Below are 144,179 nucleotides of genomic sequence, written 5' to 3' on the forward strand. Positions count from 1 at the left end.
CTCTCCCGGCGCTGGGGCTGGCAGGGTCAGTGCAGCGGTCACCCCTCGGGTCTCTCCTGCCGTCCAGTTGGTGGCGGCCAGGGCTGAAGTCATCCTGAGGTTCTTTTACCCACACGTCTGCGGTCTCTGGCTGTCAGCTGAGGTCTCGGCCGGGGCTGTCAGCCAGAACACCTGCACGTGGCCTCTCCAGGGCCCCTGTTTCCTCATCACGGGGCGAATTATGCTCAGAGCAAGGGTCCCAAGATGGGGAACCAGGAGGAAGCTGGATCACTTTTACCATCTAGCCTGTGGGGTCACTTCTGCCGTTCTTACTGGTGGAGGCAGAAACGAAAGTCTGCCCAGGTTCAAGGGGAGGGATGTGAACTCCCCCTGGATGGTGGAGGGGCAAGATGTCATGGGGAGAAGAACCTGGATAGTGGGAGATGCTTCCTTCCGGGGCCGTTTGGGAAAGTCTTTTCTGCAGCAGTCTGCTTGTTTCTCTTCTCTGCAGGCCTCCTCTGAGGACTGGCTAGCAGTGGGAGAGTCCCTGGGGCGGTCGCAGGGGCTGGGAGCAGTCTGGTGGGGCGTAGGCCGGCTGTGCTCAGGCCAGCGCCCAGGCCCCCTGACCCGCCTGTGTCAGGGGCAGGTTGCCTGGAGGGCAGGGCAGGCCCTCTGGATGCACTTTGAGGAGCCCCCACTGAGAGCCACGTGTGGACAAGGCAGAGGCCAGCTCCTGAGGAATCAGAGTGACACCGCCGTTGAGCAGGAAGGGCCCAAGGGGAGGAGAGAGACGGAGATAAATGAGCCCCTGTGTGTCCACTGACCTCCTGGCCGAGCATCTTGACCGAGTGTGTAGAGGAGAATCAGCACTTGGCTTGCAGGGAGCCGTGAGGGATTCTACATGGTACTTCCTGGCCAGAACTTGGTTTTGCTCAGATGGGACAAAAAGACACACAAGTCAGATATCACATAATGCAAGTTACTGGGTAAGTTTGGGTCAAAGCATAGGCCTTTCTAAAGATGTTGTTTTCTTTAAAACAAAAATGATTTATTTATGGTCATACTTCTTGGCATGGCGTGCAGGATCTTAGTTCCAGACCCGGGATAAAACCCCGGCCCCCTGGAGTCTTAACAACTGGATGGCCAATGGAAGTCCCAGACCTTTCTAGAAGGAAGAGATCAGAGTCCTGGTTCTCTTATACCCACTGCAAATCAAAATCACCTGGGGGAGCTTGGTGACCTAGTGATGCCCAGGTCCTGTCAGCTCAGTTCTGAAGCAATCTGTCCCTTGGAGGCCTAGACTTGGGGATTTTTCTGAACTTATTTTTTATAAAGGTAACACTTGTTTATAACATTATAAAAGTGTCATGTGTACAACCTTCTGTTTCTACTTCTGTCTGCACTATAGCATGCCCACCATCAAACGTTTAGTTTCAATGTCTCACCACACTGTTGGGTCCCCTTACCCATCTCACCCTCCTCCCTGCCCCTTCCCCCTGGGAACCACTGTGTTCCCTGTATCTGCCTGCTGAGTTTGGTTTGTTTATTTTGTTCTGTTTTTATATTCCATGTATGAGTGATATCATGCAGTATTTGTCTGTCTCCATCTGACTTATTTCACTTAGCATAATGCCTTCCAGGTCTCGCAGGGGGATTTTTAAAAGCTCCCCAGTGATTCCCATCTGCAGCCAAGGTTGAAACCCACTGAGCCAGAGCAGAAATAGCTGGAGGGCAAAGACTCCCCTGCCTTAATGAGGGAATGGCTGAATAGACAGAGGGCAAAAGAAGGCATTCCAGGTGGGTGGAACAGCAGGAGCAAAGGAGACCCAGGTGGGAATGTGCTTTGCAGCATTAGGAAATAGCCAACACAGGATTGGACATTAATGTACTAGCCTAGGTGATGATGATAATAACAAAAAAATACTGACATGTAAAGACACTGTTTATAAACTTACAGATATAATCTCATATGGTCTTCACTACTACTGCTCTGGGGGTTAGGTATTTTAATTCACGTTTTACAGAGGAGAAAACTGAGACTCACAGAGATTCTGTGATTTTCCCATTGCCAACCCAGAGCTGGGATTTGAACACTTGACTCTAATTTTGAAAATGATACTTGGAGACTTTGATTCACATGTGGGTGAATTCTCATGCTTGCTTCGGCAGCTTATATACACATGTGTAGACCTGAGCCAGAGGTGACAGGGAGCCAGTGTAAAGTGGGCTTCAAGCAACTGGCTGGCATGTTGGAGAAGGTCCCCATGAGGTGCTGAGCATGGTAGGGCTGTATGGAGGGAAAAGGTAGGAGTGTGTGTGTGTGGAGGGAAAAGGTAGGAGGGTGTGTGTGTGTGTGTGTGTGTGTGTGTGTGTGGAGGGCAAAAGATAGAGGGTTTGTGTGTGTATAAGAGAGGGTGTGTCAGTTGAGGCCTGGCAACCTTCCTGAGCATCTCAAGCCTGCTGGGTTTGGCACGTGCTCTTCTTCTTGCCTGGAACTGTCTCACCCTCTTATCCACCTGTCTCCCTGCACATTGTCCATGCATAGCTGATCTGTCACCTCCTCCAGGAGTCAGACAAGCTGAGTTTTGAGTTTGAAATCTGACACCCTCTAGTCCATGTTCTTGGGCAAGTTATTCGGCCTCCCTGATTCTCAGTTTCTTCATCTGTAGAATGAAGAGTGAAAATAGTCCTGGAGGATTATCAAGCATATAAAGCTCTTAGGATGCATTATAGTTGCTATTTGTCTGTCTGCTTCCCCCTTGAGACTCTAAGCCCCTTAGGAATGAGGCTGTCTTGGCCTCCACTAGAACCCTGTGCTGTGCACAGCAGGATGCTTGGCACGGTATGGTTCTGGGAGGGTTCTTGGTGAAAACTGGAAAATTCTGGACCTGATCTAGAGGTCACCTGATGTAGGTGTGGTAAGGACTGCTAGAGAGAATCTCACCCAAGATGTTGCCTCTTGTATCCATCTAACTGGTCACACCTTCCAGACTCTGGCAGCCAGAGTGGTCACGTGATGCTGTGGCTATGAACCAGCCAGGCTGTCTCAGTTTGCATTCTCAGAAGCAGACTCTTTAAGGCAAAGATTCAAGAGCCAGTAATTTATTTGGAAGATGATTCCAGGAAGGATTTGTATGGCAGTGGAGAAATGAGACAGGGAGAAGAAGGCAAATGCAGACCCTGTGAGTAAGCAAGGGGGCAGCTGGGGCTCTGTTATCCTGGGGGCCTCTGAGGGTGAGAAAGCTGGAGTATTTGTCCACCATCTTCTGCCTGTCATTGGTTGAGGCTGCTCCTGGGTCCCATTAACTCTGACTTCAGGTTTGCTCTATGTGGTGACCTGAACAAGCTACTGGGGCCGAAGGAAAATGTTTGTAGAAGTAGTTTCTGTGGCACCCAACTAACGAGTGTCCAGGGGACATGAGAGGGGCAGGCACGAACAGTGCCACTTACAGAAGTGTAAGTGGTTAAAGAGAACTTCCTGAAAAGCCCCACAAAAGGTAGCCAGACTCACCTGATAAGGGCTCTTTTGCTTATGACCTTCCCACTCTTCTCTTGCTTGCTACTGCTGCTAAATCGCTTCAGTCATGTCCGACTCTGTGCGACCCCATAAACGGCAGCGCACCAGGCTCCCCTGTCCCTGGGATTCTCCAGGCAAGAACACTGGAGTGGGTTGCCATTTCCTTCTCCAATGCATGAAAGTGAAAAGTGAAAGTGAAGTCGCTCAGTCATGTCTGACTCTTAGCGACCCCATGGACTGCAGGCCACCAGGCTCCTCCGTCCATGGGATTTTCCAGCCAAGAGTACTGGAGTGGGGTGCCATTGCCTTCTCCGTTCTCTTGCTTAGAATATAGTTTTAATGGCTGGAGCTGTGACAGTCATGTTATGTCCATGAGGAAAAGACCAACAGAAACATTAAGATTTCTTGCTGGTCTGACAGCATTTACCTAGAAAACAATTTGCCACTAGACATGATGTCATATAAGAGGGAAAAAAAGCAACACTTTATAGTTTCAAGAAGCCAATGAAATTTGGATTTCATGTTGCTTTCAGCCTAATCCAGTTTTAGTTCAAAAGTTGTAAATATTGAAGAATGAATGAATAAACTCCGGGCAGGGTTTGGGATAAGGTAAAGAATACCTTTTGCTTACGGAGATACCAAGCAGGTTTGACTATTCCTAGACTATAAGGGCTGGATAATAATTATTTTTGCTCATTACTTTATCCTCAGCCTGTACAGAGAAGTCTTGTAATAACTGTGTCCTGAATAGGTTAATGGCCAATGATTCTCGGGGAGGAGAGGGATCTGCAGGTGCTCTGGACAAAATTGATTTACATTTACATTTATGGAACATTCTCCCATGTATCAGGCTGTACTTTTTTTTTTAGCTAACAGGGAAGGACTGGGAAGGAGAAAGAAAGGAAAGCAAATGAGCTAGGATTATGTCCAAGTGGACCTTGGAGATGTGTGGGTTCAGTTCTAAACCACTGCAATACAGTGAATATCACAAGAAAGTGAGTCACACACAGTTTTCTCTTTCCCAGTGCATGTCAAAGTGATGTTTGGGAATTTCCTGATGGTCCAGTGGTTAGGACTCTGTACTTCTACTGTAGTGGGCACGGGTTCTATCTGGTTGGGGAACTAATGTCCTGCAAGCCTCACAGTGTGGCCAAAAAAAAAAGTGATGTTTACACTATATTGTAATCTGTTAAGTGTGTAATAGGGCTTCCCTGGGGGCTCAGATGGTTAAGAATCCACCTGCAATGCAGGAGACCCAGGTTTAACCCCTGGGTCCAGAAGATCCCCAAGAGAAGGGGATGGCAACCCAGTCCAGTATTCTTGCCTGGAGAATTCCATGGGCAGATTTTCTTCCTGGACTCTGAAGGGTTATTAAAATGTACCCGAGATCAGCTGACTGGTTTGCGGTGGGCCTCTCCACCAGCACCGTGTGGGAACTCAGAAGGAACAAGTGCTACTAACTTTGGGACAAATTCAGCAGAGGAACTCCGTGACTTGGTCTTGTACTGAGGATCAACATCACACAAGGGTCCCAGTGGGCTCTGTGGTGGCAGCTCATCTCACCACACCTGGTTCCCTCCTATCCTCAGGCCTCAGAGACCTCAAGAGAGCCGTTCCTGCCCTGAACTTGAATGTGCATGTGCTGAAGGTGTTACACATGACCAGGGTTCTTGGGCTTCCCCAGGCAATAGAAATTGACTAGAGGCCAGACAAGAAATTCAGGCAAGGCTTTACTGGGGCCCCTGCTGCAGCAAGCGGGGAGTAAGAGCAAACGACAGGTTCCCTTACTGGCTCCCGTGCAGGGCAGCGGGGAGTTGCGGGGAGAGGGGAATGGAGCTTGTTCCTTACAGGGGGTGAGGGCTGGGGTGTGTCCAGGGGTCAGGCTGGAGAGGTAGCTTAGGTATTTGCCCACCCCTTTCATGGCGTTGTGTGCAGCGGACATGCTCAGAACGCTGCATTTGCTCTCCAAGCTCTGTTTTTGCTCCAAGCTCTTCAAAAGTGGCAGTTGGCTTTTTTGGTCTCTTTGTATCTTTTGGGTCCAGAATTTGCCCCAGCTGCAGGTGCATGCAGTTATTTTTAGTTCCATGTAGTTTCTTTGTATTTCTTTGCTTAAGGAGAGGTGTGTCCAGATGCAAGCACTGCAGCAGAGCGTCCCAGGTCCCAGCCTGTCTCAAAAGGAGTTGACTTGGCATGGAACGTCTAAAGGAAGTAACTTTTAGTGAAGTTATGGATGGAAATGTCTTCCAAATTAGGATGAGGTGCTTAATTCTCGAGCTTATTCCCTGAACAGGCTTCTTCCTCCTCGGGACCGTCCTGGTGCTGCCGATGGCAGAGTTGCCGTCACCAAGATTGTAGACCCCAGTGAACTATCGGTGGCTGGTCCCACTTACCCAGGAGAAAAGAGAAGAGTTCCCCTCATCACCTGGCTGGTGGTCTTCCCCAAGGGGGTGACGATTTTTCCAAAATGTCTGTATGGTAATTGATGGCGTTATTAAGATTCATTGAGGAAACGATGCTCCTGTTCAGAAGCTCAGGTAGAAGCCCCTCTGACTTCCCTGTAAGTGGGCTTCCTTGTTGATTGAGCGTTGGAGCCCTACCTGTTCCCATGGCCCCCATCACAAACTCTGTGACCACCACAGTCTCAGATCAAGTGACCTTCCTAAGGATGAAGGCCTCAGAGGAGAGAAGGGAAGGGGCAGGGGGCCGAGAAGCCCCACTTAGTCTTAACCTGAGAGACACTGGAACCAATGCAGGCAGTGCTGGGCTTTGGGTTTCTCTCTGCGGGGGCTGCCACTCCCTCCTCCAGCATCTTGTCACCTGGGAGATGGTTTTCCTAAGGTGACACTTACCCACAGGCATAGCTGTACTTGGTGTGAAACAAGTAAGCAAGGCATAGCTGTACTTGGTGTGAAACAAGTAAGCAAACACGGTCTTTCTACTTCTCGACAGAACTGTTGCAGAGTGTGGGGTGGGAAGCGACGTGTTCTTTGCTCCCGGTGTTTCCACCTCACCTCCTCTTCCATTCCACCCATGGTGCACTCTGTACTTATTGCCTTGGGAGGGGATGACTCAGCAGAAACTGAGAGCAAAGAGTGTCAGCTCCTGGCTTTGGAGTTTCAAAAGGGGCCTCAGGGGGATGGGAGGGACTGGCAGGCATAAATAATAGATGTGAGGGAAGGGCTGGGGAAGAGTTCTGAACCTGGCTGAAGGAAAGGATCCCTCCGGCTGGGGGATGGGAGAGAGAAGGAGGGGATGTGATGATAGAGGACAGCCGACAGGGCACCTCATGGGCAAGAGGGGCTGCGGTTTCCAAATGCTGCCCGCCCCGCCCCACCCCAGGGAGGGAACATGTAGGTCTTTAGCCAGGGATGCCCAAGGGAGCCCAGTCAGGACCTCTGAGCTCCGCAGTCTCTTCCTGTGGTCGCTGTGCTCTGTCAACACGCAGAAGCATAAACTATACAGGTAGGGAGGCCCTGGGCACCTGCAGGAGTGAGAGTGATGGAACAGACAGAACTCATCACTCCCAGCCCCCCACCCTAACTGGACTTGCCAAGATGTTCCTGCTGAGTGGGGCAGGGCACAGCCAGGGGCTCTTGGAAGCTTGTTCGATCACAGTATGGGGAGGAGGGATAAGATGGGCTGTGGGTTCATATACATCCCTGAGGACCAACTGTCACTCCGTCTTTTCTGCTCCTCTCTGGGAAGCTTGAAAAAAGTGAAAGTGTTAGTTGCTCAGTTGTGTCTGATTGTAGCCTGCCTAACTCCTCAGTCTGTGGGATTCTCCAGGCAAGAATATTGGAGTGGATTGTCATTTTCTTCTCCAGGGGACCTTCCCAACCCGGGGAACAAATGCAGCGCTCCCTGAATGGTATTCTTTACTGTCTGAGCCATGCCTGCCTGCCTGCTAAGTTGCTTCAGTCGTATCCGACTCTTTGCAATCCTATGGACTGTTGCCCACCAGGCTCCTCTGTCCAAGGGATTCTCCAGGCAAGAATACTGGAGTGGGTTGCCGTGCCCTTCTCCATGTCTGAGCCATGAGGGAAGCCTTAATGGGGTGAAATGTAAGAGAGGAGTCCCTCTGCCTTCCTCCTTTGCAGAAGCTCAGGGGATGCAGTCTGTGTTTCTCACAGACTGCCTCTGCAGTTCTCCCCTGGGACCTCTCCTCCCCAGCCAGGCTGCCCAAGGGGTGGAGTCCCCCAACGGCCCTGGCTGGTCCTGCTCCCCACCCCAACCCTAGTCCACAGGCCTTTTCATTTGAAGAGCTCATTGCTGCAGGAAACAGATGGGATCTCAAAAATAATAAACAGTGAGAATTTCAGAGATTCCGGAAGCTACAAGTCATGGTCTCAGGCCTGTAGTTAAAGACTTCCTTCTGAGATGGGTCCTGAAACTGACTGCACCCCCTGTTCCTTGGGCACCTGGGATGGCCAGGCAGGTGCTGGCGGCGTCCTGGGTTGTCAGCAACTGGACTGGTGTGTAAACCTGGGAGGGCATTGTTACTGCCTTTTACAGATGCAAACATTGAGTTCAGAGAGCAGGCTGGGGCCATGTGATTTACGGGGCTCAGTGCACCGTGAAAATGCAGTGCCCTTGTTCAAAAATGACTAGGAATTCAAGACAGTGATGTGTGCTCAGTAGCTTAGTCATGTCCAACTCTTTGTGACCCCATGGACAGTAGCTGGCCAGGGTCCTCTGTCCATGGGATTTGCCAGGAAGAATACTGGAGTGGGTTGCCATTTCAGATCAAACCCATGTCTCCTGCATCTCAGAGCATTGAACCAAGCATGGGGCCCTTCTGAGGATGGACTGGGTAGGACCCAGGCCCACGAAGCCGGACCTATGGGAGAGATGAGGCCAAAGCTTAGGAGCACTCATTCAGCTTGTGCAAGGAAGCCCAGGTTTCAATGCAAGGCCTCAGATAACCTTCAGCTGAATTTTGCTGTCTCCTGTCCTTCACCTGCAGGCACCCTGCATTCTCTCCCGCCCATCCACCCTGGCTGATGAAAGCTGGGCTGTGACCCTGATTTCCATGACTTAAAAAGAACAGTGAAAAGCAGAGCCTGACTGTAAGACAGGGACGCAAGATAAATCGGATGTTGTTCCAAGCAGACCTTTGGCTTGTGCTGAAATGGAAGCTAAAGAGAGGCTTGGGCATGCCCCGTGCCTGGCCTTCCCCATTCAATTAACTTGACAAGTCAACGTTTTTTAGACAGATGATTCTCATTTCCAATGCAGTTTGAAAGTCCCTGGGGGCAGGAAGAATATTCAGGCTTGCTTACTTCAGGAAGTGGTGTCTTCACTTCAATTTATGGGGACTTGATTTGCAGGGACTACAGCGAGCTCAATCCATGTAGATAAGTCTCCCTGATGGGACATGTATAATATAGGGTTTACAATATACGTTTGATGCAACAGCTTGAAAGTTGTTTATATGAGCATACATTTGTATTTTATTCCATTATCACAGTGATTCTCAGTGGAGGGAGGGACTTTACCCTTCCCTTTCCTCTGGGGACATTTGTCTGGGGATATTTTTGTTGTCACAGCTGGGTGGAAGTGCTGCTACTGGCTCCTAGTAGGTAGAGAAACCAGGGATGCTGCTAAGCATCACACAATGCACAGAATGGCCCCCACGGCCAAGAATTATCCAACAGTTCATTCTGCTGTTTTCTAGGAATGATACCGGAGAAGGCAATGGCACCCCATTCCAGTACTCTTGCCTGGAAAATCCCATGGACGGAGGAGCCTGGTAGGCTGCAGTCCATGGGGTCGCTAAGAGTTGGACACGACTGGGCGACTTCACTTTCACTTTTCACTTTCATGCATTGGAGAAGGAAATGGCAACCCACTCCAGTGTTCTTGCCTGGAGAATCCCAGGGATGGGGGAGCCTGGTGGGCTGCCGTCTATGGGGTCACACAGAGTCGGACACGACTGAAGTGACTTAGCATAGGAATGATACAGATCTCTAAGACAGGAAGCCTACTTTGTGAAAATCTATCCTTAGGGAATGAAGTTTCGAGAGTGGCCCACTGAATTTGTGACCATGATGTAAGAAAAAACTGGGCCCCAATTCAGGGGTTGATTGAACCTCGGGTAATCCTCACAACAACCCCAAAGAGTCTGAATTGGTACCCCCTTTTGCTGATGAGCAAACTGAGGCTCGAAGAAGATAAGTAATTAGGGAAGGTGAGGTGAACCTTCTGAGAGGTGAGGTTCACCCGAAGATGCCACAGCCGAGTCAGGCACAACATGGGGTTTTTTGACCCTAAGGGACCTACTTTTGTCTCCCGGCACCCCCAACTGCTGGAAATGATGCTGGGAAAGATTGAAGGCAGGAGGGGGAGGGGATGACAGAGGATGAGATGGTTGGATGGCATCACCAACTTGATGGACGTGAGTTTCAGCAAGCCTCAGGAGTTGGTGATGGACAAGGAAGCCTGGCATGCTGAAGTCCATGGGTTGGCAAAGAGTCGGACACGACTGAGCAGCTGAACTGACCTGACCCCACCTGCTTTGGTGACCCCACCACTTGGGAGATCCTACTTCTTCACCTCCAGCCCAGGAATTCCTCTCTCTGCACTTGCTCACAGCAGCTTATATCTTTCTTGCCTCTCATTCACCCCATCTCTACTTCTAAATGCAGTGTGTTTGTAACGCCTGGACTTTGCTTTCAGGGAACCACCCTCGTAGAAGCTTGAGATGCACTACAGAGTCTGAGGATGGGGCAGGTCAACTAAGTGATAGCACCCAGTGAAAAAATTTCATTGGGCCACACTGATTGCTTCGGGTTGAGCCAGTCTGAGCCAGTGAGAAGCTCTGAGAGGTTTGCCGCTCAATTGCTATCCCAGTGGACTCAGCCTAAGGGACTGCCAGAGAAAATACAGGAGTCCAGTTAAATTAGATTTTCAGATAAATAGTGATTAAAAAAAATTTTTTTATAAGTATATCCCGCTACATGTTTCAGTTCAGATCAGTTCAGTCACTCAGTCGTGTCTGAAGCTTTGTGACTCCATGGACTGCAGCACACCAGGCTTCCCTGTCCATCACCAATTCCTGGAGGTTACTCAAACTCATGTCCATTGAGTCGGTGATGCCATCCAACCATTTCATCCTCTGTTGTCCCCTTCTCCTCCCGCCTTCAGTCTTTCCCAGCATCAGGGTCTTTTCCAATGAGTCAGTTCTTTGCATCAGGTGGCCAAAGAACTGGAGTTTCAGCTTTAGCATCAGTCCTTCCAATGAATATTCAGGACTTATTTCCTTTAGGATCAACTGGTTGGATCTCCTTGCAGTCCAAGGGACTCTCAAAAGTCTCCAACACCATAGTTCAAAAGTGTCAATTCTTCAGCACTCAGCTTTGTTTATAGTTCAACTCTCACATCCATACATGACTACTAGAAAAACCATAGCCTTGACTAGATGAACCTTTGTTGGCAAAGTAATGTTTCTGCTTTTTAATATGCTATCTAGGTTGCTCATAACTTTGCTTCCAAGGAGCAGGCATCTTTTAATTTCATGGCTGCAGTCACCATCTGCCATAATTTTGGAGCCCCCCAAATTAAGTCTCTCACCATTTCCATTGTTTCCCCATCTATTTGCCATGAAGTTGGGACCAGACGCCAGGATCTTAGTTTTCTGAATGTTGAGTTTTAAGCCAACTTTTTCACTCTCCTCTTTTACTTTCATCAAGAGGCTTTTTAGTTCTTCTTCACTTTCTCCCATAAGGGTAGTGTCATCTGCATATCTGAGGTTATTTATATTTCTCCCAGTAATCTTGATTCCGGCTTGTGCTTCATCCAGCCTGGCATTTCACATTATGTACTCAACATATAAATTAAATAAGCAGGGTGACAATATACAGCCTTGATGTACTCCTTTCCCAATTTAGAACCAGTCTGTTGTTCCATGCCTGGTTCTAACTGTTGCTTCTTGACCTGTGTACAGATTTCTCAGGAGGCAGGTCAGGTGGTCTGGTATTCCCATCTGTTTCAGAATTTTCCAGTTTGTTGTGATCCACATACTCAAAGACTTTGGCATAGTCAATAAAGCAGAAATAGATGTTTTTCTGGAACTCTCTTGCTTTTTTGATGATCCAGTGGATGTTGGCAATTTGATCTCTGGTTCCTCTGCCTTTTCTAAATCCAGCTTAAACATCTAGAAGTTCACGGTTCACGTACTGTTGAAGCCTGGCTTGGAGGATTTTGAGCATTACTTTGCTAGCGTGTGAGATGAGTGCAATTGTGCAGTAGTTTGAGCATTCTTTGGCATTGCCTTTCTTTGGAATTGGAATGAAAACTGACCTTTTCCAGTCCTGTGGCCACTGCTGAGTTTTCCAAATTTGCTGGCATAATGAGTGTAGCACTTTCACAGCATCATCTTCCAGGATTTGAAAGAGCTCAACTGGAATTCCATCACCTCCACTAGCTTTGTTTGTAGTGATGCTTTCTAAGGCCCACTTGACTTCGCATTCCAGGATGTCTGACTCTAGGTGAGTGATCACACCTTCATGGTTATGTGGGTCACGAAGATATTTTTTGTACAGTTCTTCTGTGTATTCCTGCCACCTCTTCTTAATATCTTCTGCTTCTGTTAGGTCCATACCATTTCTGTCCTTAATCAAGCCCATCTTTGCATGAAATGTTCCCTTTGTATCTCTAATTTTCTTGAAGATATCTCTAGTCTTTCCCACTCTTTTGTTTTCCTCTATTTCTCTGCATTGATCACTGAGGAAGGCTTTCTTATCTCTCTTTGCTATTCTTTGGAACTCTGAATTCACATGGCTATATCTTTTCTTTTCTCCTTTGCCTTTAGCTTCTCTTCTTTTCTCAGCTATTTGTAAGGTCTCCTCAGACAACCATTTTGCCCTTTTGCATTTCTTTTTCTTGGGGATGGTCTTTATCCCTGCCTCCTGTACAATGTCATGAACCTAGGTCCTTAGTTCTTCAGGCTCTCTATCAGATCTACTCCCTTGAATCTATTTGTCACTTCCAATGTATAATTGTAAGGGATTTGATTTAGGTCATATCTGAATGGTCTAGTGGTTTTCCCTATTTTCTTCAATTTAAGTCTGAATTTGGCCATAAGGAGTTCATGACCTGAGCCACAGTCAGCTCTCAATCTTGTTTTTGCTGACCGTATAGAGCTTCTCCATCTTCAGCTGCAAAGAATATAATCAATCTGATTTTGCTTTGACCATCTGGTGATGTCCATGTGTAGAGCCCTCTCTTGTGTTGTTGGAAGAGGATGTTTGCTATGACCAGTGAATTCTCTTGGCAAAACTCTTTTAGCCTTTCCCTGCTTCATTCTGTACTCCAAGGCCAAATTTGCCTGTTACTCCAGGTATCTCTTGACTTCCTACTTTGGCATTCCAGTCCCTTATAATGGAAAGGACATCGTTTTGAGTGTTAGTCATGGAAGATCTTGTAGGTCTTCATAGAATAGTTCAACTTCAGCTTCTTAAGCATTACTGGTGGGGCATAGACTTGGATTATTGTGATATTGAATTATTTGCCTTGAAAACGAACAGAGATCATTCTGTCGTTTTTGAGATTGCACTCAAGTACAGCATTTTGGACTCTTTTGTTAACTATGAGGGCTACTACATTTCTTCTAAGAGATTCTTGCTCACAGTAGAAGATATAATGGTCATCTGAGTAAAATTCACCCATTCCAGTCCATTTTAGTTCACTGATTCCTAAAATGTCAATGTTCACTCTTGCCATCTCCTGTTTGACCACTTGCAATTTACCTTGATTCATGAACCTAACATTCCAGGTTCCTATGCAATATTGTTGTTTACAGCATTGGACTTTTCTTCCATCATCAGTCACATCCATAGCTGGGTATTGTTTTTGCTTTGGCTCCATCCCTTCATTCTTTCTGGAGTTATTTCTCCACTGATCTCCAGTAGCATATTGGGCGCCTACCGACCTGGGGAGTGCATCTTTCAGTGTCCTTTTTGCCTTTTCATACTGTTCATGGGGTTCTCAAGGCAAGAATGCTGAAGTGGTGTGCCATCCTTCTCCAGTGGGCCACAGTTTTTCAGAACCCTCCACCATGACCTGTCTGTCTTGGGCGGCCCTACAGGCTTGGATCATAGTTTCATTGATTTAGACAAGGCTGTGAAATGGAGTAGCCATCATCGTCAACAAAAGAGTCCGAAATGCAGTACTTGGATGCAATCTCAAAAACAACAGAATGATCTCTGTTCGTTTCCAAGGCAAACCGTTCAGTATCACAGTAATCCAAGCCTGTGCCCCAACCACTAACGCTGAAGAAGCTGAAGTTGAATGGTTCTATGAAGACCTACAAGATCTTTTAAACTAACACCCAAAAAAGATGTCCTTTTCATTATAGGGGACTGGAATGCAAAAGGAGGAAATCAAGAAACACCTGGAGTAACAGGCAAATTTGGCCTTGGAATACGGAATGAAGCAGGGCAAAAACTAATAGAGTTTTGCCAAGAAAATGCACTGGTCATAGCAAACACCCTATTCCAACAACACAAGAGAAGACTCTACACATGGACATCACCAGATGGTCAACACCAAAATCAGATTGATTATATTCTTTGCAGCCAAAGATGGAGAAGCTCTATACAGTCAGCAAAAACAAGACCAGGAGCTGACTGTGGCTCAGATTATGAACTCCTTATTACCAAATTTAGACTTAAATTGAAGAAAGTAGGGAAAACCACTAGACCATTCAGATATGACCTAAATCAAATCCCTTATGATTATACAGTAGAAGTGAGAAATAGATTTAAGGGCCTAGATCTGATAGATAGAGTGCCTGATGAACTATGGAATGAGGTTTGTGACATTGTACAGGAGACAGGGATCAAGACCATCCCCATGGAAAAGAAATGCAAAAAAGCAAAATGGCTGTCTGGGGAGGCCTTACAAATAGCTGTGAAAAGAAGAGAAGTGAAAAGCAAGGGAGAAAAGGAAAGTTATAAGCATCTGAATGCAGAGTTCCAAAGAATAGCAAGAAGAGATAAGAAAGCCTTCCTCAGCGATCAATGCAAAGAAATAGAGGAAAACAACAGAATGGGGAAGACTAGAGATCTCTTCAAGAAAATTAGAGATACCAAGGGAACATTTCATGCAAAGATGGGCTCGATAAAGGACAGAAATGGTATGGACCTAACAGAAGCAGAAGATATTAAGAAGAGGTGGCAAGAATACACAGAAGAACTGTAGAAAAAAGATCTTCACGACCCAGATAATCACGATGGTGTAATCACTGACCTAGAGCCAGACACCCTGGAATGCGAAGTCAAGTGGGCCTTAGAAAGCATCACTACGAACAAAGCTAGTGGAGGTGATGGAATTCCAGTTGAGCTGTTTCAAATCCTGGAAGATGATGCTGTGAAAGTGCTACACTCATTATGCCAGCAAATTTGGAAAACTCAGCAATGGCCACAGGACTGGAAAAGGTCAGTTTTCATTTCAATCCCAAAGAAAGGCAATGCCAAAGAATGCTCAAACTACTGCACAATTGCACTCATCTCACATGCTAGTAAAGTAATGCTCAAAATTCTCCAAGCCAGGCTTCAGCAATACGTGAACTGTGAACTTCCTGATGTTCAAGCTGGTTTTAGAAAAGGTAGAGGAACCAGAGATCAAATTGCCAACATCCGCTGGATCATCGAAAAAGCAAGAGAGTTCCAGAAAACATCTATTTCTGCTTTATTGACTATGCCAAAGCCTTTGACTGTGTGGATCACAATAAACTGTGAAAAATTCTGAAAGAGATGGGAATACCAGACCACCTGACCTGCCTCTTCAGAAATCTGTATGCAGGTCAGGAAGCAACAGTTAGAACTGGACATGGAACAACAGACTGGTTCCAAATAGGAAAAGGAGTACATCAAGGCTGTATATTATCACCCTGCTTAGTTAACTTCTATGCAGCGTACATCATGAGAAACGCTGGGCTGGAAGAAGCACAAGCTGGAATCAAGATTGCTGGGAGAAATATCAATAACCTCAGATATGCAGATGACACCACCCTTATGGCAGAAAGTGAAGAACTCAAAAGCCTCTTGATGAAAGTGAAAGTGGAGAGTGAAAAAGTTGGCTTAAAGTTCAACATTAAGAAAACGAAGATCATGGCATCTGGTCCCATCACTTCATGGGAAATAGATGGGGTAACAGTGTTAGAGTGTATTTTTGGGGGCTCCTAAATCACTGTGGATAGTGACTGCAGCCATGAAATTAAAAGATGCTTACTCCTTGGAAGGAAAGTTATGACCAACCTAGATAGCATATTGAAAAGCAGAGACATTACTTTGCCAACAAAGGTCCGTCTAGTCAAGGCTATGGTTTTTCCTGTGGTCATGTATGGATGTGAGAGTTGGACTGTGAAGAAGGCTGAGCGCCGAAGAATTGATGCTTTTGAACTGTGGTGTTGGAGAAGACTCTTGAGAGTCCCCTGGACTGCAAGGAGATCCAACCAGTCCATTCTGAAGGAGATCAGCCCTGGGATTTCTTTGGAGGGAATGATGCTGAAGCTGAAAGTCCAGTACTTTGGCCACCTCATGTGAAGAGTTGACTCATTGGAAAAGACCCTGATGCTGGGAAATATTGAAGACAGGAGGAGAAGGGGACGACGGAGGATGAGATGGCTGGATGGCATCACTGACTCAATGGACGTGAGTCTCAGTGAACTCCGGGAGGTCTGGCGTGCTGCGATTCATGGGGTCACAAAGAGTCTGACACGACTGAGCAACTGAACTGAACTGTGGTCCATGTGATCAGTTTGATTAGTTTACTGTGATTGTGGTTTTCATTCTGTCAGCCTTCTGATGGAGAAGGATAAGAGGCTTATGGAAGCTTCCTGACAGGACAGACTGACTGAGGGGGAAACTGGGTCTTGTTCTGATGGGTGGTGCCGTGCTCAGTAAATCTTTAATCCAATTTTCTGTTGATGGGTGGGGCTGTGTTCCCTCCCTGTTGTTTGACCTGAGGCCAAACTAAGGTGGAGTAATGAAGATAGTGGCGACCTCCTTGGAAAGGCATGCACTTGCTGCACTCACTGCCCCGGACCCTGCGCTAAGCCACGGCCAACCCACACCTCAGCTGGAGACTCCTGGACACTCATGAGCAAGTCTGGGTCAGTCTCTTGTGGGGTCGCTGCTCCTGTCTCCTGGGTCCTGGTGTGTGCGAAGTTTTGTTTGTGCCCTCCAAGAATCTGTTTCCCCAGTCCTATGTAAGTTCTGGGGGCTCTGTGGTGGGGTTACTGGCGACCCCCTCCAAGAGGGCCTATGCTATACCCTCGTCTGCTGCACCCAGAGCCCCTGCCCCTGTGGCAGGCCACTGCTGACCAGTACACACTTACACTAAAAAAATAATTCTTGTTTATCTTAAACCCCAATTAACCTGGCAGTCTGTATTTTTTAAAATTGAAATACAGTTGATTTACAATAAATATTATAGTAGTTTCAGGTATATAGATGATGATTCAGTATTTTTACAGATTGTACAACATTAAAGTTATTATAAGATAATGGCTATAATTCCCTGCACTATACAAAATATCTTTGTTGCTTATCTATTCTATATGTAGTAGTTGGTACCTGTTAATCTCATACCCCTAATTTGTTCCTCTCTCCTTCCCATACCTCTTTACTAACCATAATTTGCTTTCTTAGGTGTATATGTGTGAGTCAATTTTGTGTATATGTTTCCTCGTATTATTTTTTATATTCCACATATAACTGATACCGTATGTGCGCGTATGCTCAGTTGCTAAATTGTGTCTGACTGTTTGCAACCCCATGGACTGTAGCTCGCCAGGCTCCTCTGTCCATGGGATTTCCTAGGCAAGAATACTGGAGTGGGTTGCCATGCCCTTCTCCAGGGGATCCTCCCAACCTAGGGATTGAACCTGTGTCTCCTGAGTCTCCTGCATTGGCAAGTAAGTGGGTTCTTTACCACTAAGTCACCTAGGAAACCCAAGTGATATCATATAGTATTTGTCTTTTTCCATCTGACGTTTCATTAAGCATACTGTTCTCTAGGTACATGTGTGTGCTACAAATGACAGAATCCATTTTTGAAACATATATATTGTATGTGTGTGTACACGCACACCCCTCATCTTCTTTATCCCTTTGTCTGTTGATGGGCGTTTGGGTTGTTTCTACATCTTGGTTGTTTTAAATAGTACTGCTGTGAATATTAGGGTGCATGTGTCTTTTCAGATTAATATATTCATTTTTTTTTCAGCTACACATCCAGGAGAGGGATTGCTGGATTGCTGGATCTTGTGGTAGTTCTGCTTTTTATTTTTTGCTTTTTTGGCTGCATGTGGCATGTGAGATCTTAGTTCCCTGACTGGGGATCAAACCCTCAGTCTCTGCATTGGAAGTAGAATCTTTATCACTGAACCACAAGAGTAGTCCCCTGCTTTCTTTTTTTTTTTTTTTTTGAGGAACCTCCATACTGTTTTCCACAGCAGCTGCACCAATTTACATTCCCACTGAAAGTTTCCCAGGGCTTCTTGACATTCTGTATTTTAAAAAATCTGGCCATTTATCAGAGGAAACTAAAGAGGAACTGGCTCCTGGTGACACCACGTGAGCCCTGATTCAACCCTGCTGCTGCTAAGTTGCTTCAATCGTGTCCGACTCTGTTCGACCCCATAAACAGCAGCCCACCAGGCTCCCCCATCCCTGGGATTCTCCAGGCAAGAACACTGGAGTGGGTTGCCATTTCCTTCTCCAATGCATGAAAGTGAAAAGTGAAAGTGAAGTCGCTCAGTCGTGTCCCACTCTTAGCGACCCCGTGGACTGCAGCCTAACAGGCTCCTCCGTCCATGGGATTTTCCAGGCAAGAGTACTGGAGTGGGGTGCCATTGCCTTCTCTGTGATTCAACCCTACCTAAAGCCAAATTATCTTTGGACCTACAGCTGCATAACTCCTAAGGAATGTGTTATGCATTCAGGAAATTTTCTGAATCTTCTCAAAGTCTTGGCCTTAGGAAGCTCGGAAAGAAAGCCTCCTGAGGGTGTCCTGTGCTTCCTCTGGCCCTGACACTGTGCTCAGTGTCTGAGACAGTAAAGGTTTATTGGAGAGCAAGCTTCTGGGCTTAGCTCCCTTATAATAAATTGTTTTTATTCTTTTGAGCATCTACTGTTGTTACAGGTCAGGGTTCTTGATAGAAGTTGATCAGAGGCCACACCAGAAATTCAGGCAAGGCTTTATTGGGGCCCTTGCTGCAGCGGGGTAGAGTGAGGACAAACAACAGGCTCCCTGCTGACTGGCTCCTCGTGCGGGGTGAGGCGGGGTGAGGGGTGGGGGGGTGAGATGGGGAAATCAAGATTGTTCCTCATGAGGTATGAGGGTTAGAGTGTATCCAGGGGTGGGGCTGGAGGGCTGGCTTAGGGGTTGAGCCCACCCCTCCAGTGGTGTTGTGTGCAGAGGGCAGCGGCAGTACTCTGCTTTTGCTCCAGGCTCTTCAGAAATGGCAGTTGAATTTTTGGTCTCTTTGTATCTTTAGGGTTCAGAATTTGCCCCCAGGGGTGCATGCACGCAGCTATTTTTAGTCCCATACTGTTTCTTTGTATTTTGTTGCTGGAGGAGAGACGAGTCCAGGTGCAAGCATAGCAGCAGAGGGTCCCAGGCCCCAGCCTGGTGTGTCTGACACTCTACTGGGGATTTCACTTAAATGACTTCCCACCCTTCAGATGTCTTGGAGTTAGGTAACATCACAGCCATTTCACAGGTGAGGAAACAGAGGTCTGGAAAGGTACAACCCGTGGTTGTAGAGCTCAGGCTGAAACAGTGAGAAGTGGAGAATTTTCAACAGGTCCTCACACCTGCAAAGCTCGCGCTGGTCCCTTCACAGCTTGCCACCTCCTGGCCCCACACCTTGCCTCCTGGTCAGCCCTTTGGAAGGAACCCAGTGTTAGCCACGACCCTACCTTCCTCCCTGAGCCCTTAGGGACCCCCATGAGCTGCCCACCTCCTGCCTGAAACAAGCCGCTGAACATCTGGAAGCCCTAGGAGGCTGTTTCTCTGACAACCCTCACCTTAAGGGCTGGTGGAAATTCTTGCCTGTATTGGTGTGCTGTGAGCAGCTCAGGTACACAGGCCTCTGGAGGCCAGACTGATTTGGCGCATCTGCTTCCCATTACCCCCGGGGAGGGACTGCACCACCAGCCGCGGGTAACAGGAGCCCCTGGCCTCTGATTTATGGCCCATTTGGAATGAAGCCTCAGGAGCAATTACTTGGATGGAGCCTGGTGAGGGGTAAGAGCTTTGCAGAGCTGAGAGCGTATCTCAACTGACCGTGCTCCCTCCCAAGGCGGGTGAGAATCACCTGGTGAGGACCTTCTTATTTTCGTAAATCACCAAATTCTTACAGGGACCGGCCCACCTGCCAGGCACTATTTTGAGCACCTCATGAATATTCAAGCAGTTAAGTCTCCTGTGGGGGAGATGCTATTATCATCCCATTTTACGGTTGAGAAACAGAGGTCCCCAAAGATTACATAGCTTGCTGCAGTCACCTAGCTGGGAACATGGGCTCAGCTGGTTTTTGAATCCAGGCCCCAGGATCCATGCTGTTCACCCTGATGCTGCCTGCAAAGGAACGAGCTTTAAAACATGTAAATAGGACCAGATTCTCCCTCAGAACCCCCAGTGGCTTCTATTCACAGTTAAAATAAAACTCAACATTTTTAAGCCATAAGGACCTCAGGGACCGGCTTCTTGTTCTCTCTTTTCTTGCTTACTCTGCTCCAGATCTTCCACTCCTTCTGGATTCTTTTTGTTTGCTGCTGCTTTTTTTTTTTTTTAAACCAATAGCTTAACTGACATATAATGAACATATAAAACTTATCCATAGAAAGTGTACAGTTCAGTGGGTTTTCCTTTTCTTCACAGAGTGGTGTAACTATCACCACAATCTAATTTTAGAACATTTTCATCATCCCCAAAAGATGATGAAATACCATCATACCATACCTGCATACCATCGACCACTCATTCCCATCCTGCCTCCTCCCCGGCCCCTCAGTAACCACTGATCTTTCTGTCCCTATAGATTTTCATACTCTGGGTATTTCTTGTAAGTGGAATCCTACAACAGTGGGCTTTTGTGATTGGCTTCTCTCACTTAGCATCCTGTTTCAAGATTCAGCTACATATCTGAACCAGGACTTTATTCCTTTTGGTGGCCAAATAGCGTTCTGTTGTATGGATATACCCCATTTCATGTATCCATTCATCAGTTGGTAGGTACTGTGTCATTTTGGCTTACGAATAACGCCCCTGTGAACATCAGTGTAGTTTTTGAAACCGAGAAGAAAACCGATAATTTGATAGGATGTTGTGTAGGAAGCAAGCACGGTGTGGCTTTCGGAGTGGGCACTTTGGCTGAAAACATCTGGGTTGTGACTACTTATGAGCTCTGTGACCATGAACAATTAATTTTCTATTTTCTGGGCCTCTTTTTTTTTTTTTTTTTTTACTGTCAAATGAAAGTAATAAGAGTACCTTCTTAGTTGGATAGTTGTGAGGGTTGGATTAGCCAGGGTTCTTTGGAGAGACAGAGCTAATAGAATATAGACATATACATGATTTATTATAAGGAATTGGCTCCTGTGATTATGGAGGCTTAGAACTCCTACAATTTGCCAGCTGCATTCTGGAGACCCAGGAAAGCCAGTGGTTCTAAGAACTGGGGGGCCTGCTGGTGTAAGCCTCAGCCTAAGACAGGGAAGACCAAGGTCTCAGTTCCCGCAGTTAGGCCCAGAGAGCAAACTCCCCCTTCTTCTGCCTTGCAGTCCTTTTCAAGCCTTCAGGGGATTGGACTGCTTTACAGTCCACTGATTTAAATGCTAATCTCTTCTGGAAACACCCTCAAAGGGACATTAAGGAATAATATTTAACCTGGGCACCCCTAGTTCCCATCAAGTTGACATAGAAAACTGTCACAAGGGTAAATTGAAATACTTCGTGTTGGTTGTTTTTTTTTCTGTGGATGAATGTAGAGCTCCGGAGAGCAGAGGGAGTGGGGAGGGTGGACAGGTAACTAGGCTGAAAGGGAAGTGGTGGGGAGTCAGTGAGGGCTTCCTGGAGGAGGTGGCATCTAAGCTGGGATAGTAAGAGGTAGCTAGGGTATCATGAGTTCCTTCCTGCCTCATCTCCAGGTCAGGGATCTAATAGCCAGAGGAAGACTCCAGGCAGGCACCTGTCCCACCACTTTGACCTCCCTGCTGACAAGTCTGACATTTGGGGGCAAGACCTCTGGAAGAAGAGGTAACATGACACAGTGGTTGAACTCAAGCTCAGGTCATACAAGGCCACCTGGTGTAGAGATCCCCTGCTTCCTGACCATCCGCCTGGACACCCCTACGCAACCTGCTGAACCTCTCCAAGCCTCCACAGCCTCATCTGTAAACAGGGACAGTGCCAGTACTGAGAGCACATGAGAGTCATGAGAATTCGGTGGGGTATTGCAGGCGATGTGGCCCAGGATGACTGGTGGGTCAGGGTCAGCGGTCAATCTTTGCCAAATCCCTCTCCCATCTTTCCGGTCCCATCGCATCTAGCGCCTTCCCAGAGCAACAGAAAAGAGGCAACTGCTTTTGAACCTGGGGCTGCTCTTTGAAGAGCTAGCTCAGTGACTGGGACAAGGGAGTCTGGGTCAGGGCCTGAGCCTGCTGTGTGGTCTTGGGAAAGTGAACCATCCCTGCTGAGCCTGGAGGGGAAGCCGGCTGACTGCAGAAGGGGAAATGAGATAAAGGAGGTCAAGCCCTCACTGCTTCCTGTCTCCCTGGGAATCCCTAAAAACATTCCCCAGCCTCCTCCTCCGCCCTCATCTCTCTCCCAGGGCTTAATTGGGCAGCTGTAGTCACTCGGCACTTAACCTTCTCCCCATCTGCCCTCCAGGGAAAGAATTAATGTTAATCCCTGAGCACTGCTTCCCGGGCCATGTCAGGAAAGTGTGTGAGGAGCAGGGAGCCAGCCAGCCTGAGGCCTCCCAAGTAGCCCAGCCCAACTCCCTCCTCACGTATCTTTGTCCTGGAGTCCTGGGGCCAGCCCTGCGGCCAGTAAGCCACCTTCCTCTTTACGCCATCATTGTCCCTCTAGCCTGGCACTTTTCGATGGAAATATAATGTGAGTCACCTAAATAATTTTCCGGGATTTGCCTGGTGGTCCAGTGTTTAAGACTTCACCTTCCAGTGCTGGGAGTTGGGGTGAGGGGGGGTGCGGGTTTGATCCTTGGCTAAAGAGCTAAGATCCCACATGCCTCATGGCCAAACAACCAAAATATAAAACAGAAGCAATATGGTAACAAATTAAGTAAAGCCTTAAAAAATGGCCCACATCAAAAAAAAAAAAACCTTAAAAAAATAATTTTCAATTTTCTGGTAGAAACAGATGAAATTTTAATAACTCACTCTCTTTAACCTAGAGTATTCCAAATGTGATCTTTTCAACATAGAATCAATATGCACAATCATTAGCAAGATATTTTGTGTTCTTTGACACCTAGTAAGACTTGCAAACGTAGAGTCCATTGTATGTTTTACATTATATCTCAATTCAGACACTAAGTTTTTCTGAGAATACTCGATCTGTATTTTTGACTTCACAAAATGTGTAGTTGAAAAGGGAAGTTCACCTCCCTAAGTTGTTTCAGACCCAGAGAAAAGGTTTCCAGTAACTGGGCGGCCTCGGCCTGCAATGGCTTGGAGCGAGGCTTGGGTCCCAGCCAGAGATTGGGCTGGGCCTTGGTCGTGAGAGTACTAGATCCTAACCGCTAGACCAGAGGTCAGTGACAAGGGCCCTGGCCCTTCAACTATGCAGAAAAGAATTTCCACAAAGACAGAAAGTAGTGAAGCAAGTGAACTATTATTAAGAGGAGAAGAGTACAGTATGTGTGACTAGACATAGAGGCACACTCAGAGGGAGAGTCCTTGAGTTGCACCCTCATGGCAGTTTGAATTACGTATATGGAGTATTTCTTCCTGATTTCCTTTGGCCAATCATTTTGATTTGCCTGGTTCAGAGTTTCTATTCGGTATATCTCAGGATCCTCCCATGAGTGTGCATGCATCTCTTAGCCAAGATGGATTTTACTGGAAAGGCATAAGGGTAGCCTGGCATTAGTTAACATCACTCCCGTATGACCTCCAAGGAGCCTTTCTGCCTATGCGTGGATAGGGAGGTCTCCTGACTTTGGGAACAAGAAATATGTGGTCTTCCCTTAATTGTCTTGCTGTTCTGTCTTGGAGTTTTGGTCCATAGGCAATGAATCTCCAATTGCTTTACCTTGGTGGGTTTGGAGGGCAGTGGTGCCCATCTACTTCCTGCCTCGTATCTATTTTTCAGTTTAAATTTAAGTTAATTAAAATTAAACAACAGGAACAATTCAGTTCAGTACACTAGTATCATATTGCCAAGGTTCACGAGTGGCCTGTGGTCACCAAATTGGATCCTGCAGCTCTGGCCTTTGCCTCCAAAACTTAAAACTGCTCCTCGGTGGACCTCCCCGAAAGGCGTGTGAAGCAATAGAACTAGAGGAGATGGGAACCCTGCCTCCATTTGCTGTGTGACATTGTGTGAGTGGCTAGACCTCTCTAAGGCTTTTTCCAACCATCAAACTCTTTTTTCAAGGAAACCGAGTGCCTGCAACTCACCATGCTCTGTTTTTGGCTCTGGGAGTGGCCGGGAAAGAACACACAGTTCTCCCAGCACGTTTCTGGGCTGGGAAATGGTGTTAATAATGATGACAGTTAATACCAGTTAGTCGACTTACTATGTGCCAGGTGCTGCTGGACACTCTCAACATTCACCGTCTCCTCGGAGCCTCATGGTCATTTTGTGGGGCAGCTGCTCTGTCAGCACAAGTGGGAAAACTGAGCTGCACACAGCAGTTACGAAACTTGCCCAAGGTGGGTCAGCCAGGGTCACTCAGCCGTGTCTGACTCTTTGCGACCCCAGGGACTATACAGTCCATGGAGTTCTCCAGGCCAGACTACTGCAGTGGGTAGCTGTTCCCTTCTCAAGGGATCTTTCCAACCCAGGGATCGAACCCAGGTCTGCTGCATTGCAGGCAGATTCTTTACCAACTGAGCCACGAGGGAAGCCCAAGAATACTGGAGAGGGTAGCCTATCCCTTCTCCAGTGAATCTTCTCAACCCAGAAATTAAACCCGGGTCTCCTGCATGGCAGGTGGATTCTTTACCATCTGAGCTATCAGGGAAGCCCAGGAAGGGGCATCGCTAGGGTTTGAACCCAGGCTGTTTTGCCTCTAATCAATAGAGCGGCAATGGTGAGTGCTGGGAAGGAAAACAAGGCAAAAAAACGGGAAGAGTTGTTATTTTAGATCAAGAGGATAGAAGCTGCCCTTCTCCAGGGTGACCAGACGCTCCCTAACACCCCTAACCTGGCAGCTTGTCAAGGGCTGATCCCACCCCTGGCTTTGCAGGGTAAAAGGAGGCCCCAAGGCAGAGAGTCAAGTCTTTGAGGTGGTTCCTGGCTCACATATGCCCCGCAGCGCTGAGGGGTTGGGCTGCTGGGCTGCCAAGCACAACGGGGCCCTGCCAGGCAGGGGTGTCACTCGGGCTGGGAGCCAGTGGCCAGCAGCTGCTGGGCTGAGCCAGGCTTGTGCCAGGGACTGCAGTCCAGAGAGTGGCCCAGCTTGTACTGAGCACATTTTCTTTACTGATGTGGCCTTCTTTCCCTGATTCAGCCTTGTCTTTCCTAGTTCCCTCCCCTCCCCTACTTCTCTCCCTTGCCCTTACTCCTTGCTTCTCATCCATTCATCCATCCATCTACCCACTGAAGACTTGCTCAGATGGTAAAGAAGCTGCCTGCCAATGCAAGAGACATTAGTTCGATCCCTGGGTTGAGAAGATCCCCTGGAGAAGAAAATGGCAGCCTACTCCAGTATTCTTGCCTGGGAAATCCCGTGGACAGAGGAGCCTGGCAGGCTGTATAGTCCATGGGGTCGCAAAGAGTTGGACATGAGTTAGCAACTGAACAACAGCAAGACATGGGAGGTGCAGGCAGACAAACAAGACTGGAAGCCAGGGAGTGGCTGCAGTAGCTCAGGGAGACAGTATCGTTTGAGAAAAGAAGGGACTGAACATTTGACACTGGGTTGGGTGTTTGGATTAAGAGCAAGGAGATTCCTGGGTTCTTGTCTGGTGCTTACTGGCCTGTGAGTTTACTTCTCTTCTCTGGGCATCAGACTCGCCATCTATATAACACTGGACTTTCATAAGATCAGTTATATTCCACTGCCCCTCCAAGCCCAAGATTCCAGGAAGTCCTTCTGTGGCCATGCAGCAGCTGAGGAGGTGTTGATTGACTCTGGCTTGAGACTGTTACCACCACATCAACCACAGGAGTTCCACCTCGATTTGTTTTGAACTTTGGCCTTCTAAGTTGTGATTTAAAGAAAGGGCTCCATGACTCAAGAGGGGCTGATGGGGAGATGACCTCTCATGTCCCATCTGGCAGAAGGTAGAGTCACACCCAGATGGGTGTTTCCCTGATGCTAGAAAAATGATGTCTCCATGAGTTAGAGGGAATTGACAACAACAGACCTTCCAGCAATAATCAGTGCAGACTCCAGATCCAGGAGAAACTCATGATCCCTGCACCCAAGATGTCCCTGTGGACTCATCTGGAGGATTAGCATCGCCAGCCCCAGCACTCCAGGGATCACAAATGAGATTCAGCTCTAGAGACACTTGCCTGGAGGTTGCCAGGAGCTGCTCTGAGAAGGATTCTGAGGAATCCTTCTCAGTGCAGCTGCAGCTGTCTCAATGAGGATAAAGTGCTGATTGATTGGCAGTGTCTGCCCTGAGTGGAAAATGAGTGGTAGTGGTATGTGTGCCATATATCTCTAGCTTTGATCTATCTTTGCTCTTAACCAGGACATGAAGCCTTTCATCCCTTTCCTAGTCCCTGGCTGCTCTATTGAGCTTTCTCTTCCTTCTACTCCTCTTGCTGTTGAGTACTTCAAAGTCATCCTGGCCCGCTTCCCAGTGGACCAGTCACTTCAGGAAACAAATGGGCTGCTCTCTGGAGGAAGCCAGATCACTCAATGAGTTCCCATTTCTCCAGAATTAGATGGTTAGTCATGCTGACCAGAGGCAGTAGGTGGGCTCATGGCCAGGGAGGTGCAAGACTTCTTTCCTGAGACCCAGGGCATGGGCCTTTCTTCTGAAGAGATTCAAGGCTGTGTTCAGGAGTCTCTTAACCCCAACCTTGATCCTGCTTGCTGTGTTGTAATGGGGGCCTGCCAGCACTCCTGGTGAGAATGAAGGCAGGAGTAAAAATTGGGCACTCCATTTCATCTCAGGAAATTCAAAACACACCATTATCTTTAACATTTTTAAAAAGTAATCTTGAAGATGATGCTGAAAGATGATGCTGTGAAAGTGCTGCACTCAATATGCCAGCAAATTTGGAAAACTCAGCAGTGGCCACAGGACTGGAAAAGGTCAGTTTTCATTCCAATCCCAAAGAAAGGCAATGCTAAAGAATGCTCAAACTACCACACAGTTGCACTCATCTCACATGCTAGCAAAGTAATTCTCAAAATTCTCCAAGCCAGGCTTCAACAGTATGTGAGCCATGAACTTCCAGATGTTCAAGCTGAGTTTAGAAAAGGCAGAGGAACCAGAGATCAAATTGCCAACATCCGTTGGATCATCAAAAAAGCAAAAGAGTTTCAGAAAAACATCTACTTCTGCTTTAGTGACTATGCCAAAGCCTTTGACTGTGTGGGTCACCACAAACTGCAGAAAATTCTGAAAGAGATGGGAATACCAGACTACCTGACCTGCCTCTTGAGAAATCTGTATGCAGGTCAGGAAGCAACAGTTAGAACTGGACATGGAACAACAGACTGGTTCCAAATTGGGAAAGGAGTACATCAAGGTTGTATATTGTCACCCTGCTTATTTAACTTATATGCAGAATACATCATGAGAAATGCTGGACTGGATGAAGCAGAAGCTGGAATCAAGATTGCCGGAAGAAATATCAATAACCTCAGATATGCAGATGACACCACCCTTATGGCAGAAAGCAAAGAACTAAAGAGCCTCTTGATTAAAGTGAAGAGGAGAGTGAAAAAGTTGGCTTAAAACTCAACATTCAGGAAACTAAGATCATGGCATCCAGTCCCATCACTTCATAGCAAATAGATGGGGAAACAATGGAAACAGTGAAAGACTTTATTTTCCTGGGCTCCAGAATCACTGCAGATGGTGACCGCAGCCATGAAATTAAAAGATGCTTGCTCTTTGGAAGAAAAGCTGTGACCAACCTAGACAACATAATAAAAAGCAGAGACATTACTTTGTCAACATAGGTCCGTTTAGTCAAGGCTATGGTTTTGCCAGTAGTCGTGTATGGATGTGAGAGTTGGACTATAAAGAAAGCTGAGTGCTGAAGAATTGATGCTTTGACTTGTGGTGTTGGAGAAGACTCTTGAGAATCCCTTGGACTGCTAGGAGTTCAAACCAGTCAATCTTCAAGGAAATCAGTCCTAAATATTTATTGAAAGGACTGATGCTAAAGCTAAAACTTCAATACTTTGGCCACCTGATGTGAAGAACTGACTCATTGGAAAAGACCCTGATGCTGGGAAAGATTGAAGGCAGGAGGAGGAGGGGATGACAGAGGATGAGATGGTTGGATGGCATCACCGATTCGATGGACATGAGTTTGAGCAAGCTCCGGGAGTTGGTGATGGACAGGGAAGCCTGGTGTGCTGCAGTGCATGGGATCACAAAGAGTTAGACACAACTGAGCGGCTGAACTGAACTGAACTGGATCTTGATTACATAAGTAAACCATACTCACTCTGTGTGCTGTGCATGCTGAGTCACTTCAGTCATGTCCACTCTGTGTGACCCTATGGACTATAGCCCACCAGGCTCCTCTGTCCATGGGATTTCTCAGGCAAGAATACTGGAGTGGGTTGCCATGCCCTCTTCCAGGGGATCTTCCTGGCCCAGGGTCGAACCCTTGTCTCTTATATCTATCTGCATTGTCAGCCGAATTCTGTACCACTAGCACCACCTAATCTTGATTACAAAGGTAAACTGTACTTATTGTAGAAAGGCTGAAAAACATGAATAAGCAAAAGGAAGGAAATAAAACTACCTATCATCCTAATGCCGAGAGAAAAGTACTGTTTCAGCAAGTTGGTGTGCTGAGCACTGGTCCATCAGAGTCTGGGTGGCTGGGTTGGGACCCCTGCTGGACCAGGCATTAATCCTCTAGCTGCCGGTCACGGGAAGGCCTAAGGTCCAGCTGGTTGGGGCCAGGGCCAGTGGGGTGGTAAGTGATCTTTGAGGCTCAGGCAACAACCTCGATCAACCAGACTCAGAATAGTTTAATTTTAACAACTTGAGCTGGTCCTTTCCAGATGACCATCAGTGGTGCCCATCCCCACTCCTCCAGAAGTGTGATTGGACCTGTCAGCTAGGGGTGGACCTGGGCTCTGGGGGGTGATTGGCGAGCAGAGTTGGGAGTCCACTTCCAGCCTAATGTTTCTTCCAGCTGTTATTGCTCCCGGAGTGTGAGCTGGGCCACACACACTCCCTTATCTTTTAAAATTAGTAATATTTCCCCCAACAGGGACCAAGGACTTCCCTAGAAGAGAAGAAAAGAAATCAAAGATTCTAGTCTTCACCTTGGGACTCAAGGGTAAAAACCAGCTTCTATCAAGGGTAGCTAGTCAGAAAGGACCACAGAATTCTAGATTCCTATAAGGGAAGAGAGTCTGGACAGACCAGAGGTTGGCCCCCAGGCGCCCGGAGCTGGAGGTGAGGATTCTTGCAAGTGTGGTTTTAGGTGGATACCAGAACCCATCCTCACTGAGTGGGGACCCCACAGGACAGGGGCTGCGTGAATGCAGAGACTCCTACACTCTGAAGCTCAGGCAGCATGGCTGTGGGCCCTTCTCGACTTTAGGAGCCTTCACACCCTGATCTGAAAGGGCAGGTCTCCCTAGGTGTGAGGTCCCAGCAAAATCCGCTCAGGGACGAGCTGCAGAGTGCAGTCCAGGGACTGGACTCTCCACCTCTATGGGTGGCAAAGATGCTCAGGACTCATTTGACAAGTAGTTTAACTTAGTGGTTTGTGAAAGTTGGGCTTCCCTGGTGGTTCAGGTGGTAAAGAATCTGCCTGCAATGCAGGAGACTCAGGTTTGATTCTGGAGTGAGACTGCTTGGGCTTAAATCCAATACCTAATGCTTATTAGTTGTGTGACTTTGGGCAAGTGGCTTAACCTCTCTGTTCCTCAGTCTTTTCACCTGTAAAGTGGGAAATGCATAGTACCTATTTTAAGGAGTTGTGGTGATGAACTAACATATGTGATTTCATACATAACTGGTTGTTAAAATTAATTGTTGGCTCATGCATCCCTAGGTTGTTTTGAAAATGCAGCATTTGAGAAAGGAAACCCTGGGAAAAGGTGGAAACTCTTAAAAAAAAAAAAAAACAACAATAGTTTCTGGTCTTACGTTTAGATCTTTAATCCATTTTGAGTTTATTTTTGTGTATGGTGTTAGAAAGTGTTCTAGTTTCATTCTTTTACTATAAAACTCCTAGAGGAGAACATAGGCAAAACACTCTCTGACATACATCACAGCAGGATCCTCTATGACCCACCTCCCAGAATATTGGAAATAAAAGCAAAAATAAACAAATGGGACCTAATTAAACTTAAAAGCTTCTGCAAATCAAAGGAAACTATTAGCAAGGTGAAAAGGCAGCCTTCAGAATGGGAGAAAATAATAGCAAATGAAGCAACTGACAAACAACTAATCTCAAAAATATACAAGCAACTCCTACAGCTCAACTCCAGAAAAATAAATGACCCAATCAAAAAATGGGCCAAAGAACTAAATAGACATTTCTCCAAAGAAGACATACAGATGGCTAACAAACACATGAAAAAATGCTCAACATCACTCATTATCAGAGAAATGCAAATCAAAACCACTATGAGGTACCATTTCACACCAGTCAGAATGGCTGCGATCCAAAAGTCTACAAGCAATAAATGCTGGAGAGGGTGTGGAGAAAAGGGAACCCTCTTACACTGTTGGTGGGAATGCAAACTAGTACAGCCACTATGGAGAACAGTGTGGAGATTCCTTAAAAAACTGGAAATAGAACTGCCTTATGATCCAGCAATCCCACTGCCGGGCATACACACTGAGGAAACCAGAAGGGAAAGAGACACGTGTACCCCAATGTTCATCGCAGCACTGTTTATAATAGCCAGGACATGGAAGCAACCTAGATGTCCATCAGCAGATGAATGGATAAGAAAGCTTTGGTACATATACACAATGGAGTATTACTCAGCCATTAAAAAGAATACATTTGAATCAGTTCTAATGAGGTGGATGAAACTGGAGCCTATTATACAGAGTGAAGTAAGCCAGAAAGAAAAACACCAATACAGTATACTAACGCATATATATGGAATTTAGAAAGATGCTAACAATAACCCTGTGTATGAGACAGCAAAAGAGACACTGATGTATAGAACAGTCTTATGGACTCTGTTGCAGAGGGAGAGGGTGGGAAGATTTGGGAGAATGGCATTGAAACATGTATAATATCATGTATGAAACGAGATGCCAGTCCAGGTTCGATGCACGATACTGGATGCTTGGGGCTAGTGCACTGGGACGACCCAGAGGGATGGTATGGGGAGGGAGGAGGGAGGAGGGTTCAGGATGGGGGACACATCTATACCTGTGGCAGATTCATTTTGATATTTGGCAAACTAATACAATTTGTAAAGTTTAAAAATAAAATAAAATTAGAAAATAGATAAATAAATAAAGTGAGGTTGATACATTGATGAAAAAAAAAAAAAACCACCTTATTTATTTTTATTGATTTGGCTACGCTGGGTCTTAGCTGCAGCCTGTTAGATTTTCAATCTTTGAGGCAGCACGCAGGATTTATTTCTTTATTTATTTTAGTTGTGGCGTGCAGGACCTTCTAGCGGCAGCGTGCAGACTCTAAGTTGTGGCACATGGAGTCTACTGTCCCCCATCAAGGGTCGATTCCAGGCCCCTTGGATTGGGAGCATGGAGTATTAGCCACTGGACCAGCAGGGAAGTCCCTAGAAATTCTTATTAGTTTGGAAAGGGGGTCTTTGTGCTATTGTGTTGTAGGCAGGTGATTGTGACATTTAAAATGTATCAGGATCATCCAGAGGTCTTGTTAGAACAGATTTCTGGGCCCTCCTGCCAGTAGGTCTAGGCAGGGGTTGAGAATCTGCGTTTGTCACAAGCTCCCAGGTGACGCCCAGGCTGGAGGTCCACAGGCAACGCTTGGAGCAGCACCGGTTTTGAAGATGTTACAAGTGCCCTTCATTTGTTTTCCCTGGTGTGAAACCCATCACACGCCAGTTATTCCTCTCTTTTGACTAAAGTGGGATCTTACCTGACATTTGGTAACTTCACTGTAAACTTGATGGGGGCAGAGGCCGTGACTTTTCTCCTCAGTGTATATACATCTGACATGTAGGAAGTGCCCAGTAAATATCTGTTGAAGGGAGGAAAGAAACATGCTCTCTGCACTCAACATCATTCTTGTGTACATTTTTCCTGTTAATAAATATTCTTCCCCAGCATTGTTTGGTTGGTTGCATAGTTTGCCCTTGTATGGATGTAAGTGGGAGAACAGCCTGAGCTTGCTGGAACAAAAAGGGGTGATGCGTTCTAAGAGGCAGAGTGCCTCAGTGCCTGGAACCAGGGCCACGAAGCTGAGACCTACGTAATGATCCTGCCCTGTTTTCTCTCCTCTGCACCTCTGTGTGATGGTTTGGTTCCTTTCCTTTAACTTTGCTGCAGCTTTGTCCACATGGCATCCAAAATGGCTGCCTTCATCTCCCAGTTTTGTTACAGCTCCTGCCATGGAGGGAGTCAGTCTGTCTGTCTGTCTGTCTGTCATTACTCTCTCTCCTAGTAACCCCAGCTGGGACTCTGATTGGCCCTTCTGAGGCTGGGTGCTTATCCCTCATCCAACCAGGCAGAAGGGCCACATGGCTCCAGTATGGCGGCCAGGTGCCCCTGCGGTGAGAGGGTACAGTGAAATGGGTCATGGTCATCCCCAAATGGTCCATTCCAGTTGCCTTTCATTCATCTCTTCATCTCTCTGCTTAAACCTGATTTCAGTTTCAATCTGTGACCAGGATTTGGTTTCTGTGGACTTTTCTGGGCTCAGAGCAGGGATTTGACTGACTTAACCCCATCTCCGATCCATTAGTGATAATGACCCATGGCAATATCCTAGGTTTGTCTGGCGTCTTTGAACATTTAATCCGTGCAGTGTGATTTGGGGGGAGGCAGGAGGTTTCATCCAATGAAGCCTGTTTAGCACCAGCAAGTCTATTCATGATCTGAGGTGCAGCTGAAAAAATAAATATAATTAAAAAGATAAGTCAGGCCAGCATTCCCGGAGACTGTTTTACATGGGTACATAATGAATGCTAAGCTTAGTGCAGCCGTGCCAAAAAGCAAAATAAATTCTTGGAGTTGGTCTGTTTCCTGCCTGCAATACATTTGCTTGTTCCAAACAAATATATTTGTCAATACAACACAATTAGGAAGGCTGAGCCAATCAGACCATCAAATATCCAGAGAAGCAGATCGTGGCTTCCATACACTCTGCTGGATGGAGCCAAGGTCTGAAGGTATCATGACCAAATCAATTACGGCCCGGGCAAGCCTTGCATTCTTTGCCAGGACAAGCTTTCTCATCTTTCCTGGTTATTGAAAGAATTTAACCTCTTTTCTCTTCCTTCTCAATGTTACTCATACCCCTGAAGACACCCTCCCCCATTTCCCCTGCCTGCACCAATCTTTTAGGTTAATTTGCTTCCTTTTTTTTTTTTTTCCACCAACAGCTAGAAACAACTGCTGACATACACCATTTTTAGAAGGGCCTGCCAAAATGGGACTAATAACAAGTTTTTATAATAATAGCTAACATTCGTGGCATAGATGCCAAGCTCTTGGCATTCATGGTTTCTCCTGATCCCCACAACAATCCTGGGATAGGTATTACTAGCTCCATTTTATAGATGAGGAAACCGAAGCTCAGGGAGGCCAAATAGCTTGCCCGAGACCACACAGCTAGTGAGTAGCTAAGCTGAGAAATTCAGACTCTAGTCTTGTTGATACTAGGGCTTGTATTAGGAGTTTTGATGTTAAGAGACATACAGCCCAACTCAACTTGGCTTCAAACTGAAAGGGGATTGAATGGCCTTTGTGGATCGATAGCCCGGATGTGGGTTTCAGGCAAGGCTTAAACCAGCCATTTTGCCCAAGGACCTGGGTTTTCTCTGCCTGCCTTCATTCTTACCCTCAGTGCTACTGGGTTTACAGTTTGCCGCTCTGAACTCTTCCCTCATGGTAGGAAGTAGCTGCAGCAGCTGCATCCTTTCAATCCTCAGCCAGGGAAAGAAAGAACTTCCCCTCAGGGAGCTCCCATGGAAGAGAATGGAAATTCTGCTTGGCTTGAGCTAGGTGCCCATCCTTGAACCATCGTGCCTGGCTGAGGGATGAGACTGGCCAATTGCTGCAGGCTGGAGGGGGTGTGGTGTCAATCTCACGAAGGCCATGTGACTGAGCAGGGCAAGGGGCAGCCTCTTGCTTGCTGTCATCAGAACAGGGGGAATGGTCTAAGTAAGTTAAGCAACCCACTTGGCACAGGCACTGACCAGTCGGAACCAGAGTGACCACAAAGACCTGTAAACCATTTGCTACTAAAAGCAAGCTAGTGTGTACCACCAGCACTGGCATAATTTGGGGACCTGCTGGAAATGCAGAATCTTGGGACCTTTCTCTGATGTACTGAATCAGTACATCATTTTAACAACATTTTTGCATTTTAACAACATCTTTAAACCTTTAACAAGATTTGGCAAGTTGGGAGCTCTGATTTAGCAGAGTGGTATAACAGATGGGCTAGAGTTTCTGAATCAAACATGTGGAGTCTCAATCCATGCTCCATCACTTAGCTGTCACTTAGCTGGGTGAATTCAGGCATGGGGTAATGCTATCAGCCTCATAAAATTGTTGAGGGGAATAAAAAGAATACCTTTTGTAACTTGCCTGTCATGCTGCTGCTGCTGCTGCTAAGTCACTTCAGTCGTATCCGATTCTGTGTGACCCCATAGACGGCAGCCCACCAGGCTCCCCCGTCCCTGGGATTCTCCAGGCAAGAACACTGGAGTGGGTTGCCATTTCCTTCTCCAATGCATGAAAGTGAAAAGTGAAAGTGAAGTCGCTCAGTCGTGTCCGACTCTTCTCGACCCCATGGACTGCAGCCTACCAGGCTTCTCTGTCCATGGGATTTTCCAGGCAAGAGTACTTGAGTGGGGTGCCATCGCCTTCTCCGTGCCTGTCATGAAGTAGGTGCTAAATAAGCATTTCTCCCCTTTCCCCACCCATAATGTTTTTAAATAAGAAAACTGACTCAGGTACCCATTTGCCCAAGACACAGAACTGGACCTCTGGTGCCCTGAGCACTAGAATGGGGCTTTGAAACCATCCTCAATACACCAGAAATTCTAAGCCCTGGCTGCCCATTGGAATCACCCGGGGTGTTTAAAACATCTCAGTGCCCAGGCATCACCTCAAAGCAACTCAGTCAGAATCTCTTTGGGGGAGACCCAGGCATCAGTACTTTTAAATTTCCTGGGCGGTTCCTATGGGCAGCCAAGGTGGAGAACCAGTGCTTCTCACTTTCTTGACTCGTAAATGAATTCTGCTGTCAGAAGGCTCTGCTTTGAAAGCTTCTGAGTGGCTGGCTGCAAACCCTCTGCTGGTGAAGGTCCTCCCGTCAAACACAGCACTGAGCTCTAGGAGGGCATGCGGGAGGATTTGTGCTCCTGGTTCCAGCTCACATGCCCGACATTCAGCAAAGGTTCAGCTTTTAAGTCAGGGAGCCAGCGGGTTCAGACCCTTGGCCTTGACTCCATGAATGAAAAATGACAAGCATTGTAACAGTGAACCTAATAGTTAAGAGTGTGCTGGCTCTGTGACCTTGGACAGGTCCCTAACCTCTCTGGGCCTCGGTCTCCACATCTGTAAAAGAGATTGCTACTAGTGCCTGCCTTATTATGGGGATTCAGTACCTGGCACCACGGGAGTATGTTTTCACCTTGACCTTTAGGGCTGTTCGACCAGGGCAGTGCACACACAGCCCGCCGTACATAGTGGCTGTTGAGCCGAGGGCCCAGATGTCCTGTGGGATCCAAATGGAGTGGCTTCAGAGCCTACTTCTTTGGCCAGACTTCTTGGCCTGCTTCCTTGGCTGGCTCGTGCAGGCTGCCAATTGCAGGGTGCAGCCCTGGAGGATACTCGGTGACCTTTACTCCCAAGGCACACCAGCCTGTGGGGCTGGACGGGGAAGAATTTGGTGGGAACCTTGGGAGAGGGATGGGGAGCTACTGCGGGCACACTCTTCTACTTCTTGCACCCTGCTGGACTGGGCAGCTCAAGGCCCTATTCCCTCGGGCCCTGGCCTCTCCCTTTGGCATGGCCCTGGACTCAGTGAGCTTTAGGGACACCTAGAGCACTGGCCAGGCCAGACCTCTGCCGCGGGACCTGGGTTTCTTAGGAAAGACCTCAGCTGGGGCGTTGCCCTCCCTGCTTCTGTCTCTCGCAGTCTGGAGTCTCTCATTCTCACTGTTCTTTGATGATCGTGGGCCCTGCTCTGAGTTCCCCTCGCTTGGTCTTTACTGTCCCTGTCTCTCTTTCTCTGCTGTCTTTCTTCTTATGTCTGACTCTGCCTTTCCGTCTCTTTCCATTCTTATCTTTGTTTCTCTCTGTCTAGCCCTCTGTCTCAGATCTGTCTGTCTCTCTCTGTCCATTTCTCTTTCCATCTTGCCTCACATCCACCCCATGCATTTCTGTCACCTCACAAACCCCGAAGCCCTCTGGTGCATTAAGGCTGAGCCCCCCACCCCCTTTTGATTCAAGACCTGGGTGACTATGGAAGGCAAAAGTTTCCATCCACACCACCCCGCACTCCACCCCACCCTCTGGAGGCAGAGTTTTGAGAGGTGTGAATGAGGTAGAACCCATGGAGTGCCTGGGGCTCATGAGTGTGCGATAAACCTTAGCTCTTAGAGCTCCTTGAGTACAAGACTGTGTCTGGACTACCTTCAAATCACGAGCATTAGCCCAGAGTCTTCTCCACAGTTGATGTTTAGGAAATACTTATTTGCACGAATAGAGAGAGCATGAAAGAAAACACAAGTACTTTCTATCAGGTAAAATATACTCATGGCTCTTTGTGCCTGCTGGTACCTCTTTATAGATTTAGATGCTGAAATCTGTAGTTAATTCTTTAAACCTCATTTGCTTCTTTAATTCCCATCCTTCCCCCCACTCTCCTGAAACGTCATGTTCCAGAATATCCCAGAATGTGCCAAGCTGTTTTTATATTGTCGGTTCTCCTTGCTGACTCCTATTTATTCTTCACATTTCCTCTTGGATGTCCCACTCTTCAGGAAGTTTCCCCGACTGCCCAGCTGGGTTAGAGCTGCTGCTTGTGTTTTCCTACGGTAATCTGTGTGCAGAGCCTCTTGATCCTCTTCCCTCGAGGTTCCCCTCTTCCCGTGGGACTGGCAGCTGCCTGAAGGAAGGGAACAGGCTTTCCTCATCCAGCCCCCGCTTCGCCCTGGGAGGGGCGGCTACCACATGCATCCTGAGTGCCTGCCCGTGTAGCTGTGGCCCTGCGCCCTCTCTCTGGATTTTAGCTGTCACAAGTCTGTCCTGTCCAGGATAAAAAAGACCACTCAGAGCACAGGCAGTGAACACAGGCCACTCTGGAAAGTCACTCCCAGGAGCGCCAAGCTGGCTGCTGCCTGCACAACAAGTTACCTGGCCTTCAGCTTCCACTTTTGACAAGTTGGTTCTCAGCCAGGCTGAGCCCCAGGCAGAAAAATAACTACCTGTTCAGACTGGTGCTTCACCCTCATTCTCCCCCTCCCCCATCCCTGCCACATTTTTTTCAATAGGAAGGGAAGTGCATGAATTACGAGCCCAGTGTGTGCTCACATGCACGGATTGGGTCACCAGGTCCTGCCCTTGAAATGTGCAATTCCGAGTGTAAATGAAACTCTCAGTCGTGCGTGCCCCTAGCTCTGTGCTCTGAGGGTGTTCATCACAGCGCGTCTGCCTGGAGTGGCTGCACGTTCCTCGGGGCCTCGCCAAGCTTGGAGGAAATCCTCCGGCTGCAGCCCCACCTTGCAGGGGGTGGGAGGACATCTGCCCATTGCCCCTCCAGCCCCCAGTGGCCGTGGAGGAGGGGCTGAGATAAAGCCACCAGCACGGGCAGGAGATTAAGGGCTGCTGTGTTTATCCTGGTCTCACAGTCTCCTGTTGCAGGGGCGTTAATTAGCAAGCTGGGTGCTGGGGGAGCGTGTGCAGGGGCCACCCGGCCCTCCAGCCCATCAGGTCCCTGCTTGGGAGCCCTGGGGGCAGCCGTGACAAGAAGCAAAAGACAAAAGGGATCCTGGATTGTGGCCTGGAAATGGAGCTTTTTACAGAGGCTTAGGCATTGATATTTTAACATTCAGGAGAATTAAATGCTTTCGTGATGACATCACAGTGGCCAGAAGTCACTGCACTTGCTGCGTTCCTGGCCCTCCGCTTATGACTTTTCACCTGCTGTCCTAATTACTCCTCCCTGTAGAATGTGCTTCGGGTGCTTTTCTGATTCCCAGGTTTCAAAATAAGGGGGCAAGCCTCACAGGGGGCCAGGAGTGTGCCAGGTTCTCACAATAGTAAGCAGTGGAGGCGGCCTTTGAACTTGTGTAGTCTGATTTGAGTGCCTACACTTTTACCCGCTGTTCCTTCCAACTAGTGTCAGTGACGGGGACACCACTGTTGAGAGACAACCTGCCTGATGTAGAACCAAGTACAGCTCCCAGCTCAGTGGCTTCCTGGCTGGGTGTCCTTGGGTGGCTCCTGACACCCTTTAGAGCCTCACTGTGCTCATGTGTGACACTGTGGTAGTAACACTTACCTTGCAGGCTACTGTTGGGATTAGAGGATATTACATGCAGAAGGTGTCTGCCCTGGGCTGAACTGGATCCCCACCTCCCCCCAAAAGATGTGTTGAAGTGCTTATCCAGTGCCCCAGGATGTAACTGTATTTGGACACACGGTCATTGCAGATGTAACTGGTTGAACTCTTATGGAGTAGGTGGATGCATAATGCAATGTAACTCATGCCCTTATCCTGGGGGAGGACTGGGTCTCAGAGACAGACACACACAGTTTGAAGACACAGAAAAGATGACCATGTGGAGACAGAGGCAGAGTTAGCTGCCACAAGCCAAGGAATGCCAAGAACTGCAGAGAAACATGAAGCTGCAAGAACCAGGAAAACGTTCTCCTCTAGTTGGTAATGGACAGGGAAGCCTGGCCTGCTGCAGTCTGTGGGGTTGCAAAGCGTCAGAAACGACTGAGTGACTGAACTGAACTGAGGGACTTCTGAGGGAGCCTGGCTCAGCTGACACCTTGATTTTGGACTTCTAGTTTCCAGAACTGGGACACAATAAATTGCCATTATTTGAAGCCACCTGGTTTTGGTGGTGCTGACAGTAGTTAATACAGCGGCTCTGCATAGCAGATACCAGCAGTGCCCGTCTATCTTCCCCAGGCTACCTCGGTGGTCACCCACAGCTTGGTCACACAGCAAGGCTTTCACCTCTAGCACCAATGGTTCTCTGCCTGCAGGCTTTCCCTGAATGCAGAAGCCGGCCAAGCCAGGTCTGCAAGTGCCCAGGAATTAATGCTGCTGTGAGCAGCCTGCAATTAGCAGGGAGTCAGTGGATAGACGCTCTGATGTCTCGGCCCTGGGGGAGACAATTCTGAGGCCTGTGCTCCACAGTCTCATGGAGGCGACCAGTGGGGTGGTGGCCCCTCTGCCCACCATGGTGACCTGTCAATGCACCCTTTACTTAACCTCCCATCTTTGCTCCCTTCCTTCCTTTCCTACAGGTGGTTCCTGGGATCAGCCCCTAAACTGGCTCCTTGTGTCCAATGCCTCATCTCAGGTCTGCTTTGGGGAGATGCTAAAGATAGGTATGGAGTGGCAGCTGCTTTCTCCTCCTGATCATGGATGGAAGGTCAGATGTTGGCACCTTTGAGCTAAATGGACCAGTAGCTGGTCTTCAACTACTTTGGGAAACTTTGAAGACCTAGATAGCCCTCAAATACAGGTCCAGCATCTCAGGAAGAATACACACACACACACCACGTCTTCGTTATCCATTCATCTGTCAGTGGACATTTAGGGCGCTTCCATGTCTTGGCTGTTGTGACTAGCGCTGCTACAAACATAGAGGTGCAAGTGTCTTTGAATTATAGTTTTATCTGGATATATACCCAGGAGTAGAACTGCTGATCATATGGCAACTCCATTTTAATGTTTTGAGGAACCTCCATACTGTTTTTCATCATGGCTGCACCAGTTTGCATTCCCATCAACAGCAACACTTGTGGTTTTCACCTTCTCTTGGAACCGTCAGACCTATGACATCCCTCTTGGGCCATGATGGGTGCTGATTGCTTATGTTATTTTGATACAAAAGCCCAGATGGGGATTACACTTCCTCTTTCTACCCCACTTTGCACTGTGCCACTGCCAAAAGAAAAGGAAGCCTTGGTCCTGGGCTTAGTGCATCCAATTCAGAAAAGAGGAGGGTTGGAAGTTGGGAGGGAGTCATTCTTAGAGAATCTTCATGTTTCCTACATTTGACTAAATAGAAATGATATCAAATAAGCTTTCACCTGCTGTCAAATATGTATTTCCCTTACTTGATGCAGCAAAGATAAGCCACCATCGGTGTGCTGGGTGTCACAATAGAGTGGGTTCAGAAGTCATTGTTTTTGAACTCTTTCTGAAGCTGACAGTACTGCAGAAACACTGAAAATGCTTTCAGTTTCTAGATAGACTGGCAATTTAATAACAACACGCAGAAGGAAAACCAAAAGAAAGAATAGCTGACATGTTGAGAGCTTACTATCTGCCAGGCACTATACTCAAGCCCTTTTTCATTTATTATCAAGTTGGGACTGTTAGGAATAGATTAAGTTTTCAGATGAGGCAATAGAGTGGGTGCAATTTGCTCGGGGCCACACGGTTGGGAAATGGCAGAGCCCTGAGTGCAACTTCAGAGCCTGGCTCTGAACTGTCACGTTGGAACACCTCCCAAGAAATACCACCTTAAATCCTCCCATTGATTTTAGGTCACCTCTTGATTTCCAAAATGTTACAGAATGAAGAAGCATGTGTCTTAGAGGTGAGGAAATATGGAAGCTCTCAGCACGTGGAGGAGCCCTGGGAAGGTTTCTATAACTCACCACCAACTCCCCCTCCTCCCTCCTGGGAAGAAGGCAGGGCTGACACGTCTCAGGGGCTGATGGCTCCACAGAGGCAAATCCATCTCCATCTCCCTGTGAGGCTGACTCATGATGAATGCCAGTATTAGGGGTTTGGATGGCACTGGACCCTGCTGTTCAATGCAGAACTTTTCCTTGGGAGATACAGTCCCAGGCTCTGTGCTGCATCTAAAACCCCAGAAAGGCTCATCGAGGGGCTGAATCACACTCCCCTCCTCTTTTAATTATTCATGGCCTGACATGCTGACTGGGAATACATCACTCAGAGTACATGGCTGGTAAGATTAAATATTAGAGGAAACTCTTAATTAATTTTTAATGCGTTCTTTAGAACAATTCTTCATACCTAACCACACACTGAAACTGAGTACTTAAAAGGGAAATTAACGTTCAAGATCTCAAGGGCTTGTAGGTCCAGACAAGCCCCTATTTTGCTTACCTCTGAGCTACATATTGGGATGTGTCAGAGACGACATCCACGGCGCGGAAGTAGAGTGACAGTATGTCCTGGTTTTATTGGGACAGTCCCAGGTTATGCCTGTCGTCCCAGTGTACTAACACTGCCCCCTTTTACTCCCCAAAGTGTTCCAGTTTGGATGTTAAATTATATGATCACCGTACTTCAAGGCCACTACTCTCCCTTCCCCTGCCAATGACAGGCATCACTAGTTGATCACGGCATCCAGTCCTTGATGATCCTCCAAGGCATTCTCAATACAATCTTCCAGGCAGCCTCTCTAGTGATTAAAGTTGACATCAAGATGGATCTTATTTTTCCTTGCTGAGAAAGCAGTTTACATTAAGTGCTTATATTTTTATTTCATCTTTAAATTCTCTATACAGGTCTTTAATGTTGTGACTTACTGTTTTTCAGTCAAAGCACTATTATTATTTCATGTGGGGCAGTTAGCTGTAGGTAACTATCTCAGACATTTTTGGATATTTAATATATTTAATATTCTTGGGCTCATGGGCATTAAATGCCAATAGCACACTCTCTTCCACCCCACAAACCTGGTCATTGTGGCAATAAAAATATGCCCCCTGCCAATTTCCAGAACACCCCCATGGACACACTACTGTCCTGAACTGGAAATAAATATAAGTATTGAGAACTGTGCTAGTCCAAACACGTTGCTTTGGCTGCCTGTTGCTGTGTAATAACACCCTTTCCTCACTCCCTTCCAAGGATTGTTGCTGTTCAGTCGCTAAGTCGTGTCTGACTCTTTGTGACCCCATGGCCTGCAGCATGCTAGGCTTCCCTGTCCTTCACTCTCTCTTGGAGTCTGCTCAAATTCATGTCCACTGAGTCAGTGATGCCATTCAGCCATCTCATCCTCTGTTGCCTCCATCTCCTCCTGCCCTCAATCTTTCCCAACATCAGGGTCTTTTCAGTGAGTCAGCTTTTTGCATCAGGTGGCCAAAATATTGGAGCTTCAGCTTCAGCATCAGTCCCTTCAACTGAGTATTCAGGGTTGATTTCCTTTAGGATTGACTTGTTTGATCTCCTTGCCGTCCAAGGGACTCTCAAGAGTCTTCTCCAGCATCACAATTCAGAAGCATCAATTCTTTGGCACACAGCCTTCTTTATAGTCCAACTCTCACATCTGTACACAACTACTGGAAAACCATAGCTTTGACTAGATGGACCTTTGTTGGCTCTGATTTTTAATATGCTGTCTAGGTTTGTCATAGCTTTTCTTCCAAGGAGCAAGCGTCTTTTAATTTCATGGCTGCAGTCACTATCTGCAGTGATTTTTGAGCCCAAGAAAGTAAAATATGCCACTCTTTCCCCCATCTATTTGCCATGAAGTGATGAGACACGATCTTTGTTTTTTTAATGTTGAGTTTTAAGCCTACTTTTTCACTGTCCTCTTCCACTTTCATCAAGAGGCTCTTTAGTTCCTTTTCCTTTCTGCCATTAGAGTGGTATCATCTGCATATCTGAGGTTGTTGATGCTTCCCCCAAGAATCTTGATTCCAGCTTGTGATTCATCCAGCCCAGCATTTCACATGATGTACTCTGCATATAAGTTAAATAAGCAAGGTGACAATATACAGCCTTGACTTATTAATTAATACAGCCTTAATTCCAAGGATTAAGTGATTTAAAAACAACAATTTTAAAGGTTACTTTCCACTTACAGTTATTACAAAATATTGGCTATATTCCTCATGCTGTACAGTAGATCCTTGAGCCTATCTTATACCCGATCATTTGGACCTCCCACTCTCCCATCCCTATATTGTCCTCCCCAACTAATAACCACTAAGTTGTTCTCTAGGTCTGTGAGTTTGCTTCTTTTTGTTATATTCACCAGTTTGCAATATTTTTTAGATTCCACATATAGGTGATATCTTATAGTATTTATCTTTCTCTGTCTGACTTATTTCACTTGGCACAATGCTCTCTTAGTCCATCAGGTTGCTGCAGGTGGCAAAACATGGGGTTTTTTGGGTGGCTGAGTAGGATTTCATTGTATACTTGTGTAGCACAGCTTCTTCATCCGTTCCGTTCTTTATCCATCTATCTGTTGATGAACACTTTGGTTGTTTCCGTATCGTGTCTGTTGTAAATAATGTTGCTATGAGCGTTCGGTGCATACACCTTTTCAAATTTGTGTTTTTGTTTTTTTCATATATATACCCAAGAGTTGTGTGGTAGTTCTACTTTTAGCTTTTTGAGAAACCTCCATAATGTTTTCTACCGTGACTGCACCAACTTATATTCCCACCAACAGTGTGGGAAAGTTCCCTTCTTTCCACATCCTCACCAATGTTTATTATTGTGTTCTTTTTCAGGATGGCCATTCTGAGTGTTATAAGGTGATATCTCATTGAGGTTTTGATCTGTATTTTCCTAATGATTAGTGACGCTGAGGATCTTATCACATGTCTGTTGGCCATTGGCATTTCTTCTTTGAAAAATATCTATTTAGTTCTTCTGCCCATTTTTTAATCAGGTAGCTGTTGTTGTTGTTTTTTGATGTTGAGTTGTGTGAGCTGTTTATATATGTTGGATGCTGCTGCTGCTGCTGCTAAGTCGCTCTAGTCGTGTCTGACTCTGTGTGACCCCATAGACAGCAGCCCACCAGGCTCCCCCATCCCTGGGATTCTCCAGGCAAGAACTCTGGAGTGGGTTGCCATTTCCTTCTCCAGTATATGTTGGATATTAACCCCTTACTGGTCATATCATCTGCAAATATTTTCTCCCATTCACTAAGTGACTTTTTATTTTGTCCATGGTTTCTTTGCTGTGCAAAAAAGCTTTTAAGTTTAATTAGGTTAATTTTTTTAAAAAAACTTTTGTTTCCTTTACTTTTTGAAGTGGATTCAAAAAAGTATTGCTTCAATTTATGTCAAATTATGCCTATGTTTTCCTCTAGGCGTTTTATAGCATCCAGTCTTACATTTAGATCGTTATTCCATTGTGAGTTTATTTTTGTATACCGTGTTAGAGAATTTTCTAATTGCCTTCTTTTACATGTGGCTGTCCTGGTTTCCCAGCACTGCTTAATGCAGACTATCTTTTCTCCATTGCATTTTCTTGCCTCCTTTGTCATAGATTGATTTTAAGTCTGTGGACTGTAAGTCCATGGGTTTATTTCTGAACTTTCTATCCTGTTTCATTGATCTTTGTGTCTGTTTTTTTGTGCCAAAATTGTGCTATTTTAATTGCTGTAGCTTAGTAACAGTAGTTTTGTTTTTTTTTTAATTTGGTCATAGTTTTGTGATTTTGGTAAGGCTTGATGGGGTGGCTTGACTGAGCAACAGGCTCTTCCAAGAAAGTTCCCTCACAGAGCGGACAGACTGATTTTGGCTGTCAGCTGCAAGCCCAACTGGAGCTCCAGCTAATTTTAGTTCTCCTTCCTGTGGGCCTCTCCATGAGGCTGCTTGGGCTTCCTCAGAGCATGGAGCCTGAGCTTCAAAGGGGAGGAAATAGAAGCTGCTGGTTCCCTTAAAGGTTAGACCTGGAACTGACCTATGGTCATTTATTCCATATTATATTGGTTAAAGCAGGTACCAGCCCAGCCCAGACTCAGGGGATGAAGAAACTGACCCTACTTCTTGAGGGGGCAGTAACAAAGGATGTTAATTCATCCCACATTCCTTCACATTATCTTGATCACATTATCATGATAGTCTTAAAAATTAGGTTGGGCAGATCCCATGAATTTCTTCACTTTGCTTATGCTGAAACTAAGATCCAGAAGCTTGGTGTGGCTTGGCTGTGGCAGGTAGGGAGTTCACAAGCTGTGGAACAAAGGGAAGGTCATGGCAAGTTCTGAAGCATTCCTGTGATTTCCCTGGAACCAGTATTGTGAAAGGCAAACCAGATGGAGTCAGAGGGTGTCACTTGGGTGAGGACCATTTCTTGGAAGCTCTTCCCTGACAGGGCTTTTGCTGTGTTAGACACGTCACTGGTGCCTGGGTTTCTGCACAGCCTCAGAGCCTCTGTCACCCACTCACGTGTGACATGCTTATTGAGCATCACCAGGGGCCAGATGCTGTGCTAGACCTGGGGAATGGTGAGGTGTGTCCATAGTCTGCAGGGGAGGCAACGAGATTTAATTGCACACTCTGAGGGACAGTTACAGCAGTGAGGAATGCTGAGGGGAAGGTGCAGGCGCCATGGGCATACACAGGAAGGATGCTGACACGTCAGGACATCAGAGAATTGTCCCTGAGGAAGTGGCACTTCAGCTAAGATCTAAAGGATGGGAAACAAAAAGAGAGAGGGGGCTGGGGAAGAATGTTCAAGACAGCACTACTCCCTGTGCCATAGTTCGGGCTCTGCAAAAACAGTCAAGGAAGCCTGGAGGCGAAACCACAGCACGTGGAGTGAGAGAAGGCCGTGGAGGAAGGAAGTGAACGAAGGGGGCCAATGAAAGATGCTCTTCTGCTTGTTATTCTTGTGTGTTATTCTGAGAACAATGGGACCACATCTTGTTTGGAGAGATTGTTCCAACTGTGATTCGGAGAAGGAATTGGGGGATGCAAGTGTGTGTGGAGAGAGCAGGGCCTCAGCCCCTCTGAGAAGGTGGCTGGAGAGCATGTCAGACATGCCGAAGGAGCTAGCCCTTCCCACTCCTCTCCATGAGGACCACTCCCATCTCCACTTCTGCCACATGGTTAGGGGTGTGTTGATAAAGATGGTGGTGCTGCTCATAGTAAGGGCTCCTCATCCACAGGATCCTAGATCAAGGGCCAGATGCCTGGGGTGCAGAACTGAGGGAGCCATTCATTCCCTGTCTGTGCTGCGCACCCCTCAGAGTGAATGCCTCCCTTGCTCCCTCTCCTCCCGGCCCTGCCAGGAGGGTTTATCTCCAGCCTCACATTGTATGGCAGGAAGCTGGGAAGGAGAAGGAGGGGGCAGCATGCCCCTTCCTTGAAAGAGCGTGACCCATGACCGGACCTGTCGCTCCCCACACATCCTGCAGGCCAGGATGGAGTCACTGCCACCGCTGCTGCCCAAGAAGCTATGCATGTCCCCTTGATCCTGGGCAGCCTGGTGCCCGGATGATGTTCCCGAGTTCTGTGACCATAGCAGAGGAATCAGATAGCCCTGCAGCATGGTCAGATTAGAGAGGCTTTATGGTGTGGCAGTTTAGGAAGGGAGGTGAGCTTCCAGGTTGTCCAGGCTGGATTTGCTGGCCAGTTCTGCCGGCTCCTGGCTGAGTGGCCTTGGGCAAGTTATTTAAGTTCTAAGCCTCTTCTCTTCATGTGTGAGATGAGGATTGGGGTCGAATTTATTGCACAGAGTGCTAGAGAACGTGGATTCTGATTCCAGAAGCACAGGCTGAGAGAGAGAGTGAGAGAGAGCCGGCAGATCATTGCATATCAGCTCCCTGATTTTACAGATGAGGACCCTGGGTTGTGGGGGGCGGCAGGCTGGCCAAAGTAACCTACTGAGCGGAAGCTGAGGGCTGGGACCCCAGATCCAGGGTAGCCCCACTCTCCTGACCTCCTAGTATCTTAGCCACTCCTTTGTGGAGTGGCTCCGACAGACCCATAATGAGGGACAGGGGTGCTCTAGTGCACCGCATTCCTGGGGAACGTGAGTGGGCTTCCATCCTCTTTAGAGCTAGGAGGGGACAGGCTGGGGAGGAGTCTCAGAAGGAGCTCTGCCTCCTCCGGCCCTCCCCCATCTCCTCTCCCCTTTCTTCCCATCCTCCCTCCCTCGTGTGTCCTTCTCTCTTTTCCTTCCCTGGCTCCATCTCCCCTTCCGTCTCTCCCTCCAGAGCACCCTTCTCTCCTGACTTCATTCTCTCCTTCCTGCTGCATTCCCCCCACCCCAAGTGCCCCTTGTCCCTCCCTGGCACAGGTGACATCTAAGGAAGGGCTTATGATGGAAAGTTCGATGTGGTGCTTTGGGCACAAAGGGTGCCCTGACTCGCCTGCCTGTGGCTTCCTCCCTGCTGTGTGTTGTTGGAGGCTCGGCTGGTAGGTGAGGCTCGCTGCCTCCCTGGCCCCGCAGCCTGGAGGACAGGTCCCGCCTGTCACAGCTCAGGCTCAGGCTGATGGGCCCCTTCTCTGGGCAACACTCCCCTCTTTTTCCTCCTTTCCATTTCCTCCCCTTCCCTCTCATCTCTTCATCCTGCATCTCACTCCCAGCACCTCTCTGCTGGGAATTCCATGCAGGGCAACTCAGGGTGTTGGCAAGGTGGGGAGGTTCATCCAGGCTCTGTCCTGGATCTCTTTTATGTTCACTGAGTGAATAAATACTGCAGATTCTCCTTGGCTTTTGCTTTGCACGCAGCACCTGGAGACGGTTCATCACAGAGCAGAGCCACCATCCCTTTCCGAGATGTTAGCCCTCCATCCTCATGGCTTCCTCCCTTCTCCCCACCCTGCCTCCCTCCCTCCCTCCTTCATTTCTTCTTTCTTTCCTTTCTCTCACTTCTGCTCCCACTCCCATTCTCTTCTTCGGGCCTGTGACCTCAGATGCACTAGGTAATCTTTGTCATGTGCCAGGTTTCTGGAGTCAGGGGCGGTGGCAGGGGTGAGATGGGTGGAAGGCGCACAGTAGGTCTGGGGTGAGATGGACAGAGCTAGAGCTTGGGGATCAGCCATTAGGCATGGCAGGGTCCTGAAGCCACAGATTCACCTCCTCACATTCGTATTTATGCACCATTTCAAAGCAGCCCCTTCCGTTCTTTTCCCCACTCTCTCCTCTTTCCCCTCAGACAATGAGTTATTTGCTTAAATGGCCTTGGCCGAGGGCTCACGTGACAACAGCATTCCATTAAAAATCTCTTTGCCTCGCTGGAGTGCAGTGAGAGACGTCTGTGGTAGATTTGAGGCGCTGGGGCTGGGGGGAGCACCGATTGTGAAAAGAAAAAGAAACAAAGTCCTTTTCTTCCCCGCTGAATGAGAAAATACTTTCAAGACTCAGTGTCAAATGGTTTCCTCACTTTCTCCCTCAGTGTTTTGCCAGAGACCCTGGCAATGAACCGCTCTCTCTTTCCCGCTCTCTCTCGGGGTCACTATGGAGGCAGAGACGTTTCCTATTTGACTTGGGTTTAAAAGGTGGATGAGTCCAGAGGAAGCCCAGAGATCTGCAGAGGGTCTGTGCTTTTCTGTCTTAGAGCGTCTGCTTTGGGTGAAGAGGGTCTTCGTTCAGTCAAGGGTCATCACTCTTGGAAACACAGAGGCAGGGAAGGAAATTCCCTCTGGGCCTGTCCCTGGGGGTAAGTGAGAGGGTCTGTTTCCTGGAGACTTGGCCGTTGCGTCCTGACCCAGCCTGCCCTCCAGGTGGGCAAGACAGTCTGTGTTTCTGCTTCCAAACAACCAGGAGAAGGGAGACTTGTGACTTGAAGCCAGCTTGAGCTGGGCTGTGTCGCCTTGGCCAAGTTGCTTTCCCTCTCTGATTTCTATATCCATAAGAAAAAGTTCAGAAAAAGCTTCCCAAACGTGGCAATGAGGCCATAGAAGGACGATGTGTCCTGTGCATGCCACACCAGACCACCAGCTGACAGCCCCATCCAAAGATTATCTAACTCTCTAGGGCTCCAGCCAAATCTGACTGCCGCCTGTTTTTGTAAATAAAGTTCCACTGGAACACAGCCACACCCATCCATTTATGGATCATGGCTCCTGCTTTCACTTGACAGCAAGGCAGCGTCCAGTAGTTGCAACAGAGACCAGATGGCCCACAAAGCTGAAAATTATTTACTGTCTGCCCCTTTATAGAGAAGGTTTGCTGACCCCTGCTCTAGGGGGATGTGGTGTTGTTTGATTTACTGTTTACTACTGATTCAGGTCCAGGCTCTGGAAAGTGTGATGCTAATTTGTGGAAGATTGATAACTTGTAAATGATTTTGATCCAGGGGTCATGAAAATGATTTCTGTCCAGTATAAAAGATACCCCCACAGAAAACGATTTTATTGACCTGCAGGACATCCATCATCTCCGTGTCTAGCTTGGCATTCTCTTTCCAGCATACTTTCTGTTCTTCCCTAAACTTTGGTCCCTCCCATAAGCTTTTGAACCGACTTTCCTATCCGGCTGGTTCCTCTGGTAATAGGTTAGAGAAATCCTTGTCCCATGCCCATTTTCTGTTTGTGTGAGAGTCAGGACCTTAACTTTTGGAAATTATTTTCTGACATGTGTGATGAAGGCATTGGACCAGATCAGTGGTTGCCAAACTGTGCTCTGGGGGACCACCAAGTGTCTTCAGAAGTCCCTGAGGGTAGATGCTAACGAGATAAGTAAAGGTCAGGCACCAGCATCCCCTGCTTCTTCCCCAAGCAAAGAAGCTCCTCTTGTCAGCCTGCCTTGTATTTTGAGGCTTCCAGCATAAAATTCCTGGAGGAAAAGGAAAAAGCATGTTGCCACACAAAAAAATGAGTAAGTAAATAAAAAGTGTTGCAGCACTGGACGAAGTGATGGGAAGTTTTCAAGTTCCTGAGGATTGTGTGTGGAGCAAACTCAGCTGTGCCAGGCCTGGGTAACTGCTGGGGGCTGCACATTCCTCCCGGTCTGTAACCGGCTCCTGGTCCATCTGTGGCCTGCGGCTGGAATGTGGGGTATTTATGCTCCTTCAGAGAGAGGCCTCCAGAGACCTGACGTGAATACCAACAATTTCCCCAGGTCTTAATGGGGTGGGGTGGGGTGGGGGGGTGGAAAGTGTGCCTTTTCTTCCTAATTGTGTTTCTTAAACTTTAGCAGAGTTGCACAAGGAGTGCTCTGTGGTGCCTGATTATCGACAGTTTCTCATGAGAACAGGAGGCATTTGTGCTGGCCAGAGACCTGCAGGGTTCACCAAGTGCTGTACAGGTTGGTGCAGGCAGGTGTCTGGGATCCTGTGGGTCTGCTGGGAGTGCAGTGGGGATGGGAGGAGAGGAAACTGATCAGAGTTGTGTTCTGTGAGTTTCCTCTTTTATTTTGGAGCTTAGTTGTTCATTGCATCCTGATGGGAGGGAAGCCCCTCAGGGCTCAGCCACTGCCTTTCTGGAAGCAATTCCACCTTCTCCCTGGCTGGGGCTTCCTGGGAGTGGGGCCTGGTGGGAAAGCTTTGAACAGCTGTCGGAGTCTGAGCTATGCTGCATATTGGGCTTAACTTGGGTTAGATGAGCCTGTTGTAAGAGCCTTTCTGTTTTTGCCAGGTTGATCTTTTTTCTCTTATGTAATCGAGGTGAAATGCACATAATAGAAATTGGGATGACATGGTGGCTCAGACCGTACAGAATCTGCCTGCAATGCAGGAGATGTGGATTTGATCCCTGTGTCAAGAAGATCCCTTGGAGAAAGGAATGGCAACCCACTCCAGTATTCTTGCCTGGCAAATTCCATGGACAGAGGAGCCTGGCAGGCTATACAGTTGCAAAGAATTGGACACGACTGAGCAACTAACACTTTCATATAATAGAAAATTAACTGTTTTAAGTTATACAATTCATTGGCATTGAGTGCATTTATAATATTGTAAAACCACCTTTATCTAGTTCCAGAACATTCTCATCACTCTAAAAGTAAATATCCATTAAGTAATCATGTTCTATTCCCCTACCTCTCCAACCTGACCACAACCCCTGGTAACCACTAATCTGCTTCCTAACCCTATGGTTTTACCTGGATATTTCATACAAGTGGAATCATACCATATAAGACCTTTTGCTTCTGGCTTCTTTCACTCAGCACAATGTTTTGGAGGCTCTTCTATGTCGTAACTTCATGTGTCAATGCTTCATTCCTTTTTGTGTCTGAATGATGTTGTATCTTATGACTAGACCTCAGTGTATCAGTTCATCCAGGGATGGGCATTTTGGTTGATTCTACCCTTTTCTACCGACTGGCTTCTATCCACTGGTTTCAACCCACTGGCTTCTATGACCCACTGACTACCCACTGGCCCACTATGCTGCCATATAACCTTCTCAGTCCCTCAGCAGCCTCAGTGCTCACAGTGACAACCCCCACCACAAAGTCTCCCCCAGGTATTTCTGGGTGTCCCTGGGGAGTTTCACATGACTGAAGTTCTGTTCCAGGTGCCTGGTTGCAGCCTCTGCACCAAGACCTCCTGTGGGTGGACAGCTCAGCCACACCCAGATGGCACCCCTGTAGCCCCTGTCCCCTGAGCTTGTCCTGTGATGTGCTGGTCGCATGATCTGTGTCAGGGCAGGACCTGGGGACCCCTGGTTTCATGATGGAATGGGGACCTTGCCATCTTCTGAGAGCATTCTGTTACTCCCTCTCAGCCTGCGGATGTTTATTTTTGGCCTGGTCACTTTTCCCTAAAAGGAATCATCTGGTCTCAGAGGGATCTAAGAAGGGTGCCACCTCACCCTGGGTGATCTGGGACTGCTGGTCCATCATCCTGGGAAGCCCGCTCAGTCCCAGGCAGACCGGGACCACGGGTCCTGTAGGTTTCAGCCTGACTGGGGAGCTTCTCATCGTTCAATGTACTGCCTTTCAGCGTATCTTCCTGTTTTGAATCTGACCTTCCATAGTACCCCGAAGTCCCTGTCCAGAGCCTATTTGTCCACAGTTGGCTAGAGAGTAAGCTTGTTTTCTTCCACTGGATTGGTTAGTTATCTTGCTGTCTGAGGCTAGGAAAAAACCTGGAGATTTAAACTCTCTTTTTAATGATTTTTTTTTTTTTTAAACCAATCCTCTTGCTTTCAGCCTTACTGGCCTCCTGCTTTCAGGGCTAGCTGGTGCCTCTGGTTCTTGATGTTTTCTGGGGTGCTGTGGACACAGATCACCTGGCTTCCTTTTACCATTTACCCTTGGGCTTGGGTGGAGCTTTTTCAGCTCTGATATATCACTCAGCTCTCATCTAATTGCTTTTCAGCCTCCCTACATCCCTCCCCTTCCAATGTATTATTGTATTTTAAAACATCTTTTGCCTGTTCTTCTCACATTTCTTTATGACTTAAACAATTCCTTTACTCTCATGTTAGTGAGTCTCAGGGAAGAGCAGAGAAAAACATATGTTTTGTTGGACATTTTTAGCAAGAAGTCTCATTTCCTCCATGTGTGAGACCAGGTTGCGTCTCCATCGTGGCTCAGCTTCTTAGCTAAGTGGTCTTGGACAAGCGCTAATACATTGATCTCTCTGAGCCCTGTTTCCTTCAATGCCTGGGTCCCCTTTAAAGTAGGAAGAGTGGACTGGGGTGATAACAAACCAAAGAACACGTGGGAAGCCCCAAGTGTGAGCCAGGCATGGGTGCTTCATGTCTCCTTAACCCCTGTGTCCTCCCTACCCTCTTGTATTAATAGGAGCTCAGAGACTTTTCTTGTCTAAAGGGGACACACCCCTCCAACCCTCCACCCTTCATATACATTTTCTCTAGGATTCAGAGTAAAACCTTCCTCCCCCATCTACCAAGAGGGTCACTAGCCCATCTTTCCCTTCTCACTCCTAGTTTGGGCTCAGCTTGGACACCTGTCCTTAGTTTTCCAGCCACGCCTCTGTTCTGTGTACACACGCATGTTGGACCTCCATTCTTGTTGTTCAGTTGCTTAGTTATGTCTGTCTCTTTGCAGCCCCGTGGACTGCAGCTTGCCAGGCTTCCCTGTCCTTCAGTGTCTTCCAGAGTTTGCTTACTTTGGCTCAGCATCTTCATTCCTTCTGGAGCTATTTCTTGGCTCTTCTCCAGTAGTGTATTGGACATCTACAGACCTGGGGAGTTCATCTTTCAGTGTTATATCTTTGACCTCTAAGGTCAAGCTCAAAGTCATCTTCTCCCAAGAAACCTTTCCTAAACTTGATGGCCTCCACAGAAACCCCTCCCTGACACTTACATTTTGGGGCAGGCAGTGGAGCACAGAGGCTAAGTGTGCAGGTTCTCAAGGAGTTGCCCACCTGGGTTCGAGTCTCAGCTCCACCACTAGCTGCTGTGCTGTCTTGGGCAAGTGACCTCACTTGCCCAGTTCTGAGCCTGTTCTGAGGTTCAGTTTCCTCACGAGTAAAATGGGGCTGAATAATAGCACCTAGCAGTCACAAATGAGACCCATCATTCCAGAGATGAAAGGATATGACGGAAATAAAGAAAACACAGTGGCCAGTGTATGTGTGTAAAAGTTTACTGTTGTTTTTGCTTCTGTCCTATTTTGATGTTTGGTTTGATTTAGCTGCCAGGCTGTCTCTAGGGGTAGGGACTTGTCTTCTTCCTCTTTCTCTACTTTGCAACCTGGCCTCAGTGGCCCAGGAGGTTATAAGAGCACTGGAGCAGGAATCCCAAGTCCAGTTCGCCCAGCATCATTGGAGGGGTAACCTTGGGCAGATCACATCATTTCTCTGAGTCATTACTTTTGTAGGCAGCTGGGAGACCAAGTCCTGCCAAGGCATGCAGAAAAGAAAGTGAAAAAGAGACTGGAGCTGGTGACATATGTTTCTTCCCTCTTCCGGCAAGTTCATCCCCCATTGGCTCAGCCAGATTCTTGTTAACACAGAGCTGGATGGAACCCTCTGTGCCCCTGACTCTGTGGCTCTCAGTCTCCACTTCACATGAGAATAAACTGAGGAGATTCCAAAAGTTTGAATGCCAAGGACTTGACTTTGGATGTGGGAAACTGGAATTTCAGAGGATAGGGTCTGATTAGAAAGGATTTTAAAAGCTCCTAGATGATGTGGATGCTTTTGGAGCAGGGCCACATCTGAGTGGTGAGTCTACACAATCCTCTTGTTCTTCTGGGAAGCACAGCTCAGGCCCCTCTGTGCCAGGCAGAAGGAACAATCTCTATTTACAAAGCTCCATTGACCTTCATCTCTAATACCACAGAACCCCTCTTTTCTGAGCCCCATTCATTTGTTGGACAGCAGCTCTGATGATCAGCAAGTTATTTTCATCGAGCTGAAGACAGCATCTCTGCAAAGCCATCTCTCCATCCCCGTTGAAGGTGGCTCAGCCCGACCCAGGGAAGACACCTTGCATCCGAGCTGCCCCTCATCTGAGTGGATCTGGCTGGGGGCTGCCACATGGATTTCGAAGGGCCTTGGATCCAGAAGAGGGACCGTCCTCCTAACTCGGCTCTAGTCTAATGGTTTCCAAATGTACCTTTGCCAGAATTTTCTTGGCAACACGTCCCAAATATAACCCGCTGAGTCAGAGTCTCCAAGGGAGAGGCTCAGAATGCTATCTGTTTAATACTTGTCCCAGATGAGGGTCATGATCCAGTAGTACGGAAAACACGTAGTAGGTTGATTAGATTAGCTACTTCTGGCTACAGATGGTGCCAGGGAGAAGACTCCAAAGTAGGAAAGAGCCTGGGGCTTAGCAAGGGTGGTGAAAGGTGGGACTGGGGTGAAGATGGGGTGGGCTGGAGACGCCGAGCAAGTGAGGGTAGAGGGAATCTAGGCCCAGGTGGGCCCCTCCCTGGGCTTGGGCCTTGCCAGTTGGTCGCTCTGGGACCGTGTGGGTCTGTGGCTGTTGAATTAGGAATGCTTGCTTCTTCTTGGCCCAAAAGGGTTCTTTCCTTTCATCCTCAGTTCTGGGGAAGGTGGAGGAGATAGTCGAGACCATTTATGTTTCAGTCATGCCTACAGAGTTCTGTTCTCTGGGAAAAGATTCACAGTCTCAGGATTCAGTTCTGTGTTGTTGGTTTTTTTCCCCTCCTGGAACAAGAGAATCAATCCTTATTTAAATAATGCAGTCCTCTATATTATTTTGCGAGAGCTGCCATAACAAAATGCCACAGACTGGGTGACTTAAACTTTGGCTGGAGGCTGGAAGTCCAAGGTCAAGGTATTGGCAGTGGGGTTTCTCCTGAGGCCTCTCTCTCTGCCTTGCGCACAGCCGCCTTCTTGTGGAGTCCTCACGCGGCCTTTCCTCTGGGCATGCGCATCCCTGGTGTGTCTCTGTGTGTTCCAATTTCCTCTTCTTATAAGGACGCCAGTCACATTAGACTAAGGCTCATCCTAAGGGTCTTATTTTAAGTTAATTACTGATTTAAAGGCCCTAACTCCAAATACAGTCATATCCTGTGATTAGGGCTTCAGCATTTGAATTTGAGGGGTCAGAATTCAGCCCATAACATTCTCCTAGGTCTGTGTAAGTGGGTGACTGCTGATAGTATTAAAGGGAGGCCTGGGTGGAGCATTTTTTAAACAGGAAGAGGAAATGTGCAAAGAAACAAGGGCTAGAAATCCTGACCTCACTGGCTATGTCATTTTGGTTACTTAACCCTTCTGTTATCCTGTTTTCCATTTCCAGATACTCTTTCTCATTTTCTGTTTATTTCTGAGTGCATCCTATTCTTGTTTGAAGGATATATTATTTTTTCTTTCTTAGGGTGTTTTAAAGAATCTTCTTCTGTTCCTTGCATCTTCTGAGTCTGTATTTTTCCCTTGGTGTCTGTTTCAGTTTCTCTCTGTCAAGGTAGAAGTACTCTTGAAATGTCTAGGGTGTATAGTTGTCTGATTGGAAAACCTGTCGATGGGCATTTTTTTCTAAGGACCCAAATACCAAAATCTTTTGGTGTTGGTTTTTGGCTCAGTCTGGATCCCTGGATAAGAACCCTCTGATGACGGGTGTGTATATGCATGGGTGTCTTGGAGATGGTGGTGGGATGATGGTGAGATAGGGACTGAGTAGGAGGAAAGGTTGTGAGCCTCACTCTTCAGTGGATGGACATTCATTTACTCCCTGTTTTCAACACAACTCCTCATTCCTACCACTGGTGGGGTCCAGTGGCCTTAAGCTAGACTTTCTGGTGTAGCCCATCCTGAGAGTCAACTTCTCTACCTTCACTGCAGAGCTGGCATCTGCCTGGCACTGGGGCCTGGGGAGGGGAACTCTAAGCTTGAATCCACTTTCAACCCACCCTCCTGTTTCAGAGTCTCCCCTGTGTCTATCTCCAGGTGCCTCTTGAACCTTGCTTCTTATCACAGGCACTTAGCAAAGAGGAGGAAGCTGAGATCTCTTGTCACTTTCTGTCTGTGCAAAGTCAAGTGGGCCTTAGGAAGCATCTCTACAAACAAAGCTAGTGGAGGTGATGGAATTCCAGTTGAGCTATTTCAAATCCTAAAGGATGATGCTGTGAAAGTTCTGTACTCAGTATGCCAGCAAATTTGGAAGATTCAGCAGTGGCCACAGGACTGGAAAAGGTCAGTTTTCATTCCAATCCCAAAGAAAGGCAATGCCAAAGAATGCTCAAACTACTGCACAATTGCACTTATCTCATATGCTAGCAAAAATGCTCAAAATCCTCCAAGCCAGGCTTCAATAGTATGTGAACTGTGAACCTCCAGATGTTCAAGGTGGATTTTTAGAAAAGGCAGAGGAACCAGAGATCAAATTGCGAACATCCACTGGATCATGGAAAAAGCAATAGAGTTGCAGAAAAACATCTACTTCTGTTTTATTGACTATGCCAAAGCCTTTGACTTTGTGGATCACAACAAACTGTGGAAAATTCTTCAAGAGATGGGAATACCAGACCACCTTACCTGCCTCCTGAGAAATCTGTATGCAGGTCAGGAAGCAACAGTTAGAACTGGACATGGAACAACAGACTGGTTCCAAATAGGAAAAGGAGTACATCAAGTCTGTATATTGTCACCCTGCTTATTTAACTTATATGCAGAGTACATCATGTGAAATGCCAGGCTGGATGAAGCACAAGCTGGAATCAAGATTGCCAGGAGAAATCTCAATAACCTCAGATATGCAGATGACACCACCCTTATGGCAGAAAGTGAAGAGGAACTAAAGAGCCTCTTGATGAAAATGAAAGAGGAGGGTGAAAAAGTTGGCTTAAAGCTCAACATTCAGAAAACGAAGATCATGGCATCTGGACCCATCACTTCATGGGAAATAGATGGGGAAACAGTGGAAACAGTGAGAGACTTTATTTTGGGGGGCTCCAAAATCACCAAAGTCAGATGGTGACTACAGCCATGAAATTAAAAGGCGCCTGCTCCTTGGAAGAAAAGTTATGACCAACCTAGACAGCATATTAAAAAGCAGAAACATTACTTTGCCAACAAAGGTCCATCTAGTCAAAGCTATGGTTTTTCCAGTAGTCATGTACGTATGTGAGAGTTGGACTATAAAGAAAGCTGAGTGCTGAAGAATTGATGCTTTTGAACTGTGGTGTTGGAGAAGACTCTTGAGAGTCCCTTGGACTGCAAGGAGATCCAACCAGTCCATCCTCAAGGAAATCAGTCCTGAATATTCATTGGAAGGACTGATGTTGAAGCTGAAACTCTAGTACTTTGGCCACCTGATGTAAAGAGCTGACTCATTTGAAAAGACCCTGATGGTGAGAAGGACTGAAGGCAGGAGGAGAAGGGGACGACAGAGGATGAGGTTGTTGAATGGGATCACCAACTCAATGGACATGAGTTTGAGTAAGCTCTGGGAGTTGGTAATGGACAGGGAGGCCTGGCATGCTGCAGTCCATTGGGAAGAGTTGGACACAACTGAGCAACCTAACTGAATCAATAATAACAATGTATCTTGCTCGAAGATATGTTTCTTCTTAACAAGAACCTTCTGACTAACCTTGCTATCTTAAAACTTGTATACTGTGGGAGTGGGTCCGGTAAGACCTTTCCATTGTTAATTCTAATCTTGTTACTTTAAGATGTATCTTGTGGGAGTGGGGCTACTAGCAAGGCGGCGCCCTCTGTCCCCCTTCTGATGTCTATGTCAGCTTTCTCTGTTCCTTTTTCACTTTAATAAAACTGTGCTACACAAAAGCTCTTAAGTGATCAAGCCTGATCCCTGGCCCCTGGTCCCTGGTCCCTGGTCCCGAAGCTAAATCTTCTTCAGAGATCACAAATCTGACATAATTTACCGTAAGCTATTACTCTGTCCTAACTAACTCTGGTGAGTTTTGGGCAGAGATCATCTGCTTGATTAGCTGGAAGTAGACCTCTCTGCTAAGCCTTCATCTCCTCATCTCGAAAATGGGCTAATAATAGCTTGTGCCTCAAAGTTGGAGGCAATTAAGGCAGATAGTGCTTGTGGAATGTTTAGTATTGGGTCCAGCAAAAAAAAAAAAAAAATCCAATAAGTACTAGCAAAACAGATAAGTAAACTTATTGATCTTATCCAAGGGCCCTTGGAAATCCTCAGAAACAATGAGGTAGTTAGAGCTACCCAGTGACCCGTCTGACTTAATATTCTGTTCTCTGGCCTCTGGTGCTTGCCTTTCTCCTCCCATTATTGGAAAAAGAAGCAACACTTGGCATGTACCCACAAGGACACATAGACTAAAGTGATGCTCCTCAAACTTGACCAGGTATACCAATTCCCTGGGCTCTTATTAGAACGCCAGTTCTGACTCTTGCTCTGGGGTGGCCAGAGACTATGCACTGCTGTCATTGCTGCTGGTCCGAGGACCACACTTTGAGTAGCAAGACAATAAATGGTAGCGATGTACCCAGTCAGTCAGTGAGGTGCAGGGAAAGGGAAGATGTCACCCCGAGGCATCTTTGGGTGGTGGCCTTTCAATGGAACTCTTCTTCAGGATCAAAACCCAGAGGGAATAGTGTGGGTTCCTCTAAGTGGCCACAAGATGTCATAATGTCATTACAGGAATTCTCCTGGAAAGGTTCAAGTCTAGGTGTCAAATTACATACTTTAAAGCAGCAAAGTGGCAGTTATCTCATCAGGGCGGCTTCAGGGACCCATCCCAGTTAAAACTGTCCCCTGGGGTCTAGGATAGATGTCAAACTGACAGAATCTTCTTCTTACGCACCTTATTCCACTCACCTTGTTCTTAGTCTCTTGGACCCTAGCGATGGAATCTATCGTGAGGGGAAACTGGCCTTCTTTGAAACAGAATGCAGCATCTCCACAGGGTGGTTCCCAGAACACAGTTTGGAGGACGGCTTTGCAAAAGCAAAAATTGTCCTGCACAAATCAGTTAGAGAGATGCTTCCTGCTCTATCTCCATCAGAGTCTTCGAGAGGCAAGTCAAACGCTTTGATCAGACTTGCAGGGAACCAGCTTGATAACAACTGTTTCTCCTCTGCTTCTCAAACCTCATCAGACAGGCCCATCTTCCCCCTTCCATGAATGCTAGTCAAACCTAGAAAGCCCCGAGGGAATGCTGCTTGAAAACCGGGGTTGCACATTTCCTGTCGGAAATGGAGAATGCCATAGTGCATTTTGGTCGCCAGGCAGGGTGAAGAGAGATGCATTTGGGGTCACCTAGCTGGAATTGTCCGGAGAAGGCAATGGCACCCAACTCCAGTACTCTTGCCTGGAAAATCCTATGGACGGAGGAGCCTGGTGGGCTGCAGTCTATGGGGTCGCTAGGAGTCGGACACAATTGAGCGACTTCACTTTCACTTTTCACTTTCATGCATTGGAGAAGGAAATGGCAACCCACGCCATTGTTCTTGCCTGGAGAATCCCAGGGACTCGGCAGCCTGGTGGGCTGCCGTCTATGGGGTTGCACAGAGTCAGACACGACTGAAGCAACTTAGCAGCAGCAGCAGCAGCAGCTGGAATTGTCTACTCCCTCAGAGATAGTTTCAGAAAAACCATCAAATTAAATCAGCTCTACTGTGGTGATGGCCTTTTACACTTTCTTCTTCACAATAGAGTCATCTGTGTTTATTTCATCTCCCCAACCATTAGGTGGAACCACATGAACTGCTGTTTCTGGAGGTCAGGATGTCAAATATCAAGTTTCACGTGGTTTCACCTGGACTAGGGGCCAAACTGGTCCCATCCGGGCCTTTGTGAAATATTTTATTGGGATACAGCCCCACGCTCTGCATTCATTCACGTGCTGTCTCTGATGGTTCTCAGGTTGCAGTGGCAGAGTTGTGGAATTGTCACACAGGGCTTCTGGTCTGTAAAGGCAAACTTTTTACTATCTAGCCTTTTGCAGAAAAATTGCTGACCTCAGTGAGTGTGTGCTCAGTCACTTCAGTCGTGTCTGACTCTTTGTGACTCTGGGACTGTAGCCCGCCAGTCTCCTCTGTCCATAGGATTCTCCAGGCAAGCACACTGGAGTGAGTTGCCACGCCCTCCTCCAGGGGATCTTCCCAATCCAGGGATCAAACCCATGTCTCTTATGTCTCCTGCATTGGCAGGCAGGTTCTTTACTACTAGCACCAACCTGGGAAGCCCTCAGTATATCAGTGGTAACTCCTATAGAAGAGAACTCTTGACTCATTTTTGTAGTCTCTCAGCTCCCCACCCCCAGCACCACAACCTGTAAATAGTGGGTGATTAATAAATATTGGATATGGAAAATCGCCATGAGCCTTCTTCCTGGAGAAGGACTACACCTGGTCTTTAATCTGCTTTTCCAGACCTTTGGCTTCCGTGCTGTGAGTCACTCTCAGAACTTTGGCAAGCAAGCTCTTGCTGCCGCCAGCAAAGGAAGCTTCCTCTTTTTGAGGGAAAAAAAAAAAATTCTTCCAAAAGCCTCTGAGGGCTTTTGGACATCAATCAACTAGCTCTGAGAGTCGGGTGGACGAGGATATACAAATGAAGCAAACATATGGATTATATTTCCATCAAAATACACATAGGCTCTGAAATTAAGTGGGAAAGGGTTTTGCGGGGTTATTCCATTGCTTGGCCGTCTCTGAAACTGTTTAAGGAAAGTTTGATATGTTTGATAAACCTCGAACGCAGCGTGGAATTAACCTTTCTCTCCCCAGACTGTGTAGAGGGGGCTTGTTGAGGTCCACTGAATCGAACTACTCATTTGAAAGGCTGCTTGAGTCCAACACTGCAAATGATTGGCAGCTGCATATGCCCGTTTGGGGTATTTTTTTCAGTCCCCCTTGGAGGGGGAGAATGGAGGCAAAAGTTTAATTTGCTAGGGTGGTATTTTCATTTCCCGTTTAATGTATGCCTGGTGTGGTGGTGGCGGGGGGGAAAACAACCTAACTGAAAAAAATGATTACACACCAACCACGTTCATTGTCAAGAAAATGAGAAGGGACAGATGGACACAAAGAAGAAAGTAAGAACTGGTATGGTGTCATTTTACTGTCAAGAGATGGCCACATGGTCCTATGCTCAGATATTTGAGCAGAAGTCAAAGTTGGAAGGGATATTTTGGAAGAAGAATGATGTTTCTTAACAATGCAAGATATATTTGGAGGTTTAAAAGACAGGAGCGTTCTGGGGGAGGGAGTGGAGAACTAGGAGGGTGGGATCCATATATGGATCCTGTTTTCAGTCTTTCAAATCGGCTTCTGCCCTTTAAGGGCTCTGGCCCTTCGTCCCAAACTTCTGTGCTGTGCGACTATGGGTGATCCTGGAATTTGACTCTGAGCACCAGGAAATCATGAATAGCTTTAACTTTCTTGTAGACCTATTAGACTTTCAAAATACTAGGTTTTTGGCAGCATAAATGAAGGAACAGGGTTGGTTCCTGAATAGGATCATTTGTTGTCCTGACCTGCAGAAGTCTCACTTGTTCCAGTAAACACAGGACGTGGGAGGTGGCAAAGGCTGACTCGACCCTGAGTTGTGTTGTTCATTCCTCGCTGTGTCTGTGTTATTCTTTAGTGCACCTGGTAGGCCCTGCTGAATAGTTACCCCCACTTGGTTTGCAGCTTCCTTTCCTTTGCTGCTTTCCTGTGTGGAGGGAAGCAACCTGGATAATTCTTTTCCCTGCTTCCCTTGCAGCTAGGGAAGTCCACTACAGTTCTAGCCTGTGAGAAAATGCTGGGCAGGACGGGCTGGGAAATCCTTCTCTTTCTTGTACAGAAATGAGTACTGCTATCCATTTTTCCTGTGGCCAGTTTACTTTTGACTTGAGCATGGATGAGATGTCTGGAGCTGAAGCAGCCATTGTTTGTCCATGAGAGAAACGCCAAGAGAATAGCTGTAGTTGGTCCTGAGCTCATTAAAACCTGGATCAGCAACTACCAACCTCTAGGCCTTCTGGTATGTGAGAAAATTATCCTCCTCTGTTTAAGTCAGTGTGGATCTGGTTTTCTGTTATTTGTAGCCAATGGCATTTTAGCAGATGCACCATATAACCTGCTCAGTTTGGCATTGAGACCTATTCACATCATAGTGACAATATATAAGCATTGTTGTTGCTCAGTCACCCAGTCATGTCTGACTCTTTGTAACCCCATGGACTGCAGTATGCCAGGCCTCCCTGTCCCTCACCATCTCCCAAAGTTTGCCCAAGTTCATGTCCGTTGCATTGGTAATGCCATCCAGCCATCTCATCCTTTGATGCTCTCTTCTGCCCTTGGTCTTTCCCAGCATCAGGGACTTTTCCAAAGAGTCGGCTATTCACATCAGGTGACCAAAACACTGGAGCTTCAGCTTCAACATCAGTCCTTCCAATGAGTATTCATGGTTGATTTCTCTTAAGATTGACTGATTTGATCTCCTTGCTGTTCAAGGGATTCTCAGGAGTCTTCTCCTGTACCACATCTCAAAGGTATTAATGCTTTGGTGTTCTGCCTTCTTTACGGTTCAGCTCTCACAACCGTACGTGACCAGTGGGAAGACCACAGCCTTGACTATATGGACCTTTGTCGGCAGAAGTAACGTCTCTGCTTTTCAGCACACTGTCTAGGTTTGTCATAGCTTTCCTGCCAAGAAGCAATCATCTTCTGATTTCATGGCTATAGTCACCATCCACAGTGATTTTAGAGCCCAAGAAGAGAAAATCCATCACTACTTCCACCTTTTCCTCTTCTATCTGCCATGCAGTAATGGGGCCAGATGCCATGATCTTAATTCTTTTGCTTTTTAGTTTTAAGCCTGGTTCTTTCACATTCTTCTTTTACCCCCATCAAGAGTCTCTTTTGTTCCTCTCCACTTTCTGCCATTAGAGTGGTATCATCTGCATATCTGAGGCTGTTGATGTTTCTCCAGCCTATCTTAATTCCAGCTTGTAACTCATCCAGCCCAGCATTTCTCAAGATGTGCTCAGTGCATAGGTTAAATAAACAGGGTGACAGCAGACAGCCCTGTCATACTCCTTTCTCAATCCTGAACCAATCAATTGCTTCATACAGGGTTCTAACTGTTGTTTCTTGACCCGCATACAGATTTCTCAGGAGGCAGGTAGGATGGTTTAGTATTCTCATCTCTTTAAGAGCTTTCCACAGTTTGTTATGATCCATAAGCATAGTTCTGGCAAATGCCAACTTTACAGGATGCTTTGAATTTGTTGGCTGTGTCTGAATCTCAGCAGGAAATTGATGATATACTCAAGCAGGGTAATTAAGAAGAGTTTATTAAAAGGATGATTCACAAAGGTGTCCAGAAGGTTTGGGGCTTCCCCGGTGGCTCAGCAGTAAAGAATCCACCTGTAGGGCAGTAGCTGTAGGAGATGCAGGTTTGATCCCTGGGTCAGAAGATCCCCTGGAAGAGGAAATGGCAACCCACTCCAATATTCTTTCCTGGAGAATCCTATAGACAGAGGAGCCTGGCAGGCTACAGTCCATATGGTTGCCAAGAGTTGGACATGACTGAAGTGACTGAGCGTGCCAGAGGACTTAGAGAAACCATAAGAGATTGGTCATGCCTCAGGACTACTAGCCTGGAGTTCTTACACCCTTAGGCTAAAAGGGGAAGGGAATAAGTGATGACCTGAAGCTGGGAGAGAGGGGCCAGATGAAAGAACCTTCTGACAGGGGTGTGACCTGGGGCAGAGGATGCTGCTAACTTGGGGAGACCCAGAATGGGTCTGTCTCTCCTTCCATCCTTCAGAGTCCTACCAGTGTTAAAAGGAGGCTAGAGGGCAAAGGAGACTGTGGATACATTCTGTATGGAGCCGCCTCTCAGGGCATGGAGCCAGGTGGACTAACATGGCTGGTAGATCTAGAGGTCTCCAGCCCACTGATCCACCAATTAAAGGTCCTAGGCATTCCAGAGAACTGTGTTCCCCCAGTGGAGAGCTACAGCTCAGGGATCCAAAAGCTCCATTAAAGTTTGAGGGCTCTTTTATCAGTGTCTTTTCTCTAAGAAATGGTCTCTGGGTTTCTAGCCAGTGGCCCACAACTGTTCTTCCAGCTGTGACTGGCCCTCCCGGGCTTGGGAGGCCCTTTGTAGAAGCTGCTCATCTCTGGAGACCCCTGGGCTGGCTCAGGGCATTGGGAGTTGCACGAGGTGCTCTGGAATCAGACTGGTTTTTAAAATTTAAACTCTATTTAAACTCTGAGTCCCCGGGCTCAGAGCAACCTAGTTAAAAGCAAACCCTTAGACAACCAGAAAGGAAGGCATCTGGGCTGCCATCAAGTGTCCCACCCCCCTTCAGGATCTGATTTCATCCACACGACACAATATACCCAGACCTGACCCAGGTGGGAATGGAGGCACAAGAGGGCAAGAGACTTGTCCCAAGGTGCAGGGCTGGTGAGCGGCAGAGTGACTGGGGCTCCCCTGGCTGGCCCTGCCCCTCCCACACTGCTCTTCTCTTTCTCACAGGGATACAGGGTCTGGGGCAGCTACCTACTGGGCAGCCACTGCTCTGAATTTTCACCTCACCAGGTATTTGTTGTAGCCTCCCTTTCCCGAGGAGGCACAGGGATGTTGAAAGACTTGCTCAAGGCCATGGAACTAAGTGGCATCTCCAGAAGGGAGACCCAGGTCTCCTGATGCAAAGCCTTTCTTCTTCACCAGTTAGGCCTAGATCCAGCTGCTTCAGGGCACTGCAGATCCACAGCCTCTCAATGCGGGTGCCTCCTCTGGGCTTTCTCTGGCTTGAACTACAGTTTACTTGGCACCCAGAGAATTCAGCAAAGTCATAGAAATCACAGTAGAGAATAGTCATGAGTACTCTGAGTCAGGCAGAAGAAGGTGAATTCTTAAACCCTGTGGACCTCAGTTTTCTCACCTGTAAAATGGTCCTATAACTTTCATAGGTTGGATTCCCCCCAGAAGCTAACCTTGGGACAAGGATTCTAGCACAAGCTGTTTCTTGGGAAGGTGATCCAAGGAAACACTAGGAAGGATCTGGGGAGTGGGTGAGACAGGAAAGGAAGGCAGCCCACACCAGGTATGATATCAAGCAAATGACCATCCTGGGTGACCAGAGTTTCATCCTATTAGGATTAAGCCCAACTGGGAGCCAGTGAAGACCACACAGACTTCTCTCATTCAAAGAGCAGAGGAGCTGGGGTATTGATCCGCCAACTCATTCCTTATTGGCCAAGGTTGCTCTGGGGGGTGGGATTATTTATTCTCTGGCACTCCCAGCCTGCTGATGAGTGGGCAGAGGCAGCTGGAGTAGGAGGAAGCCTTCAGCAAAGTGACGCAGGGGTTGCAGATGATACCAACCAGAGCATCCTGTACCTAAGGGTGGAGATGGGGGCTCTGGTCTCTGATGCTGATGGCCTTGAATCATGAGGAGGCCATTAAAAAAAAAAAAAGCCTGTCACTTAGTAAGTGCTCATTTAATGGTGCCCATCATTATTCCTATCATCTTTATTGCCATGACCATTACTGTGACTGCTACCTACCGAGAGCAGATGGGGCAGCCCTGGAGAGCTTATTTGTCTCCCTCTGAGGATTTTTGCCATCAAAATGTTCTGCTTCAGCCAAGCATTTTATTTCCCCCAGGGACCATCCACTGGGAGAAAGCTCTGAGCTCCTGGCCCGGGCTTGAGAATTCGAGCCAGGTGTGTTTCCCAAGCACAGGAAAGAATTTGCCTTGTGGGAGGAAATTGGACCTGGCTAGGTTCACAGGGCTGGGCTCTGTTTTCTCCAACTCTTCAGAGAAAAGCAAAAAGTACCAGCCCTCTGCCTTCTGGAGCCAGGAGAGCCTGCTTCCCCTCCAGCTGGCAGCCGGTGCCATGCGTGCAGCCAGGACTGCGTGCAGCTGTCTCCTCCATGGGCCCCCTGCCCTCTTGGTTCCCTGAGGGCTCAGGGACAGAGAAGGGCCCTCTTTGAAGCTGTAAGAGGGTGGAGTTGCTTCCTCCAATTGCCCTCCTTCCTTCCTTTGTATTTTCTGTTGCTTCCTCTTCCGCCTCCACCCCCCTCCCACCACCCTGTCCCCAGCCCCCATTCTATATCCTTGTCACCCTTTCTCTCCTGGGCTCCTAGGGGAGGGGTGGTGTTTTGGTCAGGATTATCCCACATATTCCCCTTAGAAGCCCTGGCTGGATGTGGAGTGTGTTGAGGGAGGCTTTTCGCTCCTTCTCCCTTCTGGGTCTGTTCCCTCCTGTGTTGCTTTGATCTCCCACTGATGCCGACAAGTGGACCGGCCCACCCACTGATCCCATTCAGTCTGGTTGAAAAGCAGTGTTTTTCGTGTTCTTGCGGCTGGGCTGCTGTCCTTGCTGCCCGCAGCAGGAAGGGATGCTGGCTGGCATGGGAGCCTCCTGAGTCCTGCAAATTGAATGAGCTGGCAGTGCCGGCTGACTTGCTATTAGGGAGCTGACGGTTGATGTGTGGCTTTGCTGCTTACTGAGGGTTGGAGGCAGGGCAGGGTGTCGGATGGGGCAGCCGCAGGTGACGTAGGACAGGTCCTCAAGAAAATGCAGCAGTCTCTCTCACGAGGGATCTCTAAGGGCCACTGTCGAGAAGCAAAGTACCTGCTACTCTGGAGGAAACACAAATGAGAAACAGACCGGCAGAACACTTGGGGTCGACTTTTAAACACGTTGCTACCTGGCAGTGGGGTCTGGGATGAAACACCCAGTCCCGTGCCAGCATTTTCTGACAAAATTGATACCCTTCTTTGTTTGGGAGCCCATGGGATCAGCCCTTACTGCCTGAAAAGAACCCCCCGGACACAGTGGCTCATAACACTCAGTGGTTTGGTTCAGCTAGGCAATTTTTCAGTTTTGCCTGGACACACTCATGTACCTTTTATTAGCTGCTGGGCCGTCTGGGGGCTGTCTGTTCTAGGCTGGCCCAGCTGAGACAGTTGGTTTTCTCTCCACTGGTTTGCCATCCTCTGCTGGCTGGCTCTGGTGATGCCTGGAGTCGAAGAGAGAAAGGCAAAGTGCACATGGCCTCCTGATGCTGTGACCCACTCCAGTGACATTGTCGCTCTAGCTCTATTCATTTGGTCAGAGCCTGTCACAGGCTACCCAGATTCAAGGGGTGGAGAAACAAACTCCACCTCTCCGTGGGTGAGCCTGTAGAGTCATGTTGTAAAGAGGTGTGACTACAGGGAGGGAAATCATCTGCATCATTTTTGCCAACAATCTGCAGGACCCATGAAATAATAAATTCACAGTTGCTTTGGAGACCAGGAAGTCTGTCATAATGCAAAGAAAGAGGCAAAGGGATGAAACTCAGTTTAATCCTGCCCTGCAGCGGGATGTGTTATTGATATTTGTCTACACCATCTAGTCATTTTCTAGGCTCATGTGATGATGTTCGGCTTTCCTCATAGCTCAGTTGGTAAAGAATCTGCCTGCAATGCAGGAGACCCTGGTTCGATTCCTGGGTTGGGAAGATCCACTGGAGAAGGGATAGGCCACCCACTCCAGTGTTCTTGGGTTTTCCTGGTGGCTCAGCTGGTAAAGAATCCACCTGCAATGCGGGAGACCTGGGTTCGATCTCTGGGTTAGAAAGATCCCCTGGAGAAAGGAAGGGCTACCCACTCCAGTATTCTGGCCTGGAGAATTCCTTGAACTATAGTCCATGGGGTCACAAAGAGTCGGACACAACTGAGTAATTTTCACTTTCATGATGGTGTTCTGGCTGAGCAGGAACCAGAATTTGAATGACCAGGCGAACAGACTTAGATGAGAACTCTTTTCCTGGGTGTCTGCTCACAATCTCTGAGAGATATAGGCCTCCTGTCTCATCCATCTTTGAGTTTGAATGTCCGGTACAGATGGGACTGGAAGATTTAGACAGCTCGGATGGTGGTACAGTTTCAAGGACCTTTATCATAGGGAATGGAGTCTAGTATGGGACCCCAAATGTCTCACAGAGCGTAGCATCAAAGGGAGGAGGCGATACGGTTCCTTTATAATGAATACCAGCACCTATCCTAGCTTGTGGTGGCATGTGTTTTTCTGGAATAAGGGAACCTTAGCTGTCACCCAAAGAGGAGCTATTGCCAAACTCTAAGGATTTGGAGACATAAACCACCTTGCTGTGAGACCCTTCCAAGTGACTAGCACCAAAGGCATTCCATTCATCTTGCTCATATGGTGGTGGGAATTGCTGGCCACCAGCAGCTGGTGTCAGTAGAGATTTGGGGCTGTGAGGACGGTGGATTTTCAGCCTCACCAGCACCAGCAGTGAGAAACCCAGTTTCACTGCAAAGGGGACAAAATCCCGAGGCTGCAAAATCCAGAATTGCCAGCACCATGGTCCCTGAGTCTCTCTCAGGGACACATACAAACAGTCTTGGAGCCCGAACTGGCCTCCAGAATGTCAGCCACTTGTCATTCCCACCAGCAGTCTACTAGACTGCCTATTTCTCTTCTGCTTTTGCAGCCCTGAACATGCTCAATTAAAACAAACAAACAAAAATACCCTGCCTGGTTTTAAGTGGATCCTCTTGATGCATACATGCTTAGAAGCTGAAGTGTCCAGAAGCCATTCAGACTGGGAAACAGTTTGGAAGACGAATGATGGCAGCCCCATTGTGGGACACTGCCAAACCACTGCCATCCTGCTCAGGAGGGTCCTCCAGTCTGCACACGCTTTCCTGCTCTGCAGGCAAGTCCTTCTGCCTTCCTGTCCAATTACCTGGCCCGACTACGAGGTCCTGTTCCCTCACCAAGGCCCGTCCAACCCCCGATCGGCTGATGACTCCGTGCAGAGCCTTCACCAGCAGGAGACTGCCTTGGCAGCCCTGCGCCCGCCCGTGGCCAGCCCAGAGGGGTGGCACCTCCCCGCCCTCACCGGCTGCCGGGGTTTGCTTTGTTTTTGTTTCTGTCGGCTCTGTTTCAGTGGAGCCTACAGATGTGGTCAGACCGGAGAGGAGTAGGGGGCGGGGGCTGCCAGCTAAGGGGGAGAATAAAAGAGCCAATCATTTCTGATATAATCTGATCTGACTAGAAGGTTCAGAAGGGGGGCCAGTGAGACAAGCCAGACTCAGGCTGGGCCCCTTCTGGCCTGTCTTCAGGGCCTGTGTCTCCATCCCACCCAGAGAGTGGGATGCCCCGCCGCCCTGGGAGCCCTGGAGAGTCTCAGCTAAGGAGCCCCACGCAGCCCTGCACGGCTCAGTCACAGCGGCCGCAATTCCCAGGCCAGGGCACGAGGGCCTGGCTCATTTGCCTGCTCTTCTTTGGGGCACTGGGGCCTGACTCAGCCCTGATGAGGGGAGACAGATAAGAGAGGGAAGAAGCCGGTTTGACAGAGAGCTGACTTCCCCTCACCCAGACTTTTCACCTGTCGGGTAAAAAGGATCCCAATTAAGCACCTCAGCAAAGCGGACCCTGCAGCCCCACAGCCCGTTCTGTCTCCTGCCTGCCAGGGCGGTGGAGGCCGCAGCAGGAGCCTGGGGGAGTGGCAGGGGCATGGTTGGGGGAGTCAGTCCCCAGGAGAGGCTGCCCCTCTCTGGGGTTTCCTGGCCTGTGGTCGGACCACTCAGAAAGCAGAGAGCCTTGGGACCCTTCTAGAACACGCAGGCGGCTCCTGATCTCTGGCTCCAGCAGGCTTTGGAGGAGAGACTGTGAAAGAGTCCAGAGGTCCCCTCCCTCTCTCAACGGCCAGCCTCCCCTTTCCTGCTCCTGCTGGCAGGCACCCACTCCTTCTGGGCTTCCCGTGGCTTTTCGGCAGGGAGGCACACAGGGCCCTGCCCCCGGCTGCATCTGCCAAATGCAAATAGTTGCTAAAGTTATTTAGTGTCCTCATGTCTCCTTTCTGTCACTGGTGTTCCCTAGGCAACCGCTGCTGGCATGCAATCAGCTTCTAGGGGCTCTGCGCTCAGGAACATGAAATGGCTCGTGCTCGCTCATGCTCGCTTCTCATTTGGGGGCGTCTCCAAGCGGAGTCAGCATTAAGTGTCCCCATCTCTTATTTGACAAGAGGGCACTGAGAGAAATCGGGTCTATTGGCCCCCAGAAGTTGAGGCAGTGGAGACTCCAGCTCCTGGGCTGAATCTCCTTGGGTGGGCATGAGAAGGGCTATGGAGACTGACCGCTTCATTTCTCCGGGGTCCTCCCACCAAAACCTCCCTGTAAGTGTGGCTGCAGCAACAGAGAAAGACAGGATGCTCTCTTTTCTTCCTAAAGACTCTTTTCTTTGTTTTAATGCTTTATATATACATATAAGCATAGACTTCTGGCAAAACCTTAGGAAGCATGCTGCTGCTGCTGCTGCTAAGTTGCTTCAGTCGTGTCTGACTCTGTGCGACCCCACCATAGACGGCAGCCCACCAGGCTCCCCTGTCCCTGGGATTTTCCAGGCAAGAACACTGGAGTGGGTTGCCATTTCCTTCTCCAACGCATGAAAGTGAAAAGTGAAAGTGAAGTCGCTCAGTTGTGTCCGACTCTTAGTGACCCCATGGACTGCAGCCCACCAGGCTCCTCTGTCCCTGGGATTTCCCAGGCAAGAGTACCGGAGTGGGGTGCCATCACCTTCTCCATTAGGAAGCATAGATATGTATAAAAAAAGCGGGAAAATTCTACCCCAATGACCCATCATCTCATCCTGCAGAGATAGTGACTGTTAACATTTTAGATAGACATAGAACTGTATAAAGGTTTTAAAATAAAAGCAAGATACAAAAACTGTACCTTGAAATTGTGTGAGAAAGGCACTATGGTACCAACCTCCTTCCTTGTCAGTCACATGTGCCCACCTTGTGTCAGGCACCTGCTGCTGTGTACCAACTAACCCCCAAGCTCTGTGGTTTTACACAGTGGTGCTCAAACTTTTTAGGTCCCAGGGCATTTTTAAATATTTGAAATCACTAAAGACCTCACAGAGCTTTTGTTTATGTCAGCTCTATCGATCAGTGTTTCCTATATTGGAAATTAAAACCAAGAACATTTTGAAAGCAAGCATACATAAGCATATATTGTGGTGCTCAGACGCTCAGTCATGTCCACTCCAACTTTTTGCAACCCCATGGACTGTAGCCCACCAGGCTCCTCTGTCCATGGAATTTTCTAGGCAAGAATACTGGAGTGCGTTTCCATTTCCACCTCCAGGGGATCTTCCCAACCCAGGGATCGAACCCATGTTTCTTATGTCTCCTGCACTGGCAGGCAGACTCTTTACCACTAATGCCACCTAGGAAGCCCCCAAGCATACATCCTACTTGCTATCAAAGTGATGATGTCATCACATGTCATGGGTCCTCTGGGAAAGTCCTCTGTACACTCATGAGAGGATGACATTGAAAGGGCAAAGAAGGTCTTTCTGGTGTCAGAAAAAGAGTTCTGACCTTGTAGACTCTCTCATAGGATCTCAGAGTCACTCTTGAGGTACCCCTGCCCTGGACCTCACTTTAAGGAATGCTGGATTTAAAAATCAGTACTTACTGTTGCTTACAAGTCTGCAGGTCAACTGGATGGATCTTCAGGGCTTAAATGGGCTTGCCCGATCTGTCTGCCATCAGCTGGGGCTGGCAGGGCTGGGGGGTGGCCCTCTTGATCTTGGTCAGACTCTCTTGTGTTTGAGGGTCACCTGCTTTGAGGCTGGTCTGGGATGGCTTTAGCTGAGACAACTGGGCTCTCTGTCATGCAGTTGCTCATGCTCCAACAGGCTAGCCTGGGCATGTGCACAGGAGGGGACAGGATCCTGAGAGCCAGAGATGCAGAGAGAGCGTCAAGCAGGAAGATGTGGTTACCAACCCCAGGGGAGGATTCCCACTGTATGGAGGATAGCAAAGATCATAACAACATCAAGTGCCAGAAGTCAGAGCCCACAGATGTGGTCCGCTGTGTGCTTTAGAGGTTAGGAGTTGCCAAGGAGGACTCTGCACACAAGGCGCTGGTTGGAGCAATGCTTTACTCACAGATGGGCAAAGAAATGCAGCAAGCTCAGCATCTCCAGTGTCTCATGGCCATGAGTCCCTCCTGCTAGCCACAGCAGGGGGATGGGATGGGCTGCATGCACCTCTCTAGTGCTATAGGCAAAGACCCCTGATCCCTTCCCACCAGATATACTGGGTGCCTGGCCAGGTGCCAAATGCAGCACATGGTTTGGTAGTTCCCATTATGGCTGCTTGCCCAACAGTGAGGGAGGGGTAGAGAGGGAGAGAGGGAAGAAGGGAGGGAGAGAGGAGAGCTCAAGTTCTCATAAGACCTAAGCTCAGTGCAGAACAGATGCACCGTCACTTTGTACTCTGTCGACCGAAGTGAGTTGCATTGGTGGCCAGGAGGGTCCAGAAGAGACCCCTTCCCTTGGTGACAGTTGCTGCAGAGTCATGTCGCCAAGGGCATGAACAGAGGAGCACAACTGTGGCTATTTTTGCCATCTCTCTATGCATACTTCCTTTCTGTTTAATGGCTGCATCATTTTCCATTGAGCAGACAATACTTATAATTTACTCCAGCCCCAACTGCTGGACGTTGAGGTTCATTTTCATTTTCTCCTAATATAAATGAGGCCGGAACAAGCATCCCTCTGTATTTGTCTGACTCTTTCCTTAGGACAAATTCCTAGAAAGGAAATTGCTGCAATAAAAGTTCTGAGCATTGTTAAATTTCTCATGCCTACCGCCAAATTTCTCTCTAGAGAGTTCCCACTGGTTTATGCTCCCACCAGCAAGGAAGATGGCGTCTGCCTATTGAGAGACTATTTCTGCTGGGGTGTCTGTGTAGGGGAGATGACTTGTTAAGCACGGTTCTCTGTACTTCGTGTAGACAAGGTCTGAGGTTGTCAGCAACTGTCTCGGCTGAGTAGAGAGCTACTCACAGCCTTTCTCCACAGAAGTGACCATGTCTTGAAGATGATGCTGTGAGGGGCATGATACTCTGTTCAGTGACTGCTGATTCTGATTTTACCTAAGGGCGCTGCTTTCCTGTCTAGCTTCTCACTGGCCTTGATTACTTACTCATTAGAGAATCAAGATGCGCTTCTTCCCAAGAGAAAAGGAACGAGTTCTTTTAGGCTGTCAAGAGCAGTGTCACGGGCTGTCTCTCAGGAATGGAGTCCTGAGCTCTCAGGGGAAACAAGCCAATCCTGGTTGCCAGTGGCTGAGGCTCTGAATATGGATCAGGTGACTCCTCCCCAGCGAGCCTCACCTCCTTTCTGCATTGTGCTCCCCTATGTCCTCCTTGTGTTCCTGGGTCACTAATCAAGTTGCTGAGTCCACAGGCCCTGTATGTGTTTTTGTTTTATTTCTTACTAATTCCACAGGTGCCTCCTTGACTCTATGTTTCTGCCAAGCTGTGTTTCCTACGGTTTCCAGAAGAATCTGTAATGAATGACCCCAGCTTCTGGGTTTCTGCTTCTATTGTTCCCTCTGTCAGAATTTCTGTTCCCATCTCTGTCCATCCCATTTTTCATCCAGCCAATTCATAAGTATTCTTCCAAATTCAGCCTAAGAGAATTTGAATGGTCCGCCTTTGCATCTGGGTTGATGTTCCAGGCCTTGAACTGATGCCTCTAGTGAAGTAGCTCAGGCTGAGCTGGGGGAGCCCTGACTCTCACTGTTTCCTAGCTGTGTGAAATTTGGCAAGTTAACTGACCTCTCTGAGCTTCAGTTTTTCTCTTCTCTAAAATGAGGTTTCCTGTTTGGCTTGTATATGATTCTTGGTTGCTTTGAAGATCAGATGAATTCATAGAAGTCATCATCATTTAAATTGCTACAAATGCAATGTACTATTGTTATTAAAAAAAAAAAAAACAAGTCCTACTTTGGGTTTCTCTAAAAAAGCAGAGGGCTTCCCAGGTGGCACTGGTGGTAAAGAATCCACCTGCCAATGCATGAGACCTAAGACACCTGGATTCAATCCCTGGGTTGGGAAGGTCCCCTGGAGGAGAGCACAGCAACCCACTTCAGTATCCTTGCCCGGGAAATCTCGTGGACAGAAGAGCCTGGTGGGCTATAGTCTATAGGGTCACAAAGAGTTGGACAGGACTAAATCAACTGAGCTAAGAGCTTGTGTGCAGATAGTGTATTTTGATGATGTGGTTCTTGGGAAAGGGTGTGGGTGGGGGGCTGTAGACTTCAGCAGGGAAGGCTGGTAGGCCAGAATGCCTGGAAGAGGCCCCTGCTGTGGGCACGTGATCTCCGGGGAGCAGATGAGAGCGCCTCAGTGTGGTCCACTCATGACAGAAGGGAGTATCTGTTCCCACGTTGGCTAAGGTTGCTCCTGGGGGCAGCACTTAAACGTGCCTGGGGCCCCATGGCAGAGTTGCAGTGGAGGCTTCCAGTAAACAGCAGCCCCCCCGTGTGCTGAAGTGAGGCACCCTTGCTTCAGGTGTTCAAGGTCCAAGTGTCTGACAGGACAGAAAGGTGGATGAAAAGAATCGGAGACACCAAGTAAAAAATGTCTCACCCAGCCCCAAAGGCTGTCTCTGTCATCTGTGAATCCCCACTTGTGAGCGTGGTGCCTGGCACAGAGCAGACAGTAAACCAATGAGAAATGAGAAAATGTTCCTGCTGAACTTGTTCACGGCCATCAGCTTCTGATCAGAGTGGCCAGAGGCTCTTATCCATGGTGCTTTTATACCTCTCTGGAGCCTGGAGGGAGAAGATTCTCTGATCATTGAGCGAGGCTGGTGGAGCTAATGACAATAAAGGGCTGGGTTAGATGAGCCTTTTCCAAATTCATCCTCCAGGGACCTTGTGGGGAAAATTGCAGGGATGGATGGGGTGGCTTGTGCATATCAGGAAATAGTCTCACTACTTAATTCCTGAGAATCATCTGAAACAACAGCCATCAGCATTTGCAAAGCACAGACATTTGCCAGAGTGAATTCCCCCAAATTGGAGCTCCTCCTCACCTCTTCATCCAGGGCAGTTCCACTTTCACCTCTTTGCTATTTTGAGTTTGTCTCAGTTGGGATTTGGAGAAGGCAATGGCAACCCACTCCAGTACTCTCGCCTGGAAAATCCCATGGATGGAGGAGCCTGGAAGGTTGCAGTCCATGGGGTTGTGAAGAGTCGGACACGACTGAGCGACTTCACTTTGACTTTTCACTTTCATACACTGGAGAAGGAAATGGCAACCCACTCCAGTGTTCTTGCCTGGAGAATCCCAGGGATGGCGGAGCCTGGTGGGCTGCCATCTATGGGGTCGCACAGAGTTGGACACAACTGAAGCGACTTAGCAGCAGCAGCAGCAGCAGCAGTTGGGATTTGGGTGCAAGCAACAGAAACCAACTTCTCTTAACTAAAGAGCAAAGAAATTTATTGGAAGCATATGCAAACCCTAGATCTGTGGGCAAAGTCATTTGGGAAATAGAATTGAGCAAAGTAAAATAGGGCTATGTATTGCAGAACTTTTCAAAATCTTTAGTGTGCCAATGCAATTCTCAGAGGGGATATACAGTTTGTAAAGCTTTCTGAACGTATTTCTTGGATTCCAAAATGTGCTGATTGTAAGATGGATCAGCAGTTTAATAACAGATTTCTAGGATTCAAAACCAAAAAGGCAAACTATCACATCGGGCATACAAATGGATTTGAAGAAGCAACCTGCTTTCAGAACCCTGTTTATTTGTTTGAAGGCAACACATAAGTTCTCACTGTACCAGGTACCACTTTAAGAGGTTTTATGTAAGTTAATCCTACCTTTTGAGGTTGGTATAGGGCTCAGAAGGGCTTGAGGATGTGCTGCTCTTACTGCTAGGGGTGGGATTGGCTGAGGGCCCCTGTCACTGAACTCTGAATCCATCTCTGTATTGGGCAGAGACCTCACTTTGTACGAGCTGTTGCCTCCAGTGACCCAGCACATCAGGGGTATAGAGACAGGCCCTTTCCTGGGTGATGCGTGATTCCTCACAGTTGATGGGGACTTAGGAACTCCTTAAAACTTTGCCAAAACGTTCTTAGAATGGCCCTGCAATCTGAGGTCTTTTCTTTCTTTCCTCTCTCTTTTTTTTTTTTTTGCAGGAATTCAGTCTGCTTGGAGGTTTCACAGCATTTCTAGCCTCCTACAGCCTCTTCCCACACTCTCACAGCTGTTTCCCTCATACACATCTCATCTTGGCATCTGCTTCTTGCAGAACCTCACTGAACACAGTTGGATCATTTGCTTCATTCTCCGTTTGTGGCTGGGAAAGCTGAGGCTCAGAGTGGTTAAGTTACTTGACTGAGGTCACACAGCTAGAAGGAGGAAGAACTGATCATCAAACCCAGCTTGTCAATTTTCAGAGTGCATGCTTGTAACCACTTCATCACACAACTTCTCATTTCATTCTTTTAAAAATCTTTATTCATTTATTTGGCTGTGCCAGGTCTTAGTTGCAGCATATGGGATCTTTAGTTCTAGTATATGAACTCTTAGTTGAAGCATGTAGAATCTAGTTCCCTGACCAGGGATTGAACCTTGCCCCCCTGCACTGGGAGTGCAGGGTCTTAGCTACCAGACCACCAGGGAAGTCCCTCTCATTTCATTATAATATGTGAAAAATAAGAAAGCGCATCAGAAGTATCTAGAAAGTGAGATATTGGATAACAAGATTTTTTTTTTTTGTACAGCATCTTGTAGGACAAGGATTCAAGGAGCTGTGCCCTGGGAAAGGCTGGCACACTGCTTTGCAACACGCATCTGTTGGTAGGGACCAGTTCTCATCAACAGACAGGAAGGACGCAGGTGAGGAGGAGCCCTCCACGACTGTCCTGTGCGCCTGTCGACTGTGGCCTTAGAGAAGTGTAGGAAAGACCCTGTCACGCACTTGATCTTTGCGTGGGTCCTTAGCTTAATTTTGCCATCTACATGTCTTTTAGATTCTAGAGAGCCTGCCACTGTGCTGTGGTAGGAAGGCTGCTGCCTCGGGGGCCAGATGGCCTGAGTTTCCAGCCATCACCAAGCAGTGCCAGGGCCCTGGCAAATCAATGAGTTTCTCTCCCATTGCTTTCCTCATTTGTACAAAAGTGATGGGATGAGATGGAGGCTTTTCAAACAGTGCCCTTTCAGGCCTCAGAGGCCCTTTGGAGAAAACACAGAAGCCACTGTGAGCAAGCGCAGGAGGGAGGCGCCCTTGCCCAGCCTCCTCCATTTCAACAGCGAGTCTCCACTTTTATCCACTTTAAATATTGGGATGCGGTGAGGATCTGTAGGCATTAAGCATCAGAAAGCTGAGTCTCCTAGCCAAAGAGAAAGAAAAATGCATTAAGAGGATCTTAGAGCCAGGGATAGTTATTCAAAGACTCAGTAAGAGGCTGGAGGACCAGGCTTGGGATTGGGATGATAACTGAGAGAGTTTGAGAAGGCTTTCCACCATGAGGAAGACTGCCTTCCCATCAATATGCCTGCCCTAGGTTTCTTGTTCAAGACTGACTCCAGAAAGAAGATGTCCAGTTGACTAGGCCAGCTTCTAAGACAGAAAGGAAAGACCTTGTCTCTCAGAATTCCAAACTGGGCAGGGGTCACTTAAGAGTCTTTCCAGCCAAGATGTCACAAATCGGCACAAAGTATTTCTCAAGACGTAAAGAAAGTTCTTTAAGGAGCAGGACTGAATACCAAATACCCTCTGTATGCGTGAGGTTTTGCTTGCAGAAGAGTTCCACCATTAATCCATGTGAAAGGCACTGGCTAAGAGCCGTTCCTGCATGACACTCTGAGCTGTTCATCCCACCCAGCCGTCTGGGTTTCAGTTGGGAGAGGAGGGAGCAGAAACTCTCTTGTTTTTGGCCACAGAACTGCCACACATGCCCCTGAAAACCTCACCACTCCTGCCAGCTGGTGGGGAGAGGGCAGGAGAGCAACTGTCTGGGCTCAGGTTTCCCCAAGAAAGAAGAACTAGAGACTGAAGGCTTGCATGCAGGTAGTTTAATTTGGGGATTGACCCCAAATCAGTCAGGGTCAGGGGATGAGGGAATGTAGGGGTACGTTACTGAGGCAGTCATCATTGCGGACCATTGACTGGCAAGGGTCCTCTGAGGAGTCATGTAGAACAGCACCCAGAATTGTCGAGCTGCAGTACAGAAGAGGGAAGTGCTGCCAGCCTGACTTTGGTGCCTTTCATTCGAGGGTCAAATTGCCTCTGGTGCGTGGGCAGGTTTGTGCTTCCCAGTCTGGTGAACAGCCGAATGGCTGGGCGGGTTCCCATACAACGTGGCAGCTGGGACTCCCCAGGGGTGGAAAGTGGAGAAGAGGGGCTGCTGCTGAGGTCAGATGTGGTCAGGTCCACCTGGGCCCAGGTGATTGCTGTAGCATCAGCTGGAGGCACAGGTGGCCGGGAAGGATGTGGGGCAAATGCGGGGCAGGGCACAGGAGGTGTCCCATACCAAACTCCTTGGCACTTGCCTGAGCGGCATCTCCCTGAGGCCGATGTGCACACAAAGTACCTGATGTCAGGGTAGCCTGGGGCTCACCCAGCGGGGTCTGCACACTGGCAGGTGGGGGCTCTGGCCCATGAGGAAGGTGCCACCTTTGGCTGCACAGCAGAGTGCTTCTCGCTGTTCAGTGGCAGATGTGTCCCTGGGGACCTCACACTGCTTTCCCAGCACCTTTACATTCTTCAAAAGGCAGCACGTTTGCAGAATGTACTCAGAGGATGAAATTTGCATCCTGCTCCCCGTTCAAGCAAGCTCTGCCCCACGGGGGAAGGTCAACAGGCTCTGCCCCAGCGGGGAAGATCAGTGCTCTCCAGCAGGGGCCTGCCATCCTCAGGGACAGTGTTGGGGGTAGGCGCCGGCCGGGCTGGGTTCCTGGTTTTGGCTCCAGCTGCTGAGAGCAGGGGAGGAGGTTGAGCTTGGCACCTGGTTTGGAGCCCCGTCAAACTGTCCAAAGCTCGCGGGAGAGGAGGGTCCCGGGAGCTTTGTTGCTTGAACTCAGTGGTGTTTAGAGACTCCAAATGGCTTCACTGGAGGCCTGAGTTATTTTTATAGGTTTTTATTTTTAAAGTCCACTGGCCTCTGGCTCTCCTCCGAGTGGAGACAAGAAGGAGGTCAGCCTCTCTTCTGGCACAACCACTCCAGCTGAAGTCTGGCATTTTTACCCTCGATGGGAGAGATTGCTATCAGTACAATTCTGCTTTCAGTGATATTCATTAATAATCATTCCACTTACCAATATTTATAAGGTCCAACAACAGGCACTGTGCTAAGAGCTTAATGTCCCTTCTTTCATGTCACCCTATTTAACTCTGCATCCTTCAGATCTTCATTGTCCCTTCCGTGGGGACATCTGCTTCGATTCTCCTGTGCTCCCCACCCCTCCATCATAGGCTCTCATCACACCACACACTTTCCCTTTGAGGCCTTATCTCCATTGACATTTTGCTTTTACTTGTGTCATGCGTGTATGCTTGCTAAGTCATTTTAGTCCTGTCTAACTCTTTGTGACCCCATGGACTGTGGCCTGCCAGGCTCCTCTGTCCACGGGATTCTCCAGGCAAGAATACTGGAGTGGGTTGCCATGCCCTCCTCCAGGGGATCTTCCTGACACAGGGGTCAAACCTGCATCTCCTGCGGCTCCTACGTTGCAGGTAGATTCCTCACCACTGAACCACCAGGGAAGCCTTATATTTGTGTAACTTTTCTGTAAATGTCTGTTTCCTATGCTGGAAAGAGACCTCGATGCAACCTGCTGCTCACTTCCATCCCCCCACTCTGAGCACAGTGCTCAGTCCATAGTGGACACTCAGTAGGAGTGAATGAAGAACGACTGAGTAGCCTTACCAGAGCCCTGCAACGTGGATTTTACCCTGAGGCTCAGAGAGGCTCAACGCTGGCTCAGGGTCACACAGCTAGTGAAGGGAGAGGCAGGATTCAAATGTGGGGCCGTCTGGCTTCAAGAACGGACCTTCAGCATCACGCCCTGCTGCCTTCGTGTCCAGGTGCATTTTTTCTCTTCCCCTGCTGTATCCCTCCTGTGAAGGGCAGACGGGTCCTGTCCCTCTCTTCGGCCCTCTTGTTTCACCTTCTGGCCCCTCTCCCCTAGGGGCCTGGCACTCAGCCCTGTGCCCCTCCAGCTGTGAGTCCTGCCCTCTGCAAATGCCTTCCATAACGCTCGGCGGGCTCCTGGCTGCCAGCGTGGGTGCCCATCTGCTGAGATGGCGTGGTGCCCGCTCACAAGATGGCATGCTATTTTTACCCCACTTAGGTGCCAAGCCAGCCAGATGTTTTTCAGCAGCACAGGGAAGCTGAGCATTGCTGGGGTATGGAAGGAGGCTTCCAGATGTCAGCTCCTTGGGGGGCTCTGGGACCTGGCAGAGGAAAGGCTGTGCCTTGGGAGTGGACACTCCCAGGAAGTTTCCCATTCCTGGTACTGTCTGCAGCCCCGGCAGCACGTGACACCCTGGCTGCTGGCTACGGGCACGTGCCAGGGCTCAGATAGGTCTGCCCCAGGGAGGAAGTGCCCTGGGTCAGCATTCCCAGGCCTTATCTCAGGCTGGGGCCCAGCTTAGTGATGGCTGGAGTGCTTCCCTTCCACAGCTAACTGGCTGCCTGGAAAATTCCAGGTTTGGCTGGCTGCTTTGAGGGACTGGCCAGATCAGGCCAAGTCCAGACAGTTGTGAGCATCAGCTTTCCCTCGGCACAGATGGATCCAGTGGTCTGGCGATGTTAAGCCCTGCTCTCTCCTTCCTGTGAGGGGTTGGCCCTCAGTTGTGGTATAGCCCCCACACAACAGCCAATTAGAGACAGGGTGTGTGGGTCTGACCCCGCTAGCTCGGCTCCCTGTTCTCCGAGCTTCTCCAGTCCTCACCTGTGACACCTTGAGCAGGTCCCAAACTCCCTGAGCCTCAGTGACCTCACCCGGGAAACCTCCAAGACCCCTCCCCTAGCTCTGGGGGCCAGTGGTGCCAACTGTCTGTAGTGACCTCTTCCCAGGACCAGCCATTCTCAGAGCTGCAGCCAAAGAGCAAACTGTAATTCCTCAGAGAGGCACGCAAGTCTCACACTCAGACACGAAGCCCATTTTCTCGCCCTTGGGGACTATTTCCGAACCTTCAGACCACCTATGAGAGGTTGCCCCCCAGTTCATGTTTCTGGACAAAAGACCTCATGCTCCATGAAGGGCTGGGGTTCACCTGCAAGGAGATGCAATGTTTGCAATGGTGGCAACCGAGCTGAGAAAACCAGACCTCGGGAGGGGTCCTCGCACCTGATTGACTCGCCTGGCAGCCCTGAGCCTGAGAGATGTCTGCCCTGTTGGGCCCCAGGTGGGGGCTGCTCACACTAGAATGTGCATTTCAGGCACCTGCAGATCTTCTTAAAAGGCAGATTCTGATGGTAAGTCTGGAGTGGGCCTCCAGAGTCTGTGAGGTAGGCAGAGGAATGGCCCCTCAAAGACGTCCACGTCCAAATCCCTGGAATCGGTGGATATGCAAGTGACCTGGCAGAGGTGAATCAGGGTGGTGGATGGAATTAAGGCTGCTCATCAGCTGACCTAGAGATATGAGAATACTCTAGATCAGCAGTCCCCAACCTTTTTGGCCCCAGGGACTGGTTTCATGGAAGACAATTTTCCCATGGACCAGGGCGGGGGAGGAGGTACTTTTGGGATGATTCAAGGGCATTCAATTTATTTTGCACTTTATTTCTATTATTATTACATCAACTCCACCTCAGATCATCAGGCATTAGATTCCAGGGATCAGGGACCCCTGTTCTGGAATATGTGAGTGGGCCCAATGACATGACATTCCTGTGTGTATGCTGAGTCGCTTCAGTTGTGTCCAGCTCTTTAAGACCCCATGGACTATAGCCCTCCAGGCTCCTCTGTCCATGGAATTCTCCAGGCAAGAGTACTAGAGTGGGTTGCCATTTCCTTCTCCAGAGGATCTTCTCAACCTAGGGGTTGAATCTATGTCTCTGGTATTGCAGGCAGATTCTTTACCAGCTGAGCTGCCAGAGAAGCAATGATATCACAAGGGCCTTTAAATGTGAAGGGGCCGGGTAGAAGCAGAGGTGAGAGTGGGGAAACGTCAGAAGGAACCAATGTGCTGTTTCTGGCCTTGGAAACATTATGTGGGAAGCCATGGCCCAAGGACTGTGGGCAGCCCTGGAAGGTGGAGAATAAAAGCCTGGAGGCTCCAGAAGCAATACCGCCTCACCAGCAGCTTGGTTTTCACCCATGAGATCTTCAGACTCCTGACCTCCAGAACAGTAAGGCAATATCTTTGTCTTGCTTTGGGCTACTTAGTTCATGGTAATTTGTTACAGTAGCAAGAGGACTTGGATGTGGGAGAGAGCTGTTTGCTGGCTTCCATGGAAGCTTCTCATAACCTTGTTTGGTCTCTTTCCCGTGTTCCTCCCTAGACAGAGATTATTTGAGGTCCCTTGGGTGTCTCTTGACCTCTTGATGTGTTCCAAGTCAGGGGGTTTCCTGGTTTGTGGACTACAGCTCCCCCCAAGAGAGAGCTGGGGGCATTACTGTAAGGCCCCGATACCCTTGTGGGTGCTGTCTGGCACTCAAATACGTGAGGCCACATGCAAATCACATTTCTCAGATATTATGCAGCTGCCATAAATAGGCCAGTATTGGAGGGAGGTGATTTGGAAAAGAGGCTTGGCCCTCTGGTTCAAATCTGAACTCTCTCGGGACCCATGTGTCCCTATGTGATCTGGCCCCTCCCTCCTCCTCCAATCCTACCTTGCTCATTTCTCCGCATCACATGGTAAGTAAGCTCCAGTCTTTGTTGCCTCAGTATCTCCCTGCTCATGTCAAAAGTTACCTTCTTGGGGGGCCCCCTCCCTCATGCCCTGAGCATGCCCACCTGTTACCCTTTCTTATGGCTCCAGCATGTTTTTCTTTTAGTGTTGTTAACAGTTTGTAGCTACATATTTATTAGAAGCATTGGTTTATTTATTACCTATCTTTCCGTCTGCACTGAGTTCAGCACGGGCAGGGCCAGGGGAGTTTGGGTTCGCTTGTATCCTGTGCTCTCACACATGGTGTGCTTAATACACGTTTGACTAATAGATGCATGGATGTACCTGTAGCCCCCCATGACAACTGCACAGTGTGTCCACTTTCCTCAATGATCCGAGGCTCAAACTCAGGGTTACCCCCATCTCCTGGAACACTGGTCCCCGAGCCCCCCCTGTGAAACTGGAGCCCCATGACCAACTACCCTGGTCCCTGTTTTCCTTCATGTCTCCTTTTCCCTTTTCCATTTCTCCTCCCCATCCCCACGGTTCATCTCTGCCTCAAGGAGAATGAGCTTTGCTACTCTCCTCTGTGTGACTGGTTGTCTCCTAATGGAAAAAAAAAAAAAAAGCTGTAGGCTTGGTGCCTGGCATCCTTTCTTCCATTTTAATCTCAAGTCAGTAGGGCTTTTGTATGGCATGAAGCTGAATACTAGTATTTACTTTTGTTTTATCCCAGAGCTTGCCTGGCTTGTGTGAGTCCTGGCAGCTGCTAGAAATATTCTGCTTCTGGTCTTGCATCTCATCCTGGCGGGGGAGGCCTGGGCTGAGAACACAGGAGCTGACTTCCATTGTAACAGGCAGGAACCGCAAGGATCAGCCCCATGTGGACAGAGTGTTACGAGTGGGAGACGTGCCTCAAGCTACCAGGGAGCAGAGGTCCCTGGAGAAGTCTGGGGCAGAGATGGCCCTGTCCTTTGGGGCTGATGTGAGCACAGTGGGGTCTGGAGGTGGGAGATGGGCAAGATCCAGCCTCTGGGAACCAGGTTGACTGCTGGCTTGGGTTTGCTCTTTATACCCTGTTATCCACATTTCACGCCATGAGTGGGAATAGCTGAACATCTCAAATCCTTATAGATGAAGAAACTGAAACTCAGGGAGGTTAAGTAACTCATTCAAGGTCATACATTCAGACCATGAATCCCAGTCTGACTGACTGTGGATCTTTCGTACTCCTATTGCCTGTGCTTCCTCCTGTGCACTTGAAGATGTCCTACTATGCTCTCCAGGTGTTTGTTCATGTCAGTTCCTTCAGAGGGATGCTTTGTCTGGCTTGGGGCTCCTGGAGGAGGCACCCTATATGGATGTGTGTGCAGAGGGCTGAATAGTGGACATTTGAGCACTACCTTCTCAGTGTCCATTCCTCCTGCTTCCAGTAATAATGCCTGGTTTGGGGAGGAACGAGGGGCAGGAATGGGCTTCCCTGGTGGCTCAGAAGGTAAAGAATCTGCCTGCAATGCAGAAGACCTAGGTTTCATTCCTGGGTCAGGCAGATCGCCTGGAGAAGGGAATGACTATCCACTCCAGTATTCTTGCCTGAAGAATTTCATGGACAGAGGAGCCTGTTGGGTAGTCTGTTGGGTCACAAAGAATTGGACATGACTGAGTGACTAACACACACTCGGGGGCAGGGATAAGCCACTTATTACTAATTCTCAGTCCTTATTGTTTATAGATCCTAAACATAGCTCCAAGCATGGAATATTGGGCCCAAGCCTAAGCTGGTCCATGCATCCCATGCTTCTGATCACAGGTCAAGGTGGTCACATGTCCTAAGCAGATTTAATCACAATAGAACTAAAAACTTTTGAGAGGGTATCAGAAAAGTTTTGGGCTCTATCTAGCTGGATTTGGACTTTGTGGAGTTGAGGTTGGTACCATGGTAACCATATTGTCACCACGAGGGGAGAGTCTGGAGTGTAAGGCTAAAGTGGAGGATGGCTAGAAATTGAGTCTCCAAATCATGGTTTGATCATTGATCCAGCTGTACCTGAAGCTAATCCTACCTATATGAACCAGTAAATTCCCTTTTTGTTTGTTTAAGCCTGAGTCATTTTTTCCTGTCACTTGTAATGGTGACAGCCCTAGCCAATGTAACTAAGGTAGGGGGTGGCCACACAGTGCCAGCTGGGAAAAGAAGTGCAAAGAGAAACATGTCGTGAGCCTGAAAGTGTGGGAGCGAGAACGTCTCTGTATCTCAGTAAGTTCATGATATGTATCCAACTGGAAAAAGACTATACTGTATTAGAGCTTGCCTATCCTGCCACACAGGAGGCTGAACAAGTTGAAACTTCTTGCTCAGAACAGTAGTGTCCTGGAGTATTAATAGGTGTTTCGCTAGGGAAGGGATTGTGTGGTCCAACAGTTTTGAGAAACATGGGAGCAAACAGAGAGATAAAGGATTCACTACCAGACCTCTTGAAGCCTTTAAAATGCTAACATGCATTGTCAGCTCCAAGGAGAAGAGAGAGAATGTGTGTGTGTTTCCAGAACTTATTTCTCTTGAAGCATCTCATGGGACTAATGTTGCGAAGAATGTTTTGGAAAACATTGGCTTAGAGAACAATTACTGTGCAGGCTTCAGGGAGGTCACTTTCCAGAATGAAAAAGTTCTGCAAAGGCATGAGTGCTTATCTAGATGTGCTTAGGGCTGGGGCCTAGCCCTGAGCACGTGGGAAAGGGAGGTCATTTTTGATTCAAGGGCCCCAGAAAGACTTCGTAGTTTTACAACCAGCAACAGGATTGAAATTCTTATGAGTAAGGGCAAAGTTTGTGCTTGGAGGAAATCTTCAAGAAATTCCTCTTGAACTGTAAATGCAGAATTGCTTGGAGGCCATCTCTAGTTTACATTCATTCATTTATTCATTCAGCACTTATTTATTGAATACCTAGCATGTGCCAGGTACTGTTCAAGGTGCTTGGGATCCATCAGGCAGACAGAAATTCCTGCCTCTGTGGAGCTTAAATTCTAGCAGATGGAGGCAGACAATCAAGTAAATACATTCGTGGATTGTATGTTATGGGGTTAAAGAGGAACAGCAAGGAGCTAGTGCAGCTGGATGGGGTGAGCCAGGGAGAGAGGGTTGATGCTGGGGGAGGTGACTGTGGGGCCAGGTCATGTAGAGCCCTGGAGGACTTTAGCTTTTACCTTGACTGGAATGAGCAGCCTTTCATTTGTAAAGGAGGGTTCCGGCTGCTTTGTTACAACTTGAATGCGAGGGCCCAGGGTGAAAGCTGGGTGACGGGGGTGAGGCTTTGCATTTCGCAGGGGAGAGATGCTGGGTGGAATAGTCTAGCACTGTAAACAGGCGGAGATGGGGAGTAGTCACTGGATACTGGCTGCGTTTTGGAGATGAAGCCAGCAGATAGACCGTCCTGAAAGATAGGAGGTGGGGAAAGAGAAAGAGAGTTGAATCAAGGCTAACTTTTGGTCCATGGAAATGGAAGGATGAAGTTGTCATTAATGGAGATGGCTAGGTTTGCACTGTGTCTAGAAAAAAAATGAAGCCAGTGTTTAAAAATTGGGAGATTAAAAAAAAAAATCCGTATCTCCAATCTCTCTTGAAAAATGAAAAGATCTGGCAAAATGAGGCCCACCTTCTACCTGGCTTCCCTTGGGTTGGCGTTTGCTGGCTGACCCTCGATTAGGAGGATCTAGTTTTGTCATTTAGATCACCCACCTGGCCCCTTAGGGGTTTCAGTGGGAGAATCTAGGGATGGGTAATCAGTGGCACGGTGGCTCTTAAACTTGAGTGCATGTAAGAACCACCCACAGAGCTTGTTAAGATAGTTCTCTGGACTCACCTGCAGAACCTTGGATATGGGAGATCTGGAGTGGGGCCTGAGAACCTGCAATTCTTCTAACATCCCAGGTGATGCTGACGCCCCTGACCCATGGACCACTCTTTGAGAGGCATTGAAGGAGCACGTTTTCCCCATAGCATCCTTTCTCATATGCTGTGAATGAGGTTCTCAGATGTTCTGGGAATGGCCTGTAAGATATGTTTTCATGGGATTGGGAGGGTGGTGGCAGCTCTTTTGGGGACAGTCTAATTAGCCAGGAGGTCTTTTGAGATTTGGGACCACTTCAGAGCTTGTCAGGGGTGCCAGAGGTGCATTTGACTTGCTTCTTTGTTTTTGGCAAAAGCTGGCTTTTCTGGGTGAGGTCAACAGCAATTGAGACGGAATGTTTAAGACCCAGAGGAAGATCAGAATCCAAGAGAAAGATGAATTCCCTGCAGCCTGCCCAAACTGCTCGCACAAGCCTTCTCCTTATTTATTTCAATTAAGCTCCAAGTTCATCATGTAGCCCCAGTGCCCACTCTTCTGCAGGGACAAGAGACATCACGTTTCCATCTGCTCCTCCAGCTTTGAGAGCTCAAGAGAGAGGCCAGGGGCCACTTCGGCACTGGCCTCCCAGTTTCCCCCAAGCACATGAGGCTGGAGAAGATTCTGGAGTCCCTTGAAGCTCTTCCAGATAAAGGGTGGGAATCTGGCCTGCATTTGAGGGGCAGGAGTGTGAGAGCAGGACAAGCAACTTTTGCTTTTTCTCCTGACAAAGAAAATCTCTCTGTACATCTGGTTTGCGTTTTTCTCTCGGCTTCTGCCAGAAACAATCGTGCAAACAGAACACAGCCCGAGACCGAAAGAGTCTGTCCATTCCTCTGGAATTCTCCATCTGTCTGGTTGGGCCTCATATTAAGATTTGAGGAATTCCTTAATGTGAAGTCATCAAGCTTTAAAAATACTGCAGGCAGTCTTTGGTTTCCCAGTGGTTTCTCACCTTCAAATGTTGGCCTCAGACTCTCTGTTGCCCTAGAATGGCCTCCTCACCCATGCCTATCATGATCCAATATTGATCACACTCTTTTTTTGTTGTTGTTGGGCTATACTATGTCTTGGTTAGAGTGAGCAGAATGAGTAGTTGCTACCATCTTGGTTTGGTTTTTTAAAATACTTAAAACAAATTTTTTTAAAATTTATTGCTGCATCTAGTCTTAGTTTTGGGCTTCCCTGGTGGCTCAGGTGGTAAAGAATCCACCTGCAATGCAGGAGACCTAGACTCAATCCCTGGGTTGGGAAGATCCCCTGGAGGGGGGCATGGCAACTTACTCCAGTGTTCTTGCCTGGAGCATTCCCACGGATAGAGGAGCCTGATGGGCTATAGCCCATGGGATCATGAAGACTGGACACGACTGAGCATCTAAGCACATGCACAGTCTTAGCCACAGCATGTAGGCTCAGCAGTTGCAGTGTAGGCTTAGCTGCCCCCTTGTGTCTGGGATCTTAGTTCCCTGACTAGTGACCTAACCCATGTCCCGTGCATTACAAGGTAGATTCTTAACCACTGAACCACCAGGCAAGTCCCCAGTTGCCACCATCTTGAAATTGAGAATCTGTATGAAAGAAGAGTGATGAGTAGTGGAGAATATGAAGCAGTGCTTCTCTAATATTTGTAAAGGACCCGTCATTTTCTGTTTATCGTCAATCATTGATCAATACACGGCCCTCCTGTGTGTACATGATTTGTGTGTACTTCCTACCATAAAAGTTGGGTCATACTTGAACCCATCCAAAGCCTGTTCAATGAGTTGAATCTACTGATCACTTACTTGCTTGTCACAGCCATGTCAATCTGCAATAGCAGTTTCTAAACACTTACATTCTATAGGTTGATATGGACACAAAACAATCTGTTCATGGCCCAGCACTGGTCTCTATTAAGGACAAGAGAGGGTATTAGGAGAGAGAATAACAGGGGCCTTATCCAGACTGGACTAGCAGTGGAAGTGAGACCTGAAAGATGAGTAGAGACACCTGAGGGGGGAAGTGGAGGGACAAGTGTTTCTGGAAAGGAACAGCATGTGTCAGAGCCCAGAGGACGGAAAAAGTTATAGTTTGTCATGGAAAGGAAAGAGTCGTGTGTGTGTGTGGATGGTGTTGAGAACTGGGTGTTGTTCAGAAATGGAATGCAGAGTGACAGAAGGAGCAAAGCTGAGGGAATGATCTTTTCCCATGTTCATTTTAAGAAGGTCCTTCTGGTTGTAACTAGAGCATTTTTCACAGGTCAGGGTTTCAGGGTGAAGGCTGGCATGAGTGGAAGAGGGAAGAAGCTTTAGGAGCTACTAAGATTTGGCTGTGCATTCCTTTGCTGGGGTACTGTATCACAGACTGGATGACATAAAGCAATAGAAATCTACCTTATTGTTCTGGAGGCTAGAAATCCAAAATCAAGGTGTCCACAAGGTTAGTTCCTTCTGAGAGCTTTGAGGGAGCCTTTTCCATGCCTCTTGCCTATCTCCTGGGGATTTTCTGGCTGGTGACCTTTATTTACTTAGTTTTGGCAAAAAGTAAATAAATTTTTGCTGGGTCTTCATTGCTGCTCATGGGCTTTCTCCAGTTGTGGTGAGCAGGAGCTACTCTTCATTGCTGTGTGTGGGCTTCTCATTCCGGGGATTTCTGATATAGAGCACAGGCTCTAGGGCACGTGGGCTTCAGTAGTTGCGGCTCCCAGGCTCTAGAGCACAGGCTCAGTAGTTGTGGCCCAGGGGCTTAGTTGCTCCATGGCATATGGGATCTTCCCAGACCATGGATCAAACCCCTGACTCCTGCATTGGCAGCAGATTCTTAACCGCTGAGCCACCAGAAAAGCCCTGGCTGGTGATCGCTGATGGCCCCTGGCTTTTGCTGCATCACTCTGATCCCTGCCTTCATCTTCACACAGTGTTCCTTGGAGCGTCTGTCTCTGTGTCCAGATACCCCCTTCCCCACCTAGTAACCACATCCTGTCTTCATCATCTACAAAGACCCTGTTTCCAAAGAAGGTCTAAGTCACAGACCTTGGAGTTTTGGACTTCAACATTTTGCTGAGATACAGTTTAACCAAGAACAAAATAAGAGAGTGGCTGTTTATACCAGGGAGTTGGTAGAAGCCAGGGGGCAAGTAGAATGGATTTAGGAGATATTTTACAGTTAAACTCATCAGGCCTGGGTTATTGATGAAGTGTGTGGAGTGAGGGAGAGGAAAAAGATCAGAGCTATGCTTCTCAATTTTTCATGGGAGATCACATGGAGCTCTTAGACGTAGATTCTCATTCAGGAGGTCCAGGCAGGACTGGAGATTCTGCACATCTTATGAGTTCCAAGGTGATGCCAGCGCAGCTGGTCCATGCATATGCCCTGAGGGGTGAGTACTTACAGCTTCATTCTCTAGCACCACAGTCACTAACCCCTGTGACCATTGGGGGCTTCAGTGAGCACTGAGATGTGCTGGAAGTATAAAGATTTGGTATGAAAGAAAGATGGCAAACATCAATTAGTATATTTTTATTATTGTTGAACTAATATTTTGAATTATATAGGGCTCAAATAAGATAGAAGATTAAAATGCTTTCAGTTTGTTCCTTTTTACCCTTTTCTGTGTGGCTGCTAAAAAAATTAAGTTTAAAAAACTTAGAGACATGGCTCACATCACTGGCATCCCTTGGAGATACTGCAGGTTTGATTCCAGTCCACTGCAATACAGCGAGTATCGCAACATGGAAAGTCTCATAAATGTTTTGGTTTTCTGGTGCATATAATAGTTATATTTACACTACACCGTAGTCTATTAAGTGTACAAAACTGCTGCTGCTGCTGCTAAGTCGTTTCAGTCGTGTCCGACTCTGCGCGACCCCACAGACGGCAGCTCACCAGGCTCCTCCGTCCATGGGATTCTCCAGGCAAGAGAACTGGAGTGGGGTGCCACTGCCTTCTCCGAGTGTACAAAAGCGTTATGTCTAAAATGGTGATGTACATGCCTTAGTGTAAAAATATTTCATTGCTAAAAAATGCTAAACATCCTCTGACAATGCAGGGTTGCCCAAACTTTCAGTTTGTTAAAAAGAAAATGACAAAACACCCCAAACCTATCTGTGAAGCACAATAGAGGAAAGCACAAGAAAACAGGGTGTGCCTGTGTATTCCATGATATGTGTCTGTTGGCCAGCACTGGCTTAGAGGGCTTGTCCTTGAAGTCATATTTCCTCCTTCCCAAAGCCTCCTGACCGTTCCAACTGAGGGAGGTGTTTCTTACAGGCACTTTTCTTTAGAAACTATTTACATGTCACTTAGCATCTGTGGCTCAGCCCTGTAGTCACTTGGGTCTGTGTAAGTTCTTCACTTGGGTTCTCAAGCTCCTCAAGGGTTAGGGCTCAGCTCTGAGTCTCCTACACGACCTGTCACTCCCTTACTAAGATGATGACTGTTGACCGGGCACATGCTGGTGAGGCAGGTGTCTCTGGGGGCTGCATGGGTGCTCTCCAGGGATCTGACTGAATGCTGCAAGTAGAGGCCAGGGTGGAGCTAGGCTCCTGGACCCCAGTTTACGGGGTTTGGCAGAACCTTCAAGAGCCACTCACAGGCTGAAAGAACACCGTTCCCAGGACAGACAAAGACCAGGAACTGTGGCCTCTGAGGGAGGGATTTCCAGGTGCCTCCATCCTTTTTACTTAGCCTTAAGGCAAGTGCTGAGCCACCTTCTCTGAGGGGGTGGGGACGTTGCATGAAAAGGCCAGGGCCCCATGGGCAGGGTCCTCTCTTCCCTCCTTCTCCCTTCTCTGAGGCCAGAGAGTGCTGGGAGCAGAGCGCAGCCCTTGGGAAGAGGCCCAGCCATCTCTCTCTCCGTCCTCAATCCTAACTCTTCCCTGCCTCCCACCTGGCAGCTTGACTGGGTGTGTGGTCCAGGTCAGCCTTAGCGAGCACATGGGGAAGCAGCTCTGGGTTTGTGCTAGCTCTCTCCCCGCCTCCCCCTTCTCCCCTCCCCTACCCCTCCCGCCTTTCTCTTCCCTCTTCTCTCTCCTTTATCCCCCCTTCTCTCTCCTCCTGCTTGCCCTGGCTGCCATCCCTGCTTAGGGGGTTACATTAGCTGCTGATCTCCCCTCTCCCTCAGCCTGGGCTGACGTCTGAAACACAGGTTTGCCTTTGGGGAGCCTCGTAGGTGGGGTTTCCCCCAAAGCAGATTCTGGGATGGAGCTCAGGGTGTCAGAAGTTGATTAGGGAGCAGGTCCTGTGAGAGGAAGGGGGAGGAAGCAGGACCTGGCAGAGGGAGGAGCAAGAGGTGATGCCAGCCTGACAGGCCTTGGGTTCAGCCCAGCTGGTGGGGAGCTTTGGAGCAGCGCTACTTGTCAGCGTGGCTGAAATGGCCAGAGCTCGGAGGGCCAGCTGTGCCACCCACAAGCCTGCAAGCCCCTTCACAGAGGGCTGGGCTCTGTGTCCAGCATTTGGGTGTGAATGATTACTGGGGAGGTGATCCCAGGGGGCATGCTGAGAGAGTGGAGAAATGAGACAGAAGGGAGGAAATTGGATCAATATGGGGGAGTCCCTGAGCAGACTACTGCAGGGGACACCTGGGCTCCGTCCCCCTGGGACCTCTGGGGTCCTGTGCAGGGCACACCATGGAGGGGCAAGGGAGGTTCACATCCCCTCATGCCCACCCCCAGCTGGATACTACTCCCTGTGCCGGAGAAGGCCTGAGGCAGAGGCGGGGCACCTCCAGGTGGGGCCCTGGAGACAGGTAGCAGTTAGGAGCTCCCCACGTGGTACAGGCCAGTGTGTCAGCCTTCTCTGCTTTGAGGAGCCCTTGACTGCCTCAGCCAGCACTGCCCTCTTGCCGTGGGTCCTTGAGAATAACTGTCCCCTCCTTAGAGCCTCTGGGACAGGAGCCTGGGAGAGCCTGGGGGGCAGGCGAGGAGTCTTGCTTGGCCTGGAACCCCGGCTCTTGGTACCTGGCACGTAGTCAATCAGTGTTTGTGGCTGTTTCTGAAGAAGGGGCAAAGAGTTAGAGTGAAAGGGTTATATTGTAGGGAGGGACCAGGACCAATCCTTCAAGTCCCGCTGGTTACTTGAACTTCCTCCAGCTTCTTTGGTTAAGCTCCTAGTGCATCCAAGCCCACAGTCAAGGCAACACGACTCTGTCTCACTCTGTCCTGATGAAATAGTCTCAGTTTATCCTTGCTTACCTTGGATGTTGGCCATGCTTGTCACTCACTTAATCCAATCACCTTATGACATCGGTATTGTTAGCATCAGCATCCCCTTTCTAAAGATGTGGAAAGTCAGGCCCAGAGAGGATGATGCCGCTGCTGCAGGCCGGTCAGCTAGCAAGTGGCAGGGGTGGGATCTGAAGCCAGGGATCCAACCCCCAAACCCCAGGCTATATTTGGAGAAGAAGCAGTTCAGGCCTGGGGTGGGGGAGATGGAGGGTAGAGGCCGAAGAGTGTGTGTGTAGACACATCTTTGTTACTCCCTTCAAGAGGCTTAGGTTGCCACAGTGTAGTCCATCTTTCCCAGCCAACTTTGTCTCATCACGGATCAGAAGCCAAGGCCGGTGAGGGCCATGCCTGTCACTGGTCAGGACCAGTCCATTGTGAGTCAAAGGACTTAGGGTTGGTGAGATGGACACTGTCAGGAGCCTGGCAGAGTCACCAATGCCTCTGGCTTTTCAGCACCTTCCCTGAGAAGGTACTGGAGCTTCTTCGCCCCTGGGGATGAGGTGAGGGTTCTCATGCTCTGTCCCAGGTCGTCCTTGGCTCCTGCCCCTCAGCCTGGCATCACCCCCATGGAGGACCAAACTCTTCCTAACTGTTCACAGCCGCAGCCTGAAAGTTGAGGCGGTGGTTTGTCAGGGCCCCTCTTCCTGCAGCTTCCAGCGGTGGAACCAGCCTCATTAGAAGAAGAGGAACTAAGCTAACATGAAATAAAGCCCTCTCTGTAAACGTTTCCTGTTCATGGGACCATTGGCATACTCACCTCCTATGGGTTCTGCCAGGTCCCCAGAGGCCCAGGGTTCTCAGCCAGATCCCAGGGAGGGGCCGAGATGGAGCAAGGAAGAGCTCTTCCCCTCTGCTGCTGTCTACCCTTAGTGAGCGGCTGTGATTTGGGGAACCGAGAGACCATTGGGAGAGTCAAGGAGACGCGGTGACTGCCCCAGGCCGCGCTGCCCTACACAGGATGGGGGGAGAAGTCTCCAGGGATTGAAGGGCCACCAGGGGTCAGAGCTAGATGGGGAATGGAACACTCTCCTGAGTTTCGCTGGTCTTTCAGCACAGCTGCCAGATCTGACCAGGGCTCAAGACCCTGCTCTGGGCAGATGGACAGGGACCCAGGAGAATGGTAGAGGACAACAAAGCAAATGTGTTGATTCTAAACATAATTAAGTGTTTCTGGTAATCCATTTTTAGAAGGTGTTAGGGGCACATTTTCTCTTTGATTACCTGACACTGACCACTGAGAAGGTCACTGAATTTGATAGGCACACCTATTCCAGGGACTCAGGAGGATAGGGTCTAAGTATTATAATTTGTCAACCATAAGATGCTGTCATCTATAAGATGTGCCAAAAGTTTTGTTGTACTGGGAAAGAAAAACACTGCAAATAAATGCTTTTCAAAGAGAATTTTATTTCATACTGATTGAAGAGATCTTTTGAACTTAAGAAATATGGTGTTTATTGAGCATTTACTATGGCCAGAACTTTCCCACCCATAGCTCATTAAATCCTCACAATAGTACAGTGAAGTATTAGTAGTGGTAGGAGTGGGAGTAGTAGGAGAAGTAACGGTAGTAATTAAAATAGCAGCTGTCAAACTTTCAAACTTCTGTAGTAACGATGAAACTGTCTTAAGTACTTCCTGTGTTGCCAACTCTGCTCTTGACCTTCACCTACATTATTTTGTTGAACCTTCACAAGGACCCCATGAGAGGATGCTCGGCTTTCTGAATAAGCCCAGAAGAACAAACCAACATGAGTGCACTCTAGTTTCTTGTGGCAGCTCCAATGTCACAGCCCTTGACAGAAGTAGAAACTGAGGCACTAGGAGGCTAAGGCACTTGCTCAGTGCTCCATGGTGGAACCCGGATTTAAACCCTGAAATGTGAGTGCTTGTAGAGTCCTGCTCATAGTCACTCTGCGGACTGCTCCTCATGTCACCATGTGCCAGCATGGGGACACCTGCTCGTGTGAACGACAATGACCCATGTGGGCTACATGGCATGGCCCCTCTCAGCTACTCCACCCTACCTACTACAGCAAAGGAACAGGCGAGGCTGTGTCCAATAAGACTTCATTTATGAAAGCATGTGGCAGCAGGTAGGGTTGCCAGATGAAGCATTTTATTTCCTAAACCTGGCAACCTTAGGTGACTGTGGGCCATAGTTCCCCAGCTTCTTATCTGTGAGTGCCTCAGAGCAGCTCTTGACAAGCATGCCCTCGATTCCCAGAAAACATCAGAAAGGAGGGTATTGTGATTCACATTTGACAGGTAGGGAAACTGAGGCTCAGAGGATTGAGTAACTTGTCCAAATTAAGTACACTTTTGGGTTTGAAATCTTGGTCTATTTGACTCTTTAGCCTCCATGTACCCAAAAGACTTGAGGCTCTGGAACAAAAAGGCAACACTCCTGGCATCTTGATGAAATTTAGGCCAAAAGGAAAGATCTTCCTGCTTCCCTCCCACTCTTCTATCTCCCGTCTCTGAGGCTAGTCTGCTCTTTGGTTTGTACCTGATCTCACCGGGATTACTGGGGGAAGAGAAAAAGACGATGAACGTGGCAGAGAGGTTTGTTAGGGCGCTGTCTTTCCTGGTGACGACTCAGCACTTGTCCTGGTTGTGGCTTCTTTTTTTAGAGCAGATGACAGTAACTGCTTATTCCTCATCTAAGCTGACTTCTCTTGGCCTCATCCAAGAAATGCGGCAGATGAATGGCTTTGGAGCCCATGAACTCTGCCACTGAGTCTCAGTCCAGTTTCCAAATTGTGGGCAGAGTAGATCATTTGCCAGTGGGCAACATCTGGAGACCTTTTGGCTTGTCACAACTCAGGAGGGAATTTGTTACTGGCATCTGGTGGATACAGAGCGGGGATGCTGCTCAACACTCTATAATGCATGGAATGTCCCGCACAACAAAGAACTAGCTAACCAAGGCTACCAGTAGAGCTAACCTTGAGAAGTGTTGATCTGTGGTAAAGTGACCCATGATTTGGTCTGCTTTGGACCCACTTACTGCTTTCCTTTAGTTCCAGCCCCCTTGTTATCATATCCCTTTCCCACTTTTTTTTTTTTTTTTGCAGGTGGGAAGCAGGAGGTTGATCAGTGAAGGTTCTTCAGGGTGAAGGGCTCTAGTTGTCTCCCTCTTCTTACTTGTTTTCTGCAAAGTATACCTTCCCCTCCCCGCTGTAAATCTCACCTGTATTTGCCAGACCTGCTGTGTTACTCAGGATCTAAGCCGAAAGACAGAAGCCCCCTCAATGATTTGCAGTGAAGGGCACTGAATGCAGGGAACTGGAGGAGCTGAGAAGACAAAGCGGGTGAGCCCCCTCCCCAGGAGGAGGTGGGGTTACAGGTGCAAAGGTCATCCAGAAAGTGGGCACTTGGGGGGTCTGTCCAATGGGAACTAGAGCATGCAGGAGATGTTGCTGTTGACTTGGACACAGTGGAGAGGGAGAGATACTCCCAGTACCTCCAGTTGGGCAAAATAGCTGAGCAAGAAGTCAGATGACTCAGGGACTTGAGAAGTGCAGCTACAAATGTTAGCGCCTTTGATACATGCAGCAGAGCTGGGGAAGGGTGGGAAACAACTCTGAAAGCAGTCCCTGGAATGGTCTGTCTCTTCTTTTGCTGGAAGGAAGATGTAGAGGTATTCTGGTTGTGCATAGGGATTTTGGGCTGCCGTCAGATTTTCCTGAGAGAGGGGCTTGAATTAACAACTAAAGCTAATTAAGAGTTCCTACAGGCATCTCAAGGGGGGCCCAATACATGAATATTTTGCATATTTGGTTCAATCCTGGAAGTTGTTATAGATGCTTGAGTCAGCTCCCAGTGGATGAGTTGATTCTCACTGTAGCAAGATCACTTGCATCAGAATCCCCTAGGGACTGTTAGTAACACCAGCTCCACAGACTGACCCAGAGATCCAGAATCAGAATTTCCAAAGGAAGAAGGGGAGAAGACCAGGAGTGAGCATTTTCAATTAAGTTCCCCACAGTTGAACTACTGCTGAAAGGACCTAGTCACGTTAGTACTGGTTTAGGGGACGTTTCCCCTTCTAATTTCCCACTCTGTTGATAAGCTATGAATATAATAACTCAAACATTGTTATTATCTACTTTGTAATTGTCCCTGGAGTACTGGAGGGTTTCCTATGAGCATATTATATAGATAAACTGGATTCCTAAAGAGAATAATTGATCAGCTGTTGTTTTTCTCTTTCTGTGAATCAACTGTACACTCTCTGTGTGTGTACATGTGAGAGAGACAGATAGACAGAGAGAGAGTAGGGGAGTAGGGGATCACATCATCAAGGGAGGGTTGATTTGTGATCAAAGAACATCAGGTATTCCTGACCCTGAGATCCTTGTCTTCCATGGGCCAATTTCTTCTCTGAGCTCACTCTCATAATGATAAAAACCAGTTCATTTTCCTAAAACCCATTTTGTGTCCAACACTTTGGACAGGTCATTTCAGTTTCTCACAGCATCCCTGTCATGTGGGGATCAACTTTTCTTATTACAACAGATGAGGAAACAAAGACACAAAGAGGTAAAATCATTTGCCTGAAATTTCTGAGCCAGTGGAAACAGGATATGCAATATACTTTCAAATAAGTCTCAGAATACATCCCCTTGTCATTCTTCCAGGAAGATTATGAGTCAAATTAATATTTAAATACTCAACTGGGTTTGACTTCTGGTATAACTGCATAGGAGCCTCTGCTGACCCATCCCCAGTGAAACTTGTCAAAACTATAAAAGAAAAAAAAATTGTGTCTCTGGAAATGACCCTAAGGACACAGAGGAAATGAAGAAATATTTATTGAAGAAAATCTAATATTTAGTAAGAGCTTGAATTTGGTGAGAGTCTCTGATGTCTGAATCATGACCTGCTCTCTCTCAACTCAGTGAAACAGAAATCCCATTCCGGACTGATGAAGCCAAGAACACAGAGCTTCCCCTTGTCAGCATCTTGAAGCCTGCCTGCCAGTACCTGTTGCTGGGAAAACTTTTGGGCAAGTGAAGCTGAGAGGTGGTGTAAGCTGAGAGAGCAGGGAGTCCCCAGAGAAAGAGAATTAGATGTGAATTTCTTGACAGAAGAGAAGCCACTTCTAGCCTAAGCCATTTTGTGACCTAAGCGTGGCCACGGTGCTTGCCCTTGAACACATCTCAGTAATTAAGGATCTTAAGGGAGCGAAAGAATGCGGAAACAGGCAAGAGAAGGAAAAATAGCAATACGTTAAAGAAAAGATGTTATATCACTTGTAGAGACTCCCTGTTCTGTCATTGAAACAGAACCATTGAAGTAAACATTAGCCCGAAGTGCTAAATGACCAGATCAACTGGAACCTAAGAGATGATGATGTTGACCTTTTCTGACCATTATGTCTTTAGTCAACTAAAGCTTGAACTCTGTGGCACCCCTCCAGACCCTGTCATCAATACGCATGTACCCCCCAGGTGGCCCTGTGGTAAAGAAGCCACGTCCTCATGCAGGAGACATAGGAGATGCAGGTTTGATTCCTGGGTCGGGAAGATCCCCTGGAGTAGGAAGTGGTAACCCACTGTAGTATTCTTGCCTGGAGAATCCCATGGACAGAGGAGCCTGGGAGGTTACAGACTCTTTACAGGTCACAGAGTCAGACATGACTGAAGCAACTTAGCACTTAGCTTAAAGGGCAGGTTTGGTGTTCAGGGAAACATTGCTTTGGGAATGATCCCTGGTAATTCCTTACTTGCTGCAAGTAGTAATTAATCCTTTTCTTGATCTTTGGCTTGGTTGTGTCTTTTGATTTGATACTCACCAAGAGGCAAACCAAGTGCTTTAGGTAATAGTGGGAGCTCAGTTTTTCTGCCCAGACAGCTCTCATAGCATGGAGGTTCTCAATGGATGCAGCACGACTGAGGCTACTGGGGCCCTAGCCCTTAATCTGGCTTGTGAGATAATGGGCTCCATACTGACAGAGAAGATAGGGTGACTTGGAGTTGCTGGCCCTCCCTCCACAGAATTCTAGCTCAAAGAGATAGTCAGTGCCCAAGCACCAGAGCCTTAGCTAAAGAGACTTTGCCTAGTGGGGGGCGAGTCGGGGGATGGTGGGCCTGAAAGCGAGACATAGAATAGAGAGCTCCAAACATCTTTCCAAAGGAACTGACTTCATTTGCAGCATAGTGTGGAAAAGTTCAAGTCAAAGAGCCCTCTCAAAAATAGTGAGAGGTGTGGTGAAAGATAAATTGATAGATTGATAGATTCATTACAGGTACAAGCTAAACTATACGAAACTACAATAATTTTCTGGCAAGAAACGGAATGAGCTGGCAGTTTTTTTCTGAAAAAAATCTCAAGCAATGACCCTGGCAGTTATCCTTTCAAAGGAAATGGAATGTGATTGAATCAATCCATGAAGTAACTTATGCCCCAGGGGCATTGTTGAAAATAATAGAGTGATCAGTTAGCAGTACTAATTGGTAAGCACCACTAGGATGTGGCAGTGACACACAGCTGGCAGTGGTCAGGGAAAGAGAGACCTAAAAAGAGTCTGCTAAAACTCCTCGCATCCCAGGGTGAAGGTGGGCAGCCCCCAAGCTGTGATCCCCGAGATTCTCCGAGGAGAAACGTTAGAGATTTTACAGTACAGGGTGAAACAGACTTAACTAGGATAATCCAGCCAGTCACTAAACAAGTAAACAAGCAACTAATAGTAACAAACCCTAGAGATGAGTGCTCGTAGCCAGAGTTGTTGCAATCAGTTCAGTTCAGTTCAGATCAGTCACTCAGTCACGTCCGACTCTTTTCGACCCCATGAATCGCAGCACACCAGGCCTCCCTGTCCATCACCAACTCCCGGAGTTCACCCAGACTCACGTCCATCGAGTCAGTGATGCCATCCAGCCATCTCATCCTCTGTCGTCCCCTTCTCCTCCTGCCCCCAATCCCTCCCAGCATCAGAGTCTTTTCCAATGAGTCAACTCTTCGCATGAGGTGGCCAAAGTACTGGAGTTTCAGCTTCAGCATCATTCCTTCCAAAGAAATCCCAGGACTGATCTCTTTCAGAATGGACTGGTTGGATCTCCTTGCAGTCCAAGGGACTCTCAAGAGTCTTCTCCAACACCACAGTTCAAAAGCATCAATTCTTTGATGCTCAGCCTTCTTCACAGTCCAACTCTCACATCCATACATGACCACAGGAAAAACCATAGCCTTGACTAGCCAGACCTTTGTTGGCAAAGTAATGTCTCTGCTTTTGAATATGCTATCTAGGTTGGACATAACTTTCCTTCCAAGGAGTAAGCGTCTTTTAATTTCATGGCTGCAGTCACCATTTGCAGTGATTTTGGAGCCCCCCAAAATAAAGTCTGACACTGTTTCCACTGTTTCCCCATCTATTTCCCATGAAGTGATGGGACTGGATGCCACGATCTTCGTTTTCTGAATGTTGAGCTTTAAGCCAACTTTTTCACTCTCCTCTTTCACTTTCATCAAGAGGCTCTTTAGTTCTTCTTTGCTGTCTGCCATAAGGGTGGTGTCATCTGCATATCTGAGGTTATTGATATTTCTCCTGGCAATCTTGATTCCAGCTTGTGTTTCTTCCAGTCCAGCGTTTCTCATGATGTGCTCTGCATATAAGTTAAATAAGCAGGGTGATAATATACAAACTTGACTTAGTCCTTTTCCTATTTGGAACCAGTCTGTTGTTCCATGTCCAGTTCTAACTGTTGCTTCCTGACCTGCATACAGCTTTCTCAAGAGGCAGGTCAGGTGGTCTGGTATTCCCATCTCTTTCAGAATTGTCCACAGTTTATTGTGATCCACACAGTCAAAGGCTTTGGCATAGTCAATAAAGTAGAAATAGATGTTTTTTCTGAAACTCTCTTGCTTTTTCCATGATCCAGTGGATGCTGGCAATTTGATCTCTGGTTCCTCTGCCTTTTCTAAAACCAGCTTGGACATCAGCAAGTTCACAGTTCATGTATTGCTGAAGCCTGGTTTGGAGAATTTTGAGCATTACTTTACTAGCATGTGAGATGACTGCAATTGTGCAGTAGTTTGTTGCAATAGATAATCTAAAACGTCCAGTTTCCAACTAAAAATTATAAGACACGCAGAGAAATAAGAAAGTGTGGCTCATATACTGGGGGAGAAATGGTAAAAACACTGCCTGTGAGAGTGACTGGATATTAGATTTAAAAAACTTTAAAGTAGCTATTAAAATTTGTTCAAAGAGCTAAAGGAAATCATGATGAAAGAAGTAATGAAAGATATGATGAAATGTCACATCAAATAGACTGTCAATAAGGAGACAGAAATTATAAAGAAGAACTTTTATGGAAATTTTGAATCTGAGACATACAATAACTGAAATAAAAATTTTACTAGTAAGGACCATCTGTATATTTGAACTGACAGAAGAATTAGTGAATTCGAAGATAGATTAATAGAGATTATGCAAACCAAAGAATAGAAGGGGGAGAAAAGGGGATGAGAAAAATGACCAGAGTCTCCAGAAGTGTGAGGCACTATCAAATGCACAAACATGAGTAATGCGAGTATCAAAAGGAGGGAAGTGAAAGGAATAAACAAAATTTCTTTTCAAAGAAATAATTACTGAAATTTCCCAAATGTGAAGAAAACTTTATACATTCAAGAAACTCAAACTCTTAGGAGGATAAATTCAAAAGAATCCATAGATATATCATAATCAAAATGCTTAAAGCCAAAAATAAGGATAAACTCTTGAAAGTAGCAAGAGAAAAATGATATTACTTATAAGGAAACCCCAACAAGATTAATAGCTTAAGTTTTCATCAGAAGCAATGGCAACTAGAGGCAGTGGGATAACATATTCAAAGTGTTCAAAGAAAAGACAGTCAGTCAAGAATTCTTTATCCAGCATAGCTGTTTTTCAAAAATAAAGGCAAAATATGAAGACATTTCCAGATAAACAAAATTTGAGAAATTAATTGCTAGTAGACTCACTTTACAAATATTAAAGGAAGTTCTTCAGATGGAAGCAGGTAACTCAGGATAGTAATTTGAATGCACACAAACAAAACAAAGCAAACTACTAGTAAAGTTCATTTTAAGAAATGACCAGTTCAGTTCAGTTCAGTTGCTCAGTCTTGCCTGACTCTTAGGGACTCCACGGACTGCAGCACTCCAGGCCTCCCTGTCCATCACCAACTCCCGGAGTTCACCCAAACTCATGTCCATTGAGTCGGTGATGCCATCCAGCCATCTCATCCTCTGTTGTCCCCTTGTCCTCCCACCTTCAATCTTTCCCAGCACCAGGGTCTTTTCCAATGAATCCAATGAATTCTTCACATCAGGTGGCCAAAGTACTGGAGTTTCAGCTTCAGCATCAGTCCTTCCAATGAATATTCAGGACTGATTTCCTTTCGGATGGACTGGTTGGATCTCCTTGCAGTCCAAGGGACTCTCAAGAGTTTCTTCTCCAACACCACAGTTCAAAAGCATCAATTCTTTAGCACTCAGCTTTCTTTATGGTTCAACTCTCACATCCATACATGACTACTGGTAAAACCATAGCTTTGACTAGATGGACCTTTGTTGGCGAAGTAATGTTTCTGCTTTTTAATATGCTGGCTAGGTTGGTCATAACTTTAATATGCTGTCTAGGTTGGTCGTTTTACGGAGAAGGCAATGGCACCCCACTCCAGTACTCTTGGCTGGAAAATCCCATGGATGGAGGAGCCTGGTGGGCTGCAGTCCATGGGGTCGCTAAGAGTCGGACATGACTGAGCAACTTCACTTTCACTTTTCACTTTCATGCATTGGAGAAGGAAATGGCAACCCACTCCAGTATTCTTGCCTGGAGAATCCCAGGGATGGGGGAGCCTGGTGGGCTGCCGTCTATGGGGTCACACAGAGTAGGACACGACTGAAGCGACTTAGCAGCAGCAGCAGCAGGTTGATCATTTATAAGAAATAATACATAAATGCAAATTTTGTCTCCTTTCTAGTCTTAATTTAAAAAGACATTGTAAAAGACAAAGTGTGTATTATATATTGTTGGGCTTATAGAATGTAGAAATGTGATATATTTGCCAATAATAGCTCAAAAGAGACAGGTTTAGAGCAAAGCTGTATTGGACTAAGGAAATGATTCCAGATGGTGACCCAAATCCAGAGGAACTGAAAGGAACCAGAAATGATTAAAAAAAAAAAAGGAGGCTAATGTAACAAAACTATAAATATTTGTTTGTTCTCCATTCTTTTCTTAGCTTCTTTAAAAGACTTCAAAGATATAAAATTATAAAAGTTATAGATTTATAAAAATTGTAACATTAATTAGAACAATGCATTATTACACATTTCTAACACATATTGACTTAATATATACAAAATAACCCAAAAAAGAGAAAGGAGAATGGAGCCACTTGGGAATAACCTTTCTGTATCTCACTGGAATTAAGGTAATAGCAATCTGAAGCTGATTTTGAGAAATTAAGGTGTATGTAGCAAACTCCAGAGCAAACACAAAGAAAGTATTCCAAAAATTGAAAAAACTCATTAAAGAAAATGAAAATTCTTTCTATATATATTAAGAGATTGATTGGCAAGAACTGACTTATGTGATTGTGATGGCACGGACTAGGACTGTGGTGGGTTCACATTCCATAGGGCAGGAGGGTTTGACTGGGAACTGTTGGGCAGAATTTGGCACTGTAGTCACAGGTAGAATTTCTTCTTCCTTGGGGAAAATCTCAATTCTGCTCTTAGGTCTTTCAACTGATCAGGTGAAGCCCACCAGGTCATAGAGGACAATTTCTTTTATATAAGGTCAATTGATTGTAGATGTTAATCACTTCTACAAAATACCTTCACAGAAATTAGTGTTTAGTTGAATAAGCAGGGACAATTGCCTAGCCACACTGACACATAAGACTGACCATCGTGCATCCGATAAACTCTACGTGCCTAAACATTTGCTTTAGAGTCAGCTTTTGGAGGAAGCCAAAGTAATATACTCCACGTCACTCTCTTTTTCAACTCAGCAGTGGCACAAACATCACCTTCCCGAGGAAGTAAAGCTCATTTTGAATACAAGCAAGTGACAGCCCATGGTCTCAAAACCCTGTGGCTCCTTGAGGTTTTCTCGTCCAGGATGTTATACGTTGGGAGATTGTGTCAGCTCCCTCTTGGATGGTGTTCACTCAGGCAAGGCCAAGTTTGACACATTATTTTGGCTGCCACAGCCCCCTGTATCCATAAGCCAGTGTTTTCCGTCATCACCTTTGCTAAGCGTCCCAGGGTTCACATAAATACCACATCCCCTGAGTAGTATTTACAGCTGTCTGAAGAGGGTATTCATAGGAAGGTTTCTGATTTAAAAATTTTCCCCCATTTCCCCTGAGCCCAGCATTGAATATTTTCACTACAAAGCCTGACTCAGGACAGAGAAATAGCAGATAAATATTGCCATATGTTTTTAAAACCATGTAGGATTTTTTTTTGGAGTGAACTGATACTACTCTCAAAAGCTTTATAGGAGGGTCTCTTATCATTTGTAGTTATTAAAAACAGAAGGAAGCAGTTGGGTTGGAGGAGCCCCCATCTCTTTCTTTCAAGTCTTTTATAATTTGTACCGGAAAACTGCAGCTGGAGCCTAAAATCTTTGAGGAGAACGTACAGGGTGGGGGCTAAGAGCCAGCAAAATATTTGTTGTCTCTATTTATAATAACAAGAGCTAAGAATTATTATCAGCTTCTCCATGCTAAGTGCTTTGCATGCTCAATCTCATTTGATTTTCAAAACAACCCTATGAGATAGGTGCTGTTTTAATCCCCAGTTTCAAGATGAGAAAACTGAGGCCCAGACAAGCCATATTAAGTTGTGAACGGTCTCATAGGTGTAAGTGGCAAAGCTGGCCTTAAACCCTGTCCCTGTCTGATGACAGAGTGTATGTATGTAACCACTGTGCCTCTTGTTGCTTCTGATAAAATGCTAATGCAATCTGTGAAACAGATGTGGACCGTTGTTCGTAACTCCCTACAGTTCACAGAGATGTTCTCGTTGGGATGTTTGTGTCTCAGCGCTGGCATTAAAAGTCATCATTGCCTGTGGTAAGGCTCGCGTGGAAGAGAGGAAGATTTAAAGGGAATGGTAAAAATGAGAATCTATATTCCCATGAGAAAAAAGAGTCTATTTCTCTATCACTTGCAACATGTCATCAGAGGGAAATAACCTTTGTGACACGGAAACAATGCCACTGAAGACGTGGACTCGTCTTCCTCCATTCAGTTAAATGATTAATTTTCTTCGTATTAACTTAAAATGAGCCCATTTAAAAAAGTACTTTTTTTTCCTTGAAAGCGTTGCTCATTATGCTATCATTTTAAGTAATTAAATCAGAATAAATGGCTCTGTGAAGCTATTTTAATGTAACATCTAATTATATCTGACCTAGACTGTGAACTATAATCATTAAGTACATGAACTGTGTAATGTTCTGCACGTTCTTTAATAATTTATATGGCAGAATTCAGCTGCATCGGAGTCTTAAGTAGGAACAACATCTTCCACGACACCTGTTATCTGCCCGGATTGCCGAGGTGGCCTGTCTGTCAGATGCTGCTCCAGCTCTTCATCCTTCTCTCTCTGAGGATGCTCAACTCCAGTGCATGGAAACTGTCCCTGTATTTTGGATGCACATTAATTATTTTGACAGGGAGCTCAGAACAAATCAGTGAAATTGGTAGCATTTATATACTTTTGGCAATAGAAATGTTTTCTGGACCCAACTAAAGATTGGGGACACCTTCCCGGATGAACTAATTCTGTCATCCAGGAGGTGTCTGGACCGCCAGAGTCACGCTCTGGCTGTTACTGGAACGGCTGCTCCGTGTTTGCATTTGCATTCGCAATTTTAAGTCTTTCACTTGGCCATGGGAATGTGTTCTTGGCAGCGGCTCAAGAGAAGACCTCTCCAAAACCAGGAGGGATGTTTCAACCAAATTTGGGAAGACACGTCAGTGTGATAGTTTTTGTTTTTGAATTTGTAAGCAAGGACTTTTTTCCTTTTAATCCATTGCTGTTACTAAAATTAGTTTCCATTTTGGGCCATTTTCTTTTTCTCTTCCTCCTTTTGCATTTATCATTCTTATTGGGATACTGTCATCATTTCCCCACCCCCTCATACCCACTCCCCTCTTTTTAAAATAGTCAAGCCTGCCATGCTTTGGGAAATGAAGATGTTTGTTTCCATTGCCCCTTTCAGGGAAGAGAGTGAGAAACTAAAGATTCTGATCTCTGAGACAGAAGTACAAATTCATTATCCCTTCTCTGCAAGTCTGTAAATTCTGAAAACTGAAAGTGTTTTCATTGCTCATTTGGCATTGAAACCTGCCCTGACCTCTGGTCATTTGGCTAAACTTGACCTTTACCTACTAGCACTGTTGGTTAATCCACATGATTGATCACCCTTCTGTGAATTTTCACAGATCCCACTGCAGAAGTATTGCTGTGTTTAATGATCATCTACTTCCCTAGACCCACTATGAATATCACAAAGTACACTGGATATGCCCCTTTATTGATTCCCTAAACAGTTCTGGGACCTAGGGTTTTAGAGAAGGAACCCTGAAACTTGGGATAAAGATGATATTCATAACTATCATTTGTTGAAACTCACAGTGTCCCAGGCATTTTTCATGTGTTGTCAGTTTTAATCTTCATGGTCATTCATTGTATAGATTGTTCTCATTTAACAGATAAGAACATCAAAGTTCAGAGAAGTGATTTGCCCAAGGACACAGAGATAGCATATTTACTAATCTTTATAAATATTCTTTTGAACAGATATTATTTTAGCATTTAGTTTTCCTGGCCAGATACCCAGAAAGTAGTGACTATTCAGAATGTCTAGCAAAAAGGAGACTGACTCATCCAAATGATGTGTGTGATTTGTGCTTTATCTTGTGTCCCATCTTGGGTGCTACAATTGTCTCATTCTGTGTTCATGGCTAATGGCTGAGGAATGCTTATTACATGTCAACATGTAGTTTTTGTTCATTTTACCATCACAACAATCCTGTAAGATGGTACTGTTATCTCCCCTCCCCCACCCCACTTTACAGATGGGAACACTGAGGCTTAGGGAGGTGACTTACATTGCTTTGAGGTCACACTGTTGTCAAATCCAAATTCCTGTGCCCGTCATACAGTGAGGCGACACAAACTGAAATGTCAGAGTTTGGAGCAGAGAAAGGCTTATTTCAAGGGCCATCTGTATGGGCAGCTCATGCTCAAAAGACTTGAACTCACCCATGATTTTAGGGAACAGTTTTTGAAGGCAAATTTTGGAGCAAGGGCTATCAGATGTGTAAGTTTCCTGACTGGTTGGTGGTGAGCTAAGAGGGTGGTGGTCCAGGAATCTCAGTCATCAACCTTCTGGTTCCAGCCAGTCTGAGGTCTAATGCTCCCGCGTTCAGTCTGAAGTTACCCTCCTCCACCTGGGTGGGGGCCTTGGTTCCTGTAGAAGAACTCAGAGATCTGGACCAGGTTGTTATTCACCCCTTGAAGACGAAGTACAACTCTGCTTTGTTACGGCATTGTTGTCTCTTGACAGCTTTTCCTTTGTTTCTGTTTTCCCTCTCTTTTCCAATAAGTAACTGCTTGAATCTGCCCTTTGGAACTCGGGCGGAAGGCCTACAAATAAGAAACGGGGGCTATAGAAACACTTTTGTACCTGGGAGGGCCCCGCAAAGCCCTGCATGACCAGGCTGATAGCAGAGCCTGTACTGTCTCATAAGCTGAGCAGCCATCACCTCGTCAACTCACTCTAAAGTTTAGAAGTGTTAAAATTCACTGAGACACAAGAGAAGAATTCAATCACAGCCAGTGTAACTCACAGCAAAAGAAAACTTTTCAACTGCAGGCCTCTAAATCTGAAAGCCTCTTAACCCAGTTTATGGAGCCAGTGTCCTAAGAGAGGCCTCATGCGTTTCTGGGTTGGCTACCAAAGGCCAGCCATAGCGTATCTGTCTGTGTCGTCAGCTCAAGGTTCATGGTGGGTGAAATAAACCCACGACATACCATTTCTGGCCTTTTTGGGTTTTTTTTGACTCAATATCTCAAGTCAGTTTCTGGTCCCTATATTAAATCAAATTAAATATTTACTTGAGTTACTGGCACATATTGGGTTGGCCTAAAAGCTCATTTGGGTTTTCCTGTAAGATGTCATAGAAAAAACCCAAATGAACTTTTTGGCCAACATGATACCATGTATCCTTTTTTAAGGATTGAGCACAGACCAGTGACCAAATCAAAGTGTCTACTTTTAAGAGGTTTATGTTCTAGTGGCAAGGAGGATAGTCATTGAGAAAATAAAAATATGGTGTGTCAGTGACTGCTAATGAGTACAGGCTTCTTTCTGGGGTGATAAAAATGACCTGGAATTAGATGGTGGTGATGGTTGGACAACCCTGTGAATGTGTCAAAACCTTCTGAACTGCATACTTTAAATGGGTGAAGTTTATCGTATGTGATTTGTATCTTAGTGAAAATTAAGGAAATAAGAAAAAAATGAAGCAAGGTAGAGAGCCAGAAAATGACAAGAAGTGCCAGCTTAGACAAGATGGTCAGGGAAGGCACATAAGGGGCTGCTGGTGTTCTCCCACCTGCTCTCTGTGCCCGTGATTTACCACTGGGTGGATTTTGGTTCTGCCAGCAGCTCTCCCACCTCCAGTACCCACATCACTCTGATTCTAAGCCCAAGTTCTTTCTTGCCTGTCGTGGAATTTGCCCTGGGTGAATATGTACTATCAGGACAACCAAGCAATACAGCTGGGGCAGGGTGTTATGGGCTGAATTTTGTCTCCTCTCAAATTCATGTGTTGAAGTCCTAAATTCCAGTTCTTTAGAATGTGCTTATATTTGGAGTTTGGGCTTTTTGAAAGGTAATTAAGTTAAAAAGAGCCAATCCAATTGGTGATGTTATGTTTTTGTTTAGTCGCTAAGTCATGTCTGACTCTCTGCAACCCCGTGGACTGTAGCCCGCCAGTCTCCTCTGTCCATGGGATTTCCCAGGCAAAATACTGGAGTGGGTTGCCATTTCCTTCTCCAAGAGACCTTCCTGACCCAGGGATTGAACCTGGGTCTCCTGCATTGCAGGCAGATTCTTTACCATCTGAGCCACCAGGGAAGAAGATGAAATTTGTATACACAGAGAGACACTTAGGGTTGTGCACATCCAAAAGAAAGGCTGTGTGAGGACACAGGGAGAAGGTAGCCGTGTGTAAGCCAGAGAGAGGCCTCAGGAGAAACCACACCTCTGACACCTTGATCTTGGACTTTCAAGTCTGCACAGTTGTGAGAAAATGAATTTCTATTGTTAAAGTCACTCAGTCTGTGTAGGCATTGAAAATTCCATATATTTTAAGTGTGCAATGTGTGTTGCACACTTCAGAAAATAAACACACCTGTGTGCCCAACACTGCAAGGGAGAAACAGCACCCACCAGTGTCTGAGGAGGAGGAGTCCCTCTGCTCCCAGACTGACAGCGCCTGAGAGTTACCACTACCCCAGACCACGACAGCAGAGATTAGTTTTGCTTGTATTTGTACTTTACGTAAATGGAATCACAGAGTATCTACTCTTGTGTGTCTTATTTATTTTATAAAGCTTGTTTGTGAGACTGTTATTTTTATGTGTGTGCAGTTATGGAGGGGCATTCTCTCCTCTATAGTACATTTCAATATGAGAATACATGATAATTATTTTTCTACTGTGGATGGGCGTTTGGGTACTTTCCACAAAGGGACTCTTACCTGTAGTGTTACTGGCCATTGTTATCTTATCCCATATTTGAGTCCAGTTGAAGAATTCTCTGCCTTCTCCAAGATGTTCTTCTACTGTGTCTTCTAAAGCGTCATTGTTTTCCTTTTCATATTTAGGTCTGTCATCCATTAGGAATTAAGGGAGGGGGAAGACACATTTTTTATTTCCTGGAAATAGCTAATTGACCTACCAGCATACATTGAAAAGACTATTCTTTCTGACTGCATTCCAGTGTTCTGGACTTCACTTTATAAAGTTAGGAATTAAAGTGTTTTATATCTGAAAGTGACCCCAAAAATCTAGACATCTGCATGGTAGATTGTCTAGGGGCACAGAAACAAACCTCTTCTCTCTCTCTCTCTTGCTAAAACGTGTGTATGAGATGTATATTTTTGTTTAGATATATGTGCATGTGTGTGTTAGGTGTGTATGTTTTAGGGGCGTATGTTGGGTATGTGTTTATGCATAGATGTGTGTATGATTGAGTGTGTGTATGTATGTTAGTTAAGTGTGTGTATGTACAGGTGTGTGTACTAGGTGTGTGTGGGGGGCCTAGTAGGTATTGTGTGTGTAAGCATGGGGTGTATTTATGTCTTAGGGTTGTGTATGTGTGTTAGGTGTCTATATATTAGGAGTGTGTATGCATTAGAGGTGTGTATTAGGTATGTATATTTATGTATAGGTGTGTGTATATATTAGGCATGTGTTAGATTGTATACAGGTCTCTGTGTGTTAGGTACGTTTACATATTCAGTGTGTGTATGGAGTCAAGGGCTCCTCTGTGGAGAGGGTTCCAGACCCAGGCAAAGGAAGGGGGTTATCCAACTATAGGATAATTGGGGCAAAGGGCAGGGTGCTTCAGAACTTGGTGTTTAGAACAGGATTGTGAATTCAGCACCTAGTCGGCTGCATGAAAAAACGAATGGATTGGGTTCTCTCTCTGTCTTCCGCTCCAGGCAAGACTGTTTCTCAAAGTGGGGTCTACTCCGGGAGGGATTTGAGGTGGCTGAACCCATCCTGAACTGAGCGCTGGTGTGCCGGGGGTGTAGGCAGGACTGGTGAATCCTATGTTTCTAGGTGCTCCCCACTCCCACCCCCAGAAGCAAAGACCCACTGTGGACTCTCCCCGTTCAGTGAGCCAGGAAGCAGGCAACTCAGACTGGCTTCTCATCACTCGACTGGGAGCCTGCTTTTAGTCCCCCAAATAGATATTTGTTAGTTTCAGTGGGTGAATTTTCTTCACATCTACTTCAGCAATACAAATTCTGCCACCAAATTTTCCTAAACGTCTGTCTTCTGTGTAATTTGTATGTCACGCTAGAGAGACTGCTACTTGAGATACTTCAGTGGATAAATTATTCTCTCCTCCACTTCTGCAAAAAATTACACTCTTTGATGTGAAAATTATATGCACTTAGAGATATGCTAATCCGAAAATGATTTGAGAAGAGGAGAGGAAGGGAAGCAGCTGACTCGGAGGCTGCCGTGGTCGTGTGCACCTGCGCTGGGCGATTCCTGAAGGCGAGTGATATCTTGGCAACTCTCCTCAAACCAAAGTGGTCTTTAGTTTCAAAAACCATTGATTTCTCAAAATGTGATGGAGGCAATTCTCATGCAAAATATGATGATTTTAAATATATTAAGTGGTTGGGAGGTACGAGTGGGGATTAGCATAACATTAGGGAAACTTTCATTCATTCATCAATACTCATATTCAATGACTATTAATGGAACACCCAGCGTTAGATACTCACGGAGAATAAACCAGATGGTGAGTCTGTGCTCTTGGAGTTGTCAGAACTTAAGATGGTAAAGGTCTGTTGGCAAAGAACACTAGGAATCTACTCTAGATGAGTCAATTGTTGCTCGAGGTATGTCCATACAGCATCCTCGGTGAGACTGTCAAAAAGGCAGATGTTTCAGCACCAGCTCCCCTAGACCTAGCGAAGCAGAATCTGCATTTTGGTGGCTCAGAAAGTAAAGAATCTGCCTGCAAAGCAGGAGACCTGGATTCATCCCTGGGTTAGGAAGATTCCTTGGAGGAGGGAATGGGAAACTACTCCAGTATTCTTGATTGGAGAATTCCATGGAAGAGGAACCTGGCAGGCTACAGTCCATGGGGCCGCAAGGAGTTGGACAGGACTGAGTGAGTGACTTAACACTTTCAGTTTCACTTTTTTTTTTGAGGTGACTCATATAAATGTTCATCCTTGGCTACCCATTAGAGTCATCTGGGGAACTGAAAAAGCACTGGAGTACACTCCAGGCCAATCAAATCAGAATCTCCGGGGGTGGGATTCAGGCATTGTGGAAAATTACTCCTCAGGATGTCCTGAGTCACAGTTTCTGGGCAGGACCCAGGAACCTATCTGTAGCAAACCATTCAGACAAAACAGGTGAGGAAGGTCTTTGCATGGTGGAAGGGGAAGGGGATAAAGCAGAAAGGAGAACTCAGTCTAGAGGGTGGGGTAGGTGAGGACAGTCCTGAACCTCACAGCTTTCCTTAACTTTTAATATTGACATAGTTTCAGACTTACAGGAAAATTGTGAGAATAGTACAAAGAATTCCCTTATATACTTCATTCAGACTTCCTAGCTCAAACTTTAACATTTATCACAGTTGTGGCTCTTCCGGCTCTCCTACTATGTATATGTGTGTGTGTGTATTCGATTTGTTTGTCTGATGTCTTCTCATGAATGAACCCAGGTTATGCACCTTTGGCAGGGATACCCCTGAAATGATACCGTGTCCTCCTAGTATATCAGATCCAGATGCGCTTGCCCTTGCCTGTTACTGGTCATGTTAACCTCCATCACTTGGTTAAGAAGCTCTCTGCCAGGTTTCTCAACTGGAAAGTTCCATTTTACCTTCTGTCATTCATTATGTTGTGATAAGAGACTTTGGGACTTTGTAAATACTGTTCCTCCTCCAACTTTTACCTGGAAAAGTTTTTATGCTGAAACAAATTTCAGCATCTGATGATTGTTGATGGAATCAGTTATTATTACCATGTTTGCCAAATAGTCATTTTCTAATTTCATCATTCCTTTGATGTCATTATTAGTTTTTTTTTTTATTGTAAGGGAGATCTTCCCCTTCTCCTCACTTGTTCATTTACTTACACAAGTTCATGGATTCTTGATGAACTTGTGTTCATCATCTTAATCCTGCCTGTTACTCCAATTGACTGTTTAGCATTCAAATGATCCTGGATTTGGCCAGTGTTCTGGCTCCTGTGTTCTCTGGATGTGTCTCTATCAGTCTTTGATCACTTCCTTACTTTCTGGGGTAATAAGACATTCCAGGCTCAGATCTCTCATTAGACATGTTGAAATATGTTGGGGCTGACACTTCCTGGGAAGAAGTTTCACAGTTTAACACTGACGTGACTGAATGAAGAAAATTTTAGTGAATGGCATTGGTAAGACGATCCGCACTGGGTTTTTACAACCTATAAAAATGCTAAATTTGACTTTCAACAGTCAGTGTTTTCCTGAAACAGTACACAAATGTGGAGTTGGCAGGGGGATTAAATTCTGTTTAAAATAATGCAGCTATCTTGTCTACACCTAACTCCATAACATTTTTAAAGCAAATTTAATTTATGGACTCTTTTCATAAATTTCCATTTTTTTTTCCAAATTATAAAAGTATGATAACACATTTACAGGAAACTTGGAGAATACAGAATAAAGTTACATATATATATTAAAATTTTTTTATGTAGATAAATTAAGTTTTTAGTTGGAGTTTCAATAGCAGACTCTCAAAAATTAATAGAATGAATATATAGAAAAGTAGAAGGATATAGTAGACCTGAATAACTCATGAACCAATGCAATATAATTAAGATTTACACAATTTTCACACAACAGTAGGATACAAATTTTATTCAAGTTCCCATAGACTATAAACTAGGAGACACTGGACTATATCCAGGGACATAATAAGGTGCAAAAATTTCATCATCTAAAGGTATTGAAATCATACACAGTTTATTCTCTTATCGTTGTACTTTCCATAACTTAGTTCTCATAGAAACAGCAACTTCTATTGCCATTTCAATTTTTGAAGTGAGTCCCCACCAGTAACACTGTCCCTTTTAACAAATAATAGTGTTTACGTGGTCCACTGCAGAAGGGAATGGCAAGCCGCTTCAGTATTCTTGCCTTCAGAGTCCCACGAACAGTATGAAAAGTGTTGTTAAAACAGGCTGCAAAAATGGGCTAAGTGTTCATATTCTAAGAGAGACTGGTCACTTGAATAGTCACTATATTTTCTCAATTCCAGAACTTGTCCAGATGAAAAGTTCTGAAATCAAGTGCTTAAAGACTGATGGAGACACGTCCAAAGAACATAGGAGCCAGGTTTACAGGGTTCCCACTGGCCAAACCTGGGATCATTTGAATGTTGAATCGTAAACAAATATAACAGCATGGAATAGCTTAAGAATCCATGAGTTTGTGTAAGTAAATTAATAAATGGGGAAGTTTTTATGCAAGGATAGTTTTGCCCCTGGGGATATTTGCTGAGGTCTGGGGACATTTTTAATTGTCACAACAGGATAGGGAAGGACTTGTTATGGGGTAGAGACTAGGGATGCTGCTAATCATCCTGCAATTCACAGAACAGCACCACAATTAAGAATTATCCCTCCCAAAATGTCAGTAGTGCCAATATGAAGAATTCTTTCCCATAGGAAAGTGTCCACAGTTTCCCAAAGTGTGATTTGTAGAACACTAATCCTCTAAACTAAGATTATGGCATCTGGTCCCATCACTTCATGGCAAATAGATGGGGAAACAGAGACAAACTTTATTTTTCTGGGCTCCAAAATCACTGCAGATGGTAACTGCAGCCATGAAATTAAAAGACTTTTACTTCTTGGAAGGAAAGTTATGACCAATCTAGACAGCATATTAAAAAGCAGAGACATTACTTTGCCAGCAAAGGTTCGTCTAGTCAAAGCCATGGTTTTTCCAGTAGTCATGTATGGATGTGACAGTTGGACTATAAAGAAAACTGAGCACTGAAGAATTGATGCTTTTAAACTGTGATGTTAGAGAAGACTCTTGAGAGTCCCTTGGACTCCAAGGAGATCCAACCAGTCCATCCTAAGGGAAATCAGTCCTGAATATTCATTGGAAGGACTGATGCTGAAGGTGGAACTCCAATACTTTGGCCACTGGATGCGAAGAACTGACACACTGGAAAAGACTCTGATGCTGGGAAAGATTGAAGGCGGGAAGAGAAGGGGACGACAGGGAATGAGATGGTTGGATGGCATCACTGACTCAATGGACATGAATTTGAATAAACTCTGGGAGCTGGTGATGGACAAAGAAGCCTTGCGTGCTGCAGTCCTTGGGGTCGCAGAGTCAGACATGACTGAATGACAGAACTGAACTGAACTGAGTCCTCTAAAGTGTAACGGAACCTCAATTTTAGTTGAGGTGGTAATGGACCCAACAAAAAGACAACATTCCAGTTTTACTTACAGTTAGGGAGTGTGAGTGACTATGGAAATGTTGTACAGGACTTTGGGGAAAAATCGTGAAAAAAGTTGATGCACTTGGGAGATGGACTCCTTTGTCTTTCCCTCCTTCATCCATTGCGGGCCTGGAATGCACATGTGGTAGCTGGGGCTCCAGCAGCCATCTTGGTCCATATGGTAACTCTAAGGATAGAAATGACTCCCTTTGAGTTTAGCAAAGCAGGAAGATAGGAGCATGCCTGTCTAATGTTAATAACACCATGAGTTTCCATAGTAACTCTAAAGTATCTGGCTTTGGATATCTCTTATTTATGTGTGAGAAAAAATTCTAAGTTATTGTTATTTTGAGTACCTAGGCCTTTTCAATTTTTAATAAATATAGTTAATGATTTTCCAACTTGGCATTTAATACATATATGTGTATGTACATAACAGACAGCCCTTGAATTAGAAAATCTATGGAGAACAACATTCTCCTTTAGAAAAGCATGCCCTTTCCCCCAAAGATAATTTATTTTGAATGAATACCTTCCCACAAGAGGTATTTTGCCCCTAGCAGAGGGAATGAGTTCTTTTGAAAAGGGTATATATTTTGTTTCATTTACTTCATACACATTCCAAAATAAATGAGTATTCTAATAATTTAGTGCATGCCACATAATTTCTACCATATGCCCATGTCAGGAATAAAGGGCTTCAGTGCATTTTCTTATCTGAGTGCTGAACTGAGCTCCTAAACTTCCTAGCCAGCTCGCACCATCAGGCGACCATCTGACTGGGACAGAGTGGTTTTTGGTGCAAAGTGGGTGCTCTGCTTCATCACGGCAGGACCTCACAAGCATCTGTACTCAGAGAAGGAGGTTTCTCCCTCTCAGGAGATTTCAGTTAAGAGTCTCTCAGGCACCAGAACTGATGGGTTATGGGAAAGGAAGGTGGCCTGTCTGCTAAGGAAGGTCTCCCTCCTGTACTCACTTAGGATGCAGCTCTGTGATTTCAGGGTCACAGTGAGTATTTGCAAGTTTTTAGTAATTTCCCTCCCTTCCTTCCCCCCATCTCTTCTAAGTAGTAACAATAGGCAACATTCATTGTGCATTTATTACGTGATACTCATTGGAAAAGATCCTGATGCTGGGAAAGATTGAAGGCAGAAGGAGAAGAGGGCGACAGAGGATGAGAGGCTTGGATGACATCACGGATCCAGTGGACGTGAACTTGGGCAAATTCCAGGAGAGAGTGGGGGACAGAGAGGCCTGTTATGCTGCAATCCATGGGATCGCAGAGACTGACACCACTTAGCGATTGAACAACAATAACAATAATATGTGTTCTACATCATCTACTCGTTTCATCTGGGCTCTGCTGTGCTTAGTCACTCAGTTGTGTCCGACTCTTTGTGACCCCATGAACTGTGGTCTGCCAGGCTCCTCTGTCCGTGGAGATTCTCCAGGCAAGAATACTGGAATGGGTAGCCTATCCCTTCTCCAGGAGATCTTCCCGACCTAGAAATCAAACTGGGGACTCCTGCATTGCAGGTGGATTCTTTACCAGCTAAGTTACCAGGAAAGCCCCATTTCATCTGGAGGTACCATTAGCAGCCTCCATTTGGCAAACACTTTAAAATGTGTAAAATGACATCTGTAAAGACCCTAGTTTCAAGTAGAGTCATATTTTGAAGTCCTGGGTGGATATAAATCGGGGGCAGTAGTGCTTTTCAACCCACTGGAGTACCCAAGGTTTTAATTTCTGAGGAATACTCTTATGTAAAAGCCTTCCGCATGCAATGTTTATTTTGGATTGTGTGTATGCATGTGTACATTTCCCGGGGGAGAAATTTTACATAGAATTCTTAATGCTTCTCCAAGTGCAAGTTCTATCCTAAGAGACTGAGATGTATTCTCTTTCTCAGGCATGAGTACAAGCCCAACCCATTTGGCTTTTACTGGGTGTCACCGCCCCATCCATCAGGATTGCCTGTGTCCAGAAGGCTGTTTTCATGCATTTTTATGGCTTCTGGAGACTCCATTAAAGGCACGTTCAATCAGCGCCCTGACAGTGACAGAGCCCAGTTGCTCACCAATTCTCTCTCTTGAAATTTATAGAGATCGTAAAAGACTCGTAGGAAATCCTTCGGCCTCCACATTTGGGTTGCAAAGTGTCTCCTTTAGAAGGCAAAATGCCACTGAAGACCATTTAGACATGTGGCTTTTGCATTTCCTGGGACTGGTTTCCTACACTTGCTTTTCCCACCCAGGCTCTGGGTCTCATGCTATAAAACCCAGGCTTGAGAATGAGGGAGCCTCATTAGAAGGGACAGCAATACTGCTTTTCTTGATTTTTTTTTCTTTTCCTTTCCTAATTTCCCAGGAACTGGGAATATATCAGCAAGATCCTGACCTTGGCCATAGTTTGGCATCCTAGCAAACCTGCAGCTCTGCCGTGTGCAACTAACCCAAGTTGGGCCATTTGCAATTGTGCAGCCCCCGGGTACCCACCCCCATGGAGCAGCACATGGTGGATATCTGGGTTTGCCAACCCCGCATCCATGTAGGCTGACAGCACCTTGCTTTCGGGGGCTGTCCTGCTCCTCTTGGTGTCTATGGGGCTGACTTCCACCCCCACCCCGCCTCTAGCACTAGAAGTGGGCCTGACACCCATACCTGAACAAATCAAGCACCTTTCTAAAGCTTCTGTTGGAGCTATTAGGTTGACCAGAAAGTTTGCTTGGGATTTTCTGTAAGATGGTGTAGAAACATGGACACACTTTTTGGCCAGCCCAGTATCAGCAAGGTCAGTTTCCACAAGAATTATGCTGGGCCTTTTGCCCTCAGAGCTTGTCTCCTGCTTCCTTGCTCTTCCTCTACTCTTGTCTGTATTCCAGAGGCCCACCCCTTGCAGGTTACAACCCCTTGCTAGCTGACTTCTAGCTGGATTGGGCCAATGGAAGGCACTGGGCTTCTCAGATGGCACTAGCGCTAAAGAAGCTGCCTGCCAACGCAGGACATGTAAGAGATCTGGGTTTGGTCCCTAGGTCGGGAAGATCCCCTGGAAAAGGGAATGGCAACCCACTCCAGTGTTCTTGCCTGGAGAATCCTATGGACAGAAAAGACTGGTGGACTACAGTCCATGGGGCACAAAGAGTCGGACATGGCTGAAGCGATTTAGCATGCGTGTATGGGTAGACTGAGGGTGAAAGGGGGGGAGAGACCAGGGTAGTTCTTCTCCCTCCTCGTGTTAATCATTGTCTCCAACAGCAACGGTAGCTCGTCTCTGGCTCCAGCCCCCAGCAGGCTGGTACCCAGCCTCTGGGTACATCATGTCCCCAGTTGGGTACATCAAGTCTCCAATTACATCATGCTGTTCTCTTTGTCTCTCTGATATGAAAGGCAGTGCCTTTCTAATGTGGCTCATCTCTGGATTAGTCAGTATCCCAGGTTGTCTTCTAAGCAATCCCCTCACCTGTGTAATCAGTTCCCTGCATTAATTTTTTCCCAACGCACATACCCAGGATAGTTTGTTTTTATGAGTGATTCAAGAAAAAAAGTAAACTGGAACTGCAGCAGGCCAAACATGGCAGATTTAGACTGAAGCTAACAGGGAGGAAAACAGGACTGAGAAAGAAAAAGAAGGTAGACTGACTCCAGATGATGTCTGAACTGCTGGATGCAGCTGTGCCTGAAGTTTCTGGGCATTTCATTTATGTTAGCCAGCAAAGCTAACAAATCCCTTTCTGTCCCCACTCTTTATTTTTTGATATGGTTTGATTTGGGTTCATGTCACTACAGCTGAGATTTCTGTCATAGCAATATTGAATGTGGTGAGATGCCATTAAGTATTATTTTTGTTGGCTTTTTGTTTGTTTTGCTTTTAGCAAAAAGTCTGTTTTTAAAAGGTTATTCATCAGAGGCAGCAAATCACCTTAGAACAGATTTTTTTGTAAGTCAGCAAAGATTCTCTAGTTAACTAAACATGAGGCAAATTTTGGGCTTCCCTGGTAGCTCAGCAGTGAAGAGTCTGTCTGCAGTGTAGGAGACCTGGGTTCCATCCCTGGGTCAGAAGGATCCCCTGGAGGAGGGCATGGCAACCCACTCTAGTCCTCTTGTCTAGAGAATCCCATGGACAGAGAAGCCTGGCAGACTGCAGTCCATGGGGTCACACAGAGTCCGAAACAACTGAAGCGACTAGGCAGCGGCAGCAGCAGCAGAGGCAAATATTCACCTAGGGTTCCCAGAGAAGACTCAAACAGAGGAATTATTTCACCATTCTGAGCTGTACTATGTTTTAAAAAATTCTTATTTGTAAAAAATCTAGGTGTGTATCATAGATATATGCATATGTTACAACTGATCGAATTGTATACTTTTGCTACAGTTTAGTCCATGTCAATTATTCTTTAATAAAGTTGGAAAATGCCAAAAAAATCATAGGAAAAAACCAAGTAGACAGGAATACTATTTAGCACTAAAAAACGATGAACTACTGTCAAGCTGGATACATTCAATTTGACTCTGCAGATGAAACTCAGACTTATTATGCTGAGTGAAAGAAACCAGACACAAAAGTAGACATATTATGTCATTCTAGATATATGAAACTCTACACAACACAAGTCTAATCTATAATGACGGAAAACAGATCAGCGGTTGCCCAGGGAAAAAAGTGTGGGAATTATTTGAGATGAGACATGAGGGAACTTTTGGGGATAATGGAAAGTTTCTGTGTATTCATTGTGGTCATAGTTACACAGGGGTAAAATTTAGTCTAACTCATTGAATTGTACAATTAGAATGGGTGCATTTGAATGGATGTAGTATGTAAACCATACCTCAGTATGTTTGATATAAAAAAAATCAATGTGTACATTTCATATAATAGAATTTTTCCCAATTGAAGAGTTATTATTAAATCTACAGTATGGTTTCCCATGAAATGGAAATGGAAGAAATAAGGCAACACAAATGAAGCCACTACGTATTGGGGGTGAGTGTTGTATGCAATGAAAAGAAGGCTTGGCTTGGCTCCTCAAATAAGGGGGCTCTGAGAGTTCTTTTTTGGGGGTCTCTTAGCTGGCACTTCCACTCCCAGCAAAAGCCTTTTGGAGGACTTCTCTGGTGGTGCAATGATTAAGATTCCACATTGCCAATGTAGGCAGCAGGGGTCAGGGAACTAAGATCCCACATGTCATGGGGCAGGGCCAAAAGATGAAAAAAAAAACTCGTTGGAGGCCAGGCAGGAGCCTCTGATGATAACTTTAGGGTTCCTGAGTTTAAAGCAGAGCCTTGTAAAAGCTAGGCATGGATGAAGGTGGGAGCATGTAAATCCACGTTTCTAGCAGGTGGATGGTGTGGGGTCCTGAGAGCTTGGGTGAGGACAACTGGCAGAGTCAACTGACCATGTCTGTGTGATTTTTATGGGCCAGATGTCCTAACTGTCAAGAGTCTTGGAAATTCCTTGGAAGTTGAGTGAACATTAACAAAATGGGCTTGTGCAATTCACTGGATAAGCTTGGAATCATTACAAGAACATTAAAAGAATGCTAACCAATTTTGGCCTCTGTCCTGATGAAGTGAGGCGTTTTGTTACAATAAAATTCTGGAATGAATCACAGAGCATGATGTGACCATGACAGGAAAGTTCACATCGTTCCTATGGCAGGCACTGGCACAGACAAAGTCATGCTACAGTTACTGGTGTTGAGGGGAGCAAGGAGTCAAGAGTAAGTGGTTGTAATGTCAAAGAATGACCCCCAGATTATGGCCAAAGAGGAGATGGCAAAAGAGAATTCTGCCCCCTTGCACTTTCTCTCCCTCCCACCTTTTCTCCTCTTTCTCCTTTATCCTAATAGACAACGTATTGGTTTTTTATCCCTATGTATCAAACAAACTGCCCTTCTCCCACAAAAAAACATTTAGCAGTTTAAAAATGACACACATTTATTAAGTCACAGTTTCTGGGGCTTGGCTTGGCAGTCTGAGCATGACTTACCTGGAGACTCCAACTTGGTGTCTCTCACTGTAATAATGGTGTTGCCTCAGGATCTGTGGTCTCATTTGAAGGCTCACTGGGGCAGGATACACCTCCAAGTCACCTAGTGGTTTTTGGTAGTATCCCCTGTGGGCTATTGGACTGAGAGCCTCCTTGCTGGCTGATGACCAGAGGCTTCCCTCCATTCCTTGCCAGGTGGTCCTGTCCATCAGGGCAAGAGCCGGAGTGTGCCATACAATAGCCACAGCCTTTTATAACCTCTCTGAAGTGACATCCATCAGCTTTGCCATTTTCTGTGTGTTAGAAGCAGGTCCCTGGGTGGGCATGAATAACACAAAGTGGGGTCCCTAGGAGACAGTGAAAGGCTGCCCCCCATCATAGGCAAAAAGCATTTATTAAGGCCCCTTCTGTGCCACATTCTAGATCGGGTGCTAAGATTCATTATTCATAGATGAACAAAGAGGGTTTATGGCCTCAGAGGTGTTCCATTCAAGGTTAAGAGCTGATCAAGTGAGCAAGCAGTTAAGACAGAGCGGTACATTTAGTGATAGAAGCGTGCAGTGGAGCAGAGCAGAGAGAAGTCTGTCTTTGGAGCTAGAGCACATGCTTTATCACTCTGGGGTGTTGGCCAACAGATTTACTGATGAAGGAGCTACAGGCACTGCTGATAATGTTGTTGAATATTGCCTAGATTCAAAATGGAAGGCTATGCTAAACTTCAGGTAAATGGTAATGAAAAGGATGATGTAATTTTTATTCCCATTCAAGTTCATATACCTTCTGAATTCTGTCCACAGACCATATCCAGCAGCTGGATGGTATCTGTGGTCTCCATGGGTCTCCATTCTCCATGGGTAGCCTTTTTCACTTGATTGCTCTCTGAGCAACCCCCAGAGGCCTTTACAGAGAAAGGAAGAATAGGCTAGAGTCAAACAGGTGTGGATTGACTCTCGGTTCAACTACTTTGTGGCCGTGTGGCCTTTGGCAAGTCACTATTGAAGGCTCCTGGCCATGCCCGTGCGCAACCCTTAGCACCCAGCCATCGCTGCCTACTGTTACCCTGTGCCTGGTTACCAGGAAACCGTTACCGAAAGACCGTTAACGGTCATTCAGTGATTGGTCGGCACCTGCAGTGGGCTCATCCCCCAAGAGAGCAACTGTCAATGAACGCCCCTTAGCGGTCCCGCTCAGCCATTGGCTGGTGCTGCAGTGGGCCCCTCCCCCAAGTGAATAACTGTCAAACAGCGACCGTTAGTGGGTCAGTCTACAGTCTATCAATGGTCAGTGGAGTTGTAGTCCTGAGGAGGAGACGAAGGTAAGAGATGGATCCCGGCCTTCTCCCTGGCTCTCTGACTTACATGGCCTTGGACCAGTGGGTGAGCTGTGGCCCAGAGAACAGGCTCAGGGCTGTGCCCTGCAGGGCTTCCCGAGCCCTCGCCAAGTCCACCTACTGGCTGGGTCCAGGCCTTGAGGCCATGGCAAACTTCCCTGCCATCCCCGCCTCTGCAACCTGATGGCAGCAGCCTGCCTGGGACGTGGTCTGCGTGTGCGGCCTGAGGACCCCGGGGAGCCTGAGGGCCAGGTGGGTTGGGCACCCGGCTCCCTCGGTGATGACAGGTTGGCGGGGCCTGGGGACTGAACCCTGAGGGAGCTGCCAGCTGAGATCTGTGTCCTCTCAGCCAGGACCTGGGACTCAGAGGGTGAAAGCTGTGCCTTGAGAGCCTTGCCCTTTCTTGTCAGAACAGATAGTAACATTTTTTTGGTGGAGATTTACGGGATCATTTGTGACCTGACCGTGATTGACCTCAAGAGCAAAGGCTCTCACTAAGAAGTTTGTCAAAACTCACCACACCTCTCCCGCACTCTTCCTAGAAGAGGGCTCTGCTGAAAGCTTTGGGGGTTTTTAAGACAGGAGCCACCCATCTCCTTGCTGTTCAGTTCAGTTCAGTTCAGGTGCTCAGTCGTGTCTGACTCTTTGCGACCCCATGTACTGCTGCACACCAGGCTTCCCTGTCCATCACCAGCTCTCGGAGCTGGCTCAACCTCATGTCCAGGGAGTCGGTGATGCCATCCAACCATCTCATCCTCTGTCATCCCCTTCTCCTCCTGCCCTCAATCTTTCCCAGCATCAGGGTCTTTTCCAATGAGTCAGATGCTACCCAGTTCTCCTTGCAGGGCCCTCAGTAAACCATTCTGTGTTCCCAACTCTGATGTTTTGGTGTCGTTTGGTCTCCCTGTGCATCAGGTACATGATCTGGAATTTTCAGTAACAATGTCACCTCTCTGAGCTTCGGTTTCTTCATATGTATTAAACGATAGGGTTGTAAGGATTACAGTGCCTCATGGCAGGATCCTAGTACCCAGGAATTCGTGAGTTACAAGTTTATAATTATTAATCATTATCTGAATTTTATGTATCCAGCTTTCAAGTATCAAGGTAATCCATATTTCAATTATGAGAACATCCAGACCATTCCACTTAACACCTCAGTCTCCTCCTTTAGAATTCCTCTTTGTAAATCTAGATTGGTACTTGGATATCAACATGTGAGTATAATTATATGTATATTTTAATGTGTTAGCAAAAATAAAGTTGCTTCCACTATTTTCTAAGAGCTTAAAAAATTCAGAGAATGTACAGCCATTGTACATACCTTACCCCATTTAAACTTGCGTTAGTAATCTTTCTTTTTAATCCTCATAGTAACCTCCTAAAGTGGGCACTAACATTATTCCATTCTTCAAATAGAGAAACTGAGGTCCAGAGAAGTCAAGTCATCTGTCCAAGTTTGCAAAGCTGGTTGGTAGCAAAGGCAGGAGTCTAACACAGGGCAGTCTGACTCTGGGGCTGCTGAGGACAGGAGCCACAACTTCTTTCAATTTGTTTTTACTTTGTTGTTGTTTTTTTCTGTTAGCATATGGCATAGTTCCTGATGTATAGCAGGCCCACAGCCTGTGTCTAGTTGCTGTGGGAACAAATAGGGAGAGAGAATGGTGGAGAAACTTCTAGAATGAGAGAGCCCCAGTTCTTGCCCCAGCTCTGAGACCACCTACAGGTTTGTCCTGGAAGGATGTTACTTTGCCCCTTTGGAGAAAGGTCCTCAAGCCTCTACAAGGAGAGGTTAAGTGCCTGGGCTATGGGATGGCAGCCTGCCTTCCAGTCCCCATCTTTACTTTTTATGTGACTTTGGACAGACCCAAGTGAAACCTCAGTTTCCTAGTGTGTAAAATGACTTACTTCCAGAGATGGGGAAAATAGAATGAGAACAGTCACATCGAATATATAGCCCTGTATTCTCTATTAAATAGCACTGTTTGCCTGACACATCCCATGTGTCATAGAGTGAGATATTGTGAGGCTGCCGGTGTGGTTTGTGATGGTGGGGTGGTGTCAGGGATGCTGTCCCAGTGGTGTTTGATAGAGAGCCAGACGTGAGGGACACAGGGGACATGAGCACCTAAGCAGGAGATGAGACTCTGCTGCCTGGCTCCACTGAGCTGGACAACACAGCCCCTGGCGCCCCTTCAAACCAGTGGGTCGCTGTCTCCACGGCTGAGATGACTTCCCCTGAAACCGCAAGAGTAGGCTGGAAAATAAGAGTTGCAGTCAATTAGCTTTTTGTTATGTCTACACGGTATTTGGCAGTCAGTTTGATTCTTTTTTCTTCATGGATTTGGCCACATAAAATATCTTGAGGGAGGAGGGCATCTTGAAGGCAGAGGCCACAAGGACAGCATAGCATAGCTGGAGAGGGACAAGCCTTGGAACTGGACTGATTTGTTTGTGAGTCCTGTTTTTTCTGTACCAGCTGGGGACCTTTGGAGATGTTTATTACCAATGTTGAGTTTCAATTTCTTCTTTTGGAAAATACAGGATAATTGATTTTTACCTTCCCAACTTGAGGCACTGTGCATATATTTGATCAAAATAAACTTTCAATAAACAGAAGCTATTACTATTGTAGTTAACAATTGTAGTAAACAATAGAGTTTCATCTTGGGTAGTTATTGCCCATACTGGAAACAAATTCAACCCTTGGATTTCCAATAACATTAACACAGTCCAACAGTAGAAACACAAGATGCTGTCCTGATGTAGACTATTTCATTGTAAAAGATACATTTTGGCTCTTCATCTGACCAGCCTTGTTATGAGAATTATAAAGTTGGTGATGCAAACCACATGATTAATCTCTTCCTCTGAAAAGGTTCAAATAATATAATCCATGCATGAAGATGTTTGAAATGATATCATTTTATCATCCAAATTAGCTTTGCATGAGTTCCTTGGAGAAACCCAAAGAAAAAAGATTCCTTTATTCATTCCAGAGAGACCAGCAGAAAACATTTAGAAATGTCTTTAAATGTCCAACAGAGCTCCACTGTGAGTGGAAAACTGTATGGGCGATAAATAAGCGTTATCCAAATCTCATAAAAACCATAAAGGTAACTGGCAGAAATACTGAACTGGTCATTCACTCGTAAATAAATATATGGCCTTCTTAAACATCCTGGCATATCCTGTTTAGTTGATTCATGGCTGTTCACCAAAGACAAGGATTCCTGCCTTGGAAGATTTAACGCCCTGAGCTATATGTCACTGTCTTGTTAACAGATCTGGAGGTGAGATGAGCTTTGGTTAACTGGTGTTGCTGACACCTGTGTTTAGTTAGCAGATTGGTTAACAATGCCTGGAAATGTGTGAAAATGACCCCCCTCTTTGCATGCTTTGCTCATTCTCTAGAGAAAACCACCTTACTCTAGGGAAATCAATGCCCAGTAAAGCAATACAGAGAAAGTGCAGACTATGCTTTGGAACGAGCCATTCGAACCTGGATTCCATGGCTGATTGCATGGTTTCATCCAGATTTTCTTAGCATTTGCAAATGGGTTCCTGTGAGCACTTGGCAGCTCAGTTTTGGTTTCCTCCTCACTGTCTCTCTCTGGCTCCTTGCTCACCTTTGTGGCTCAGCCACTCCAGAGGGTGAATGTTTATGGTTTGATGAATAGGTTCCTACTTGCATGATATTTCTGACTGATTGGTGGTATCTGCTGGATTACTCTGTGGGGAAGGATTCTGATGCTTTGTCTTGGATCAGTGGGAAAGAGTGCTGTGGTTGATTTGTAATGTCTGCCACAGGTAGAGGACTGGACAGTAGAAGGGTACATGCTATCTATATGTATCCTGGCTATGCATTTTAGATATGACAGGAAAATATATGGTTTGCTAGCCAGCCTCTGGTTTTCTCCTATTTCTATAGTGCAGTGTAGAGATTGGGGTGGTGTGAGGATTAGGTATTATACAAGGGCTCTTTTAAGCATTAAGTGGGGGTGCTAACCCCTAAGGTTGGTCATAACTTTCCTTCCAAGGAGTAAGCATCTTTTAATTTCATGGCTGCATGCTCCTTGGAAGGAAAGTTATGACCAACCTAGATAGGATATTCAAAAGCAGAGACATTACTTTGCCAACGAAGGTTCGTCTAGTCAAGTCTATGGTTTTTCCTGTGGTCATGTACGGATGTGAGAGTTGGACTGTGAAGAAGGCTGAGCACCAAAGAATTGATGCTTTTGAACTGTGGTGTTGGAGAAGACTCTTGAGAGTCCCTTGGACTGCAAGGAGATCCAACCAGTCCATTCTGAAGGAGATCAGCCCTGGGACTTCTTTGGAAGGAATGATGCTAAAGCTGAAACTCCAGTACTTTGGTCACCTCATGTGAAGAGTTGACTCATTGGAAAAGACTCTGATGCTGGGAGGGATTGGGGGCAGGAGGAGAAGGGGACGACAGAGGATGAGATGGCTGGATGGCATCACTGACTTGATGGATGTGAGTCTGGGTGAACTCCGGGAGTTGGTGATGGACTGGGAGGCCTGGCGTGCTGCGATTCATGGGGTCGCAAAGAGTCGGACACGACTGAGTGACTGATCTGATCTGATCTGAACCCCTAAGGTACTATGTGGCTCTAGTTACCAGGTCTGCAGTGGCTTTTACTCTGAAATCTCAAGCTTGTTTTCCTAGCTTCTTTCCACTGCAAATGTCATACAGCAGTCAGTGAGGAGCAACAAGATGGTGAGGTCAATTTCAAGGATTCAAAGAGAGTAGGGACTTTGAAGATCCCAAAAGGTGTGGTCCCAGTCCCATATATTGAAGAGGGGTCAGAAGCAAGGGCGACTAAATGCCAGACATTTTACTCACTATTTCATTTTCCATTCCTAAGGATGCTGTGAGTTAGGTTTCATCAGCCCTTATTTTCTTGGTGTAAAAAGAGGGACTCAGAGAAGTTGAGTTATATTGCTAAGCTGGTGAAAGTGAAAGTCACTCAGTCGTGTCCAACTCTTTGCAACCCATGGACTGTTTAGTCCATGGACTTCTCAGGCCAGAATACTGGAGTGGGTAGCTGTTCCCTTCTCCAGGGGATCTTCCCAACCCAGGGATCGAACCCAGGTCTCCCACATTGTAGGTGAATTCTTTACCAGCTGAGCCACAGGGAAGCCCAAGAATATTGGCATGGGTAGCCTGTCCCTTCTCCAGTGGATCTTCACAACCCAGGAATCGAACTGGGGTCTCCTGCATTGCAGGCAGATTCTTTACCAGCTGAGTTACCAGGGAAGCCCCCCCTGCCCACCACCCCACACAGCTGGTAGTACATGCTAAAGCTGAGAGACAAACCTTGGTCTATGTGATCTCTAGATTTGAGCTCTCTGTTTTTCTAAGTCAACCACTACATTAACCTCTGGGATTTCAGTCTCCAAGAAATGGTGACCAAGGATATCCCAGTGCCCAAAGGTGAAGAAGGCAGTAGCAGATGCTAATTTCTTCCTCTACCAAAGCTTTTCATCTCACCTGGTCCTGCCCAGGTCCTGGTATATCCTACCCCTCTCAAAACCCTGCTATGTGCAGGATGGAGTGATTTCCAGGGTGTAGTCCCAAGGCTGTGTTATGCCAAAGGCACTATTTTCGAATACTAATAAATGGCTATTCAATTCAGCCCACCAAATTGTGGAAGAATCACTCCAAGAATATGTGTTCCCTGCTGAGCTGATCTGAGCGCAAGGGACTCTCTTGCTTCGTGGAAATCAGGCTAAGGAAAGGGAGGAGTTGCTGAGAAAGGAGACATTTCTCCTTCTAAAGAGGCCTCAGGGATTAAATTAGTCACCTGTGAGGTCTCCTGTCGGCTGAGTGATAGAATTTCGTCTCCTTGTCAGTGGAGCCAGCAGAACATGATGTGTTAGATATCTGCCTGCTGTTCCCCTGCAGAGAGAAAGAGAACAGAAGATTCTTGCTTCGTACTCTTAGGAGACCAGGGAAGGCAGGGCCAGCCTTCTGAGTCTCTTTCCTTTCTTCTGGGAGTTATGACACAGTTTAACTTCTGTCTGTAAATTCTCTGACAAAGGTGCTCTGACTCTCCAGTTTGCTCTTCATGGAGACAGGAGAAGAGCACAACACTCTCTCCACCCCATACCTTTGTGTTAGATAACACATTCCTGTAACAAATACACCTCAGCCTCATGGTGCGACATACTAAAGGCTTATCTCTCTCCCAGGTCATAGTCCAATACAGGTGGAGCTGAGAAGTGAACATCTGTTCCACTCAGTCATTCAGGGATCCAGGCTCTCTCCATCTTTGGGTTTTTCATCCCTTCGGGTCTCAGAGTTCTCCCCTTAATGTCTGGGGAAAAAAGCATGAAAAGTCACATAGCAAATCTACCAGGGGCCAGGCTGGGAAGGGGTGTCTGTCACTGTTGTCTATATTCCATGGACCAGATCTGTCACATGGTCCCATCTCTCTGTTAGGGGAAGCACACTGACTGAAACTGCCCACCCTGACCAGCTGCCATAGTAACCATTTGCCTGGATGGTTTTACAGCAGGAGGTCCTGGTAAGAAACAAAGAACTAATAAGCCACCACCAACTGGAAGAGTTTGGGAAAGGTCAAAAGGAGACACCACAGGTCCGACCACCTCCCAGAATCCTTCTTAATGGCATCCATCTTGGCTGAGCAATGCATGCATCACCAGGAAGGACTCTGAGTCAGAATGATTGGCCAAAGACAACCCAGAAACTAATCCTATCACCATAAATCCTGAGACCGCGAGCCACGAGGCAGAGCAGTTCTGAGTTCCCTTACCCTGCTGCTCTTCACCCGGGTGCTGTTTTCCAATAAAGTCTCTTGCTTTGTCAGCATGTATCTCCTTGGACAGTGCTTTTCTGAGTGTTAGACAAGAGCCCACTCTTGGGGCGCTGGAGGGGGCCTCCTTTCCCACAATATCTCTGCAGGGGACACTGAAAAATATACTCTAGCTTTAGTCCCAAGTGAAAAGGAGGTAGAATTTGGTGAACTCGTGGCATTGCTGTCTCAACCTCCATCTCAGATGGCCAGATCCTCACGTTAAGAGAACAGATTGACAGTAAAAGGAATAGTGCCAACCCAGACGTTATCTGCTTAGTTATTCTTGAATAGGGCAATTTTCCAACTCTCCACTCTAGAGCAGTACTTCTCCAAATGAGGTACACAGTCTCCTGAAGGTTCATGGTGGTTGCCAACGGGCATGTTTCCCCACCAGGTCAACACAGGTTATCGTGTCCATGTGGCAATTTTACCTGAAGTTTTAAGGGAATTTAAAATGTTGAATTTTTACTTCCTTCAAAGGTTTAGACATAAGCATACTTAAGGGAAGTCATGAGATTTCTGATATTCCTCAAGTTAGGAGTCTTACATGTTTAAAACTCCCTTTATGGACCTTAGAGATATTCCTCCTCTTTTCTTTACATTTAGGGGAAGTTGAGGAAACTCCCTGGGAAACATTTGACTCAAGATGTGTCTTTACCTCCTTTCCTCAGTTCGAAGTCACAGGGTTCCAAACTCAATGGGAAAAATGAATTGAGAGTTCACCACAATCTAACGATACTAGAATATTTTCTGAATCAACTATGAGTCAGATACAGTGCTATAGGCTTGTATGTGTTCTGGTTATATATTGCTGGATTGCAAACTACCCTAATACTTACTGGCTCAAACAACCATTTTATTGTCTGATGATTTTGTGGGCCAGGAATTTAGGCAGGGCTTAGCTGGGTGGGTCTTATGCTCTACATGGCTTCAAGATGGCTTTACTCAAATACCTGACACTCGAGCCAGGGAAAACAGGGTTCAGCTGGACACCTTTCCTCCTTATATGGCAGCTCAGAGCTCCAAGAACCAAGTGTTCTAAGAGGGCTGGGTAAAGTTGCAAGGCTTCTCATGACCTCAGAATGCCTGAAACTTCCTCCATATTCTGTGGGTCATGAAAATCAGCTGATTGAAGGTGAAGGCAATTAGACTGCACTTTCAATGGGAAAATTCACCAAGAATTTGCAGCCATCTTTCATGGACCATTGTCTGGATTTTCTCATTTCATCTTCCTAGCATCCCTACAAGGTAGAGATGACTTCTATTCCCATTTTACAGTTGAATCAACTTTATTTACTTGCTCACATATTCATTGTACCTAATAGTCCACATACTCTCTAAATAGAGTTAGAACTTCCAAAGGCTTAATCTAAGTAATTACTGAATAGGAGAGCACCTTTTTAAAACTTTCTTGTTCTAAGTAACTTAGAACTTAAAATGGTGACCCTAATATTTATAATACCTAATCTTTCAAATACTTTGATGTGCCCCTAACCTTGGATCCCTATAAGAGTTGTGTTTGTTTGTTTAATAGATTGTATTATTATTCAAAACATTGGCCCCTCCTCCCCATGGGAGAATTTTTTTTTTTTCTTTTTTAAAAAAAGATTTCCGCCCCCCCACCCCCTGGTCCCAGCGGCGGAGGCGGCAGCGGCGGCCGCCGCGGCGCTGCTCCCCCCGCCCCCCCGGAGCGGCCGGCTCACTCACCTCCATGGGAGAATTTAAATTTCTACCTTATTGTTTCAGTCTTGGCTATGTGTCAAGTTTGGGGTTGTGTAGCATGATTTCTGGAGAAGGCAATGACAACCCACTCCAGTACTCTTGCCTGGAAAATCCCATGAACAGAGGAGCCTGGTAGGCTGCAGTCCGTGGGGACGCTAGGAGTCAGACACAACTGAGTGACTTCACTTTCACTTTTCACTTTCACGCATTGGAGAAGGAAATGGCAACCCACTCCAGTATTCTTGCCTGGAGAATCCCAGGGATGGGGGAGCCTAGTGGGCTGCCGTCTATGGGGTTGCACAGAGTCGGACACGACTGCAGTGACTTAGTAGCAGCAGCAGCAGCAGCATGACTTCTAAGCAGAAGCTTTCACAGTCATGATGTGGTTCTGCTAGGGTCTCTTTTCCTCCACCACAAGATTGACAGTGTCCCAAATGCAGGCTGTAGCCTGCATCACAGAATAAAGATCCCATGAAGCCAAGCCATGTCTAGCCCAAATCAACATGTGAGTCTAGCAAGCCATAACCTTTTCTTGTTACAAGCCAGTGTGATTTGGAAGTTGTTTGTTACTGCATCATAATTTAGCCTAAGCTGACTGGTGCTATTAATTTTCCCATTTTATAGATATGAAATAAGTTGAGAAGAATTAAATAACTTACCCAGGTCTAGGACTTAACCTAAGGTTTTTGATTCCAGATCCTTGATCTTAATTGTCTGTATTTGTTGTTGTTGTTCAGTTGCCAAGTCATGTCCAGATGTGAAGAGCTGACTCATTGAAAAAGACCCTGATGCTGGGAAAGACTGAGAGCAAGAGGAGAAGGGGGCGACAGAGGATAAGATGGTTGGATGGCATCATCGACTCAATGGACATGAGTTTCAGCAAGCTCGGGGAGGTAGTGAAGGACAAGGAAACCTGGTGTGCTGCTGTCCATGGGGTCACAAAGATAAAAAAGAAAATCTTCTATATAACTGGTGGAACGGAGAAGGCAATGGCACCCCACTCCAGTACTCTTGCTTGGAAAATCCCATGGATGGAGGAGCCTGGTAGGCTGCAATCCATGGGGTCGCTAAGAGTCAGACACGACAGAGCGACTTCACTTTCACCTTTCACTTTCATGCATTGGAGAAGGAAATGGCAACCCACTCCTGTGTTCTTGCCTGGAGAATCCCAGGGATGGCTGAGCCTGGCGGGCTGCTGTCTATGGGGTCACACAGAGTGAGACACGACTGAGGCAACTTAGCAGCAACTGGTGGAAAAAACATAACTGTATGTGGTGATGAACTCAGACAGGAGAAACCACAGGCTTGAGTTGCGTGTTTGGCTATTGTCTTTGTCAGTTTGGGGCTGCTACAGCAAAAATATCACAGACAGTCTGGCTCAAACAAAACATTTATTTCTCATGGTTTCAGAGGCTGAAAAGTCCAGGATTAAGATGCTAACAGTTCTGATGTCTGGTAAGGCCCCACTTTCTACCTCATAGACAGTTGCCTTCTTGCTCATCCTCACATGAATATGAGATAGAGATAGAAGAGAGAGAGATTAAAGCAAGTTCTGTCAAGTCTTTTCCTTTAAGGGCACCAATCTTATTACAAGGGCTCCACCCTCATGATCTGATTACCTCCCAGAGACTCACTCTCCATAAACCATCACCTTGAGAATTTAAGCTTCACATATGCATTTGGGGGTGACACAAACATGCATTTCTTGACAGCTACTTAGTGTGCAGGTTGTCTGATCTTTAGCTCAGAGACAACAACTCATGTGCCAAAGACACCTCTGACTTTCTAGAGAGTCACTAACATGTCTCACAGTTAGGGATGCAGCTGAGTAGTTTATTTTATCACAAGGGGGCAAAACTGTGTAAATATTTTTTGAGCTTCTCATAGTATTTCATAGTATTTACGAGGTAGACACCACTTGGGATGATTTAGCCTTTCCTGGTCTGACATGTTTCTCTGCTCCGTTTTTCTAAATAACAAGAAAAAGAAGGAAAGCAAAATAGAGGCTTAGTTGGTACGTGAATTATAAGGTGTCAAAGGACTGTCTGGAACTTTCTTCTTTTTCAGGAACGTGCACAGGAATTGTGTACAAACACCCTCTACTTCTTAGTCTATGGCTTTACTGGGCAACAGTGGCACAAAAAGAAGAGAAGTCACAGTGGGTTTAGGTGAGAGGACTTCACCTGAAGTGGAGGAGTGTCCTGGCTGGTCACCTAAGTGCTGGATTTCTGGAACCCACTCTGTTTCTCAGCACCATTTCTTCTTTGTTTTGGAGTACTTCCCTTTGCATACTACTCCTAGGCTGTATATGATTTCAGATGATTTTGGCTGCAAGACCCAACTATAAGAGGCTTTATCAACAGGAATATTCTATTACATTTAAAAAAATTGAGACATAATTGACATATAACACTGTGTTAATTTTAGGTGTGTAACACAATGATTTGATATTTGTGTATATTGTGAAATGATTACCAGAGTAAGTTCAGTTACCATCCATCACTACACAGTTATGTTTTTTCTTATGATAAAAATGTTTAAGCTCTACTTTCTTAGCATCTTTCAAATATACAGTACAGTATCATTAACTGGATTGACAAGGAATATTTATTAGGTGGCATACCCAGAAGCCGAGATGTAGGGCAGTTGTTGAGTTGCTTAATTTAGTAGCTCTGAGACATTATTAAAGACGCAGGTTCTTACCATCTTTTTGCTCCCTCATCCTCAGATTGTTGATTTGTCTCTTACGTAGGTTCCTTTCCTGGTCACCTCGGGGCTCTGTAGTTCTATGTGCAGAAAGCAACATCTAGTGAAAATGGAAGTTGCTTCTCCTGAGTTGACTTACAGCAGTTCCTGAGATGGAAATTTGCATACACAGGTGATGCAAATATGAGTGATTGCTCTCAGGAGCAGGTCCTGATGGGCAGGAGTGATGGGCAGGACTGCCCAGTGAGAGAAATTGAGCAGCAGAGGCCTCAGCTAACCCCACAGGGCATCTTGGAGTTGGTTGGATCCTCAGAGTTCCCCAAGTTGAGGCAAGATGCTGCACCTCTATGTGGACTGGTCGCTGGAGGTTAAGGTCGCTGAACCTTGGCTATAGACCTCTTGGAAGGCGCAAGAGTGAGGGCTTCTGCCCTGAAGGGGGGCCTGGGTGACACACCCAGCATCTACTACACATGTCTCATTTCCTAAGCAAAGGTGTGTTTCCCACATGCCCTTTCCTGTTCCCCTGGATGACTTTGCCACTCATATCCATTCTAAACCATTTATTGGTAATGATAATGGAGATGCCACGGTTGCCTTTAACTGAAAATGAGCCACACTCTGGGGATGGCTTGGGTTTCTTCTGAAAGATGTAGCTGCTTTGAAGGTATGTTAGCAAGGAAGAGTGGAATGGCCGTTCAGTGACAATAGAATCTGGTCCACGTAATCCTGAATGTTTATCTGTCTGATTGATGCTGAAAGCAATGGAGGGAATCCCAGATAACAAGGTGTCTAGAAATTTCTGCATCTCTCAGTGCTATGGGCAGAGCATACAAAGATGGGATAAAGGGCTACTTCCCATGGGAAGCATCAAGTTGTGGTTGCACTGGTGATGTAGAAGGAAGGTTTCTCTCCTCTATGTGGTGATCCTGAACAACATGGTGGTGAGGGTTGCCAATCCTCTGCAAAGTGGAAAATCTGCCTATAGTTTATCGTGAGCCCTCCCTATGGGTGGTTTCTTTGTATCTGTGGTTCTGTGTCTTAGAATTCAACCAGTCTTGGATCTTGCAGTGCTGCAGTATTTATAGTTGAAAAGAATCTGCTTATAGGTAGACCCAGCCAGTTCAAACCTGGGTTGTTCAAGGGTCAACTAAGCTAGATTCAAATGGGTCTTGTAGAGGATGGCTGAACACCCCATTGTCCTGGCTCCCTAGGAGTCCAGATGGACCTTAAAACACTAGTAAAGCCTCTGCTGTGGACCAGTGTGTTTTTCTTCTCATTATAGCAGCCTCCATCTTAGTTTGAGGTCCCCCAGCACAGACTCTGAGACCAAATGCAAGTGCAAGCCATGTGTGTGGCAATGCAAATGGGGAAGGCGGCCTAAGACACTGGAAGGGGTGACAGAAGATTGTTGGATAAAGTACAGGACCCCAGTTAAGTGTGAATTTCAGATAAACAAGTAATTTTTAAAGTATAAGCATGTCATATACAATATTTTTTAGCCGTGAATTTTTTTTTTAGGGTATGTCCCTAATGTTGCCTGGGGCATACTGATATGAAAAAAATCAGTTTTATCTGAAGTTCAAATTTAACTGGGGGTCCTATAATTTTTATTGAATCTGACAGCCTGAGGTGGCAGCCATTAAAAGATGCATGATCAAGTCAGCTGCTACTGGGGTGACTGGAGCTGTAGCCACTGAGGGCTCTGGTAACTAGAGCCCCAGAGTTACTGCACCTAGGAGGCACGGGAGCTGGGGTACACTCACTGCATTAGTGTTTGGTTGAGAGCTGGGTGGGGAGGGAAGCTGGCCCTGTGGTGGTTGTTTCCTGGCTTTGGTGAGCTTCTGTGAGCACAGACAGAGCAGCATCCCTTGTGTGGCTTCTGAGAAAAGCATTAGGCAAAGAGATGCAGGTCCTAATAGCTTGAAGTTAGCTGATGACCGTGACATGGTAAAGTCTAAGGGAATATGAGCAGGGCCCTAGGACCTCAGTTACAGAACTGACGTCCTAGTAATATAAATTATTAGAAGTCAATTGATCTGGGTTAGAATTTTGGTTCCATTAGTGAATATGTGACCTTGGACATAACTTCCTGCCCCCTTTCTCTTTATCAATAAAATGGGGCTAATGATACTTCATAGGGTTATTGTGGGGATTAAAACACAAAAGTACAATGCCTGGCATCCAGTAGATTTTCAAAAAATATCTGGTCATGAATATATTAAAATGTGTGGGCTTTGAGATCAGACCTGAGTTTGAGTCCTAACCCTATCAGCTACCAGCTGGTCTTGGATAAGCCACATCCCCTCTCTATCTCTTCATCTGGAAAAATCAGGTGACACCCACCTCCTGAAACTCTTTTGAGGTTGGAAAGGTATGAGGTATGTTAAGTGCTGGCATAGAGCAGGCATTTGTGTCCACGAATGTTTGTGCTGTTTTTCCTTAGAAAAGTGTGAGGAGGGTATGAGGTCATCACTAAATGATCCAGGCCAAACTTAGGATGTAACTCTGCCAAAGTCTATTTAAATCCCTGATGGAATGATAGACAGGCACAGGGCTAGAATTTCCGAGGAGGATCTGGGTAGTCATTAGGAATTGTTGTCCTTCTGGGCACAGATCCCCTCCGTCTTGAAGTTATGCATAGACATGTGGCTTGTGTTGGCCAATAAAATGTGAGCAAAGTGAAAGGCACTTCCGTGGGGTGTGGACTGCTTCCATGCTTCAAATGCCTAGCTGAGTAGTTAGAGATTGGCTGGCTCTCAAAACCTGCAATATTTGCTATCTGCCTCTTTACAGAGTTTGCTGACCCTCACACTAGCCTATCCTCAAATGAGACACATCCCAAGGGATGTCGATGCTGCTGGTCCATGGACAGCCCTTTGTGTAGCAAGACTCTAGGGCAGGGTTTCTCAACCTCAGCACTACAGATGTTTGGGGCCAGATTACTCTGGTTTTGGAGGAACTGTCCTGTGCATTATGGGATGTTTAGCATCATCCCTGGCCTACATTAACCAGATGCCAATATTTCCCCCTAAAAATTTGACATCTGAAAATATCTCCCGACATCTCCTGGGTTACAAGTCACCCCAAACTGGGAATCTCTGCCCTGGGGTGTCTGGGGTATGGTCAGCAGGCTCATAGTCCTCCGAGGTCTTGGTAACCAGATCCTGGGCAGTAGGGTTGGTCTGTTTCCTGCTGTCTGGACCCAAGAATGATGGAAATGGTACAGAAGCTTGAGCACTGGTCTAGGGCAGGTTATGTCAGGTACTAGGGAAGTGCAGAGGATGCCAAGCAGGAAGAGAGTGAAGTTATGCTTTTCTGCTTAGCTTGGAATTATCTTCTGTTCTGCTTGGATTTTAAAAAAATGTTTCTCTGAAAAAGCTGGATAAGCTGGGTGGATATATTTGACTAACAAGAAAGTTTAGAGTCTGGAAAAAAAGGAGTCTAATTGGTGGACTTCTTCACTAACAGCTAAAAGCTTGTCCAGGTGTACCAACTGGCCAGACATTCTAAATTTCCTGATTTTGGCCTGTTCTGCCTGTTCTTTCTCTGACCTTCCATACAGAGCAGGACTGAGTGTCATTTTTATCCAACCCTGTTTTAGGGGTGAGAAAGGGAAAACCAGCACCCAGCCCCTTGCTGTATGTCCTAGGGGAATGCTGACTTAAATGTGCTGGCAAAGCAAACCTTATACTGGATGAATCAGAGGTGGGTGGCCATGCTGTGTTCACTCTCAGAGAGAAACAGCCTGAGTGAGGGTGCTTTGAAATCAGGGTAAAGAATCCTCCACACGTGTCTCAATTTTCACCATTTGCATTTGACCACAAGAAGAAACCCGTGACAATCTGTTTTCTTTTAATATTTTTTTTTGCAGGCCTTTGACATGTAATATGATTTATTATTCTATTTATTTTCCTGGTTTGTCTAAAATTACTAAAGCCCTAAAAGACTGTTATTTTGAAACTTCAAACTGCAGAAATGGGTTAAGTTAGGAGGGAAGGTCTTCTTACCTCCCTCCAATCCCACTCTTGGGAACTAACCTCATGACTGTTTTGTCACAACCAGTCCAGATCCCAACAAGATATTCATATATATTTAATGTGCATGTAGAGTGTTTACATGTAAGATCGTAATGCAGTGTGTGGGATAATTCTGCTTTATTTGTTTTCATTGAACGTCAGGGCTAGGATGAGAGGGAACTGAGTTAGGCAGCTAGGGTGCAAAATTTGAGGCACTCACTCCTAGGTGCACACTGGTACAGGGTCTGCACTTGTACAACCCTGAAGGTGAGTACTTCCTTAAGTTTTGTGCCCCAGGCATTTCACTCTTAAACACTCTCAGTGTCTTGCAGGTCGTCCCTAGACTGGCCTCACCCTAGCCTTCTCCCTGCTTGTTCTGTCTTTTTCTGTTGTTCAGTCACTCAGTCACATCTAACTCTTTGTAAACTCCATGGACTGCAGCATGCCAGGCTTCCCTGTCCTTCACTGTCTCCTGGAGTTTGCTCAAACTCACGTCCATTGAATTGGTGATGCCGTCCAACCATCTCATCGTCTATTGCCCTTTTCTTGTTCTGTCCTCAATCTTTCCCAGCATCAGGGTCAACTGCTAACTTTCTCTAGCAGTCAAATAGATCTGCCTCACTTTTTTTTTTTAAGTTTTAAAGGAACTAGTTATTCAATTTAATTTCTAGCTACCCAATAAGTGTACAAAAGGAACAGAGTTACTTATTTATACTTTCCTTCACTACCTTTTACAAACTTCGGTGCTGTGCTTCTCAGCACCTTCTTCTTCTTCTTTTAAAAAATCTTTTGGCCATACTACTTGACATGTGGGATCTTGGTTCACTGACGAGGAATCAAACCTGTGGCCCCTGCAGTGAAAGCATTGAGTCTTACCAAATGGACCGCCACTAAACTCCTGAAACTTCCCTTCCTTATAGGTATTGATCTAAAGCAAATAGGCAGGTATTTCTCCAGCAAAGATGGATTTCTTTGGGATCAGCAGAGAATTGCAATTTGGAGTCTGAACCTCTTCACCCCCTTCTTGAGCTGCCCTGTTAATAAGTTGAGAGGATAATGGTAAACAGTTAGAGAGGCCAAGTAGATTTACATCTGAAAAGTCTCCAAGTTACTTGGGAATAAGGGGTAGAAAAGGTGAGACAAGTGGGTAAGAGAGAGCTTTAGGAAGAGGCAGGAAAAGGAGCCTTGGAGTGGGGGAGCAGCTGCTTCTGAGTGAGAATTTGGGAAAAGAAATGTCTAGAGAGGAAAGTTAGCACATGTGATGTAGTGTGATTCATTCTCTGTTGCCCCTTCATGTCCTCTTGGAAGAGCCTTATATTACTCCTCCAGGTTTTCTGGAGTTGAGCTTATGTTGTTTGGGGTGAATCATGGTGCAGATGGTGACTGCAGTCATGAAATTAAAAGACGCTTATTTCTTGGAAGAAAAGTTATGACCAAGCTAGACAGCATATTAAAAAGCAGAGACATTACTTTGCCAACAAAAGTCCATCTACTCAAGTCTATCGTTTTTCCAGTAGTCATGTATGGATGTGACAGTTGGACTATAAAAAAAGCTAAGCACTGAAGAATGATGCTTTTGAACTGTGGTGTTGGAGAACACTCTTGAGAGTCCCTTGGACTGCAAGGAGATCCAACCAGTCCATCTTAAAGAAAATCAGTCCTGGGTGTTCAGTGGAAGGACTGATGTTGAAGCTGAAACTACAATACTTTGGCCACATGATGCAAAGAGCTGACCCATTTGAAAAGAGCCTGATGCTGGGAAAGGCAGACCCTGATGCTGAAGGTAGGAAGAGAAGGGGATGACAAAGGATAAGATGGTAGGATGGCACCACCAACTCAATGGACATGAGTTTGGGTAAACTCCGGGAGTTGGTGATGGACAGGGAGGCCTGGTGTGCTGTGGTCCATGGGGTCATAAAGAGTCAGACACGACTGAGTGACTGAACTGAACTGAACTGATGATGTAGAACCCAGCCATAAGGTCAATTGGACATAATTGGATTACAGGTATCTTCTGTGTAGAGCTGGTCTAGAAACACTGGAAGCCAGAAAAAATACTAATTTTTTTGCCTAATCAACTCTCCTTCCAACAGGGAGTAATGAACATACAGGGTTCTAGGCCACTTTGAGAAGTTTTGGGAAGCTATGAACCTACTGAGAATAATGCAGGTGAACAAATACATAGGCAGTTTTGCCAGCAGTATTCAGGGATTTTTGACGCCCAACCTCAGACCCCCTATCAAGAATGCAGAGGAGGGTTCTGCCTAATGCTGTACCCCTAGCAAACCACAACCTTTTTTGCACCAGGGACCATTTTCGTGAAAGACAATCTTTCCATGGACTGAGCGGGGGGCAGGGAGGGGAATGGTTTGGGGATGACTCAAGTGTATTACATTTACTGTGCACTTTATTTCTAACCTAATGCTGCTGATTTGACAGGAGGTATTGGTCCATGTCCTGGAGGCTGGGGACCCCTGCTGTAGCCCCAGCCACCTGCAAATCAAATCATGTTGAAATTGTGCCAAATCAGTGAACCTCACTGTTTCCAAGAGGACCTGGTAGAGGCAGATATGAACTTGAAACCTGAGTATTTAGAATCGTGGTCTCTCCCGCTTTACAACAGGAGGGATATTTGGGAGTTTGGCAGAATTTTCTGACCCAGAAATCTTACAATGGAAGTCTGTCTCTGAAATCCCAGTGGAGACCATTAGTGGAGCGATTTGTAGGCCCTTGCTTTGCTAGGGGTGCCAAGAATTGTTCTGTTTTCAGGAGGCAGCCAGCCATCCAGGACTGGGAAGGGGAAGCAAGGATATTCTAAGCTCCACTGAGTGGTCCCTGGTGGAAGATGAAGAAAAATGAGAATGTGAATCCTTGGTGGCTTAGAGAAGCCTAAAAGACTGGACATTAGGACCAGCCTAGGAAAGAAGTAACAAAAGACTGTAAGTGGGGGAAGCTCACTTTTTTCCCCTCTTCCTCCTTCTCCTTCTTTAAAAGCTATTCCATCCTCACTAGGAAGACTTCCGGACCTTTCTTTCCCATTCTGAAGCCAAGCAAGGGGGATTGCAGGAGAATCCTGGGTCGTCTTAGCTTGAGTTTGCCTTGAAGCAGCAAACCACCACCCTGCCTTGAAAACAATACTGTTATTGCAAGTAGTTTATTTGTAGGGAACTCCAGGAAACTCTGGATCGGGGGTGGAACAGGGAGGAGGGGAAGGGAAGGCAGCCCCTTAAAGGGTGTCTGTATAGTGAAATATCAGTAGAAAACATGCCCTCAGAGATTCCAGATAAGAGGCTGGGTATTTATTCCCCAGCTCTGGACAGCCATTGATTAAGGAGCTGGTCCTGGAGTGTTATTCCTTGTCAATTTCAGCCTACTGCAGGCTTGGGCAAGTGGGCTCCAGTAGTCACGGAAAACCTGCAGGCAAAGGGATTCGGGTGCCAGCAACTGGCAATTGTGTGTACTAAAATAGTAACAGTGAGAGCTTCTCCTCTTCTCCCATTTGTGATCATTAGCAAAGCCTCCAAGGAGCAGAGCTTGTTTGCCGAACTGTGAAAGCTAATAGGCACCCCTGATGGAGCCACTGGACAGAAGAGTGCTGAGAAATTTCGGAGTGAACTTGAGCCAGGAGCCTTGTGCCTGCTTCCAGTCTAGAGATTGCCCATGACAGCAGGGCTTGAAGGGGCCATGGTGTACAGTGGTTGGACAAAGATGGGGCAACTCCAGGACAAGCTCTGTTCTTCACTGCAGTTGGAAGGTGAAGACACCACCTCTTCTTGCAGCTCTGCATGAAAAAGCATGGAGGTCAGAGTCTGAGAAGGAGCTGTAGGACTTGTCCAGGAGGCCACTGGCTCACACAACTGGATGTCCAACATGGAAAAGTCACTGTCACTATGAATCGCTGTTGGTGCCAGAAAGAGACATAGCTACCCTTCTGGGAGAAGTCACTCTTATTGGAAGGGAACAGGGGAAAGCTCAACACAGTCACCTTTGTGGTGGTCACTGTGGGAACAGAGGTGATCAGCATCACTGGAGCCACTGGGAACCAGCAATGCCAGGGATACTTCGCCAGCAATAACATGTAGACATTCAGGTAAGGAGACCACTGCCTCCTCCCTCCCTCTCTCAGGCTTCAACCCTGAAGAAGCCTCTAACAGGGTGGGGATGAGGTTGTCTCTTGCTATTCTTTCCAGTGTTATTGAGATACAATTGACGTAAAACATAAGTCAAATATACAATACAAGGATTTTTTGTGCTTGTACTGTGAAAATGATCAGCACAATAAGCTGTTAACATCCACCCTTTCACATAGTTACATTTTTTTTTTTTGGCTTGTGTTGGGAACTTTTAAGATGGACTCTTTCAGCAATTTTCAAATATACAAAATTTTATATATTTTAGCTATAGCACTGTTAGCTATAGACATGATGTATATTATATCCCCAGGACTTATTTATCTTATAACTGTAAGTTTGACTACTTTCACTCAGTTCTTCCAGCCCGATTCCCCACCTCCTGATGTTAGAAACCATAAATTTGATCTCTGTTTCTTATAAGTATTTTTTCATATTGAAGTTTTTGTTTTTGTTCTTCTGTGTGTTTTTGTTTTTTAAAGTATTGTGTTAGTTGTACAGCAAAGTGATTCAATTATATATATATAGATTTCACATGTAAATGAGATCACAGTGTATTCGTCTCTCTCTGACTTATTTCTCAGTGCCCTCAAGGTTCATCTATATTTCCATTTTTAAGTTGGATTACTTATATTTTTGCTGTTAAGTTGTTAGAGTTCTTTATCTATTTTGTGTAATAACCGTTTGTTTCATCTGTGATTAGCAAGTATTTTCTCCCATTGTATAGACTGCCACTTCATTTTGTTGGTGGTTTCTTTTGCTGTGCAGCAGTGTTTAGTTTGATGTGGCCCCTACTTGTTTATCTACTTATGTAATTAATTTTATATATTTTTTTTTGCCTGCTCTGGGTCTTCACTGCTGCACGTGGGCTTTTCTCTAGTTGTTGCGGCGGGGGCTACTCTAGTTGTGGTGCCCAGGGTTCTCATTGTGGTGGCTTCTCTTGTTGCAGAGTGCACGCTCTAGGGTGCCTGGACTTCAGTAGTTGCTGCTCCCAGGCTCTAGGGCACAGGTTCAGTACTTGTGGCGCATGGGTTTAGTTGCTCCATGGCATGTGGGATCCTCCCACATCAGAATCCCACCCATGTCTCCTGCATTAGCAGAAGGATTCTTTACCACTGAGCCACCAGGGAAGCCCCTCACTTGTTTATTTTTTGTTGCTTGTGCTTTAGGTGTCATATCCAAAAAAATCATTGACAAGACCCATGTCAGGAAGCTTTTTTCCTATGCTTTATTTTAGGAGTTTTACAGTTTGGGGTTTTACTTTTAAATCTTTAATTCATTTTAAGATAATTTTTGTGAGTGCTTTAAGGGATTTAGTGTCACTCTTTTGCATGAGAATATTTGATTTTCCCTGAATTTATGCTGGGAATGAAGAGACTGCTTTTTCTCCACTGTTTTTTCTTGGTTTCCTTGTCAAATGCTAATTGTCCATAAATACACAAGATTATGTTTGGGCTCTTGACTCTGTTCCATTGATCTACATGTCTATTTTTATGCCAGTACTATACTCTTTTGATTATAATAGCTTTGCAATATAGTTAAAAACCAGGACATGTAATGACTCTAGCTTTGTTCTTCTTAGGATTTCTTTGGCTATTCCTAGTCCGTTGTGGTTCCATACAAACTTCAGGATTGTTTTTTCTACTTGGTGAAAGAAATCATTGGAATCTCATAAGGATTGTATTAAATCTACAGATGGCTTGGGGTAGTATGGATATTTTAGAAATACTAATTCTTCCATTCCTTGAACAGAGATATCATTCCATTTATTTGAGTCACCTTCAATTGCTTTCTTAAGTTTTTTATAACTTGTAGTGTAGAGATCTTCCACCTCCTTGATGAAATTTATTCCTGAGTATCTTTTAATGCTATTGTAAATGGGATTGAGATGGTTTTAAAAGAAGACCCCATGCATTCCCAACTTTAGGCAGCTGGGGGCCACAGTACTGGCCTGCGTTTAATCTCTGAATTGTGCTTCAGGGTAAATTTTTTAAATGAAGAATGAGAAGAGTAGGAAAATTAAACGTGGTAGAACCTTCAGTGGAATACTATATGGTAATGAGAGTGAACTATAACAACACACAGCAATAAAACAAAATGTTGAGTGGGTAAAGCGAGATGCATGAGTATATACACACTATTGGATTCCATTCACTTGAAATTCCAAAAGC

Source organism: Bos mutus, chromosome 22 (assembly GCF_027580195.1).
Source record: "Bos mutus isolate GX-2022 chromosome 22, NWIPB_WYAK_1.1, whole genome shotgun sequence".
NCBI classification, from domain to species: domain Eukaryota; kingdom Metazoa; phylum Chordata; class Mammalia; order Artiodactyla; family Bovidae; genus Bos; species Bos mutus.